Source organism: Aplidium turbinatum, chromosome 3, assembly GCF_918807975.1.
Source record: "Aplidium turbinatum chromosome 3, kaAplTurb1.1, whole genome shotgun sequence".
Lineage (NCBI taxonomy): Eukaryota > Metazoa > Chordata > Ascidiacea > Aplousobranchia > Polyclinidae > Aplidium > Aplidium turbinatum.
The window spans coordinates 41,273,261-41,400,282 of record NC_137474.1 but is presented as its reverse complement, the minus strand read 5'-3'; the positions used below and the strand labels follow the sequence as shown (position 1 = coordinate 41,400,282).

Below are 127,022 nucleotides of genomic sequence, written 5' to 3'. Positions count from 1 at the left end.
TATTTTCCCTTACAAAATCTAATAATCACTGAATTCTTAACAGCCTGTTTCACCTCAAACGGATCATCAGAAGGGTCTTATTCAAAGAATTCTATTTGAATAAGACCCTTTTGATCATCTGTTTGAGGTGAAATAGGCTGTTAAGAATTCAGATAGTAATAACTATATTTTGATTTAATTCGCTCTGCTTTGCTTTTTTGCTTAGTTAGCATTGAGCACTTTTTGTAGTATTTTGTAGTAGTAGAAGAAAAAAAGTCACATTTAAAGTCAAAGGCATAAATTTACCTAATTCTATTTTTCAAATGCGATTTACTCAAAATCTTGTTTTTTTGCACTAAAAATGTTTCTTCTAGAAAACTGCTTGTCAGAATTGGCTAATATTTTTAACAGATGTACAGTAGGCCCTTACGGACATAATGATTGAGTTTTGTTTCAATATTCAGAGTAATAAATATTTTATTACCAAATCCTGAAGTCAAATTTGCTCTCGATGCATAGCAACTATGAAATTTTTTATATTTAAAAAAATAAAAGAGTTAAAATAAATCCCCTGTAGGAATTTATGGCTAGGATACCCTACTAGATTTCCAGTTTGAAGTCCCTACCTCTAGCCATTTTCGAGTTTTTTAGGGCTGCAATGTAGAGACAATCGGTTGATTTTATGTACAAATTCAAAATGGTATAAACCCTTAATGGATTGCCCCAGCCTAACAAAGTAAATATTTTTGGATAGCTTGTTTCCTCCTTTTTCCAGCAATATATATGTGGTTTGTGGATGAGCTTTTGTGTGTAGATTGTTATTTATGACAAGTATGAAAAATGCGATTCTAGTAGAACTGCCCCCTTAAGGCAAAAGTAGATAAGGAAATAGCTACAAAACAGATTGGGCTATCGTGTTTTTCAGCAAGTTTTTAGGCACATTGATAGACATTTTGGTGATGTAATTACTTTAGTGCTACAATGCAATAAAAACCTAAGTCTGAAGTTAGTTTGTGGTACAGGTATATACTAGTTGCTGTATAGATTGTGTATTACTAATTTAACTTTTGTATATGTATATATTATATTACAAAATTAAGACTGGAACAAACCATATGACGAATTATTTGTTTTACATGTGTTTTGTTTACAGGTTTATTCTCAACTTACTGTAGTTTGTTTATAGCCTATACAAAGTTTTCTTGGACGAGAGATATAGAAATGGAACAATATCATGTAATAGAGTTTGATGGAGAGGATGGCGCTATGGCAATTGTCCATAATAGTTGGATAGTTGGATCTGAAACCTGGTGGCCGCCATTCAACCAGACAAACGCAGCAAAGAATGGCATTCAACCTATTCCTGGAAAATGGACGATGTTTCGAGTTGTAAGAAGATATAGCTGCGGTTAGTTTTGAAGTGTTCACAGTGCTTCTAAAACTCGGTCCACGACATTAAGGCACGAACAAAACGGCGCGAGACAAAACGGCGCAGAGGCAAAACGGCGCAGACAAATTGTATCAGCTTGGCAGGTAGGGGCGTAGGGCAATGCTTTTCACACAAAATATTATATTGAACAGAAAAATATATTGTTTTGTTAATGCGTGTGCGTTGTTGGTCATGGCTTCAGTGAGTGAAGTTGCTTAAACCGGCAATGCTTTTTCACACAAAATATTATATTCAACAGAAAAAATATATAGGTGAAAGTGCTTAAACCGAGAATGCTTTTCACACAAAATGTTATATTGAACAAAAAAATATGTCATGGCTTCCGTGAGTGAAGCTGCTTAAACCGGCAATGATTTTCACACAAAATATTATATTATTACCGTAGCCAAAAAAGGACAGACAAAGACTATGGATCTGCCATGATTTACAACGTAGGGATACTTCCGTAGGATTACTTCCAATAATGTTCGGAAGCTTGAATAGTTTATTGATAAAGCTTTCACCAACGCAAACCTGGACTAACAACAAATAAAACAATAATAAATCAATAAAACAACAATATATTTTTCTGTTTAATATATATAACATTTTGTGTGAAAAGCATTGCCGGTTTAAGCAGCTTTACTCACGGAAGCCATGATATAATTTTCTGGCAAGCTGCCAAGCTGATACAATCCACAGACTTTACTAGGAATAGCACCTAAACGACCGGGCGCCACAGTGCTCCGCACCTAAATATCCAGACGCTACAGTGTGCGCGCCTATAAGACCAGCGCCTAAAAGACTTGTTCCCCCGTTTTGCCTCTGTGCCGTTTTGTTCGCGCCTTAATGTCCTGCTTTGTCTAAAACTAGAGATACACAGGAAAGCACCAGAAATAGTAGCTTACTGGTTTATTTAGGTAAAGGTCCCATACTCAGATACTAAGCTTTGGGGAATGAGAAGATAAGGTTCTCATTGTACTAAGCCTTCGGCACTAAGGAGAGTAGGGTGGCCAGTTCCTTTCTCTCGGCCGCCTTTACTTCAGCAACTACGCCCACCCAATTTATTACACCCTGGGTAGAAGTGAGCGGTGTTTTTCAACAACCAGCTGAAGCCGGGAGTCGAACCAGGTTTGTATAATTGGAAAGCCAACGCCTTATCTGTTGCGCCATCCCATCGCTACTGGTTTATTATCATGATGTAAAAAATGGCAAAACCTTTTTTGATGCTAACATGATGCAGTATATACTGTTACCGTAGCCTATGCTTTTCACGAAAGGATCGACCCAAATTGTTGACTAGGGTCACTGCATTAGCCAACACTGTACCCAGTCAGCAAATCAATCCCTTTTTACATTAATTCAACGTGTGCACTGTGCAGACGTTAAATCAATGAAAAAAGTGATTGATTTCCTGGCTGGGTAGTAACCAAGACTGACTACTCTTCTTCTGAAGGTTGTCCTACCGGTACTTGCTTTTCAAAACTGTTCTGATTCTTATTGCAATTTTTGGCATTTTTCTTTGTTTTTGCTGTAGTGTACGGTAGCTTCTGAATTCCAATTTCGAATATCAAGTTAAAAAAAATTCAATATATATATATATTAGGGTGGCTCTTAAAATTGAGTTTTTGAATTTTGCTTGGGACACCCTTTCAAATGGTGAGGTTGTCAGAAAAAATAACTCTTGCAAATTTTTTTTTAATTTGAAGTTGATTTAGAGGTGGCCCTCCCCCCCTAAAGTTCTGTGCCCTCCCTCGAAATACCAAATCTGCATAACTCGAAAACCACTTGAGCTAGAGATACAGTTATTGTGTTAAAAGATGCAGAAAACATGGTTTTCTATCTGCTTTCTGAACATTGAATGCATCTATCTTGAGTAGAAAAGCAGTTATTTAGAAAAAACGCATTTGACCAAATCTTGATTTTACAACCTTTTTTGTGACCACGCAACCGTCTACAAAATTTCTTTTTTTTTGTCTTAATTTTTGCACCTTAGAGGGAACACTGGTAACGATATTCATTTCAAAATGTAATTCTGGTCAGTATCATACTGGAAGAAGCGATATTATTGACAATATTTTACATATTGCCTTGCGTATCGTGACAGGATGTCTGCGACCTACACCATCGGACAATTTCCCTGTCCTTGCAGGCAACCAACCAGCTGAGTTTCGTCGCGAAGAAGCCATCCTGTCTCTCTCTCGCCGCACTACGAACCCCAACCACTTGCTCCACTCAAATCTCTACGAATCTGTGAGCGAGCAATCGAGCATCCTCGGCAACTGAAATCGAGACACCCATTTGTATGTGACGCACAACTCCTGATGAAAACCGCTGAAGACCAATCCATCAGCGCGGCTACCTGGGAGGACAGCAAATGGAGCTCAGAGTGAAAGAAGAACTCCTCAAGACTCTAAAGTTGTATCTCCGACACCAGCCCCCATCCAACCGGAATGGATAATTTGCCAAGGAAGGCCTGGGTGCGGCTCAACCGCCTGCGTACTGGGCTAGCCTACTGGAGTCAGACTATTCCGCTTCAACATGCACAAATGGGGGATGGCTCCATCCGCAATCTGTGAGTGTGGCAAAGAGGAACAAACCACAGACCACACCATCTGTAACTGCACCAAATGGTGTGCGTGGTCTGCTTGAACTGGATGACGAATCAATGGACGAATCAAAGGATTGCTGCTCAACACCTGCTCAAGCATCTAAACAGCATCGCCACTGCCCAAGAGTGGTAAAAGACAGAGCCCTTGACCCCTGGAGTAACAAAGAAGGTTTAAAGTTTAAACGAAGAAGAATAGACAATATTGTTCTTGTTGGAATTTGGAAACAGTTTCCTGTGTTCAGTAACAACTTGCAAAAGAAACTGAAGTTGGTACTCATCTTCAGTTAAGATTTTGTTAAAATCCTGGATTAGACTTTGAGCAACTCCTCTCTCTGCTCTGTCATTGACTACTGAAAGTCCCTTCGCCATGTGTAAAGCTTGAATAAATGCACCATCTTCAGTCCAATGAGCAGGATCCTTTGAAAGTATAATTATTGCTTCATTTTCACCCAACACCAACAGCTGAAGAAGCCATTTTGAATTAGAGGTGCAATACTGATCTAGACCCTTATTGCTAAGAAACGCATCTACTTTGATGCTTGGTCTCCTTGGTGGACGTTCTCCTGTTTCATCTAACATGGTTGCCACCATTAGCTTTTTACTTTCCACAGACAATCGAGAGTCAAACAAGGCTAGACCAACCATTTCTTCGGACAGATACCATAAATGCAGACCAAGCTTTTTGCATAAATCGCCTTCGTCATCCAACAAGTGCGATGCATAGCACCTGAAGCTTGAAAGCGGATTCCACGCTCAGGAATTTCTCCAAGGAATATGATAAAAAACGGGCATTTTAGCTATGCATGAATGCATAAAAGTTTAGGAATACTTATTTCGTTTATTGCTTTACCAGTTTTACAGGTTAGTTTATGAACTTTGTTTATTGAATAGCTTGGGCCACAATACTTGTTTAGCACTCTTTTGTGCTAGAATACCGAAAACAGGTTTTTTCTAAATAACTGCTTTTCTACTCAAGATAGACGCAATCACTGTTCAGAAAGCAGATAGGAAATCATGCTTTCTGCATCTTTTGACACAAAAACCGTATCTCTAGCTCAAGCAGTTTTTGAGATATGCAGATTTGGTATTTTGGAGGAGGGCGCAAAACTTTAGGGGGGGAGGGCCACCTCTAAATCAATTTCAAATTCAAAAATTTTTTGCAGGAGTTATTTTTTCTGACAACCTCACCTTTTAAAAGGGTGTCCCACACAAAATTCATATTTTTTTCATTTTTTACCAAATAAGAGCCACCCTAATATATATACATGACAGAGTCAAAAACCACTGACTTTGATTCGCCCTTCCTGGTCCTAACAATGCCCCATTATCTTTTTGTTTATCAAGGCTTCCTAACTTTGTATCATTGACCTGCCTAAGCTGCTTGCTAATTTGAATCATCTTTGATTTTTTATCTGCTTGTCACAGATAACCAACGGCGGCACTGAAACTACAGAATATTGCAAGCACAAATTTGCTTTCAGTTTTTTTCTGTGTGTAGGACTAGGTGTACCATAATATATCGGAATGGCCCGTTTCGGTGAGTCCGATTCAGTGAGTCCGATCCCTTAACGAGGGATTTTTTTTTAAAAATTATCGTGTACCGTAGCCTAATTATTATTGCCGTTTTAGGGTTAGAGGTTAGGAACTCACCGAATCAGACTCACCGAATCGGACTCACCGAATAGTAGCAGACCCTAATATATTATACACACTATGACCTGTTTTCAGATAATTTGCTGTTTGTTTGATTTTTCCAAGCCCAGATAATTTACCATCAAACACCATAGGCTATTCAGTATTCAAGCACACAACAACAATAACATACCTGGAGTATAAATTTGAACTTTAATTCTATTTTGCATCGATAGATTATTTTATGTAATTAACATTAATCTTGAAATATATTTTTAGAAACATTCAAAAATGCGCAAAAAAAATTAAAACAGGCAGAATATGAAAGCGATTTGAAGTCGGATAATGAAGTTGATGAAAGGCGCCAGACCAGGTCATAGGCTCACATTTTTATCCTTTTGTTTATATATATGTTATGCAAGACTTCGTTGTCAAAAAGCTGTGTTGTTTTTTTCCAATCAAACTCTTCAGATCATTTTATTATTAGGTTGGATTGTTGGTAAGTATACACAATAATTGGTTATTAAACCTTGATGAATGTATGTTAATAAATAAGAATTTCCTTCTCTTGAGCAGGATAAAAGCAATCGTGTTTAGTTTGGAATGTAACAAATAAACTTATCAATTAGGCCAAATAACATTAAATAGATACCGATATTTATTTTGCAGAAAACCAAAAAGGTTTCCCAGTAGTTCATCTTGTGGCACGGATAATGAGTAAGTGAGGTGTTCTACATAAATTGCTATTGGTGTGAGATAACTTATGGTGCAGGAACTGTTTTGCACTTTCTAATAAATAAACTATTTTTTGTAATGTGCATCGTTCAAGCATACAAATTCTATATTGAAGAAAGGTGATGTACTGGATGGGTGAAGGGTTTCAGGCAATGTCCCATCATGAGATTATAGTAAAATCGTGATTACATTTATCCTAATGGCCTATACAGTACAAGTTACTTGGCTTTACTATCAGCATACGGTAATATTCAAACTTTAGGATGACTTTTAAATCTAAATGCAACTCATAGTGTTTGAAAAATCTGTTTATTGCAATTCGAGGTCATTCTTCAATACTAATACAGTGCATTATGTTGCGGCTTGATAAGAATGCATGGCTGCATGCACAAATGCCCATAATTAAAGATATTGCTTTCATTTCCTAATGTCTCTTCAGTGTTGGAAGGTGAAACAGGCTGTTCCGGGCTAGGTTTTAGATCTGTTTTTATTCACTGTGACAAACTGATAATGATTTTTTGCTGTGATATCATGGAGCATTTTCTGCATGTTTCATCTTCAACCAGCAATTAAAGGCTTTGCGAATTAAAACGGAATTAATAAATGAAATTCGAGCTTTACGGTTCCATCGCAAGTTAAAATACAGTGTTGAGCTAGTATTATGCAAGGTGTTTCCCTACACTTGGCTAGTAGCATTCAACTGTAAAACATGTTTGAAGGCAATCGGATTCGAGCCTTGAATCCCTGCAGCCCAATAAGAAGAAAGGCAAAATGATGAAGCAATCAACGCCAAACACCAAATCTCGCCCTGCATCTTCAAGGTAAATTCACTAATAATGAGCATATATGATACTGCACTTCAAAAGAAGAAGCGTTGAGATTAATTTAGTAGTAATGCCTATGCCATTTGCCATCCATTGGCTGAATGGGTGAAGAAACTGGGTTTGGAGTTAGTATATTAAGTGAGGGTTCGATTCCCCGTGGGACCAATAAAATTGCACACGCTCTGCTTCAGCATTGCATTGTGTGCTCTGGTGCCAGTGAAATGGGCGTGAAGTGTTGTTCCCAAGAGTGCAATGAAGGTATTCACTAGCATGTGCATCAAAGTGGTATTGATCAGGCAACCTTTCGATGACCAGCACGACACTCGAACCACTTGATCCGCCAAGGCATTATATTGCAAATTGTTTATGTTAGGAGCTGTTTTTCAGAAAATGGTCTGCACTTTTGCTTGATGATAAAAGTTTTCGAGTACTCAACAGGAGTAGCTCTAACGTTATAATATAACGGTATATTTACAGTAGTTGATAATTGACAATTATAATTTTATGCAGATCATTAGCAGTCAGTTTATCAAATCCACCGACACCTCCTACTCTTGCTCCCCTCCAAACAGTTTCTTCTGGTCAAAATGGCTCCTTTTTAACTAATTTTCCTCCTCCCCCTCAGACCTATCCAGCTACTGATCCATCTGTTTCGTTTGGTCATGATAGCTCCTTTTCTGGTAGTGCTGCTCCTCAGTCTCACCATCCTACCCAGCCTGTTTCTTTTTGTCAAAATGGCTCCTTTTCAGCCAAATTTCCTTCTCAGACCCCTTCACCCTCCCCATCTGTGTTATTTGATAATGACAGCTCCTTTTCTGGTAATGTTGCTTCTCAGACCTATCCAGCCTCTCGATCTGTTTCATTTGATAATAATGGCTCCTTTTCTGGAAATTTTGCCCCTCACCCTCACCCCCAATCTGGGTCTCAGTACCTTACTGCTCCTCACGTGCAACCCGTTTCAATTAGTCGTGATGGATTCCCTTCGACGAATGAAATGGCATCTGCTTCAAGGTAATGATCATTGCATTTTAGTTGTCTGCTGAGCCTTTGACGTCTCACGTACTGGCGTCATCTCCAAATAATCGCAAGATACATTTTGTCTGTAATGTTTGATATGAATATTCTATCAGCTTCCATTTGCAGTTTGCTCAATTCCAAAGAATAGTTTTAAAAATTCAAACACGCTGATATTTCACTGACACACAAGTCTGGCCAGTTTGCATGACAACAGCTGCTGCTGAACAAAGTAAACTTTTTGCTTTTTCCAAACTTTTCTGAGACAATCAGCAAATAAGGCTAGTTTTGCTTCCGAAAGTTATTAACTACACGGGTGGGCCATTCCAGGTAAAAAAGAATGTTTGAAAAAGTTTCCACCCGACAAATTTTGATTTGGCTATAACTATGTCTAAACGTCAAAAAGGTTTAAACGTTGTTTGAGGTAAATGAGTAATAGTTTGAACATTTTTTGCATTTGGTGGCAATTTTTTTTACTTCTTTGGAGTTTTTTTTGGTTTGACTTACAAAGCTAAATTAGAATCCGGCCCATCACCCTGCAATGTATGATTAAACATCTTAACCTCAACTCTTTTTGCCTCATGCTTTAATACGTAGACCATTGTTGTCTCGCATAATAACTATATGTCTTTCAAGCATTGCCAAACCTATATTACTCAGATCTAACAAACAGTGAACGACATGTGTCTAGGTTGTGTAGTGTAACTTGCAAGAGCTGTTTAAGTCAGACTTGGACTAAACAATAGGTAGACTAAAAAAAAGTTAATTGACGTCCTACGTGGTCGACTCCTGGGAAGTCGGCACATAACCTCGGTTATAAGACCAACCCCAGCAAAGTTGAGTGCTGTTGATGAAGGCTATAAAGCCAAAAATAGGTAGCCTGTTGGATCTCAGGAAATTGTGCTTGGCTTGCCATTTCAAGGCCGAAGTACTTTCACGCATTGAAACAGAAACGAGCTGACAACTTTTCAAGTTTAAACAAAAATATGCATTTTCACATATTCGAATTGAAAAACCTGTAATTTTCTATGTTTCATAGATTGTTGATAAGCTGTGTACTTACATAATGTTGCATTAATACCTGATTTATATTTTAGTGAAAAATTGGTATATCCTGCTCATGGGTCTGAATATCAACCTGGTGCATCAAAACGTGGAGCTGCTGCTTCTTCAGAAAGTGAGTTAATGTTGTCTTAAGAATTACAAATGTTGAAACCAATTTTAGCCACGCAAAGTTATACTATTGTATAACATTTTATAAATGTCTTACAGATACAATGGAAAGACTACTTTTCACTGCAGTTGAGGACATGAGAGAGGAGCTGAAGGCTGTGAGGAGGACTCAGTCCACCATTTTGTTTCTTTTAAAAAAACAAGTTGATTGTGCGCCCTCAGATCCCGTTCTCCCAGAAAGTATTGTTTTGCCCTTGGCAAACAAACGCTCACTTTTTGATCTGGAAGAAAAGTTAGAAGAAGATGCGGATGTTTTGGCAGCTATTGTAAGTCACTGTACCCATTTGTTATACACTTTTATGCCACAAACTACATGTTTGGTATTCCGACATGGCTACACCAGCCTTATGTCATGCAACAACCGATCAGTTAAATTCTAACATGACGTGTTGACAAAATATTTGTTATTGCACCTATAAACTAAGTGTTGTCATATTAGTTGCATGTTTTTTTTTCGCTTTGCAGGTGGTAACTACAGTAAATTATACTCCAAAAAGATTAAAACCTTCTAATTATTCAACTGCTCAGTTTCAATTTTTAAAACTTGTTTATTTTGCTCTAAACGCTTCCACATACATTTTGTGTGCAGAAATAATTTAGTTTGTAAAATAGAATCATGTTTATTAAACCAATTTATGATGATTTTTAAAGAATAACCTAACGATTAACCAATATATAGAACGTGTGGTTGTTTGGTTTGAGTTCATGATCTAGACTTCGCTTGTTACCTTGTTCAGTTTTAAACTGACTATTGAGTAACGTGTGGATGTTCATTTAACAGCGATGGAAAATAACAGCGGTTGGAGGAAATGACTGTACTGAAACTGTGTGGAGAGTTATGCGACTTTTAATGAATGACGATCTGGCCGCTCAGTTTAATTGGAGTGGAAAAAACGAAAAAACTGCCTTTCTTGGTCTGAAAATAAAAAAAGTGTTATTTGGTAAGTTTGTATTTATATAATTGTATATTTAAGTAGTTTTACGAGCTACCGTCAGTAATAAGTGCTGCAATGCTAACACCATGTATACTACGTACGATGGTGGAAAATGCCAGGCCTCTTTGTTTTTATGAATGGAAGTTAAATATAAATCAAATCAACTGAGGATTGACAAATTGGAAGATTTATCAAGGGATGGAATATTTTTCTGTAATATAAACGTTAAAATGTGACAACGTCCTGTAATATATCAGTTTCTACTATTTAGCCATGCCTTCCCAATATCACATGCGTGGTTGTTTTTGCAGGATAAAACACGGGTTTCAACAGCACCTTATCACAAAAGATGTTTCAATAATGCTGAGTATTATCACTGATGAATTATATTAAACCCCCTCCCCCCCGATGTGACGCTAACGTAACGCTTTACATAATCCCCCGTCGAAGGCGTTACGTAATATTTGAACGTTCCCTAATTACAATTTTTTTTATATTACTACCCGTCTTGCTACGTCATTAAGGGGGTTTATACAGTACATTTAATTGTAATGAACCCCGCTCATGTCCTCATGCAGGTTAAGGATACTTGCCATCGGTTCGATCCTTAATAATGAGTTAGTAGTGTGGATGTTGTTGTTGTTGTTGTGAGAAGTTGTTGTTGTGAGCGAAATTGTTTTCACAGAGAGCTCATATTGTATTATTACAGAAGTGATTCGAAGGCAAGCCAAGGCGACGGACAAAGTTATCGAATCTGTAGTGAAGCGGTATTTGAAGGCGGCTGGTGACAGAAATGAAAAAAAAAAAAAGAACCGGGCAAACAAAACTTCCGGCGCAGATAAAAATTCGGACGATACATGAACGCTATCTGTTTTTTGATTGTTTGTTGACCTTTTAGTGTTCTCTTTTAACATTTTGCTGCGAATTATTATTTTTGCGTGTCTCTTAATTCGGTCTGCTTCCTTCGTACAGTAGTTGTATTTGGGGACAATTTTATCGCCACAAGCTATTGCCAAACACTATTGTGCTGTCTATTCACTAATATTAATTCTTGTAGTGAAGTCGAGTTTAATGTTATTAATCATTTAATTAATATGTTTAATGTTGATATTCAAACGTGTTTTCGGAGGGGTGTTTTGCCGCCAGTCCTAATCCCTAACATTACCCCGAACCCAAGCTCTTTGGCGTCAAAACGACCTGTTCCCATTTTTTTATTTACCTAATGGATGTCGGAATGCAATAATCACTCATGATTGTTGGTATACTGCATGTATCCTACGTGGATTTACATTTTTTTTCATGCAATGGTATGTTATGAGGGTTTGAATTTTGTGCTATCTGGCTTTGAAGGTTGCCAGCATGACAGCCACAACAGATGTGCAAACGAAAATGCGTTATGGTCGTCGTTCAGGCGGCCCTTTCCTATAATTGTGGTTGCCGTGCTGGCAACCCTCAAAGCCAGATAGCACAAAAAACTCATTAATTTGAATTTCTCTGCTGGCTACGTATTAATCTTTATTACACCATAGAGTACAGTGGAAGCAATAGTAGTGTTCTTGATGTGGCCGTGTATTTTCTTCCAGTGCTGTGATTTTGACGTATTGCAATACCTACCATATATGCTTATAGTTATGATACTGTAGTATGTAGTACACAATTGGTTGCTAACCGGGAGTAAATTTTACTTACCCCTACCCTAGGGTAAATCTTGCAAGCAAAAATTTTGATCAAACTCATTATAGTTTCGAAAACCAAGAAAGTTTTTTTTAATAGAATTTTTTGCTTAAAAATTATTGTTTCGCGAAAACTGTCAAAATTCACTTAACGGCTGTTGGACTTTTACAAATAATCTCATGTTTATAGTCTTTAGCTTTGCTCTCACGTGGCTTGGACTTGTAAATTGTTTTGTTATTTGTATTACAAATGATCAGAAAAACCGCCATTCATTAATTACTGAAACATTTTTTAGCATTGTGTTACGAAAATGGAGCTGTGGGAAGACTGTGTATTAAAAATCTTCATTGTTTTCGTTGTTTTACATTCTTGAATTGCGTCTCGCTTTAACCACAAAAAGACAATTAATACACAAAATGCTTCAAAAAGTTTTAGTGTTTTGTTTTGATAATTTCGCAAAACAACAGCTGCTGCTGGTGGCCGAAAAAAAAGGGCGTCAGCAGGGCGACATTCGTCAGTCCAGCGACAGCGCGCGCAGCCGCAAAAACGTGCTAGTAAGTTTAGCGAAATTCGTTGGCGTACAGACAGCGCGCCGTTAACTAACTTGAGCGACTTTCGCCATCGAGGCGCTTACGCACAGCCGACTTTATTGTAAAAGGGCTTCAGCAGGGCGACATTCGTCAGCCCAGCGACAGCGCGCGCAGCCGCAAAAACTTGCCAGTAAGTTTAGCGAAATTCGTTGGCGTACAGACAGCGCGCCGTTAACTAACTTGAGCGACTTTCGCCATCGAGGCGCTGACGCACAGCCGACTTTATTGTCGAATTTCGCCAGCGATACGCCGGCTATGCGATGAGCAGATCGGTGGCGGCTGGCTGGCGATTATCGCTGGCGCGTCGCCAATAACTTCGCTAGCGTTGAGCTGGCTAGACGCCAATCTTTGCTACTTGGGAGGTTCATTGTTAACTTACGATAATAAGTTAAGGCCAAAGGTCACATGCTAAAACAGCCTATTTAAACTTGATGAACATCAGGAAATTAATTGCTCAAATAGCCTCAAAATTCATGAAATACCACTAAAATGAGGTAAAATTTATGGGGGTCATGTCCCTAGACCCCTTGGCATCGCGCCTTTGGCGCTCGCTCTTTCACGTATAGGCTACCTCCGGTTGCAGCACCCCCTGCTATAAATACCACGAGCCGCCACTGCTTATCTCAACAACTCAGCGTTCTGCCATTGCTTTAATGATGGTGTTCACAAAGAAAACAAAAAAAAATTATCTGAAATTATCACTAAATTACGATAATTATGTTATTGTTCTTAAACAAACACGACTAATTTGACAAGCTTGATGGATTTCACAGTATGCACATTTTTACTACCAATAACGCTTAAGATTACTGATAAATTTTCAAGCATTTTGCGTTTTTGGGAATTTTTTCAATTATTGCTGACTTTGCTGTAAACACTAAACAGCCCTTGAAGCAGAAAGCAAAATACAAAGTTTGGAATTTTTTATGGTATTTTCATTTGATTTAATTAGTTTGCCTACTGCACGTAAACGGCAGTGTAACTCAATTGATAAAAGCATCCAACTGGTATCTGAAGGTATAATTATAAGCACGGCGGTTACCTCAGTGGTTTGATTCTGGATCAAGAAGTTGAAGATTCGATACCCACTGCCGCTATTGCGATTCTATTTATGCATAACTTACAAAAAGTTTTGTCCCTTTACAGTATATTATGTTCGATTTTTCGTCATGTTGATGAAAACAGTTCGTGCTGCATGGGATGGGGCAGCGCTAATCAAGAAAAAAATAATTATCGTTATCGGACATTATCGGCGATAATGTATCGTTTATCGTTATCGCTTAACTTTTTTTTGATTTATCGTTTATCGTTATCGCTTTAGGCATTTTTCGTTTATCGATTATCGTTATCGCTTAACTGAAAAATGAGTTATCGCGCCCAACACTGTCTATTGGTTACTGATAATAGCTTGTGAATGCTGCTTGGTGGCTTCATATAGGCTATAGAGTTCCGTAGGACTGCTCTCCATTCAGAGGCACATAGGCCTATAGTGTGAGCATTCGCTTACACATATACAGTAGAACTCGGTTAATCCGGATTCGATTTGACCGGCGATTCCATCCGGATTAGGCGAAGATCCGGATTAACCGATGACGGTTCTATCAAGCCTGACGTTACCTAGATAGAAGGGTATCGGTAAAAATCACCAAAATTGAACGCATTAGTGTCGTCATCTGCCAATTCCTAGACGCGCGATCACCATATTAGCGACCCAGTGATAGAGTTCTTTTGAAATGCAGTAGCTATATGCATGTAAAACGATTGTATTTGTAGACTCTGCGTCTAACGCAAAAACACACTAGCAAAAGTTATATCTTCAGACATGCGTGTAGGAATAATCTGTAGTCACTCAAAACTTTTGAAAACAGTTACGGAAGACGAGTTTCTTTGGAAAACTTACAAAAAATCAAACAAAGTCTTCTATTGGAAAAACATCACCGACATACCGCCGAAAATTCCACCGACATCTTTTCAAGTTACAGTACGAGTTTGGGCATTTGCGCAGGAATTTTGCGTTAGGAGGGATCATGAGGGTTCATGAAAAGAAGAAATCCGCAATAATTTATTGCGTCACATTAACGGAACAATAGATAAGAAATTTCTTGCAATAAGCCACGTTACGTTTTAGCATAAAATGGCAAAACTGTCTGGAAAATCCGGATAAAGCGATAAAGAAAGCGCAACTTTTGTCCGGAATAGGCGAAAATCCGGATTAAATAATCCGGATAATCCGAAGCTGTTTCTTAAGAAAAAGATTACAAATCATTTGTACTTCCAGTTTCATCCGGATTAGGCGAAGATCCGGATTAACCGAATCCGGATTAACCGAGTTCTACTGTAGTGGCACATATAATGGAAACTTCGCTCTGTTATTTTTGGTAGCTGGCCCTTCGTCAAAAGCTTCTACAAGTAGCCTATGCGAAACTGCCAGGAATAACCTACCGGTATCAAAAACTTTGTCAGTCCAAGGATAAAGATTCAAAACCTACCGCAATTGCATTATTTGCTTCCTGACCATTAGCTTTCGGATGCAAATTGGTCACATTTCACAGCATAGCCTATAGGCCAATTGCTTTATTTCGTTTGGATTAGGTAGCCTACAGCAAATCTTGTTTGAGGCCAACAACTAATATTGATAGGCTAGCCTATGTAGCTTATGAATGTTGCTTCGTGGCTTGAGAAGTCTCCAATTATAAGACGTGTTATCTCAGTCCGCCCCGTTATCTCAGTGGTCACGCGCCGGCTCAAGATCAAGCGGCGCTGGTTCGACTGGTTCGGGGTGTGCGCTTGAGCAACGCATATCAAGACTGCTCTCCATTCAGCGGCACCTAGTGAATGGAATAATTCCCCGGCAACAATAAGAAAACTTCACTCTGCTAATCTCGGTAACCGGCCCTGCGTCAAGAGCCTCTACAAGTAGGCTACCGTATACGAAACTACCAGGAATAACCAATCAAGGCTTTGTCAGTCCGAGGATAAAGATTCAAACCCAATCAAAGTGTGCAACGTTTGGCCTAACCTAGGCTAGCCTAATAGCCTAAGCTAGCCTAGGCTAAACGTTGCACACGTTGATTGGTTTTGAATCTTTATCATCGGACTGACAAAGCCTTGATTGGTTATTCCTGGTAGTTTCGCATATTGTAGAGGCTCTTGACACCGGGGATATAGTGAGTACCGGGATATGAAATCACGTGACCTCGCGAGAGCACTTCTGCGCACAGTAGTGTCACTGTTTGGCAAGAATTCAAAGTTTAAACAGGGCTGTTGGTGATTAGACTGAAAGTTGAAGACTAGTTATTAATGAACTTTGGTTGTGCAATAGGGACAGAAAGGCTAATGAATGTCTATTGCATGCTAGTTTTCTGTAGGCTATCTGCAAATACACATCTAAATATTTTACAAGTGGATTTAGGCTAGGTCATTATTTGGAATTGTTCATTGAAGCAAATATCTGTGATCAGTGTTGCTTTCTGTGCAAAGTGGAATATAAGAAACAAAACAGGCAGTTCTGAGATTATTAAGGATCCTTTTTTGTATTAAAAACATGACTGAGGATACTTTTTATACAAATGATTAGTTTGTGGGCCTACATTGGATACCGTACATACCGTAGCCTTGTCATTGTAGTGAGAGCTTGAGTTAATTTGTCAGAATAAGAGCTAGTAGTAAGAGTATGAATTAATTTCAATACATCACACCATCAATAGCCTACACTAACTAGTATCATTGACTAATCCAATGTAGCTTTGTGCATATATTAAATTGTGCTAGGCCATAGGCAGGTGAAGCAGTTGAGCTCCTCTGTCATCAACAAAGTCACTAATTTAGGCAAAAATGTATGTAATTAAGCAATGTTTGGGCAACTATAAAACTAGCACAATCTGATAAAGTAGGCTATGTTAATTTGTTGTTTGTAGGCTACAACTCCATAACAGGATAGCAATATTTATACCCAAAGACATGAAATTATTTGTAAACCTTTGTGCATCTGCCCAAAATAGAAATTGCAAAAAAGCTTTAAACATACTGAATACACTTTTTGCTACTTCATGTCCACCTGCAGAATTGTTTACTTGATTACAAATATTAAAATCTTTCAATCACTCCTTTAGGAAACAGAAACTTTAGTTTAGTAATAAGAAATATAGCCTATATATTGTGGAAAGACCTTGTTTCAGAGAAAATTGACATGTAGCTGTGCTCATCAGTTTCGAATACTTTGTTAGCTTAATGCTAGCTAATATGACATGGTACCTGTACTTTGTTAATATCACACTGACCATAGTTACTTTTTTTATTTTAAAAGGAGGCTTTTTACGAAGGTCTTAGTAGTCTACTGCATAACAGACAGAGTGAACATAAAGTGCAGAGTTGGCCAGTTTCACAGTAGCCGTAGTTGTAATATACGCTAGGCCTATAATGTTCTTACACTCAGTCGATGGCTGTTATGATATTTGGGCACTTTCAATAAAATTACACACATTTTTCCCCGCTAAAGTGGTCCTGTAATCACTAATAAGATAGCTGTGCTCGCTTGCTGTCAGTGAGTTTTTGAAATCGAGGCGTTATTTTGCCCAAGATGCAATATGCCTGAAAATCAAGCGACCCAAAAAAAGTAATCTGGCGACCCAACTTTGGGTCGCGACCCATGCGTTGGAAACCACTGGTATATGTGATATCATGGCATTGACTAGTCTTTGCATCATATTGATAATATTTGCTGAATTATAATACAACAGTAAAATAAGTATGAAAATTAGAATGTAAGTGATGAGTGAATTTTATTCATAGCCTACAGGCTACTATTTTGTTATACATTTGCATCACAGATATATGAATATTTTTTAGGCGTTTTTAGTGAATCAACTGTTTGTGGTCTAAAGTACTATGGAAAAGACAATCCTGCTTTCCTCGAAACTGCTCGTTTCATAAATTTAATTGCACATGTGTGGAAAATCATGTCTGTTTCAACACCTACAAAAGGTAAGAATAAGATCAAAAGAATGTCTTTAGTTTAGTTGTTAAATTTATTTAATTAGGTTGAAATTGTGTAAAGTGACAACAGTAGCCTACTTATTACGGCCCAGCAAATAAGTTTTTTGCACATTTATTCAACTATATACTTCTGACTTTGGTTCGAGGAAAAAAGGTTCCTTCTGGTGAGGATAGTAGGTCTAAATTCTATGTTGTGTACCAATGGGTGTATACTACTCAGAAATTGCTAATGTGCACTGCATTTTTTTCAGCTATTCGAAAAAGAGATGAGATGTGTTCTCCAATTGAAGCTGATGAAATCAAGCAACAACCGAGTTTGACCTTCTTGGGAAAAGCTAGAGATGTATTTATACTTTGGAAAAAAAGAAACCTTTCTGGGCTCACTTCACAGACATTTACTGCATGCATTCAGACCATGGGTGCGGTTCCAGAGCTGGCGCAACATTTGATAACCAACCATCATTTCACCTATGTTCTTACTGGAAAATTTTTGTCCGATTCAATAGAAGGACGGTTTGGGTGGTATCGGCAAGCCAATGGTGGTAATTTTTTCATGTCCGTAAAACAAGTTCTGGAAGCTGAAAAAAAAATTCGCACTCTTAGTTTGTTGCAGCAACATGCTCTTCTTGCAGCAGCTAACCTCACAACCCTTGATGCTTTTCCACTCGACTTTGAAGTTGCGATGTCAACTGTTCCGTCTACAGATGTTTCATGAAAGCTGAAAAAAAATTCGCACTCTTAGTTTGTTGCAGCAACATGCTCTTCTTGCAGCAGCTAACCTCACAACCCTTGATGCTTTTCCACTCGACTTTGAAGTTGCGATGTCAACTGTTCCGTCTACAGATGTTTCATGGTTTACTGATTTTTTTTTCTGCGGTTAATGTGGATGACCTCTCCGATGCTGATGCTAATGTGACGTATTTTGTGAGCGGATACATTGGCCGCAGTATCTCTCGACGTAGAAAGTGCAGTGCTTGCAAGATGTTATTGGTAAAAAATGTTAATGGGCCGAGTCTCCTTGAGTCGGTACCACATGATCGTGCACATCTTTTTGAAATGGCTGACCGTGGTGGTTTATCCGCTCCCACAGAATACTGCTTTGCAGTGACAGCGCTGGCTGTTCAATATTACACTGCTATATTGTATGATGACTTGGCTAAGTCGAAACTGTTTAGTTTGTTGAATCAGCGTTTTACTTTTACTTCTGCAATCTTGAATGTCGAAGAGTCTCGTGGCATTGGCGATTTAGTTCAGCAAAAGTGTGGTAATGGACGTTCCGACTTTAACTTAATTGTGTGCACTGCATTTAACTGTTTTGCTAAAAATGAACTGAAACGATTTAATGCTCCGGAGATTGCACCTTCCACAATGGTGACTAATCGAAAAATTCGAAAACTTACTTCAAAAAGCACACACAAAAGTTAGGTATGTTTTGTTTACAAGTTTTTATTGTTCCTTTATTCTTATTTGTTGTACCTCACAGGCAATAGAGTTGCTACTCTCATAAACACCTTAACAGTTTTTTCAAGCTTGCTTGGTATTGTACTGTATTATAATGTTTATTGTATGCTTACTTCACATTTATGTACAACCAATCATATGAAGTGAGTAACTGAGTATTGGTGAAGTTGCTGTTTTGTTCTTATTGAATAAAATCAAACTTTCATTGATTATTAGCAATATACCTTATTATGGTATAGTAGATTGTTTATCACAGTGTGTTGTGATTTGACTACATAATCTCTTGGTCATTCCGGACTATTTTTGATGGCCATATCTCAAAGAAATATTGGCTTATTTTTTATTTCTTTTTTTTGAACATGTGATATATTTTATTAAATACAGGTCATCTTTACGAAGCAGTCACAAAATTCTGACTTTAATCAATCACCGTATCTACGAAGGGATATAGCTATTTGCATGATTAACTGTCTTAGTCTTTGATTAAGTATATTTACGTCTACTTGTCTATATTACGAAACATAATGTAATCTAAATGGCGATATAAAGTAGACATTTGCACTAGGCTATAGAATATTTGACTTGGGTAAATTTGATCAAACTGTTGGAAGCATCAATTACGTTGTTGAAATTGCTTGTATCATCAATCTTATCATTTACTTGCTTCCTTGATTGTCACTATTGCATGGTATTGTGCTCTGTCATGTATTGTGCTCTGTATTGTGGTCTGTGCTCTGTATTGTGCTGTATTGTGCTGTATTTGTGCTGTATTGTGTCTGTATTGTGCTGTATTGTGGTATTGTGCTCTGTATTGTGTCATGTATTGTGGTATTGTGCTCTGTCTGTCATCAATTACGTTGTTGAAATTGCTTGTATCATCAATCTTATCATTTACTTGCTTCCTTGATTGTCACTATTGCATGGTATTGTGCTCTGTCATGTTGCACCATCTAATGCATCTTCTTGAAGAAGTCAATTGCATTGATTGACGAAACGTACGAAAATGGTTGTTATCGTTTTCATGACAGTGTAGCTGTTAATAGTGTTAGGTAACCTGCGTAACTGTAATGTGTCAATGACAGTAGTCTATGCACGCGCTTTAGTGCATTCAATGCTGTGCTGGTGTGTGTAGAGCCAGAGTTTAATGAATACCGTATATTATATGTTCGCAAACCTGCAATAAACTTATATTTTCAACTACAATAGTCATGTATGCTTTTTGCGCATTAAAATGCAGTGGAACAGTTACGAGCAACCTATTTGTGCAAAAATAGTTGTTTGCTACAATCGCCCTTCTCCCAACAACGCCTGAAATCGCCTTCGCGTCCCGATACTCACTATGTCCCCGCTTGACACGCATCAATAAACCTGCTTTTTCCACCTAGACCTGCTCATGGTGTCCTAACTAAATTGTGTACCCGCAGGCTACGTCCTTTCAAATACCTTTTTTTTTTAATTGCATCAATATAGCTGACTTCTTGCTTGGTCTAGCTAGGTTAGCTTTTTTTCTGGTGACTGCAGCATAAATGTTTCTCTCTCTCTCTTTCTGTTTGTCAACCTAATCAGTAATCTTTACATGAACGCAAGGAAAAACGGAAGAATTTTTGCTTTTGAATTTAGAATGTTGTAAAAAATGGCGTCTGCAAGGTAAAAATATTGTGTTAGCAGACACACTGTAGTCAGGCCCGGATTTAGGGAGGACAGAGGGTGCAGGTGCCCCGGGGCCTCCGACTTTTTAAAGGGCCCCCTACTTGGGAAAAAATTTTGTGTTATATTTTTTTCTTTCAGTATTTGAAGTTTCTTCAAAATGCTGTGCAGTGCTGGATCAATGCTACTGTAGACGTAGAGGTAAATTTTCGCGCCGAAGGCGCAAAATTTTTTTTGCACGGGGGTCCCCCGATCTAAAAGTGCCCCGGGCCCCCATCAGCTAAATCCGGCCCTGACTGTAATGAATAAAAGCTGGTAAAATGTCAATACCACTGAATAGTTTTCAAAGCAGCAAAGGGGAAAATTGATTCACCGGCATCTGGCAACATAAAGTTTTGGGGCGATAAAAGTTTCAGAATTGTACTAGTCAAGTTGTTCTGTCAATGGTCAACTTGTAGGTATTGACTTGTGTTGACAAAGTTCAATCTTAAATAAGAAAGTCGATTGATCAAAACAGACTAGGCTTCTATGTACGATAGGTAGGGTTAGTTTGGTTGTTTTCTTTCCATAGTGAAAAAAATTTGATTAACTGCCAACCCAATAAATCGCGTGTTTGTGGAGGGGAAGACTTCGTTCTCGACAGACAGACAGGCCACACCCTCGACATGACGATTAATTCATGGCCTGTATAATCAAAATTGGTTGATGATGATGATGGTAAAAGCAGTAGGCTATTCGGAGCTGGTACCATATACAAGTCCCCCCCCCACCACCCTTGGCAACTCATGACAAAGAGGAATTGACCAAAACATGTGAATTGAAGTGTGTGAACAGTAAAGCAAAGGTAAAGTACCGTAGTTTCACCCTATATGTTTGGTTGAGTCCTATCTTTGTCATGAGTTGCCAAGGGGGGGGGGGGGGGACTTGGGATGCAACCTACGGTAGTTCGTACCCTCAGTTCGTACCCTGAAAAATTGAAAGAAAATATTTAAAAAAGCGGAAGTCGCTGATCACAGTTGCCGCAAACATTTTAAAATTTTCCCTCTGAAAAGATCGAGAGAAAGATAGCACAAAGCCGAAGTCGCTGATCGCAGTTTCCGCTAACCCTAACCGTAACCTTCACCCTAACGCTAACCTTCGCTGATCGCAGTTTCCGCAAACATTTTCCGTAGTTTCCGCTAACACTTACCCTAACTTTAGAGTAATCTATGCTCTAACCCTAACTCTCGCAACCTAACCGGAAATTTTAAAATAGATAAAATGTTTGCGGAAACTGCAGAGAAACGGAAACTGCGATCAGCGACTTCGGCTTTGTTCTATTTTTTTCTCTCGATCTTTTCAGTTTGTTTTTTTGCAGAAACACCCTAAATCTTAACCCTTTTAAAATGTTTGCGGAAACTCTGATCAACCCTAACCCTTTTAAAATGTTTGCGGAAACTGCAATCAGCGACTTCGGCAAACTCTTAGGATCATTACCAGAAATTTTAAAATGTTTGCGGAAGCTGCGGAAAAACGGAAACTATGATCAGCGATGTTCTATTTTTTTCTCTCTCGATCTTTTCAGTTTGTTTGCTTGCAGATACCTATACTCTGATACCCTATCCCAAGACGATCGCCTTACCCTAACTACCGATACTCCGATACCCTAACCTTGCGGAAACTTCGATCAGTGACTTCGGCTTTTTTTAATTTTTTCTCTCGATCTTTTCAAGGTACAAACTGACGGTACGAATTGTTCATGGTACATACGAATGGATGCAACCTAGTTCGTACCCTGATTAGTTCGGACCCTCAGTTCGTACCCTAAAAAGATCGAAAGAAAAAATTAAAAAAAGCGGAAGTCGCTGATCGCAGTTTCCGCAAACATTTTAAAATTTTCCCCCTGAAAAGATCGAGAGAAAGATAGCACAAAGCCGAAGTCGCTGATTGCAGTTTCCGCTAACCTTAACCATAGGCTAATCTATGCTCTAACCCTAACCCTCGCTGATCGCAGTTTCCGCAAACATTTTCCATAGATTCCGCTAACCGCAGTTTCCGCTAACCTTTACCCTAACTCTAACCATAGATTAATTTATGCTCTAACCCTAACCCTCGCTGATCGCAGTTTCCGAAAACATTTTTCCGCAGTTTCCGCTAACCTTTACCCTAACCCTAACTATAGAGCAATTTATGCTCTAACCCTAACCCTCGCTGATTGCAGTTTCCGCAAACATTTTTCCGCAGTTTCCGCTAACCTTTACCCTAACTATAGAGCAATCTATGCTCTAACCCTAACCCTCGCTGATCGCAGTTTCCGCAAACATTTTTCAGCAGTTTTGCTAACCGCAGTTTCGGCTAACCTTAACTCTAATCATCGAGTAATCTATGCTCTGCTCTAACCCTCGCTGATCGCAGTTTCCGCAAATATTTTTCCGCAGTTCCGCGGTTTCCGCTAACCCTAGCCCTCGAGTTTGTTTGCGGAAACTCCGATCAGCGACTTCGGCTTTGTGCTATTAAACTGCGATCAGCGACTTCGCCTTTTTTTAATTTTTTCTCTCGATCTTTTCAGGGTACGAACTGAGGGTCCGAACTGTTCAGGGTACGAACTAGGTTGCACCCCATACGAATCAGGTTGCACCTGGGGACTTGTATACCAGCTCCGGTGTAACGGTCCAGGAGTTACTGCGGTCTGAAAGTTACCGTAACTTCTGGACCGCGTATACGCGGTCTGAAAGTTGCTGCCAGTCCAGAAGTTACTAAAACAGGGTATTCAGATTTGACGCTTGCAGCAGATTTGTATAAATGATTTCAACATTGGAAACATGTTGAACATGAAGACTTATCCACTATTGCATCTTAACAACATGATTTCCAGCAGAAACGTAATTGGGAATAAAGTGAAAATAAGATGAAAGTTAAAAGATGAGTTTTGTACCAGAAATTGTTGCTGTTTTGGAATGAAATTTGAATTTGTAACCTAACAATTTACGTAGGCTATCATTTTAACCTGATTTGTTTGTACTATACCATTTGAAGTTGTGTCCGTGCCGTACGTGCGTTGGAAAATAAATTTGCATGGGGAGGTGATTGACTAGATGACCACTTAGCCTATAGTCTTTTGCTGTCATCCTGATTGTGCTATAATGCAACCTACGATTCACAATGTAGTAGGCTATTATGAGTGTTTTATTGACTCATTGTAGGCTATATGGCTCTGTTGAAACAAATAATTTAATTGATCATCGCTCCAAACATTTCAAATCGTTGCTATACGTGAATCGGTGGCATTTAATAAGCTACAGGCCTTAATATATCGTGCAAAGTTTGCATTTGAAGGCTGACTTGTTAGCCGCTGGTCTTGAGTTGTAGTTGACGAACATAGTCTTTGACTATATTTTATGTAGGCCTATTTCATGAAAGTTAAACCAAAGTTTTCTAGTGAATAAAGCACTGAGCCTATTTTTGGTCTGGTTTTTCATAACTACCGTTTTGAAGAAATATAAAGTAACTTAGGCTACATGTAGGCCAACCGATAGTCAAAACGCCATCAACCTTCAGTGAGTAGGCTATCACAGTCTCACACGCGGGGAAGGCTTTAGCTTTTACGAAAGTGTTGAACACTTTGAGATTCCAATGAATTTCCGTTGGACTCCCATCGAAAACACGTGGCACGAAACTTAAAGTCTAGAATTATGGTTTCGTGGTGAGAATATTTATCCTTGGGATTCATATCTTTCGCATAGCCTACTTGCAGAGGGTTTAATCTACTGACCAAGTGAAGTTTTAGTCCATTTACAAGTTTTCCCAAAAGAATTTCGAAACAGCTCACCCACTTACAATAGCAGTAACTTTTGGACTGCTTCTGCGGCGTTGCAGTCTGGAAGTTACTGTCAGTCCAAAAGTTACCAGCGGTGCCCGCGTTTTCGCAATCAATAGAAAAGCGAAAATTGTTTTAACTAAGTGTAACAAATTCATTGCTCTCAAACTAATGCAAGCTTTTCAGTTAACATTACAAAATACTTATAATTATTAATCTGATCTTTTGAGAGGTTAAAAATTTAATTATTTTTCAAAACAAAATTAAATAAAATTTAAATGAAATATTTGGCAACTCTTGTAACTTTTGGCATGCAGTAACTCTTGGACTGCTACACCGGCTATTCAAGAGCTCTGTGGCATGAACTTGTGGTGCGATACTGATAAACCCAGCCTTCTGAATGAAACAAGTGTCATTGCTTTGGATAGCAGCTGACTTTGGTGACCTTTTGGCCTTTCGCTGCCATCCTTGCTGTGTGATTATTTTGTTTATTGTGTTGTTTATATTTTTGTTTAGGCTGTGGCTATATTTACACTCTATAGTGTAATAATAGCCTCAATAGCGTTGCCATATAAGGAATTCTGCCCTAATTTGAGAAAAATTTAAAGTTGTAATGTTGAAAACAAAAACTTGTAGCCTATTGTAGAATTTTTTTTAGTCCTGTGCAAAGATCAAAACCTTAACCTTATTCCTAACTCTAACCCTTACCTTAACCCTTCCTAACTTTAATCTTAACTCTGGCAACACTTGATTGTAAGCATGGCAACAAGTGTGTAAATATAACCACTTTGTTTTGTTTATTTGCCAGCAAAAAAAAGCTGAACTGTTGTCAATAATTGCTGCACTTGACTGCAGAGAAACAAAACAGACTGCAAATGTTTCAAAGTAGATATGTAGGCTACCGTAGTGAATCTAATAACCTAAGTTTTATTCATGTGTAAGTTATAGCCTGTCTTATTTAAGGTTTCCATATTTTTCCATAAATTGTTCATCAGCCAGACTAGTCTATAACTTACTGACTTTAACATGTCTACAACATCTGAACCTTTATCTTTGGAGCGTGATATTGCAAGAGCATGCGAGCTTATTGACATTTTGAAGGTAAGCTAATTATGGAGTTTTCTGATTAGGCTTACCGTATTAGGCTTTACTGTAGTAGTTATGATAAATAGTAAGAAATTTGAAAAAAAGCTTTTAAATATATATGTATTCTTCCCAATTTTAGATGATATCAGTATCTTGAAGTTCAATTTTCTTGAAAGGATCAGATATTAATAATGTTACTGTACTATAAAATTTCAAGAGTTTAAAGCAGGGTTTTTGAATCGTAACCTACTATGAAATCTTTTAGAAGCGCGACTCAAGATATTATTCATGAAAAGTAACAAACGGCAGATGAAAGTATTAAAACCCACACAGTTGAAATTATCTTACGCAGAATCGAAACATATACATACAATATATATAGTGTTTTTACAACTTACCGGTATAGCTTTCCTATTTTCTAACTTTAAACCCTGAAAGTTAGTGTTTAGGACAAGAAAAAAGCAAAGGAAAGGTGTACAAGTCTGTTTTTTTTTTTCGCTGAGACTTTTCGGTCATTTGTCCGAAATGACTTGAAAAAACTTGATCAATTTGATTTATGTTGGTCATCATCATCATAATCCATCGTCGGTTTGTTCCCCACTAGTGGGGGTGGCCGATAGGTCATTTTTAGTCATTTTTGGTCATATATAGTCAATTGATAGTCAATTGACTATATATTTTTTCGGACATTTTGACCAAATTGACTATATTTTTTTCGGACATTTTGCTAAAAAATCGATCAATGACCGATAAATGATTGAAAAAAAAAACCCAGGTACAAGTGAAGGCATAAAATAGCTTTGAGATGTCTTTTGTCTTTAATGCATGAGCAATTGTGAAATTGTTTTGCGGCCTGCATGCGGGCCGCAGGTTTGTCACCTCTGGTTTATATCAAGTGTGGGCAAACTGCGTCTCGCTAGCCGCATGCGGTTCGCCGACATCTTATTATAATCATCTGTACCGGTACTGAATTTAATAATTATGAAGTGAAATGATAGTTTTTAGACCAGATTTCTTTTTATTTCTAAGCCTTAATTTTATTTTGCATATCATGATTTTCAATTTCTGTTTTGGGTTTGTTTTACAGTCAAATGGTCAGGTACCAACACAAAAGTTGGAAAAACTGCAAGCTGTTCTTCGCAGTGAATTTTTAAAAGCTGTTCGTGAAGTTTATGAACATGTTTATGAAACTGTGGATATTTCTGGAAGTCCTGAAATAGCAGCAAATGCAACAGCAAAGGTATTATTTAAACATTGTGATTTTCTTTACATTTGTAGACCAGTGGCGTACCGTGACCACTTTGACAGGGTGTTCAGTGACGGCAGAGCAACAGCGGGGGGTCTGGGGGGCCTCCCCCAGAAAATTTTTAAAATTAACATTGAATTTGGTGCGTTCTGAGAGCATTTTCAGCACAAATTCTGAACATGAACAGAACTGACAAAAATAATGTTGTCGGAATGGAGAAGAATACAAAAATAGATATTTATTTGACAGCGCCTAGCCGCCTATTGAATGAAAGACTTAATAATATCAAACATTAAGTTGCATTTATTTCTAAAGTCAAATACTTCAGTTCAGTTTTTATCATTTTGTTCATTGGCTTCACATTTTAATATATATATATTATATACCGTACCGGTGGTACACCCAAGACGAAACAAACATAGGCAATAATAATTAATGTGAGACAAACCAGAAGACACAGAAAGCGACTTTGAGTCAGCTGGCACCTGCTACATGCTACAAAGGGTGTTCAGTTTGATATTGATTTTGATTTAGTTTGATTTTGATTTAGTTCAAAAGGTATATCTTGGGGTGTTCAGTGCACACCTTGAACACCCTGAATATACGCCACTGTTGTAGACAGGGGTGTTCAATTTCGATTATTTGAATATTCGAAATTCAATTTATTTTTGATTTCCGAATTTCGATTTCGAATATCACAACTATTCACCACACTGCAAAATGTGATTTTATTGAAAGAAACGACATGAAAATTCGCTAGAAAACGCAAAAAAAAGCGATGAAAATTTGCGAAAAAAGAACACAAAATAACGTCTACAGCTCCAGGCCCATGTTGGTGTTTAAGAACACAAGCGACATGGTCACCCATCAGTCGGGATCTCAGCTTCGTGACAGTCAGGCCAGCTTTTGAAAACGATCGCTCTGCTGAAGCCGAGGTCGCTGGGATCCCAAACACTTCAAGTTCATTTTCACAGCGAGCGATTCACTGCCGCGACATTTCACTGCAGAGGCTTCGACTCGAAAGCGACATCGATTATGTTTTCAAGCGCATAAAGCTAAACGCACACTCCGTCTACGTAGCAAATTATGTTGTTTTTGGGTGTATTCAATATCTGATGACATTGAATCGACACGAAATGGTAGATTTTTGCTATGCCCCAGGCAGCAAAATCAGTCATTTTTACATTGATTCAACGTCTGCAGACATTAAATCAATGTAAAAATGACAGATTCTGTTGTTGGATTGTAGCATCGCAACTCGTTCTAGTGATTATTTATCGCGAAGCTGTTGCGGTTTGCATTCAAAAAGTGTTTTCCTGCTGCCGATTGCTAGTTCATCTATTGTTTTATGTATCAATTATTCAATACAGCATAAAAAGTTGCCCCCACACAGAAATATGCGTGGGGGCCTGGCCGGGGGCCAGGGGGACATCGCCCCCCTGAAAAAATTTCGCTCCCCCCCCTTGGCAAAATCTCAACATTCTCGAGCAACAGCTACAATTATAATGATTTTGACCATTTAAATTTTTTCGGCCCCCCCTAAAAAAAGTTGACCCCCCCTTGCTCTGCGGTCTGGCTACGGCTCTGCCCCCACGGCTTAGGTGCCTATGGATTCGGTAAAAAATGGATAAAACTGCGACAAAGCTCAGCTTACACTTTCTGCTATTGCACAACCTAGCTATCTTCATTCATGAGAGAAATTTGTGAAATTTGACATTAAAAATGCCAACCTGGCATCCCTGGTGCAGGACTGGCCGTTGGACCCGCGAGAGCGTGTGATAGTCACGTGATCGACGATGCGCATGCGTCGAAGTCTTTTTTCGCTTGCAAAATGTGACAAGACAGATTTCACGCCACTCGAGTTACTTTCAACCGCGTTCAGCCGAAAGGGCGGCTATAATTTCGAATATGTCCGATAAGAAAAACGAATTTCGAATATCACCTTAATCGAAATCGAATCGAAAATCGAAATTGAACACCCCTATTTGTAGTGTAGATAACCAATCGTGTTCAATTAGTGTTTATCACATAATCCATCCCTTGCATTTGCGTAGTTAAGTTTGTTTCGACCCGACAGGGTGTTGAACCCCCACTTACTGATTTAGAGGCAGAAACTCCAACCACTACGAACAGAGTTTGGTGTGATATTCACTGCTAGATGTTTCAGATTTTCATACTTATGATTTTCGTAGTTAAATTGTTCATAATACGACATTTTAAACATATGTTTTAAGGCAACAGTAGCAGCATTTGCCGCCAGTGAAGGTCATGCACACCCCAGGGTTATTGAACTTCCTAAAACAGAGGAAGGACTGGGTTTTAATGTTATGGGTGGAAAAGAACAAAATTCCCCCATCTATATATCTCGGATTATACCAAGTGGTGTCGCTGACAGACATGGCGCTCTTAAAAGAGGGGATCAGCTGCTTTCTGTCAATGGAGTGGTAAGTACATACAGTTTAAACATGAGGTGCTGTTTTTGTTTGTGGAAATTTTTTTAGCTGTTAAAATATTTTTCAGTCTTATATGTTAAATACAATTGGAATTGGGGAAAAAAACATGTGCACTGTGCAGTGTTGCTTTTTAACTTTATTAAATTTATTTTCTTTGTGTGGTGTCGTAGTAAAAGAGTTAAAACCTCATCCTATAACAGTAGCCTTTGTGCTGTTGTTCTGCTTATTATAATACTTGTAATCAAAACCCCGTATACCAGTTTGAAAAGAAGTAATGCTTATATTATGACTGTGGTAAAGAGCTCACTTTGTGATTCAATACTGGTTTACTTGACCTTTATTAGTTACAATAAATCTAACTAGAGATGTACCGATACCAATATTTTGGCCGATACCGAAATCACTTTTTTAGGCCGATACCGATATTTGGCCGATACTTTAGTGTTACAAAAGAAGCAATTTTGGTATTTGCAAGTAATTACATCAAATGCTAAGTTTTACCTTATTTGCATAAAACTATTAAAAAAAGCTTATAATATGCCAATTCAAAGCTTTTTTTAATAGTTTTATGCAAATAAGGTAAAACTTAAAGCACAAGATCAAAAGTAAAACCACAAGGTCTTGTGCTAAAACACAAGCCGTGGCCCGTGGCACCACCGCGACTGACGCAGTGACAAATTAGTCTAAAACCAAAAAATCCCCTAAATTCAAAATTAGTTGTGTTCAAGTTTGGCACTTACAATAAATAAATTCCAAAATACGCCACAAAACCAACCAACTTTGGAAATTTATAGAGCAGCAAAGGGAACTTCAAATGGGCAGCATTAGGTGCCAAAAGGGGCATTATTACGTCATTATGAGTGACAATGGACGGGTTTGGAAGTCCTTGGCACTTGAAGATTCAAGAATCCAATCCCAACTCAACGTTGTGTCATAATAGTAGGTTTTAGTAATGAAAGGCCACCGTGATTGAGAACTGGAGTATAAGGGAAGAAACATTACATCGTAATTGGGGTATGAAGGGTTTGCGCAAACTCTCCAAATAGGCTATCGTAATTGATAATAAGATGTAAAATGTAAACCAAGTCATTTGTGTAGTCGTACAAAAACTATTCGACAAGTAATGTGCAACCTAAGGGGCAAGGGCGGTAGGCACTTTAACAGACTGATATCCCATTGAACCACGAACCATCAACCAATCAGAAGCTACGCTGTTCATGACGTCATAAAGGTTGCGTTTCTCGGAACAAAAGGAAAATGCAACTTCCCACCACTGCTATTGGTCTTGTTTGTTGTGTAATTACCAAAAAAAGTTTAAAGCAATAATCAACTCTCTGGCTAAATGCTGAAATGGTCACAATTGGACGGACAACCTAACATCTGATGGTTCGGGTTCGTTCAATTGGATATCAGTATGTCAAAGGTCCTACCCCTAAGGGCGCTTGTCGTCTGGTTGAGAAGCTTTTGCCAGGCCAAGACTACCCAGGTAGCAAAAATGTATAATTTTGCATCGTGTTTACGTTGCTAAACGTTTAAAAAACCCATGTAACTTGGTTGTTTTTAGTAAGCTGGTTCTATTAGTTTGTGATTTAATTTCCACCTTTCGTTGTAATAAACTCACCAAGCTTAAACAATGTCCATGGTAAGTAGGCAGCGCAACGAACTCCCACAGCCACAGTTATCACCACTTGCTGCTGACAAGTCAAAGAACATCTATGTCTTGATGTTGCCTATTTGCGTTACATTTATTTTTTATAGTGATACTTGCTCTTTGCTATTTCTGTTACGTTTAAATGATGTCACGTTATTATGCCCATTTGAGATATAATAATTTAATTCATGACGTTGTATGGATGAAAAACTTTTACAAGTTTTATACTCTGCTGAGAGTAAAAAAGAAACACAAATGATAAATATTGGAGAAGTTGAGTCTCCTTACACAACTTAAGAATCGAACAACGCAAAACTGCTGAAACAAAACGTTTTGTTTTTAAAAGTGAAAGAATCACTGTCAGCAACCAATGTTAAAACGTGCGCGCAAGAAGTCATGGGAGTGTGACTATCAAAAATTTGAACAGGTTGTTATTTTTCTACATCAATGTGACGTTAGTTGCTACTTTAAAAAAGTTATATCTTTGCTTCTGTAGAAAATCCGCAGCAAACGCCTTTTTTACGTATTTAGTAGCAGCCACAATATCGGCCAAATTTTGCCGATACCGATACTAAAAAAATGGCCGATATCACCGATACCGATATATCGGTACATCTCTAAATCTAACAAATATTTTCTCATTATTGTGTTGATCAAAGTGCTTTGATTTTAGTCGGTCGAGGGTGAATGCCACGAAAAGGCAGTTGATCTTTTGAAAGCCGCACAAGGTAGCGTGAAGCTTGTAGTGCGATACACTCCGAAGGTTCTCGAAGAAATGGAGAACCGTTTTGAGCGGATGAGGCTGTCAAGGAAAGAACACCAACGGCATTCCGGCTCAACTTAGAGCAGTTTCTGTTAAAAACTTTCAAGAAATTTCACTTATTGACTTCGTTCGTCACTTGTCCCTTGTAGTTGTTGATTATCTGGCATTTGCTTGGGCTGAAAATTTGTACAGTATTTTTTTCTTGATTGTGATTTGTGAATCATGACTGCAATTAGCTATTAACACATATATTCGTTATATAGTGCATACTTGATTTTTAAATAATGGGCCTTTGCTTCTAGTAAGGTTAACTGTTAAACACAGCTTTGTTTAAACATGCTGTGTATTGTACTGTAGCCGAAATTTGATTCTGCGAAAACTAATACTGACGATCTGTTTCACTAAGCCCATGTTAAAAAATAAGCTGCTGTTCTGGACACATCTCCGCGTTGAATTTGAAACAAGCGAAAGAAATTGTCGAAGTATGTTATTGTTGCCACGAGCATTAGCGGTTGCACTACAGCATGGTTGCTATTTTGGAACAAGGGAACATAGACAGCCTTCCCCCCGCTAGTCCTGATACTTGTGCTGCAATCATATCATCAGCTATCCACCTAAAAAAATGACCCTTTTTACATTGATTCAACGCTTGCAAAAGTTTAAATCATTGTCAATAGGACTAATTTGTTAGCTGGACAGCTTTTTACTGAATGGTTTAGCCTTACTGCTTTCCGATAGATAGACGTACGAGAGATGTTTTTGTGTTATATCTTAGTTTTATGGTGCCAAGCCCATGGGCGCCGATCCCTATAGGACAGCGGGGACATGTCCCCACCATCTTTTTACATGTCCCCGCCATTTTTTTACATTATTTTTATAACGTAAAAGGGAAAATATTAACCAAATGTCACAATTTTAAAATCTATTGAAAGGAGGGGACAACATTTTTGCTTTATGCGAGGAAACCCCGACCGTAGTAGAAATGTTTTATTATGCGGGGAAAGTTTCCCTCCTCAACTTCAAACACCAGAGACGAAATATCGGTCAGAGTATTTTGCAGTCATTGACGGCGGCAAGAAAAATCTTACTGACTATTTCAATTCGACCGATCTCGAGCACTACAAAATTCTGGAAGAATCACTCTTTAGTGGAAAGCTACAATTACATGTGGGCGGTAGACGATTATCCTGAGTTCTCTGACACAGAGTCCCTTGCACAAGAACTATGCCTCTTTCGAAAGCAAGACAACTGAAAGTCGTTGAAAGATTTTTGAATGACATTCAAGAAGATGCCATCTCATATCACCAGCCAGCTCGTGTTCAGCTGAACGTTCATTTTTAATTTTGCGACATGTCAAAACTTGGTTACGATCTACCATGACACAGGAACGGCGAAATCATGGAATGATCTGCCATGTGCACACCAAAGTTGGAATTCGATCGACCTCCATGACCTCTCCAAGGACTTCGTTTTTAATTTGCCGGAGACTTGTTGCCGAGTGTTTGGACGTCTGCTGTCAAATAGAGACTGTGGTCCAATGCTGACAATTAAAATATATATACATCGCATTTTGCTTGTACCTACCGTAGGCAGGCCCGGATTTAGGGGGGCTGCAGGTGTCCCGAGCCCCAGACTTTTGAGTTTTGGCCCCCTACATGGACAAAATGTGATTTTGTGTTTGTTTTTTTTCTTTCAGCCTGTGAAGTTTCTGCACAATGCTGTGCAGTGTAGTGCTGGAATAATGATACTGTAGACATAGAGGTGGCTTTTCGCGCCGTGGGCGCAAAAAAATTTTTTGCACGGGGGCCCCCCGATGTAAAAGTGCCCCGGCCCCCCCATCAGCTAAATCCAGCCCTGACTGTAGGCCTAGGCTATTTGTTTGTTTGAAACAGATCCCCGATTTTTCTAGCTGGTTTTGCTCGTCGCCCCTTCCTACCTTTTCGAGTAAATGTCCCCACCAATTTTAGAGAGCGATCGGCGCCCATGGCCAAGCCAGTTCCAGTCCACATAGACAGCTTTTGTTTTTGATGAGAATGCTTCTTCGTATCGTCCGGTGCTGCAAAAAAATTGCAAATTTAGCTACGCCCAGTGCGAAGTTTATGCCTACTGTCTTTGTGCGCTTACAATCGTCTGTTGTAACTGATTGGTTCTCTTCTCACAACCGAGTTTATGCGTTGGTTTATGGCAGTGTTGTTAGAAGGATTTTTGTCGTGCCAGAGCCGTTATTATATGACGTAATCCCACTCGGATATGGTGTCCTGTTGGAGGCTGTTAGGCTGTTGCATAGCCCAGCAGTGACTTCTTAGTTAACCAGAAGCAATGCCCTCGGTTTGCAAGTCCCGATATATATTTTTTATTTTTTCAATTGTGACGTCACGCGCAAATGTTCAAACTTTAGCATATTTTATTTGCCTAACTCCTGTTCACCAATAACCAACTCTGGTCGACCGCCATCCTGGACTAACACGTATCATTCGTGAATCTTCATTAAAAAAACAAAAACAACTAAATTTAAAGGCTGTCGGAATGTGCTTTTCCATGTCTTATTCTTTTGTATAGCCTATTGAGGAATAAAACAGAAAACCTGATGTTTGTCAACTACTGATAGCCTTGAACACATTGGTGGGCCTATTCGCTCTTGGATATAAAAGTTTAGTCGTTTGCTAAAACTGACTGTTGCAACATACGTGCAAGTCAACAGCTGAGCGTTAAAACTTAAGACTTGTGATTTTTTAATTTGTGTAGTAAAGGCAGCAATCTTGTTTTACAAATCAATCAATCAATGTTTTATTTGTCAGTTCAGTTCTTTTTATTTCTGACCATCATATTAAAACAATACACGTCAGCATAGCAAAGGTCGAGAAAAGGGTAGAAGCGACAAAACGCGAACGTTAAAACGTGCTTGAGACCGAAGTAAGTTATTGAGTTGAAAGAAATTTGGCACGGTCGCAACACCTTCAGAAAAATTTAAGATATAAAGGGAAAAGAAAATGTTACAAAGCAAAAACAACATATATTTAGGCTATAGCTTTATTAGCCCACATAGCTTTAGCTGATATATTTAAGATTTGTATGGACAGTTGCTATGAAGATCGGCCATGGTGCGTTATCAAGAGTGCTGATGGTCGTAAGGGGAACACGTCTTGATGCGTTTAGGTACATGTTTGAAATATGCAATTAATATAGCCTACACAATGCAAAGTTACACAAGTTCCCATACCGACAGGGAGACAACGAAACGACCATACGGTCTACTATAGTCAATTGCCACCCTACGGAAATGACGACAAAGGGATAAAATATATCAAAGAAGACAAGACCCTATGTCTATGGTTCATTGAGAAAACTCAGATTTTGTTAATTTCAGTTGTGCTTCGATTAGCCTACTACGAGTGTAGCCTATAGAGTTGAAACGTAGCCATTTCGTCTAGTTTACTGCAACTTTCGCAAATTAATGTTGTCTGATTGAAAAAGCTGTTTTGAGAGCTAAAATCCTGGCTGGCAGTTTCACATAGGCTACTTGCATAAGCTTTAAACCACTGACGCAGCTTCGGTCACCGAAATTGGTAGAGTGAAGTCAGGCGCGGATTTATGGGGGGGGGGCCCGGGCCCCCCCCGAAATTTTGTGAAAAATTGTATGTTTCCGCAACACATGGTTTGATATGCTTCTAAACAGCTGATATTAGTCCCTCGGCATCACAATTGATGAAAACGGTTGTTTTAATGTCTATTTTCTAGCATATCGAATATGTCGTAGTATCATTGTTCACATCTGTTTAGCTTTTTCTTTCTTTTTAATTGATTTTCAAATTTTCTGGCCCCCCCCGAAAAAAACTCTTAGATTCGCGCCTGAGTGATGTTAATTGTTGAGGTGGTTATCTGAATAATTCCATTCACTAGGTGCCGCTGAATGGAAAGGTGTTCTTGAAAACATAGCATCTTTTCACAAATTGGGACTAGGTGGGCAAATTTTAAAAAAAGGGCACTTTTTGGGCGAGAGTTATGTTAAAAAGGGCACTTTTCGCGCGTAAATGATGGGAAAAAGGGCATTTTTTCCCGAGCGTAAACTATGTAGCCTAAGCTTAAAAATGTAGATTTCTCAGGCAAATTGTTGGTAAAAAGGCATATTATACCTGGACCAGGGTGGTCTAAACCCTGGCACGCGGGCCGCATGCGGCCCGCGAACACTTTGTGCATGCCGGAATTATCAGTGCTAAATCCAAGGTATAAAAATACATCTGCGTTTCATAAATACATTACATTCGCCACAACCCTAAATAAGTCGGGCATAATCTGGTCAATAGGTAACTATGAGGGAACAATGTCGGTTTGTGACGACACAAACGTGAGTTGATATTTTGCTTTTGTTGCTAGCAGTGCTTCCACTTTGGTGGTAATTACCACAATTGTGGAATTTTCTTCATGCTTGTGGTAAAAATGTGGTAATGAAAAATTTGTGGTAATTTAGTGGTAATATGGAAATTTTGTGTGGAAATGTTGCCAAATTGTGGAAATTATAAATTTTGAAAATTTGACATAAAATACTACGGTATCAATGAATAAGAGCATTTAAACTGTTGTCTTCCGAAATTGAACAGATATATATGCAAAAAACTACTTATAATAGCATGCGACTAGCATGTTCCGCTGTTTTCGGTTTGATTTTGGAATGTGTCCTGACCTTTGACTTTGAACGTAGTCGTAGGGTGACCATGTGATCATATTCATAGTCAAGATGTCTTTCAGATTCTACAGTAGCTGCGGTGTCAAGTACAGTACTTTGCTTACATATTTCGGACGTTTTAATAACAGTTAATGACCGGTACTGTTAATTAACTGAGTACAGTAGTTGTTTTAGACCTTATTTTACACTATATAGTGTAAATATAGCCAAATAATAGCGTTGCCAGATAAGGAATTTTGTCCCAATTTGAAGAAAATTTAAAGCTGTTGAAAACAAAAACTTGCATATTTTGGAATTTGTTTTAGTTCTAGGTAAAGATCAAAACCCTAACCTTATTTTTAAGTCTAACCCTTACTTTAACCCTTGCTAACTTTAATCTTAACTCTGGCAACACCGGATTGTAACCATGGCAACAAGTGGGTAAAAATAGCTAGTTGTTCAGTTGTTGTTCAGTTGTTTTTTTATTTCTGACCATCATATCAAAACAATACACATCAACATAGCTAAGGTCAAGAAAAGGGTAGAAGCGACAAAACGCGAACGTTAAAACGTGCTTGTGATCGAAGTAAGTTATTGAGTTGAAAAAAATTTGGCACGGTCGCAACACCTTCAGAAAAATTTAAGATATAAAGGGAAAATAAAAAATGTTACAAAACAAATAAACATATATAGGCTATAACTTTATTAGCCTACATAACTTTAGCTGATATATTGAAGATTTGTATGGACAGTTGCTATGAAGATCGGCCATGGTGCGTTATCAAGAGTGCTGATGGTCGTAAGGGGAACACGTCTTGATGCGTTTAGCTCATAGCAAAGAGCAAGGCAGGCAAAGAAAACCCCACAAAGAAATCCTACCACGGGCAAAGCCATTTCAAGCGCAACGCACCAGGCCTTGCACGACTCACAAAATAGATAGGCTATAACTTGACGACATGAAACAATGACAAAAAACAAATAAAATAAACTAGCAAAAAACAACATCATCATCTTGCGGAAATTCAATTATACCCAGGGAAGTTATGTCTTAAAGATATCAAGCGTGCTTTGATAAAAGTTGCGTTGATAAAGCGATAATTTTTGACCCCTGTCAGCTAAACTCGCCACTTCCACACCGATCCAACGTTGGCTAACGTTGAATTAATGCAAAAATGACAGTCATCGCCAGCTGGGATGTAGTAGTGGTATGTCCCAGTAATATGATAAATTTGGGTTACCGTATGTTTTACACGTTAAACCATATTAAAGTGACAAAAAATATCCAATTTGGCATATTACGTTAAAAAAAATAGATAAACAATCAGACAATAGCAGGGGTGGGCACAGTTGTTCAAAGAAAGAGCCGCTTGCGGATAAACCATAAACACCAGCGAGCCGCAAAATCAGTTGACACAAAATAACATAACAGCAATAAAAACACAATGATTGTTTATCCATATCAGTTTTGTACTTGACTCGCTAATCTCTGAAAGTTTGAACGATAAGTTGTTAATGCTGTGCGAATTAATTCTTCCAAGTGTTCATTTGTCAATGTTGCACGATGTTTTGATTTTACAAAGTTCATTACAGAGAATAAAGATTCACAACCATGGTCGTGCAGTGGTCTTTTTGTGTTCTGAATATTTATTCTCAGGAACCTGCAGATTTTTTCAAAAACTGATATTAATTAATTTAATTTGTCGCAGACATTTGTTGCCTGTCGGCGGGTTTTGTAACCGTTGGGTTGTATGCTAACTAGAGATTGAAAAATCGATGGCAAATCATTCCCAATATTGGTGTGTTCTACTACGAATTGAGTTCTTTTTATCCGTTTGATAACTTGAGGAAGTTAGGTAAAAGTACGGTACCGTTTATTCATAAAGCACAGCTTGTGAATGAACCTCAAAACTTCAGACTGCTAAGTTCTAAGCAGCGCCAGCACAGCACGTAAAAATAAATCATACCTAGCATAATTCTTGGTCTCAAAATTTCGTATAATCATGCTTATAGGCTCAATAATACTTTAATGTTAATTTCTTCCCAGAACAGACTGAGTGCTTTGGTCAGGCCAAGTTGAAGTCATACAAATACAACAGATTAGATTTATAAATTCTTACAAAAATGAATAGCCTAAGTAAGTTCTGGTGCTACTTCTAAGCTTCAACTAATCGCTGCTTAGTGACTTTACTAAACTTCCAATTGTTGCTGACTGAGCGCAAAATGAGCCAGGAGAGGCACAATGTTGCTTTTGCAACGTCACAATTCCATTGTTTAACAATGGCTACAGTAAAAGAGAGACTCCTTTTTGATCTTTGTATTGTGTTGCCTATTGGGCGCAAATTAGATTTTGAAGAAAGTGTTAGTCACAAACTTTAATTTATAGCAACCGATTTTTGCGCCCCTATCAATGTGGTGCCCACGACTCGAGCCATGCCTGCCATAACCTAGGTACGCCACTGCTTGGTTGACAGCGCGAGATAACATATTTAAAATAATCTTAATTTTTTTTGTAATATTACGATTCAATACAAGAGCCACAAAATATATGTTGAAGAGCCGCATGCGGCTCGCGAGCCGCAGTTTGCCCACCGTTGGACAATAGCATGACGATCCAGTCCAAGATATTGAAATAAAACAACTGGTTGGAGCACATGGCCACCGCTTCACCGAAAGATGGAGATTGGTCAAAAGGATAGAAAAACTTCTGCAGACTCTGTAGAACTTCTGTGGACAAAAAACACAAGAACCAGAAGGCCAGTAGGAGTACTTACAATCTTACTATTTTGCTAATAAATCTACACACATTGGCTAATCATTGCTGGGCAATAAAAAAAAAAAAAAAAAATATTAGTATGTTTGGTGCATGATGTAATACTTAGATGGGATTATTTCAAGGAAATAAAAGCCACTTTGTTAATGTAAAAGTAAGTCGAACTACGGTTAAAATCGGGAAGAAAATCACAGCAAAAAATGTGGTAATCTGAGGACAAATGTGGTAATACAAGTGGTAATCTAGCTTTGTAAAAGTGGAAGCACTGGTTGCTAGCACTTTCTCCGTTATGAAGCGATTAAAAAGCGACACGGGGAACAGAATGGCTGATGAAACCATAGATGAAACCCTGAATGCCTGCTTACGTCTGTCGACCACTGAATTTAAACCAGAGATCGACACTATATGCAAAAGCAAAAAACAACAAATTGTTTTGGTTTGCTAATTTGTTGACGTGTTATGTATCGTATCTTTTTTACTAGCTGAAAATCACTTTTTGAGTCGCAAGCAGAGATTAAAAAGTGAGTTATGCGTGCACCAAAACATTAGGTCGATCAGAACAGCAAACTCAGTCCTTTCATTGCAACTGTATTTTGTCAGCGACAAGATTTGTTAATGTTCATAGCCTGCGAAGAGTAAGAATATAGCTAAAACAGATCGAAATCTATAGAAAAGAAGTTCAAAATTGCAACCTAGTTAAGTTTTTATTTAACAACGTTTCTACTTTCATCAACGCGTTATCATTTCTCACTATGCGGCCCGTGAAGTTTTCCTCAGACCCTAATATCGCCCTTCATGTTCGCAGTCTTGGACCACCCTGACCTAGACTAAACATTTGAGACCCATAATTGATTCCTATATTCATCTCTGCCCACAATATTTTATAAATAATAATCTAATAAAATTTAATCTAGCGACATTTAGTTGATATACTTGAACAACTATGATAATAGTCATAAAAGAAACAACGATGATAATACAGTATATGAAACACAACTGCTAAGATATTACAATGAGTCGAATCTTTGCAGAATTAGATGATTCTAAAGAGCTGGTATTTTATTTTAATGAAAATCAGAAAACAAACTTCGGTAATTCAGACATTTAAAATCTCACACAAAATTTGAGGTAGCCTACTCACAACACAAATTGATAAATAAATAATAATTAATTAATCTGCTTGAATAGAACATTATAAGGAAATTATAAGTAAAGTCAAAGGTAGGCTGATAAATTCTAAATGTATGCTGAAGCTTTCCATTTATCTGTTCATGCTTTAACTTGGATCTAACTTAAACAAAAATTAAGTCTTAAAAATTGCCGACCTAGTTTCAAACTAGGTGGGCAAAGAAAGGGCTAGGGGGCAAGCAAAGGGACTAGGTGAGCAATTGCCCACCTAGTTTATATGTGAAAAGATGCTATGCTTGAAAAAGCTCTGGCTTAAGCGAGTATCCCAAGAGTCGAAACAATGAGGTTTGATCTTGCAGTTTCTTCGTTCGTAGTCAGCATGGGCGCCGATCGCTCTCTAAAATTGGTGGGGACATTTACTCGAAAAGGTAGGAAGGGGCGACGAGCAAAACCAGCTAGAAAAACCGGGGATCTGTTTCAAACAAACAAATAGCCTAGGCCTACAGTCAGGGCTGGATTTAGCTGATGGGGGGGCCGGGGCACTTTTACATCGGGGGGCCCCCGTGCAAAAAATTTTTTTGCGCCCACGGCGCGAAAAGCCACCTCTATGTCTACAGTATCATTATTCCAGCACTACACTGCACAGCATTGTGCAGAAACTTCACAGGCTGAAAGAAAAAAAACAAACACAAAATCACATTTTGTCCATGTAGGGGGCCAAAACTCAAAAGTCTGGGGCTCGGGACACCTGCAGCCCCCCTAAATCCGGGCCTGCCTACGGTAGGTACAAGCAAAATGCGATGTATATATATTTTAATTGTCAGCATTGGACCACAGTCTCTATTTGACAGCAGACGTCCAAACACTCGGCAACAAGTCTCCGGCAAATTAAAAACGAAGTCCTTGGAGAGGTCATGGAGGTCGATCGAATTCCAACTTTGGTGTGCACATGGCAGATCATTCCATGATTTCGCCGTTCCTGTGTCATGGTAGATCGTAACCAAGTTTTGACATGTCGCAAAATTAAAAATGAACGTTCAGCTGAACACGAGCTGGCTGGTGATATGAGATGGCATCTTCTTGAATGTCATTCAAAAATCTTTCAACGACTTTCAGTTGTCTTGCTTTCGAAAGAGGCATAGTTCTTGTGCAAGGGACTCTGTGTCAGAGAACTCAGGATAATCGTCTACCGCCCACATGTAATTGTAGCTTTCCACTAAAGAGTGATTCTTCCAGAATTTTGTAGTGCTCGAGATCGGTCGAATTGAAATAGTCAGTAAGATTTTTCTTGCCGCCGTCAATGACTGCAAAATACTCTGACCGATATTTCGTCTCTGGTGTTTGAAGTTGAGGAGGGAAACTTTCCCCGCATAATAAAACATTTCTACTACGGTCGGGGTTTCCTCGCATAAAGCAAAAATGTTGTCCCCTCCTTTCAATAGATTTTAAAATTGTGACATTTGGTTAATATTTTCCCTTTTACGTTATAAAAATAATGTAAAAAAATGGCGGGGACATGTAAAAAGATGGTGGGGACATGTAAAAAGATGGTGGGGACATGTCCCCGCTGTCCTATAGGGATCGGCGCCCATGGTAGTCAGACGCTTAATCAACTGAATTATCGTGGCGCAGGGGTAGGCTACAACATACGTATTGATTTTATACAAATTTTTGTTGTGTATTAACCCACCTTTTTCAAATTCGTCTTCCACTTCAAAAAATTCAAGGTTTTTGATATTAAAGAGAACTCCCTCCCAAGCAGATGAAACAAGTTTTTTTTTGAAATACTATCAACATCGAAGAAAACACAGTTTTAAAAACGGGTGAAGGTTTTCAAAAATCACTTGAAGCTTGCTACAAGCGGGCAATTGATGGAAAGGTGTTGGAGACAAGAAATTGCGTTTGGGACGTTTGCGCTACGGCAGTCAGGAAGTTCAACCAACGAAGTCTGGCAACACAGTAATAACTTACTCAAATTTGGGAAGGAAATTTTTAATAAATGAAAAGTGAGGGATGAGTTTTGATCGTTTTTAATCAAAACTGTTTCCGAAAACTTCTGAAAGTTTTATAACACCAATAATTTTTTCAAAACCTCAAGCTAGACCGATTTATCTCGCGCGTTTTGCTTGCAAGTCCAAAACAGTCAAATTTGTATCAGCATAGGTTCCTCTCACCTTCTTGATTCACCAGGTAAGTTACCTATTAGAATTAAAACATTGTCAACTTAAGCAATTTTAAATGTTTTAGTAAGCTATTGATTTTTAAGTTATTTTTATTTGATATATGTTTATGAAATTATCGAAAAGTCGTTCAGTATTTATGACGTCATTTTCATCCGGGACATTGTTATGGGAATTTCTTACGGTGTTGCCAAAATTTCTAGAATTCGTTACCTTTCTTTAATGATAAACGTCATATGACAAAAATCAATATGATAAAAATATTGCAAAATTGACATGGCCAAACTTACTAGAATATAAATTATTGCAATAAATTAAAATCCATTAAATAAATTGTTGAAAACTATCAAAGTTTTTCTTGCTCAAAGCGTTTGACAATTTTTTGTTATTCATGTTATTGGTGATCTATGTTTTTCAATGTTTTCAACAAATCTTAATTTTGAAGCTTTTTTTTTTTTTGCAAGAGAAAAGAATAGTAATGAAATTTGTGAAAGAAATTAATGTCCATTTGTTTCTATCTTATATTTATTTAATGTATAGTCAGATAACAAATAGATTGATTCAAAATTGTAAATTTTTGCCTGCACAATTTTTACTACTGCTTGATAGAATGCTTGCGACCGACTGAAAATGTTGTTTTGCATATAGTATGTTATTTTTCCTCTGTTTTCAAAACAACATGTTTGCTTGAAAGGCTATTCTTCATTGTTGTCAATTGAATTGCAAAAGAATCTACTTTTTCGAAATGTGTTTGATTAGATTAACCAGGCGTTTCAACTATTTTAATCCTATGTTTGATTTATGTTTATTTAATTTAAAGATTATAAAATTTTTTTGAATGTTTTTAGTAAACCAGTTTCACACTTTCTTAGTCTCAGCATTGAAAATTTTGAGCAACTTTTCATTGGCTGTCATGGCTGAAGAAACTTTGTCGTGAGTTTTGGGCAACTCTGATTTCATCTCTTTCTCAACCGTTACGTCACGGAGTTGTGGTCGACTGGTCCGCAGGTTGGGGATTGATGTTGTAATTTAATTAAATGGCGAGTGTGCACTGGGTTTTGTTCTGTTCGTTTGGTTTTGTTTTTCTGTTACATCAAACGCTGTGAGGAAGAAATTATTGCAACATTTTGTTGCAACTTTGGTGTCAGTTGACAAACACGCTCGGTGATGAGGTTGAATAGTCATGCTATAAATTATTAGCATATGTACGGTAGGTCATGATTTACTTTAAGCCACATTTCATTTTGGTAATGTGTGGACTGTGGATCACTTTGATGTTGTTGATGATGTTTGTTGTATCCAGGCCTATGCTTGCTTGTTGAGTGCTTGAATTGAATTAAGATGTCAAAAAAAGAATAAAAAAAGCAAGGCTGCTAATGTGTGTTTCCTCTTTCAAGCTAATCATTTTCTAACTTACCTTTGGTAAGCTATAATTCTGTCAGCACTAAAACCACATTAAAGAATGTTTTTAGGTTAATATTGGAAAAGTGCTGAAAGGTATAACGTTTAGCAATCACATTCATAAGCGCCGACTTTTATTTTTGCACGGGCGGCGAATAGCACAATATGGCAACCTAAAAACTTTCAAACTGCATGTTTTTGTTTGATTTTTACTAAGCGTGTTTCGTAGATGCATTTGTCTTTTCACACCTGATTTGCAGCTCGATAATTTACAAAGCAACTTTAAACAAAGCACAGGAGGTATGTCGTGAATTTTATTGTTACGTTGCTGCTCTGACACTGCTCTGCTCTGACATTTGGCAAAAGTACCTATTTTTGCAAACAGAAGCTCTGTCAATCCAACTGTTAATCAACTGCTCAAGTTGTAACTGTGAAGCTTCAGCTTGATAACCATTTAAAATTAGGACGTGGTTCAATCGCTGTTGCCTCATGGTCGATCGCAAGTAGGTTTTTATGCGTCTGAGTGCACTAAACGATCGCTCCGGCTCGCAGGTGGTGGAAGGCAACGATAAGTATATTTTCACAATGCTGACCACGTTTGGAAGCATTAATGAAATTGTTTCATTGCTTGCAAATAGATCAAGCAGTTGCGACAATCATATGGACTCTTGCTGTAGATTAAAAATTTTCAAAAAAGATTTTTGAGGGAGGCAATGGAAAGATTGTATTTTATTGATTAATAAATCCCATTGTAAACCTAACAAATGTAACAATGACTTATGACAAGTAACAAATAAAACGATTGCAACAACAACAAGGAAAAAACTCGTAGCCACGTGTTGCATAATCTTCATGTAGCTTGCTTAATGTTACGTCAGTATCATGCTTGTGACAAAAACAATCATTTTCTTCGCAATACTGTATTGGTTCACCTTTTGCTTTACGTTGACTTGAAGCGAAAACCAATGATCAACAAAAGATTTAAACGTTCGTTCAAATTACATTTATTTGCAGTAAGTAATGTAACCTAAACGGGGTGGCTGCCACTCCGCCACAGCGGTTACGGGGTGGCGTGGCCACCCCGTAATTGGGCGCCAGTGATCACATTGTCATGGATGCAAAATCATTCTTCTTGCGTTTAAGCATATTTTAGCCGGTCATCACTAACTTCGCAATTGATTGTGTGATATCTTGATATCAGCCATTGCAGATTATTTGCCATGATCTTGCCTCAGTTATTCACTCATAGTGTAGGCCGTTCGGCGTGACGATTACGTACATCCCTGGACTGAGATGGTAAGGGGTTATCAGAGCACAAGGGTTCGCAATTTTGAACAACCTGCTGTTAATGTACTTTGACTGCAGCAATATAAACTCAATGACAGTTGGCATTCAAAAGCAGGGGTAGATCTTAATTTTTTTTTTCACTAGCTCACCGGACTAGTTGCTCCCCGTTTTTACTGGTAGCTCGCAAGATTTTTTACTAGTCCGACCAGTTTACTGACTTTTCACTTATATATCTGATGACGTATTAAGAATTGAATCTAAGAATGTACTGGTTATTCTTGTTTTTGTTCACAGTCTTTCTTTTGGTTTCAAGCTCTTTTATTTGGTCTATGATGATCTCTTGCACTTTGTGGCTGCTATAAATGCAGATGAATTATGTTGTTGATGTCTTCGTAGAGTTGATTGTGCAGTTGACTAGATGTTGTGGAATTCATAAATTGAAATGTACGGAGATAGAGAAAATGTCTGAGTACATTCAAACGAAGCGGAAGTTCGAATGTATTCAGTGACTCATACTTTCCTATTTCTAAAAGATCATCCTTTATTGAAGATTGGTATGCCATTTTTACACTCAGCTAATACTCTTCATTCAATAGAATGAGTCAGGTAGGTATATTTCGTAGTATCCTGGAAGGTAAAATCGGAATCAAGTTAATGGGGGTGAGAAACAGCATACATACTTACATGCCTGTGATGTAATTTGTGACATAAATAAGAATTACAATACTATTTTTTCATCTGGACTTCCTTAGCCATTGTTTCTGTAAAAATGTTTAACTAATGAGTCTATTTATATTGCTTCAGAATGTACCAGAACCAGTAAATCCAACTTGCTACTATCAGAACCTTCAGAAACCACAAAAATTTACATAAAATGCAAGAAAATTTGTCACCGTTGTAAAAATTAAAATTTTAAAACATGTCTAAATTTGTCTGTAAATTTAATAAATGGATTGATTATCCAAAAACAATAGAAATGAATACCAACATGCCCTACCTAGCACAAAAGATTAAGATTTTATGAGGATTTCAAAATTCCGGTAACCTGCAAGTGTTCCGGGGCCGACAGCAGGGTCTAAACATTGACAAAAAAAAATTTTTTTTACATGCCTTTATTTTTCAGGCCTACACAGATATTTAGATATAATTTTCCCCAAAAGGGCGCAGCTTAGTACCGTAGCCTAGTTATCCTGACCAACAAAAATTTGTTCCAAGAACCCAGTTAGCCTAACAGTTCATTTTTACATTGTAGTAACAGATAACCAAATGTGTGGCCTATAGTTTTAACGTCGCTAAACGTTAAAATCGTGTAGAAAAGGAAACTTTTGCTGACTAGGATACGTTGAAACTGAGAAACATTCACAGAAGCCCTTCGATTTGTTCCAAGAACCCAGTTAGCCTAACAGTTCATTTTTACATTGTTGTAACAGATAACCAAATGTGTGGCTTATCGTTTTAACGTCGCTAAACGTTGAAATACCGTAGCCTAGTTATCCCCGACCAGCAGAAATTGCCGTTTCTACATCGTTTTAACGTCGCTAAACGTTGAAATCGTGTAGAAAAGAGAACTTTTGCTGACTAGGATATTCCACATAATTGTTTCTTTATATTTGAAATTATCGATTACACTGGTCTACACAAAATTTCAGGTTTGGGTTTTGACAACTGATTTTAGCTAATTTTGGGGCGCTGAATCCGAAAATGAACTCAGATTTTTTCTATCACATCACGTTTTTGAGATATGAAATATCCCTAATTTTTGAAAAAAATCAATTTTTGCCCCCCCTCTGTTGTCAAAACAAGGAATTCTGATGCAATAAACACTGTTTTACCTGCAATAATCTAGCTTTGATTAACAAACAAGCATTCTATATTATATTCACACAAATTTGCGTTGTCTTTATTAAAATTTCATGCCTTGGAATAAAAAATAGGCATGCAAAAGAGCAACCGTAATAACATCAAACGCTACATTATGCTGACGAACATGTCGATAGGACAGTGACAAGGTATTTTCTGAATTATAGCCTACAGTTCACACAATATGCACATAGACATTCCTATGGAGTGCAGAAATTCTGAAGACACACACAGAAATAGCAAAGTGCCAAAATAAAGATTGACTCAAAGGGACTTGGGCAGGGCGAGTTCAGAAACAGTCAAAAAAAGAGCTTTTATAAATATGAACTCTTCACTTATAAGCTTAAAAAGGCTCTTTTGAGGGACTTTCTTTTATGAGCAGCATCTGGAATTTCTCTTTTAAAACTACAACAATAGTCGGCCATCATGACAATCCCACCGACCTTGATAACGTTCTTGCATAATTTTAATATCCTGGTGGAAACGTTCACCCTGTTCTTCACTAACTTTCTCAAGGTTTTCTGGAAACTCATCCGCATGGCTTTTCAAATAGTGAACCTTGATGCTCATCCTGCATCCCAAATCTTCAAAACTAAGCAGTAGCTCCCTTAAAAGATCTTTATAATTTTCTGCTTTTCTGTTTCCCAAAAAATTTCTCACAACAGCACCGAAAGCATTCCAAGCTCTAACCTCGAATGGCAACATTGATTTTACAAAATTTTCATCCTTTAACAATTGCCTGATCTGTGGTCCATTGAAAATCCCAGCTCTTTTTTTCTCTTCACTGAGACCAGTAAAAGCATAACATATATACTTAAAACACTCTCCTTCATGATCCAAAGCTTTTACATATTGTTTCATGAGACCAAATTTGATGTGAAGAGGAGGCAAGAGGATCTTTTTGATATCAACTAACTGATCACGTATGATATTTTCGTCTCCAGGTGTCAAGGTGAGCCTTGGAGGCCACTCTTCTTTGTTCCAGTGCTGATCCTTGGCCCTGCTGTCCCAGTAGCATAGGAAACATGGGTATTTGGTGTAGCCACTTTGTTGCCCCAGCAAAAAGTTCACCATTTTTAAATCTACACAGATGAGCCAACCATGCTCATGGTACTTTAACTTTTCAAGAACGGTTTTGATGTTCTGATACTCTTCTTTCATTGTCACCGAAAGTCCTATCGGAATAGAACCGTACACGTTACCATTGTGAAGTAGAACACACTTCAAACTTCGTTTGGAGCTATCAATGAAAAGTCTCTATTCGTCTGCATCATACTGTGGTAATCCCATTTCTAGAAGAAGCCCTTCTATATTGTTGCAATAAACGAAATTGGCCCCTTGTTTAAAAAGTTGGCTCTTTTTTGGCCCTTTTTGAACGTGCAGTTGGCTCCTTGCCAAATTTACATCTGGTAACCCTGCTGCACAGAGATAGCAGCTGACCCACAGATAACGCCTGAGAAGCCAAGACAGGGAGTTCAAGCCAGCATGGAAAAACTCAACGCTACCAATCTCCACTATGTCCTATTACGATTATTATCATAACAGGAATTTTTTTTATTTTAAAGGAAATCTGAACCAATTTATGAATTTAGTGTAAAAATATCTCTATGTTTGAAAGTTTATAGCTGTCAGAAAATAATTATATTTGACATTTTACTGCACTAAAAAGGGTAAAAATTGGTCAATTTCATTAATAATGGCAACGATAGAAAGAAAACTTGATGTGATAGAGAAAATCTGAGTTCATTTTCGGATTCAGCGCCCCAAAGTTAGCCAAAATCAGTTGTCAAAACCCAAACCTGAAAAAAAAAGTTGAAATTTGTAGACCAGTGTTATCGAAGCTTTAGATGAGTGGGGTTTAGACCTAACCACTGAGATCTTAAATCATATTTATGACACCGGAAAGATCCCTAGTGATATGGTACGTTCTATATTCATAACTTTACCAAAGAAAACCGGAGTAACAGAATGCTCACTCCACAGAACAATTAGCCTCAACTCCAAATTCTTTTGCTAAATTCCTTTGCTATGTTGACGTGTATTGTTTTTGATAAGATGGTCACAAATAAAAACAATTCAACTGAACTGACATGACGAATTTTCATTTAATTGTTCAAACATTTTATTTCTATTTTTTTTCTGCACGATTTCAACGTTTAGCGACGTTAAAATGATGTAAAAACGGCAATGATAGTTAGGCTACTGATAGTACCCGATATATTTCAAAAAAAATTTCAAAAAATCTTCAAATAGGGAACTCTCCAAAAAAGGCTGTCTCTGAATAGGGAACTCTCCGAATCGGACTCGCCGAAACGGGTCATTCCGTACAATACATAATATTTGTTCACTGTCAAAAGAAGTGGACTATTGGATGGATTGCGTTTGGTTAGGCCTCTACCGTCAGATCTGTCTGGCTTGTTGGGTCAGCATAACTCTTTAGGTCACAAATGCACATGCATAAGACAACTACCCAGCTAACACTAAGCGTTAGACACTTTGTAGTAATGTTGAATCAGCATTTGGTCACGATATATCAACAAAAAAACGTTAATTTGTTTTGCTAACTGCTGCTTGCTGGGATGCTGGCTTCTCCGTGCTGGCGTGCTCACTACTACCACGCGTCGTGTCTAGCGAAGTTGCGAGAAAAAAGTAGTCACGTGTTCAGTTGACCGACTTTGCAGCCTTCTTCGTTTGCAGTATTTCAGAGTGACGTCGCCAATTGCCATTTTGTAAACCAAAACTTTTCACAGGCGAATATTTTCACTAGCCAATCGGACTAGTACTGCAAAATTTCTACTAGTCCGTGCAAATTTTCACTAGCCATTGGCTAGCGGACTAGCGTTAAGATCGAACGCTGAAAAGCCGGAGCTGGTCTACAAGTCTTCGCCTGGTCAAAAATGCCATGATGTCATAAATTGGAATCAACCAAAACGATAGGGTGAAGTACCGGTAGCTGTTTCGTGTTTTGACTGCTTTATTTTTGCTTTACTATTTTCTAACCCAAACTAAAATTTTTATCTAAACCTGAAGGTTAGGGTTAGAAAATAGTAATGTAAAGGTTATGTATTTACAGATACCTTTTGCTTGGTTGACTGCTGCTCAGTGTTCACACATTTTACCCTGTACTGGTATGTCTTGGTCGATTTCAATCTTTGACATGTATTCATGTTATAACGTTTATAATCAGGATGGAAACTTGTCCACCAGCTCCCAAAAACCTTCATCCAACAAAAAATGATCATTGACAATGAAACTTAAACCGTCTCATTCCAGACAAAGAAAAACACAACTAAAACCTGGTAACAGAAAACACAACTGCACTGCAACTAAACTAAAAAGCAACTGAATGAAAAAGAGCGACTAGAAGCAACAACCATGACATCAAAGCCTCCAGCTTTTGGCAGAAATCTAAAAGAAGCGCAAATTAAAAAATCTGGATAATGTAATGATGAATAGTGTGTGCTTAACACAGAGAAACCAACGTAATTTAAATGCAATTTATCTTACAAATTAAATAATAGAATACCTGTATTGTTTGAAACGGGAAGTTTGCTTGGTAACCTGGGTTTATTTTTTCGCTGAGAATTTTTGGTCATTTGTCCGAAATGACTTGAAAAAATTCGGTCATTTTTTATTTATTTCAGTCATTTTTTCTGATAAAAATATTTCTTTTCAAGTAGCTGACACAAACCAAATTTTGCACTTCCTGACTAGTTACAACATTACTTTTCGCTAAGAAATGTTGTTTTTTTCTGACATTTTGACCGAATTGACTATATTTTTTTTCGACATTTTGCTAAAAAATCGGTCAATGACCGATAAATGACCGAAAAAAAAACAACCCCAGTTGGTAGCCTACACCTTGCAATAATTGTAATACACCCTTGGTGAGATATAATATTCTTTTAGAGTTCATTTTGAAGTAGATAAATTCAATTATATGCCAATATTTTAAACATTTAATAAAGCTTAATAATAATTCTAGCCATCTAGATAAAATAGAAAACTCAAATTTTTAACTGAAATGTTTTTTAACTGTAGTTGTTGTTTCTATAGTATGTGTGGGCTACGTACGTCGTACATCGTTACTTAAACCATTCAAAAATTTTTAATTTGTTTGAATTGATTAGGTAAACAAACAAAAATAATTTTTGTGTTATAAAAATAATATTTTTCAGATTTTTAGCTTGAATCGATTTAATAAGTATGGGGGCGTTTTTAGACAAACCAAAAGTAGAAAAAGAAAATGAACATGGCAAAGGAAATGAAATTGAATATGCAATTAGTAGCATGCAGGGATGGAGAGTTGATATGGAAGACAGCCACACTGCAAAATTAACCCTTCCCGGATTACCAAAATGGTCATTTTTTGCTGTATTTGATGGCCATGCAGGGTCAAAGGTTGCAGAATATTCTTCACAACATCTTATAGACATTATACTTAAACAGAACAATATAAAAAAAATGGTTGCTGGAAAAGCTGATGAGACTGTTGAACTCATTTCTGAAGCAGTAAAACAATCATTTTTTGAAATTGATGAAACTATGCGTGAAACTTCAGAAACAAAGAACTCAGATACAAAAAATGGCCCCGATCGCAGCGGATCCACGTCTGTTTGTGTGCTTATGTCTCCTACTCATTACTATTTTATCAACTGTGGTGATTCCAGGGCATTGATCTGTCGAAAAGGAGAAGTTCAATTTGCAACTGCAGATCACAAGCCCAACAATCCTTTAGAGCGAGAGCGCATACAAAAGGCAGGAGGAAGTGTGATGTTGCAGAGAGTGAATGGATCCCTTGCGGTATCCAGAGCACTTGGAGATTATGAATACAAAAGTATCAAAGACAAAGGACCAACTGAACAGTTGGTGTCTCCAGAACCAGATGTGACTGCAATTGAACGTAATCGCAAAGAGGATGAGTTTCTTGTTCTTGCTTGTGATGGAATTTTTGATGTGTCCTCGAATGAAGAACTAAGTAGTTATATTACATCACGATTAAGATTGTCAGAAGATCTTACATATATATGCAATGAGGTTGTCGACATGAGTTTGAATAAGGTATGTCCACATCATCTAGAGATGTTTATATCGCAAACATCATTGAATGTTCATGCAACAAACTTTTTTACATTTCACATTTTCATTTTTCACATGTTGTCATGTTGTGCCAGATTGGCCCATATTTGGTTGTTCTGTGCTTTCTGAATTACTCAATAAGAATCGCTAATTGCTTGGAATATTTAAGTACTTTATTTGCTTTTTGTTGCATAAGACTTACCGGTATGCTTAAATATTGTTTAGTCACACATTAAATTTATATAGCTTACTTCACTCTGTTTACATAAACGTTAATTAACTTCGAAAATTGTTTTTTATTCTAATGTATGTACAATGTACATTCAGTCATTCATCTGAATTAGTTCATACAAATATTAGCAGTGCAATATCGCATAAGAATAGCAGTGTAATGCCACATGATTCAGAATGGATGAACTGTTTTTGCTTGTGTTACAAACAAATTTTGTGGCAACACCTTTTTTGTTACATGAATTTCAGTGCACAAACCAATGTCATTGCATGTCATACTGACATGTTATTGAATGTTATGTCATTGCCTGAGGAATGTAAACTTTTCTTCAATCAGATTTCTGTTTTCATTTTTCATCCATTGACATTGACAAGTTGTATCACTATCATGATAGTACAAGACTGGTATAGAGAGTTTTAAGATGTATATACTACATCATATGTTTTAAAATATTGGAATTTTTGGAAGTACGCTTGGTAGCTTTGCATGTCGAGGCATTTCATGAGTTAAAATTTTTATGTTTTCAATTATCTTATCACTTTATAAATTATAAAAGTTTCAATCTTAAATGTGTTTCTTCTATCTGAGCCATCGATATATAATTTGATACAGGGAAGTCGAGACAACATGACCTTTGTGCTGCTGGCCCTTCCTGCCATACCTAAGCCAACAGAGAAAGCAAAAGAATTGGAAAGGAAGTGTGAAGAGCAATTACAAGCAATGGTAAAAGGTAAAGATCGCCTAGTTTTTTTTGACAAACTTTGTTAAATGTTATTTTTGTGAAAAGTCTTCAGCTATTTACTTGCAAACATTTTGTCCCTACGTGTCACAAACATAATCTGCATATTTGTGTGTTTCATACGACATTTCAGAAATTTGTGCGTCGGAGAAAGAAGAACGACATGAGCTTGACTTCTCGTATGTCCTTGAAGCTCTGATTAACAAAGCTGAGAAGATTGAGGGACTCCCCCCTGGTGGTGGAATATATTCCAAGTAAGGCTAATACAATCACTTATTTATAGCGGAATGGCCCGTTTCGGTGAGTCCGATTCGGTGAGTCCGATCCCTTAACGGGGGATTTTTTCAATTTTTTTTTTAAATTATCGGGAACCGTAGCCTAATTATCATTGCCGTTTTAGGGTTAGGGTTAGAGGTTAGGAACTCACCGAATCGGACTCGGAACCGAATAGTAGCAGACCCTATTTATAGATCTGTCGATATAGAGTGTTAGTGATCGTGGAATGCACAAGGAAGTATTTCATTTACTGTAGATATGCCTTGTAAATTATAACTTTGAATAAATATGTACTCTGGAAATTATATGAATAAGTATAGCGTTTGTAAAAGTGTAAAATCTCATGCATAAACTTTTCTCAATAGAACAGTGTTATGTCGATGGCATATTGGCATAGCCGAGTGATGAGTTCTGATTCAACGCTCGAAAAGGTGCAAAGTGCATATGTCATTGATAAGACACTTAAAAGCATGTCTGAAGATGGACACAAAATTTGGTTTTCTTGTCTTTCCATCCACTTAATCTTTTCAACCAGCCTGCGTAAACCTGATATTGTCAAAAAATACTACTGTATCATGTTTTACTATGTTTTGAGAGAAATCGTTGCTTGCATGCCTGATCTAAACGTTCAGATGAAAACAGATCACTTTTATCTTTTTACGTATGTTCAAAGACGTCCCTTCATCGAGGCAGTGTACAAAGAAGCTTGTCCAGAAACCAATAGGACATTGAACGGAGATCCCAGTGAAATTGATCTTAAAACTATTTCCGAACAATCAACAACAAAGGTCCTGATGGAGGTGCTGTGTGTCTGCTGAACATCCAACATATTTCTTCCCGCGACAACAGACAATGACATTTTAAACTAGAAAGCGCCCATAGGCTCAAACCAACTTTAATCAAACTGCTTAGTGCTTATGTGGCTAGTTATATGTACCAATATAGGCAGCAGTGGCCGAGTGGTTAGCGCATTGGGCTCGCAGTCGAGAGCCTGCAGGGTAATTCCATGTCAAATCATCCAGGCCAGTTTGGCATAGTCGCCAAATAAGTTGCCACTTTGTGTGTTTAAAGAAATCTTCACTCTGATTTCAAGGGTAAAATTTTTTTTGAAATGGGACCACATATAACCAAGTTATAGGTGTTTGAATTATGGCTAATTTGGTGTTCGCTCAACCGTGAAATTTCATAAAAATATTTCACAACTAACTTTAAACCTTTGTAACTCAGATTTGATTCAACAAATATCATTTAATTTTGGAAGTTTTATACTTTGACCTGCACTTGACAAGTTAGTATAGTCAAAAAAGTATTGATCAACATTAAATCACTTAACCGGAACAAAACATAATGAATGTCGTTGAAAATTACTGAAGCGGAACGGTATGGTTCTTTGCTAATATCACTGTGCTGCTAACTCCGATTTTGACAAATGAGGTGTCATATGAAAGATCTTGGTGAGAGGAATCTGAATCCAAAAGATCTTCTTGTTTATTAATGTTTATCTTACAAATATGCCATCTGGAAAAAAACATACAGTAAAATGTAAAAATTGTATCATATTTCTTATATACTTTATCATTTTTATATTGGTTTTACATTTATTGTGCATATAAGAACTGAAAAATACAGTTACACAACAGCGTTAATATATTATTTTATGTAGAAAACTTCACTCAAATCTTTTAGCATTAAAAAAGGAGCTTGGTTTAGTCCTCCCTCTAAGCACGAAATGGTGTGCTCTTGGACGTTAGTCAAAATCTTAGAGGAAACATCGGCTTGGTTGAGCAATGTCATAATCAACTTTCGAATTCCTTTACAAATTACAAGAGTACTAGGATAAACACTATCTACACTGCATATACTATATACAGCTATATTCTTCTTTTCGTGTGTCAAACAATTGATGCCTAAAGCATCACGCAGACACTTGCTCTGTTGTTGAACTCAACTCTTCCAGGTCTTGTCCACTGCACTTTGATTTCAGGTTTGGGCATTCCAAAAGATGTTCTATGGTTTTGCCAAGGGTGTCCGCAGTCACAAGTGAGGGATCATGGCTATAACCCCAGCCTCGCATAGACACCCTGCATCTTTTTAGTACATTCTTTGTATTGGATTGCATGGTTATAACTTTTCTTTTTAGTAGTGTGTCATTTTGCATTGCCAGTTTTACAGCATTAGGTCTTGAAAGCAGTTTGCATTCTTTCCTTTTACTTACCATCATCATTGTTTTAACCTGTTGTTCACTATTTGTTGTTTTGTGTGTTAATGTGCACTACTGTATTCCTTTTTAGGTGAACCAGACTTGTTTCATTAAGATTACTGAAATAAATACATTATCATAACGTAGTTTACTCCACAAGTTTGTAGTCTACTTTTCAAGTTTGAAATATGGATAACAATATCAAATGCACAATCGGTGATCTTAATACGACAGATTGCAACAAGAAAACCTATGTTCGTGAAACTGGATTATTCCAAATTAGCCAATTGAATGATGTAGAAAGGGAGCTGCTTGCAGCCAGAGCTTTCACAAATTACGATTTTCCTGAAACTGAACTGGGAAACAACAGATTTATGTCAGAAAACTCAACTATTTGTTGTCACCACAAATTTATTTATTTGGACAATTTTTCAAACATGCAAAAAAAATGTTGTGACCCACATCGTGTACACAGCAAGAGTGTTAAAGGAAGTTTAAGGTTGATAACTCTCGATTTATGTAAGAATGCAGGTACAAAGCAAATACATTTAGTTCCTGGAAAAAAACTCTGCTGTAATTGCTGGACAAAAATTTCTAACTCTATTCATGAAACATCCAGTCAAGGAAGTTGTTCAACAACTGATGAAGAGTTAATAGAGCTGGAAAACCAAGTGGAGGCAGACAAAACATGGTCTTCAATCAACTCCAGTTTGCATGAAGTGGGAGAGTCTCCAGTGAAAAGCTATATTCCTGTTGGTAGTAAGAATGCTTACAAGAAAAGAAAATTATCACAAATAAATGATGTATTTAATCAAAAGATAGCATCTGCATTAAACGTAGATCCAGAGGAAGAAAGAAATATGGATGATGATGAAATCAAGATCTTAAGAGAAAGGGCAAATTCATTTGATTCAATGTTGTATAAATTAAAAGAGAAAATTACCCAACCCAATACTACAAGAGCTGAAAAGATTCAAGCACTTACAATTGCACCATCAAATTGGTCAAGAAAAAGGACGGCAGATTTTTTCAAAGTTTCTGAATATACAGTAAGACAGGCATGCAATCTGGAAAGCACTGATGGAATTTTAGCCATGCCACCACCACGTAAGGGTAAAACGTTGGCGCCTGATGTTATTGATGCAGTAAAGCAGTATTATGTAGAAAATGAAAATAGTAGAATGCTCCCTGGAATGAAAGATCGTGTTAGTATTGGTCGAAAAATATACGAACAAAAGTGTTTAATTTTATCTACTTTAAAAGATTTGTTTTACCGTTTCAAAGAAGATCACCCAGACATGAAAGTTGGCTTTTCGAAATTTTGCAGTCTGCGACCTAAATGGTGTGTCAGTGCTGGAGCTTCAGAAACTCATTCTGTTTGCGTTTGCACTATCCACCAAAATGTAAAGCTAATGTGTCATGCTGCACAAATTGAAGAAAATTATCGTGAATTGATTGAAATGGCTGTATGCAGCAGCGAGAATCGTGACTGCATGCTACATAAATGCAAAATTTGCCCAGGTGTTAATGCTATTGCCGAGATGTTACAAGAAAAGTTTGAAGACCTGAATGAACAGATAGAATTTAAACAGTGGGTATCTGTTGATCGTACAATGATGATCACACAATGCCTCCCAGTCCACTCTTTTATTTCGTTGCTTACAAACAAAGTTTCTGATCTTGTGTCACACCACTTTATTGCACATGCTCAATCAAGTTATTTGAAGCAACGGAAATTGGAACTGGCACTTGGGACTGTAATTATTCTTATGGACTTCAGTGAAAATTACAGTTTTAAGATACAAGATGAAGCACAGGGCTACCATTGGACGCATTCATGCTGCACGGTACATCCTGTTGTGTGCTATTATAAAAATTCTGATGGTGCCCTATGCCATAAAAGTCTTTGTTTTTTATCCGAAGATCTTGTTCACGATGTCACAATGGTTTATGCAATTCAGAAGGAAACTGTCAACTATCTGAAGGAGCTTATCCCAGATTTGAAACAAGTGGAATACTTTTCGGATGGCTGCGCTGGCCAGTATAAGAACAGAAAGAGTTTTTATAACTTGTGCTGCCATAAGAAAGACTTCAATGTTTATGCCAAATGGTCTTTCTTCGCAACCAGTCACGGCAAGTCACCATGTGATGGGGTTGGCGGATCTGTTAAGAGATCAACTGCATTAGAAAGTTTTAGACGACCTTATGTCAACCAAATATTAAATGTCGATGATATGCTTAAACATTGTCGTGAAAAGATACCTTCAGTCTTGTTCAAGAACTTAGATGAAACAGAAATGAACAATTTACGTGATCAAATGGAAGAGAGGTACATAAAATCAACCACAATAAAAGGTACCCGTGGATTTCACTGTTTCCATCCACTGGAAGACTCCAAGATCGGAATGAAGCGAATAAGCAGTGACAACAGCTATGCCTTAATTGTTGGACTAAACATTGATCACACAATATCAGAAAAAGCAACAACAAAATTCAAAGTAACAATTGGAAAATATATTGCAGCAACATACGATGATAAATGGTATATTGGAATGGTTGAAGATATGGACGAGAATCAGGAGGATGCATTTGTTAATTTTATGGCACCCAATGGCCCATCTCGCTCATTCCACTGGCCTCAATCTGCTGACAGAGCATGGGTTCCCTTTGCTCACATTTTGAATGTAATTGACGCACCAATATTATCAACATCACGTGGCCAGTATCATGCAAGTGAAAGATCAATGGAAAACATAAGAAGTAGTTGGCTTGAATTTAATACAGAAGTGTAAATGAGTAGCCTACCTGTGTCTGGCCTGATTCAATAGGTATCATTTCAATGTTTTATTTATTTATGGCGTACAACTGTTTTTATTTTCATTTTTGTGCTATACAGTAGAACTTGGTTAATCCGGATTCGATTTGACCGGCGATTCCATCCGGATTAGGCAAAGATCCGGATTAACCGATGACAGTTCTATCAAGCCTGACTCATTTGTACTTCCAGTTTCATCCGGATTAGGCGAAGATCCGGATTAACCGAGTTCTACTGTATATTGTGTCATGTACTTTATTATATATCAATCATACAATACAACACCATTATTTAAGCCCTAGTCCAGGCAGGAAGGCTTTTCGCCCCTCCCCCCCAGTACACAAACCAATTTTTTGGCACTTTTATGTCCATATTTCTGTCTGATTCTCTGTGTAGCTTCCCAACTTTTACTTAGAAAACTTTTTGTGAACAAAATTGTTTGTACTACTAGGGGTCAAATGGGGTTAAATTTTGCACTTGGGGTTAAATGACGTCATTAAAAATAGTCACTAGCCTACTCTTGAAAATGCACAAAAAACATGTATATATACATATATATTTTATTGTATAAACCTATGTTCTTTATTGTATTGAAATAAGGGTTCTAGATAAGTTTCTTCCAAGGAAACAATATCCTAGAGAATATTTTACAAAGTTTCATGACCATAAGTTAAGCAGAAATCAAGATATTAAGCTTTTTCTTAAGGGGAGGGCAAAAAATCCCTCCCCCCGCCTTTGGTTGGGTAAAAAAAAAACCTGGAGTAGGGTTAAGACTACTAACCAATTTCTTGAGCTTTAGATTTGCATTTTACTACATTTAATAGTAACATCATAATATTAACTGTGTTTTTTATACAATGTTAATTGTAAAAATGATAATTTTAGTACAATTTTTACTTTTTAGTGAATGTTTTTTCCAGGTGGCATAATTGTAAGATAAACATTAATAAACAAAAAGATCTTTTGGATTCAGATTCCTCTCACCAAGATCTTTCATATGACACCTCATTTGTCAAAATCGGGGTTGGCAGCAAAGTGATATTAGCAAAAAACCACACCGTTCCGCTTCAGTAATTTTCAACGACATTCATTATGTTTTGTTCCGGTTAAGTGATTTAATGTTGTTCAATATATTTTTGACTATACTAACTTGTCAAGTACAGGTCAAAGTACAAAACTGCCAAAAATAAATGATTTTTGTTAAACCAAGACTGAGATACCAGGGTTTAAAGTTGACTATGCAATATTTTATGAAATTTCACGGTTGAGCGATCACAAAATAGACCATGTTTCAAACGCTCATAACTTGGTCAAATGTGGTCCAATTTAAAAAACAAAAAAATCTCTAGAATCAGTGTGTAAATCTCTACAAAACTACAAAAAATCAAGAAAATTAATGATCAAAGCAAACTTTACAAAATTTTCTGGATGATCTGACATGGAATTACCCTGCATGTTCGACTCCAGCCACCCGCACTTGCTGTAGTTTCTCTGGGCAAGAAACTTTACGATAATTGCCTCTACCCAGTGATCGATTTCGAGTAATGGGTTGTACCAAATTTAAGTCATAAGTAGAGTAGACCACCGGAAACAGACATTGCAGTCGGCTGTAGCGTGGGTCAGGTGTACGTCGGAAGGCGTACACCGATGCATAGCGCTCAAGTCCGCTTTCCCGCAATGCAGGATAAATATAAACAAACAAACAATACCAAGTACTATATCTTGTGTGATCGATTGTTGCTTATTTGACTTTTGAACAGTTGTATTGGGTGCTGTTGCAATAGTTTTAACTTTTTATTGTGGTTATTGAAAGTTCAATTTGTTTTTATTTTGCAGTAAACACATTCGTCTTTGGCGACACCCTGCAAAAGTACGGTGAGTAAAATCATCATAAATTGTTACATACAGAAGCAGCTTATTGCTATAAACTGTGGTGAATATTTTAGTTATTCTGGTTGCATGGCTTGTAATGTCAAAGCAGTTGTGGTGTACCCCCTAGTTGGGTCTGCTACTATTCGGTGAGTCCGATTCGGTGAGTCCGATTCGGTGAGTCTGATTCGGTGAGTTCCTAACTTCTAACCCCTAACCTTAACTCCTAACCCCTAACCCTAAAACGGCAATGATAATTAGGCTACGGTACCCGATAATTTAAAAAAAAAATTGAAAAAATCCCCCGTTAAGGGATCGGACTCACCGAATCGGACTAACCGAATCGGACTCACCGAATCGGACTCACCGAAACGGGCCATTCCGCCCCTAGTTACCTGCTACAGTATAAGTAACACCAACGTTTACTTTCTACATGTGTGTCACGGTAGTTGGTTATTTATGTAAAAGCAAGCTTTGAATTAAGAATGAAGTTGTAGTTTTTTTTAAAGCTGTTTATTTTTTGTAGTGTATAGAAAAATAGGCTACCTACACCCAACTGAAAAATGCACGTTTAGTTTGAGACCTTTAATAAACGACGAAAGCATTTTATTTTCTTAGAAATGCGACAAAATTAACACCCCTGAGTTTATGGTTTTTACAACTATTTAATTGCTGGTAATTAATTCCTTAATTAAGTTGAAACAGTGCCAAAATGCCATCAGAATGAAAAGAAATCGATAGCGCACACACGCGGCCCTCTTTGTTTGTCGGTCACGATGAAAAAGTGTTGCGCCTAACGCTTTAATTGCAACAAATCGACCAACGAGTAGCATCAGCTTTCTTCTATGCCCTTGCCCTGTTAGAAGATTTAATATTTTTACGTTGATTTAGCGTCTGCAAACGTTACATTTTGCAACAATGTAAAAAGACCATTTTTTTTTGGTTTGTTAAAGTAGCCTCTCGAAATACGATTCTGATACCAGCTAAAACTTTAAACTTATACTCCCCAAGTATTTCCTCATACACCCGTTGCACGTCTGATCTTTTCCCTTAGATTTAGAATATAAATAATCATTTATTCGTTTGTAAACTTGTCAACAAATTGATCGGAAATTTCCATTATTTGCAGCCCCAACCTCGACTACTGGCGGAGTCCCAGAGTACTGTGACGTCATCCATCGGTCATAGGAAGCGTCGCAACGTCACGTGGATTGTTGTTTTTGCCACTAGGCGACTGACTTAATCGTTTTTGTAGCTGTGATCAATAACTTTGTGCATAAGATCCGCTAAAACCGCCCCTTAAACTTATTGTTTTTACAAATCACCCGTTCCATTGTTCCTTATGCGTTTTCATGAAGGTTTATTTACACTTTGTCAAAGTCTTGGTTTCGTTTTCTGTCTGCTGATATCTTTAGGCGATTCGTGACTCGACAGTGATCTGTTGCTGCTAACTTTCGCTCAAGTTTAAACTGTCTTAACTTGAGTGTGCTTCCACCACATAGTCGTCACCCAGTTCGCAAAAGTTGCCTCTATAAATTCGTTGCTATTTTCCTACGATTTATATTTTTTTAATTAATAGGTAATCCTGAAAGTCTGAATCCAAGCAAGTTATTAGAACAATGAGCTTATCTTGCATGTGCTAAGTTTTGATGACGTGCGTATGTTGCACAAGCATATGAAAAGTTTTGGTTGAAAATTATCAGGGTCGTAATCTTTACACGAACAGTTTAAATCTATTTGCATTTTGTTAATAATTTCTTTTGTACAAACTGAACCTTGCGAGCAATGTCAAAACTAAAAGCAAGAGTATCAAGGGCAAAAGTAATTGATAAAATTCTCAACTTTATGTCGCAAGATAAAATTAAGTCAATGCACATCAAAGTAAGTTCAGCTTCACTACTGACGATTATGTGAAGTTGAAGTCTTTTTAAACCTCTCTAAAATTCATCTGTTCAGCCTGCAAAACAGTCATTTTTTATATAACGTCCGCAGGCGTTGAATCACGAAAACAAAGTAACTTCTTTACTGGTTGGGTGCCGATGGTCACTGAAGATGTTGCAGTTTTTTTATATTGTTTCAACGCACATTTAGCCTGTCTCTGTGGAGCGGCATGGTCGTACATTTTGCTTTTAGTTTAAATCTTCAAGCTTTGTTGTTTGTTACGTCGGGTTTTATACAAAAGTGCGCCGACGTTTGCAACCTTAAAATTCACCGTTCATTGGTGAATGTTGTGCGTGTAAATTTAAGGCTTTTTCTAAATGTTTTGGTTCTATCGACAAGTTTTTCAGTTTGTTAATTTTTCATATTCAAGACGTAGATGTAAATTTGTCTCTGTGGTATGATGTGCAAGAATCTCGTGTGCATTTGCCTCTCTCCTATTTTGGGTATCAGTAAAATGCGTAATTGACGAACGTAAACGTCATCTCTTCATGTTGGCTGTCCACGTTATGATAACAGTGTACCTCGTCCGAACACACAATATACTCTTCAAAAAGTTCAAAAATTATGAAGTCCCAGACAGCAAATTAGTCATCTGTTATACTGACTCAACGTCTGTTGACGTTGAGTCGAATCAATGTTAAAATAACTGATTTACTCTCTAGTATAAGGTTAGTTATGTCGTTAGAACTTAACCATCCGAGAGAGCAAAGTCATGTCTTCTGAATCACACTCTTAATTTCATTTTGTATAGACTATAAAGCAACGCAGAACGGTTATGTCTCTTTAGAATCTCACGTTATAATAATATAATAATGTTAGTTTTTATATAGCGCTCTATCCATCGCAGAATGCGTTGCTCCACAGCGCTTTACAAAGCAGACAGTGTCAATGCAGCCGTATAGAGGCGCAACTGAGTACATTATTACCCGAATCCACTCCATTGCTCTGTGCAGGGGCGGAGGGCAGGGGGGGCGGATGCCCCCCTGCCCTCAATTTTTATGCAGATGGAGGGGCAGGGGGGGCAATGGTGCCCTTTTAAAGTCATGTAAGCTACTGCACATTTTGCAATATAGCAATTTCTGATATTCGCTTTTAGCCTAATTATAATCTTTCATTTTTGCCTCAAAATAATACAGTAGGCTATATACGGCACAAAATTTTGCAACACAGTACATGCCTTAAAACTCGTTTTTTTTCGGCAGCCATCGTGGCCTACGGGGAGCTCCTTTTCGGCGGCCAAATCTGCGTGCTTGGAGGTCAAAATACAAAACAAAAATAACGATAGCACAAGTGAATAAAATTAAACTTGCAACAATGCTAAAATGATCACTTAGCGTTGAAGTCTGGGCCTGGGCGACGTCCTACAATAGAATCGTTGCACCGCGCAGTAGCTGCTTTATCGGGATTGTAATCCAGTAGTTAGGGACCATCTAACGACACTCGCACAAGTGTCTCCAATGTGACTGATTTTAAAGAAGTTCGCCACTCCCCTAGAATTCTGTTTAGCAACGAAAAACAGCGTTCGACATGTGTTGGCGATGACGGCAAGGTAATAAAATAAGTATTTCAATGATGTGAAGGACATTACTAAAAAAACATAATTTTTGCAAAATATGATTAAAAATGTTTTCCCCTCGGATGTCAACTAACCTAGTTCTTCTTTTTAACAACGATTCAATGTCCGACAACATCGAATCGACATAAAAACGACAATATTGCCAGCCGATGTAAATTAGCACTTCGGATTAACACTTTGTTGAAATAAACGTCGGGAATTACAAACAAGACTTACAGCGCTGGTGATCGCAGCTGGATAATGCAACAGTGGCGATTATGACGCGTTGATCTAATTTTTCGTCACTCTTTGATATTGTACATATTTTCGACAGTTAATCCACGATCATTCATCATCTATTCTATTGCGAAATTAAATAATTGGCCAGAAGAGACCGGCGGCCAAACTTGGCCGATTGAGGAGGTAGCACCGGCGGTCATTCAAGCACTACTTAGCGGCCATGGCCGAAGGCTGCTTTGAGGCTTGACAGTAGGTTACATCATTATAACATAGCATGATGCCCTTCTTTGTATACCGGACACTTGTAGGTTATCATTACTCAATACATCGTGAGCTGATAGATTAGCATTGTCGCTATATCTTATCTTAAAACTTGAAAAAATTGGCCTTTTAGTAAACAAAAGTGCCCTTTTTTCGTAATCTTGCCCCCCCAGTCAAAAATCGTTCCGGCGCCCCTGCTGGTGATCCAATATTTCATGTTTAAACAGGTTTGACACTGAAACAGGTTTAAACAGGTTTGACACAAGTCGTACGAACGATGGTGCAATCTCTGCTCATGTTTAGGAAAAATTCCATGACGTAATACGCTAAGATTCAGTAGACCTGAACGGGACGTTTGATTAGGTGAACAATTGTCTGGAACAATCCTGCATTGCGGGAATATGGGTAAAACTTTATTCTTGTCAAGAAAAGTATTATGAAGCATTTATTCACTATGTGAACACTGAGCAGTGCTGAAAAACTACACTTTAAAGGGGAAATTTCTTTATTCATGGTTGGTAGTTACTAGCAATAGTCAACATGGTTATTGGCAATAGCTTGCATTAGTAAATTACCACAAACAAGGTACAATAATGTGTGTTCTGAATACTACCATCTTGTTTTTGCCAAAATTTCGTCAACCCATTGAGTGTGTACAAGAATAACCAGTAGGCCTACCCAGTGGCGTAGCCAAGGGGGGGGGTTGGGGGTTACAACCCCCCCTTTGGCACGTGTGTGACGTCACGATATTGAGAATGATGCTTTCAGTCTAAAAAAAATTGCCTAATTTTAAACAAAATTGCATTAAAAGAGAAAGTTTTGCCAATACCAAACATCTCAGCCAGGAATTAGCAACAAGAAAACATAGAGACTTAGCTTTATTTCCGAAAAATGCCAAAAAAAACATGATCTTATCCTTTTGCTATGCCACCAAACACCACCATTTTACAGGAATATTCGTAGCCACATTTTTGTTGAAAATGCTCTCAGAATGCACCAAATTCAAAGTAATTTTTCAAAAATTTCTGGGGGAGGCCCCCCGGACCCCCCGCCGCTGGGTCGTCAAAACCCCCCCTTTCAAAATTCCTGGCTGCGCTACTGGGCCTACCGGTATACTAACATCGTAGGCTACTTTCCATAAAAGGAAAAAGAAATTAACTCATCTACATTACGTCATGTATCAAATTGCATTAATTCAATGTTTGTCAGGTTTACTGCCACAAACATGCCTGAGAATGAAGAAGAAAGTGAAACAATGTAGGCCATAGGGCTATGCAAAAAACATATGCTGCTGCCAAGCACACACACTTAGGAATTTCAGCACACCAATAAAACCAATTTTACTAGTTTAATGTTTTTCAAGGGCACTATAATGAAACTAAGCTGCAAATTGTAAAAAGTTTGCAACTTTTCCAGAAAAATATAAAAAAAAACAAAAAACGCGTGTTTTTTTTGGCCCAAGTTTTTTTTGAAAAAAAACACGTTTTTTTAAAAAAAAACGGTTCGTTTTTTTGCATTTACAACTCTAATCACAGCTTGATGCGCAACGAGACCTCGCAAACGGGTATCAAACAAAAGCGGCCTTAGCGAGACGAGGGCAACAAGATTTGGATTTTTTTGTTGCTAAAACGCATGTTGTACACAATGACATCACGCTGAAACAAAAAACTCGCAAAGTTAATTTGGGTTTCCCCGCCCTTTAATGTAGTTTTTTCGCTACAACACACCAATACCTTCCAGCACTGCAGTTGAAAGAATGTTTTCAATGGGCAAAGACATATTGGAACCAAAACACAGCAAAATGTCAGATGAACACTTTCAGATGTATCTTCGTGGAAATTCAACATAAAACTTGTTTGTTTCGAGTGGTTTATACCGTGTGAATGTTTGGCACCTAGCAAACAAAATGAGTTTACGCTAGTGTATGCGCTGACGCCAGGGGCGGCGCCAGCCAAAAATGAGTGGGGTGGACAAAAATATTTCGAGGTAATATGAACAAAAGAATAGAATGGGGCCAAACTCTCCCATACATTTCCTCTGCGGTCCATAGAATTGCCAACTACGATCTTTGTGTTAGCAAGCTTGTCGTTATTTTATGTCATGGAGCTGCTGCAATGATAGGCGGCCTCATAAAAATTTATTGGGTGGCCCCTTAAACAGAATTTTAAAAAACCTGGCTATTACCGGTAGGGGAGACCGGGGCTAAAAGTAACAGGGGTAAGTTGTAACACTATCATTTTCTCCCCAACTAAACAGTAAAATGTATTTCTCTATTGCGCCCTCTATCAAGTGTATTGTAGCTAAGTTACAGAGAAACCCTCGTTTCAATATCTCTCCGTACAGTTGAGTTATAACGAAAAGCATTTTTTGCCTACTGAAAGTAAAATTTTAGAAAAATAAACTTGTAGTTACTACGACAAGAAAAAGTAAGCTAGAGGGCTGGTCTTTTTTTTTTTGATATAACCATTTACTTAGGTATTTAAAAAATTAAAGATGACCAAAAATATGTGGCATTTTATTGGTGAAATATCGAACAGTTTATGGCTAACTGCTATTGGGGCAAGATGTAACAAGAGCTGTGTTATGTTCTTTGGCAGTAAATGAGCTAGATTACTTGGTAACTGTTACAATTATGCGTAATTATAAAAGAAAAAGTGAACGTAGGAAGATTCCACCTGCATCACTGGAAATGAGTCTATTTAAAAAATTGCCAAAAATTACAACATATGCCATGTGACTTTGTACAGACTGGTTAAGAAAGTTAAAGGTAAATTTAACTAGCCTACCTAAGATAGCTTACTGATTGTAAGAAACAACATTGAACACCTGTAGGCCTATGTCTTTCGAGCGTATTCGAACAGTAGACCGGGAGAAAACTGGGTCAGGTGTGAAAAGTGCCATGGTTGGTCGCATTCTCAATGTACCGAGGGATTGCCAAAGTATTATTGTCACCTTTGTGAGGAGTAAAGGAAAAATGTGAATTTTTGAAATGCCTATTATATTGTGTGCAGTTTTGCTTCAGTGTGTACCTTCTGGTGAACATTTTCTGACCTTCAGGAGTGAATAAACCTTTCTTGAGCAAAAGTGAATGTTTAGTAAAGTGTTTGCTATTTATTAGCAGCAAAAATATTCTGTTACAACTTGCCTCTGCCTGTATTACAACTTGCCCCAGATCCGGGGCAAGTTGTAACGCTCGATTGAAGTTTTTCTAGGCCAATTTTCTCAAAATCCTTAATACATATCACAGGGCTTTAGGTGGAATAATATGCGTAAATAGTCTACCTATACAACTAATCTCCAAAAAATTCGCTTAGACTTGTTTTTACAGACATATAATAAATAATTCAAAAAATGTTACAACTAGCCCCGGTCTCCCCTACCTAATAATACCCATTGCCATAGGTTAAGAACAGAGATGTAGCCTACGTATACGCCGCAAATTCTACACCGCAAGTATGCGGCGTAGACTTTTTGTTTACGCTAACGCTCGCGGCCACATTTTTTTGGATAGTTTGTGCTTGAGGCTACGCCGTAAAGTTTTCGCGTTTTTTTAGCGCGTAGCGTCAACGCATAGGCTACTTTTTAATGTTTTTTTTTCGCTACAACACGCCAATACCTTCCAGCGCTGCAGTTGAAAGAACGTTTTCAATGGGCAAAGACATATTGGAACCAAAACACAGCAAAATGTCTGATGAACACTTTCAGATGCTTGCGTTTCTTCGTGGAAATTCAAAATAAAACTTCTTTGTTTCGAGTGGTTTATACCGTGTGAATGTTTGGCACTTAGCAAACAAAATGAGTTTACGTTAATGTATGCGCTGACGCCGCCAACTTTTTTTACAAGTTACGTTGACGCATACGGCGCATGGTTTTTCAAACGTTTGCGTTAACGCTGACGGCGTCAATATTTTTTGTATGCGCGTACATTACTGGTTAAGAATCACTGCACTAAAGTTTTATTTTGCGCTCGCAGGTCAGTTGAAAAGCTTTCACCATTTTTGAGGACCAGTGTTGTCGGCAATGTCTCGCTTCTGCTGATCTGCACCAGATGTTCAAGTCTTTGCAATGATGGCAGGTCGCAGATAATAGTTTATTGTCTTATTTTGCTGTGGATACGTTCACAAGATGCCACAGTCATGGGCAAAGTAGCAACAGTAGCAATAATTTGAAACAAATCGCTGTACAAATGATTTAAGATCGTTTTGTCCAAACAATTTCAAAAGTGAAGGCAGACACAATCACACGGTCCACTTTGGTGCTTTTCAATTTCTAGTTTCCACTTGTGACAATTAGCTGACCCCAAAAAAGAAGATCCTATTGCTGCCCAACCTGATTTTCATGGAAATTATAGAATTTGACTAAATATTCAACTTAAGGCAAATTTGATGGAGACATGTGCGTGTAATAAAATGCAGCTGCATTTGACATTAATTCACATGTTTGATCCGAATAGCCTAACGCTTTTTAAGTTCATTCAGCGTTCTGTCAAAGGATAAAGAAAAATCTCGTCTTAACTATTCTGTAATGGATTCAGATTCACTCCACGGAAGACTGTTGTAACCTATCAATAATATCTGACCATCTCAGAAATGGCTTGGTGGGTAGCGGCATCGCTTAGCCGGCGTAGTGGTTTCACTGGTAATTTGATTTCTATCCGCAAACAACGGTGTGTTGGAAACCAATTTGGTAAAATCTTCCTCTGAACGCAGTGAGTCAAATGCTCTTGTCAAGTCGTTGATTCAGCAACCCCAGTGGTGAAATCCATTTCTTCACTTTTTAAATAATCTGAAGCCTGTTTACTTAACGAAAAGCATTTATGAAGAATTAGACTAGCAGTAACAAATTCAGTTTGCTTGATGCGGAACAAACATCCAGTAGATACACCATTACATTCGTTTGACATTTGTTGGAACATTGACAGCAGTGCTGAATATAGGCTACATTAATAACAACATCCAGATCATCTGAACGTGCAGACCAATGAGACCATCTAGTAGCCTATCAGATAACGAGCGCAATGCAATTTTTCCAGACGTGATTCCATCCTTTTTAAAATGCTCTTTATACAAAAAAATGTATCTTGGGAGAACAGTCCATAAAGTTGTAGATGTTACCAATTGTTTTGACTGTCGCTACGTTTTCAACACTGTGCCCAAGCGCAAGATTTAGTCGGTGTGCAAAACAATGAAAATATACCGACGGTTTGGCACCCGCTGCAATTAGGTGTTGCTGTGCACCTTCATCCTTGCCTGACATGTTGGTGGCCCCATCAAAACCTTTGACTATTAGGTCTTACAAAGCTTGTGTCTCAGCTGTGATAAAAGCCATCACCTCAAAATGGTAAAATTAGACTACAGTCAATCAATACAATAGAGCGATAACCATGAAGATTCTTTATTTCTTCGTATGTCAATGCTGCAACAGTAATTCATAAGTAAGAAGTTGAAATTAATTTATGACGCAGTCACTAGGCCCCCCTAACCCCCTGCATACACCCCCCAAGTTTTCTCATCGGATCTCGACGAATTACAAAATTGACCATAAATAGAAGTGGGGTGGACATGTCCACCCCAGTCCCCCCCGTGGCGCCGCTACTGGCTGACGCCGCCAACTTTTTTTACAAGTTACGTTGACGCGTACGGCGTATAGTTTTTCGAACGTTTGCGTTTACGCTGACGGCGTCAATATTTTTTGTATGCGCGTACATCACTGGTTGGAGCATGAGTTTGTGGACGGAGAAGCTTCAAGATCAAGCGGCGCTGGTTCGACTCTCGGGGTGTGCGCTTGAGCAACGCATTCCAACTAGCCTACTGCTTTCCATTCAGCGACATCTAATGGAAGGAATAATTTCCCGGCAACAACATCTTTACTCAACCATCTGAAACTTCACCCGGTTAATCTTGGTAACCTGCCTTGCATCAAGAGCCTCTCCAAGTATGAGCAACTACCAGGAATATTTTATCAAGGCTTTGTCAGTCCGAGGATAAAGATTCAAAACCAACTGACCACGTTATACATATCTTGTTGCCAGTGGCGTATATTCAGGGTGTTCAAGGTGTGCACTGAACACCCCAAGAAATCCAGAAAAAAAGAAAATTTCCATCGGTTGTCGATGTTCTTTACTTTCATGATATTCTAACATCTTGCTGCATGCTGATTGCTTTCTTTTCAATTGCAAAACTCGTCCCCTTCTAATTTTAATACTCCAACGTTTGAGGTCATTGCCTTTAATTTTTTTCGGTCATTTCCTTTAAGCTGGGTGTGCACTGTGCACTGACAGCTTGGCGAGTGCTATTTAAAATAAACAATTAAGAAAAATGACGTCACAATGCAGCGAAAACAACAATGGTTGATCTGAACACCTTGGCGCGTCATTGGGGGAATCCCAGGCAATAGCAAGTTTTAGCTTGTTGGATTAGAGCAGGGGTCACCAACCTTTTTTGCATGCGGGCCACTTTGGCACTAAGGAGAGCTTTGGCGGGCCGCACTAATAAAATTTTAGGTAGGTTGACTCTTATGCTAGAAATGGACGCATTTCGTACCCAGTATCCAGCGTTACATGTTGTTACTATTTATCTTAGAATACCGCAGCAACAAAATTAGTCGAACAACGCTACTGCCAGGCCAAGCTCCTTTAACAACACTTTTGACTTCTTTTAACAATGTCTAATAAGCAAGGCCACTTGTTTTGCGCACTTGTAGCGAGGCGAACGATTTTATTAGAATATTCATCGCCAAGCAAGAGTGATGTTGTCACTTTGCTTCGCAAAAGATATCTTGCAATTAACAGTTTCAGTAACCAAAGAAATGTTTGACACATCGCAATACAGGCAAAAACAGTGACCTGCTATATGCTGCTAACATATCAGCGAAAAATAGGCTCCAACAACAGGGAGAAACAAACTAGGCACCATGAAACAAACGCTTGTAGAAATCACCGAAACAAACGTTTCTATCGTAACTCATGAACGGTGTTCCTTCTAAAAAAGCAATGAGTTGGTTTTTCATCTTTTTGTGAGAGTTTATAAAACCATATTTCTTGATTATTAGACAACTGTCACTTGCGGTGCTTATCAGCATGGCAAGAATTGTTGATTAACAACATTTTGCAGTACCAAACTAAATATTTTCATAATACAACCGGAAGTTGTCTTATGAAAATACAACCATAATACAACTAGAAGTAATTCAACCAACACCTGTCAGAAGATATTTCGTTTTCTTGATACAACCAGAAAACGTCTTTAAATTTATATATAATATTTTGCCAATTTATAAATTGAGTTGGCACACCGGCCTATTTTGCTAACAAAAACTTGCTTGAAGGGAACACTGCTCGTGAAACACAACAACGGTGAAACGCACACTAGTGTTTACATGACACTTACAAACTTAAAATAAGCAACCCTATGCTCACAGACAATTTCGAAATACGAAAACGGACGTTTTAGTCAACCACTGGGACAGTGTGGCTGGACATCGCATTGGAATAACGTTAAGCGACCCCCACCTAGAACTACAATCTGAATGGTCGGTCGGTGGAATCGTATGCAAAGCGAAAATATGCTTCCCGGAAAGTATTTTTGGTTATACTTGTACGCTGATACCTTCCGCGGGCCGCAGCGATACAGCGTGACGGGCCTCCATTTGGTGACCCCTGGATTAGAGTTTGAGGTGATCAGAGTTGGAAACAAGATAAGATAAAATGTTTTTTATGCACCAAGTGCCAGTAAATTAGGACTAGCTTGTCTGAATCTGCAACAAAGCTTATGGCAACAGCCAATATCATTGATGCAGCATTCTAAAACAACACATCTAATCGTTTTGTAATTAGAGTGTTTGTATGTTACTGGTATTGTACCTTTTTGCTGAAACACCTTAATTATGTAGCAGGTGCCAGCTGACTCAAAGTCGCTTTCTGTGTCTTCTGGTTTGTCTCACATTAATTATTATTGCCTATGTTTGTTTCGTCTTGGGTGTACCACCGGTACGGTATATAATATATATATATTAAAATGTGAAGCCAATGAACAAAATGATAAAAACTGAACTGAAGTATTTGACTTTAGAAATGCAACTTAATGTTTGATATTATTAAGTCTTTCATTCAATAGGCGCTGTCAAATAAATATCTATTTATGTATTCTTCTCCATTCCGACAACATTATTTTTGTCAGTTCTGTTCATGTTTAGATTTTGTGCTGAAAATGCTCTCAGAACGCACCAAATTCAATGTTAATTTTAAAAATTTTATGGGGGAGGCCCCCCAGACCCCCCGCTGTTGCTCTGCCGTCACTGAACACCCTGTCAAAGTGGTCACGGTACGCCACTGCTTGTTGCCTAGCATAACCTGACAGCAAGCGTAAGTATAGGCTAAGTAAAAGCGAAAACTTAAAAATATGACACAGTTGTTTGCCTTTGTGACAACGCTTTTTTATTTCTACACGATACGTCACAGCATGCTCAATAATTGGCTTCCTTCTCTGCCATAAATTCAGCTCAAATTTTCATCATTTGAGAAGCACCTAATCCGACTATCTTGGTTATATAGCTATAGGCTACTTAGTGAGTCATTCATGTTCATTGCACTTTAAAGCTGCTTTTTCTAGGGCTCCGGCCTACGCTTTCGCATTGAACGAAATAAAATTATCATAATTGCCAAGTGCGGTGAGGATTTGAAACATCTTTGCTATCACTGACGGTGTGCAGTTCTAATCCAAATTTGAATATAGGTTTGTAAAATATAGCGTCCCAAGTTAGAGTTCAAGTTGTGGCTTCTTTGATTCTACTGCTCAACATTTTGCGATAGATTTCGTATCTGTAACAAAAATGCAGTAAAAATATAATTTTATTGCATTAATTTAAAAAAATGTCAAGCAATTAAATGTTATGCACATCAGATAAATTTCATGCCAAGTCTCAACTTTTCGTGGAGTGGTTTAGCATCACGGTGTTAGGAGATGAATAAAAATAGCAACTGTTACGAAATGTAAGCCTTCACCCGATGCGATGACACGGCATGTAAAGTGTTGAAAGCAACGCATATCTGCGAAGGATACAGAACTACATAAAAACACTTTACTATATATTAAGCAAGCCAGTTTGAAACAAAATAGTTTTGTAAAGGTTTAGGGGGACGTTTTGTACGGTATCTCAGTTTCTGCATAATAGAACAAGCACAAATTTGAAGTAGGCTACCGTAGCCTATAAGCAGGTATAAAATTTCGACTGATTCAAATGCAGCGTAGGCTACATTGTGAATAGGCTATGTTTCACGATTCTAACCTTTCTTTAAGTTTCATCACTGCTTGGTCTTCTTCGTCGCAAAATCTGTCAAGGACAGCTTGCAGCAGGCTTGTATCAAGCTTGATGTATTGGGCAACCTACATGTTCAATTGGTGTAAACGGTGTTGATCAGGAGCGGGAACAGCCATAGGCTACAACCGTTTCAACAAAACACAATGATTTGTAGGTCTAGGTCAGTGGTTCCCAACCTTTTTTTGGCTGTTACCCTAATCTCCAGCCTGAAGTGAGCCAATTACCCCCACAATCAATTTTCAAAAAAAAAGTGTTTATTGCTACGTATTTCAAAGGGCCAACTCTGACAATCAAAGTGCAATAAGTTACAATACTGAATGCAAGATGAAAATGCGTGGTAAACATTCAATGCGAAAGTTGGGCCTGGACTTCAGCCGCCAGCTTTATGACATCGGTTTCGACATCTAGGCGATTGCGCTTCTTTGCCTTCATTCCCAAGACAGTTGAAAATCCTTGTTCACAGCGATACGTTGTTGAAAAAGATGTCAGGATATTTAATACCAGTGTCGCTAACGTTGGTGCGTCCTGGAGTCTGCTAAACCAGAAGGGTTTCAAGCCTTTCCCCTTGAAATCAAGTTTCAACGCTTCGTTCATGCGGAGAGTAATAAATTCTTCTTTGGTCGGAAAGTCGTCATCATCCACCTGGCTGTCATCACATGTGAAAGGCTCAGTGCACCATTAGAGACTAGCCGTATCCAAATTCGGAAAGTAGTTGTTCATCTTCTTGGCTAGCTGGCCTAAGTGGTCAGCTATGTCCTCCTCCAACGCCGCTGTCAACTTAAGTTCATTCGACTGTTGAGCGTCTAAAACTGCGCCACGGTGCCTCTTCCAACTCGCTTGTTCCACAATTTAACCTTTGCGATAACTGCTGCTACGGCTAGTTCGGTGTCGATCGCAATTACATTCTTGCCTTGAATTAAAAGATTGCCTTTGTTCAATTCACCAAAGATATCAGCCAGATAGCACAGCTGGCAAATCCACTGTTGGTTAGAGAAGTTTTCAGCCAAGTCGGACTTCTTTTTTATCAGAAAACCATGGACAGCCTCACGAAGTTCGACCAGGCGGGTTATCATTTTGCCACGAGACAGCCATCGTACTTCTGTGTGGTACAGTAGCCTAATGCTTCGTATCTTTCTTCCATCTTCTTGCACATTTTCTTGAAAAGACGGCTGTTTAATTCCTTCGCTTTTTATAAAGTTTACAACCTTCACTTGCTTCGCTGTTTCTAAATCGGGTCTCGTTACCCCACAAAAACAGGCAAATTACCCCCCAGGGGTAATTTACCCCTAGGTTGGGAACCACTGGTCTAGGTTAATCAATCTGACCTTGAAAATACACCGTAAATAAAGTTCCTTTTTTTTTTGGGGGGGGGGGTGTCAATCGCCTCCCCCATTTGGGTCCGCCACTGGTATCAATATAGCCTTACGTCCAGATGTTAGTGAATACAATAGGCTATTTAGCCTACGTCCAAATAGGCCTATAGCCTACCCTTGTCAAAATTGTGCACTAAATGCCACAAAATTTTATTGTTTTTGGTATCATGTTGTACCGTATTTAAGTTTCTTAGTGACAAATTTCAAAGTATTTCATTGATCGGAAATCAACCGCATTTGTCGGCTTCTTTTTGTTGAAGTACGGTAAGTTATAATGTTAATGTTACCCTCTGCACCACATCAAGTAACCTAGATATTTTATGCACTATGCAGGTATATCCAGGAGCGCCGGAACGATTTTTGACTGGGAGGGCAAGATTATAAAAAAAGGGCACTTTTGTTTACTAAAAGGCCAATTTTTTTTTCAAGTTTTAAGATAAGATATAGCGATAATGCTAATCTATCAGCTCACTACAGTATTGAGTAATGATCTACAAGCGTCCGGTATACAAAGAAGGGCATCATGCTATGTTATACTGATGTAACCTACTGTCAAGCTTTAAAGCAGCCAGCGGCCATGGCCGCTAAGTAGTGCTTGAATGACCGCCGGTGCTACCTCCTCAATCGGCCAAGTTTGGCCGCCGGTCTCTTCTAGCCAATTATTTAATTGCGCAATAGAATGATTGTGGATTAACTGTCGAAAACATGCAGTATCAAAGAGTGACGCAAAGTTAGATCAGCACGTCATAATCGCCACTGTTGTATTGTGCGAGAGCATTTGCTGTTGTATGGAATATATCCATCTGCGATCACCAGCGCTGTAAGTCTTGTTTGAAATTCCCGGCGTTTATTTTAACAAAGTCTTAATCCGAAAAGTGTAAATTTACATCGGCTGGCAATATTGTCGTTTTTATGTCGATTCGATGTTGTCGGACATTGAATCGTTGTTAAAAAGGAGAACTAGGTTAGTTGACATCCGAGGGGAAAACATTTTTTGATCATATTTTGCAAAACTTATGCTACTTTTAGTAATGTCCTTCACATTATTAAAATACTTATTTTATTACCTTGCCGTCATCGTCAACACATGTCGAAAGTTGTTTTTCGTTCCAAAAAAGAATTCTAGGGGAATGGCGAACTTCTTTAAAATCAGCCACATTGGAGACACTTGTGCGAGTGTCGTTGGATGGTCCCGCAGTAGCCTACTGGATGACAATCCCGATAAAGCAGTTATTGCGTGGTGCAACGATTCTATTGTCGGACGTCGCCCAGGCCCAGACTTCAACAACGCTAAGTGATCATTTTAGCATTGTTGCAAGTTTAATTATATTTACTTGTGCTATCGTGATTTTTTTTGTATTTTGGCCTCCAAGCACGCAAATTTGGCCGCCGAGAAAGAGTTCCCGGTAGGCCACGATGGCTGCCAAAAAAAAAAACGAGTAGGCCTATTAAGGCCTGTACTGTGTTGCAAAATTTTGTGCCGTAAATATTATTTTGAGGCAAAAATGAAAGATTATAATTAGGCTAAAAGCGAATAGCAGAAATTGTTATATTACAAAATGTGCAGTAGCTTACATGACTTCAAAAGGGCACCATTGCCCCCTCTGCCCCTCCATCTGCAGAAAAATTGAGGGCAGGGGGGGCATCCGCCCCCCTGCTCCCCCGCTTCCGGCGCCCCTGGGTATATCCTGTGAACGCTTACCTCATGCGAGATTTCCTGATGCATTTTTCTTTCCATCAGAAAGATTTTACCGAGTTTTTCGTTTGGACCAAGCATCACTCGACTCAACAGAGGAAATTCATCGTAAGGAAGTTCACGCCTTTCTAGCGATAACACATTAATGTAATACTAAATATACAGTCGAAAGACAACACAGGCGTAGGCTAATGTGTGAAAAATAGCGTCAGAAAAGCTGAAGGACAAACTTTATGAAGCAATGATAGGCTACTGTAGCGATCCAATATTTCAAAAATGGGAGCAGACCATGAAAGGGCTCGCATTCTGCGTGGAGAGAAAACAGATTTTATTTTTTGTTCTCTACTCGTGTCTGTTCTCTCTCCAGTCAGAATTCGAGCCCTTTTATGGTCTGCTCGCTTTTTCATGTTTATAATATTGGATCGCTACATAAGACCAGTAGGCTAATATTGTATGGGATGGAAGCTGTGTCCTTGACAAAGTCACAGAAACGGGAAATGCTTCGACGATTTTTGGGGTTGGAAAAGTTGAACCGAATGAGTAACAAAACTGTAGACTACAAAGACGACTGTAAGTCGGAAGCTGAAAAATAATTTGAGACTCCTACCTTCGGTTTCCTTCACAATATAGAAGGAGAAATCCTCCGGCGGATTCTCCACACGAAACTTGTTCAGCAGTTTAACCATGACGTCATTCGCATTATTTAGACTTGAAACTCTGACCTTGGTCACTGAGCCGAACGCAGGTGTAAAAACAGAAGTCTGAAATAAATTATTAGGGTACCTTATAGCTTCGGTACAGAGTTTGTTGTCAGTAACACAAAACCACAAACACAAAAACCAAATAATAGTAACTTACAGGATTAAACAAACTGTGCCCTTTTAAACACGGACAAAATTACTGTAATGCGTCATTGCTAGTCTTTTATGGCATCTGTTTGGAAGATATATTCATTAAGAAGGCACTTCGAATTGCTTCATAAACTAGCTTTGGCTACTATTTTACTTGCAAATTGAAAAAAATATACGAAACAAGTAAGACATAAAATGAAAAGAGTAAACATGGTTATAAAACGTAGGCTAAATAAAAAAGTGAATAGGCTATGTTGAAAAAACGAAGTTTTATAAAGATGGTCTGAGAATTATGCATTGGCGGTTGATTGCGTTCAGCTATGGACAGTATCAGTACAATTGTCTTAGCTATTGGGCCACATCAACTTTACAAGTGCTCATGCAAGTACTTTATTTAAGAAATTGTAAATTTATTGTTGGTAAACACTCTCACTCGGAATCACATTTTAGCCCAGCTTTGTCGTTTCTAACACGAGTTTGTTCAATAACCATCTCTGATCTTCTTTTTTTAAAGATGACATTATTTCAACTACACATACCCGATGGTTGTAGACGTGCCCATTAATCGAAGCTCGGTATCTCAAATGGCGCCCTGCTTTTGGCCGCATGACAACGCTGTTGATCCTCATGAGCTTGTCATTAACTTCCAAACTTTCTGAAAATTACAAACCAATTTTGAAACTTGCTCCAAACCTTTGTTTGATACGTTACAAAACTTTGCAGAAAGCAACTGTTGGAAGATAACCATGCTATTGTTTGTTACGATAAAACTGAACATCGATCGATTTTTGCCTTAAACTTATAAAAATTTTGTCCACTGGACGACACCGATTTTCACAAGCCGGGTCGCAACTTTGTAAAAGGTACCATAAAAAATCCCCTTTGAGCAACAAAGGAAAACGTATATCCTAGGTCAGTTTAGTCATTGGTTCGCCATCGGTTGGCTTTAGGGCGGTGGTAGTCATTACATTGACGTGGGTTTGATTCCCACTACAGCTGTTGCTCTTTTTTTCTTCTGTAATTACCACACAAAGTTGAAAGGGGATTTTATAATGGTACCTTTTCAAAAGTTGCAGCCGGGTCTTGAACTCACGAATCAAACAAGTTGGTGAAGGGGAATAGCTTGTCTCAATAGCCTGTATAGCCTATCAAACAAATTTTTCACATTCTTTGACAATAGTTAACTTTGACAGAAATTTAGAACAGGCTAGTTGACTTTGCTGGCAGCAGCAGGCCATAATTAAACCGGGCAGGATTAAATAAAGCGCAAAAGTTAAGAAAGTGGCTTAATAAAAAGGCTCGGTTTTTCAACTTAAAATTTTGTTTTGGATTTTTTGAAGCACTTCTGACAAATCACAAAGCTCAATAAATAATTTGTAAATAAATTCAAGCGCTGCTTGTAATGTCATAATTAATGAGCAATTAATAAAGGTGTCTAGACAGGCACTCTTCAAAAAATTAGCATCACATAAGGTTTTTGTTCCAATTCATGGTTGTCCAATTTAGGGTTGAATTTATACTACCGGTACTTGTAGTACGGTAGTTTTCGACAAGTATTTGTAAAAAAAGGTATTTCTTTGAACTTTCCAAATTAATCATTATTAAACAGGTTACCTGCTATAAGATGAGCTTTATGTTTGCTATCACTTTAAAAATTAAACATTTATTATTCTATAAACAGACATAACCCAGCAACAACACTACATTTAACATTATAAAAAAAGCAATAAGCGAACGTTTTCGGCTAATAGTGTTTTTTTCGTTTTTTATTTTTTATAATGTTAAATGTAATGTTGTTGTTGGGTTATGTCTGTTTATGGTTTTTAAAACTAGTTACCTCTCTACACAAATTGTATTTATTATTCTGTTTATAAAACACTTTTTTAGTATTTTACACGGACAGACTCAATTTTTGACTCAATTCAAGCTCTGCAAGAAGCTTTCCCAGTCCGAGGATAAAGATTCAACCAATCAATCAATCAATCAATCAATTTTTGAACATTTAAATTTCAAATTCGGATTCAAATTATAAGATATTTTTACCCATTGTCAACCCTAAAGCTGCAGGCTAAAAACAAAACGCCGAATTTGTTTCTTTAGAAGCAGTTACCTTCCTTGTCCAAAGTTGGAATGCTCAGGCGTGGTCCACTTGCTCGTTGTCTCGAGCGACTCCATGCGGCGTTAAGATCGGAAGCTACATCTGGATGACAAGCACAATACTGGAGAATAAATAACGAGAGATACGAAGAGTCAGTTCAGTCAGTTAACTAATCACGATGGAGAAGCTGAACTGATTAAACTTGTTACAAATATACAGTATTTAGTTTCCTGATGAGGGTTTAAGTTAAGTCGAAAACGTTCGACTGTTTAAATTATAATTTGTAAATACTGCGTGTGTAGGCTAATGTATTCTTATAACCCTCAATCCTGTTGGGATGTGCATTGCCAGTCTGTGTTACAAGAAAGCAAACTCTCTTCCGTGATTATATTTTTCGATTAGCTCGTGTTGCATGATTCGTATTAGGTGTGTCCAGGTTTTTTTTTTAAGGTTTGGTTTGGGTGACCGCTAAGTAGTTTTAAGAGACCGCAAGTGTTTCATTTAAATAGGAAAAAATAGCCAAAAAATAGCCATAACTACATACAATCAACGCAACATAAAATGAATTATTCGACAAGGCACAGCTTAAATGATTGTGACAGCGACTAAACAGCCTGCCCAACACGGCCGCCAAACAAGTTTGCTGCACAGTCAAACAAAGTGTGCTTGTTGGGGTAGCCACTTTAACAAGTCGAAATTCTGCCACTAAAAATGACTAGAATGAAACCGCCAACCAATCATAAGCTACAGTTTAAGTGACGTGAACTATTGATCGTAGGCTACATTCGTATTATCGGCAAGACATAGCAAGAAACAACTATTACTTTTCTACTGTAGTTGCAAGTCCAAATTTTGGAAAACCGCTGGAGAAATTTGGGGGACCATTTCGGTCACCCAAAACACCTTAAAAAAACACTGGCTGTGTCATCAGGTAGAGAGAGCACTGTAGCAGTAGGTTCGGCACCTGTGTAGCCCAGAATACACGGCTGTGTCTTAACATGAAGAGTAGAAACCACCTTAAATGGACACGAAGATTGGCTTCATTGCCGTCCGGTCTCCATAAACTAAATCTTCAACCACTAAGCCAGGATACGACAAAAATTGTTCTTCACAAATACTGTAAGAACAGTCTTTTCTATGAGTGGTGGTAATAATTTTCTTATTTTGAATAATTCATTGTTTTGCTGACAAATAAAATTTACTTATGAATTAGTTTAGTTCAAGATTTTTTAGCTTGATTTCTATGCCACACAGTAGTTAGTTTAATGATGTTATTTGTTGGTTAAAACTAGTAAGACATTTAAACGTTTTTTGTGTAATAATCTATAGGCATAATGAACTTATGCAATAAACTGAGTTTCGCTATTAGCAGTATGATCGTTGTTTGCGTTATAATTGTAGATACTAACGACCTGTTTAGCCTGATGCTGCGAGTTTGCTGTGGTAATAGCGAATTGCACCAGCTTTCGGAACACAGTTCGTTAGGTATATGCTATCACGAGTGGTGTTGAAGTCAGTCGGTCTTTAACGATAACGACAATAAAAAACTTACTTCCTTCTGAAGAGTTCATGGGACCATTCCTGTAAAAGAGAACGTTGAATTGTTGGATATATTTTAAGGCCTAAAACTGTAAGGTTTGCACTAATAGTCGCCCCGTTAGCTCAGTGGTTATGCGCCCGCCCGGATAACTCAGTTGGTTATAGCGCTTGTGACTTCATGAATGAAGATTGAAGAAGCTTCAAGATCAAGGGGCGCTGGTCCGACTCTATGAGTGTGGGCTTCAGCAACACATTCTGAGGAATGCTCTCAATTCAGCGGCACTTTTTTTTGTCGTATCCAGACTTACACCTGGTGGTTGAAGATTTAGATTAAGTGGACGGGAAGGCAAGGAAGCCAATCTTCGTGTCCACCTTCAAGCATGCCTTTAAGTGTCCTGCCACAGACACAGCTACATGCTCTTGAGCGGTGTCGAACCGGCGCCCTTTCCAACGTCGTTCCAGGGCTCTCACCACTCGGCTATGCAGCCGACACTAGCTAGACACAGGCACCTAATAGATGGAATAATTCCCCGGCAACAACACTTCAACAATCGGAAACTTCACTCTGCCAATCTCGTAACCGGCCCTGCGTCAAGTGCCTCTACAAGTACCAGGAATAACCTATCAAGGCTTTGTCAGTCCGAGGATAAAAATTCAAAACCAAACCAAACAAACATTTACAATTCAGAAAATCTAGTTTCATTGAAAGTTATTTTTTCATTTACATTGCAGAGCATGAAGCATTTTGCCAAATCTTTTCTGAAAACAAACGTTGTTTAACATCAAATTGCTCACTTTTCACCATCCAATTTTCGAGGTCGAATTCTGGCTTCCGCATGGTCCGCGACCTGTTGGTATGCAGTATCAGTTAGCAAAAAACTGTAATTTTCCACTTGGCGACATTGAAACGATGTAAATATAGCAACTTTAGTGAACTGAGACTGGGATTGTTTAAATGAATGAAGGCCCAAGCGTGCCTGAAGCTCGTGTTTTTTAAGAGATGAGTTTATTCGTTGGTAGCCTATAGGGAGAGTAGTTTAAATTTAAATTGAATAGGGCTGAAAGAACACGTTAATTCAGGCTACACATAAAACAAGTAATACTCTGCAATCCTTGCATAAATAATTACATTTCGATCAAAAAAAGCAAACTTTTTTAAATGTTGTCTGGTATTACTAAGTTGCGACCCAATAGGTCAGTTGGTTAGCACGCAACTTCTGGAACGAAGAAGCTTCAAAATCAAGCAGCGCTGGTTCGGCTCTCGGGGTGTGCGCTTGAGCAACGCACGTTAAGGACTGCTCTCTATTCAGAGACATATCAGGGATGAAATAATTCTTTGACAACAAGACTTCAACAATCGGAAAGTTCACTCTGTCAATCTCGGTGACCGGGCCTGCGTCAGTGGTTCAAAGCTACAAGTATGTGAAACTGCCAGGATCAAGCTCTCAAAGTAGCTTTCCCAGTCCGAGGATATAGATCAAATCAATCAATCAATCAGAGTTATTCTTCTTTTTTTACCAAATTTGAAGACATTTGAGAGAAACTGTATGCCAGTCTGCTCTGCTTTTGTATTGAACGCAGAAACTGAGACTGTGCAAAGTGGAGTTAAATCTTATTTTGTAAACATAGCTGTAAATGAGTTGTTACTTTAAAATAAGCGATTCCGAACGAAGTCGGGACAAAGGCATATTGAGTCGAAAAGTAACATTTTGAAGAGTTTAAACTGAAAACCAGAAAGAGTTAGGACAAAGGTAGACGTGACAACTAAAAGCAATAGGCTCGTCTGCCGACGTTGAATCAATGCAAAAATGACGGATTTTGCTGTCTGGGCTGCGTGTCAAAAATGAAACAAGATCTTGACCTACTTGAAGACGTATGACAGTTCGCAGGCCCCAATATATGTTCAATAACCCGTCTAATATAAGATCCTCCTGATCTTCTTGTCTTTTGTGCAGCCGTTCAGGCCTACCCTCGTAGTAGGTGTTGTAATCATTCACCCGAGACAAGAAATCGACCCTGTCAATCATTAATAGTATTATTTATTTGCATCAGACACAAAGTCCATAGAATCATAGAATTTAATTTCAAACCAACCTCTACACAAAATATCACATGAAGATCGCAACAAGCAGCCTTCCATACCAATCAAGATGCAAAATACTATTGCAGTGAATTAGAAAAATCTTAAATTGTAATTATAACCAGATGATATGACTTTGGACACAAGCGGATTGATACAATATTTGCTGCGTTTACTGTACAAACGCATATGAATTCTTTCTGAGATCAATAAATGTCAAAACGTGGTTCTGCACCTGATACTCTAGCACAGCATTTCTTAACTTGGGGTAAATTTACTCCTGGGGGTAAGTTTCCTCGTTTTAAGGGGTAAATGAGCTAACAATCTAAATATCCACATCAGTTAACAGGACAGAAAAATTGTGCCAGCTGTAGGTATTAATGGCCTTCCTAGTTCAGATTTTAACTGCTAATTCGAAGCTAGCCTAGTGGCCTATTGATTCTTTATCGTCGTCGTCGGCTTCTACTCGTGTCCGAGCATTGGTTTCGTCTTCAAATCGAATTTGGCTTTGGATGGTGATGTCGTATGTGGCTTTAGAGGCCCAATCTATGATGAAGAAGACTTGGGCAAAAGGCACATTGTATGGAGGGTGGGGGGCGTGGTAGTTTTAGTTTTATTTTCTAGTGTTTCGTTTTCTTGGGTTTTTTTTATCCTGTTTTTTTGTTGTTGTTGTTTTTTTTAAATGTTGATTGACTTTTTTCACAAAATCGAATTGAGTTGGAGTAAGCTTGTTAGGGTATGCACTGACGGTGCTCCAGCTATGATTGGTGCACAGTCTGAATTGATTTCCCTGATAAAGCAGAAAATTCCAGCAATCCAAGGAACTGCATAATTCACAAAGCGGCGCTTGTTTCAAAAACCATTCCGAAGAGACTTCATGAACATATGTATGTGGTAAACTGGTAATTAAAGTCGTTAATTATGTGAAAAGTTCAGCACACAACACTCGACTCTTCAACAACCTCTGTAAAGATATGGATGCCGATCATGCTGCACTTTTATATCACACTCAAGCTCGCTGGCTGTCAAAAGGGAACATGCTCTCTCGTATTTTCAAACTAAGAGAAGAGGTCAAGTTGTTTTTAGTTGCAAAATAAAAACACGATTTTTTTTGGCTTTGGTAGAGACGGATTTTCTATAAGTTATTAGCTTACCTTGCTGATATATTTGAAACATTAAATCAACTAAACAAGAAACTACAAGATCCAGGAAGCGACATAAGCGTGCGCACTGATGCCATCAATGCGTTTGTGGTAAAGCTCAATCTTTGGAAGTAACGAGCAAAAAACAATAACTTTACATCAGTTGACCGCTTGACGGAGATAACTGGAAATGATTTCAATCAAATCTTGAAGGAGAACATCATCAGGAGGACATCATCAGCCATCTTCAAAATTTGCAGGATGAGTTTGAACGATATATCATCAACGGTATTTTCCCGAGATAAATACTGGTAACATTTTGATGAAAGTAGCAAGAAATCCTTTTGTGTGTATAAAGCGAAAGATGTTCCTGAAGCAATCCAAGAAGAATTTATAGAATTAACAAACGATTTTTTGCAAAAGATGAGTTTCACTCTTGCAACCTAGAAAAGCTTAGAATTAAAATGCAACATTGCTATCCAAGGATAGGCATTCGTTGTACATTATCTACTACTTTACCAGACATTGAACAACTTGTTGCTAAAATCAAGGGCAGCCGTTGCATTGAATATAACTGATGTAATTTGTTACTTTCGTTTTTTAATAAATGAGCGCCATTTTATATATTGTGTAGAAATCTGATATGCATCTTTGCTAAAAGGATAAAACATGAAAAAAGGGTTAAGAACCACTGTAGCCTTATCATACTTAGATAATATTATGAACAATTTTATATTGCAAGAAACGTGGAGACGATCCAAAGCAGGAGTTTTATAATTCCACTATAGCTAAGCACAGACACGTTTTCTGTTGCTTTCTCAAGTGTTGTTAGTGTTGGTAGGCCGACGGGTAATCAAGTTTTAATTAATGTCTGTTTTTTCCGGTTATGATATCTTACAAAGTTGGTACTGCAATCATTAAGAAGATTTAAATATTTTCAATTGTTCTATCCACAAAATCAGTTGTGTTCAGTAACTTATGCTTTATTTTGATCATTTTTTCGCCATCATGAAAAACCTGTTTCAATATCTAATATAAACAGCTTATCTCTATTTTTAGGTCTAAGCTTATTGAAGAATAAAATACTTCATTGGAACAGAATTTCTACAGCCATAGGCTACGTATTATTGAACATGGCTGATTTAATTAGGCCTAATTAGCCTATATTTTGTGTGGTAAGCCGACATGCTATTTTATTTTATTTTGCAAGTGATTCTCATTTTCTGGCTCAAAAAACACACAAACAAATAAACATGTTGTGTGTGAGAATACTGAATTTAGCTTAGATTGCATTCTCATAAATTTTCGAATGTCGAATGCATGTATATGATTGTATGGTTAAGCTTACGATTTTTTTTTTTTGGGCAAATTTCGCTTTAAATATCTAAGATTTCGTTTCGACTCGAATTTTGAGACAAACTTTTAGTTCAATCAACTGCTATTTTGTTTCATAACATAAAAGAGATACGCAATGGCCGGAGTTAAGTTATACAGTAAAGTATAACAGGTTTTCCTCAAACTCAAGCTTTAACCAAACTAAAAGCTTTTCTCACCTTGGAAACGACCGGGAATTGCTCAAACGGATTTCTGACATCGTGTTCAAAGTTTATTTTTAACGCCACAACTCGTAATTGCAAACCTAATGCTTCAAATCTAGCAAGATAAAATTCAGAATCTACACAAATGCAAACGTTTACATAACAATTTTATTAAACTACCATTCAACGTTTTATAGGCAGAGAAAACTTTTTCTCGAACCCTAGAAAATTTCATGATCAGATCACCGCTTCAATGCGTGATGGAAATCTACAGATAAATCTGCATCAGGCATAGTTTAATCAATTATTTCTGAAAGTTCCTTGGTTTCATATTATCTGAGTTTACATAATAGATGCATTAAAAAGGCCTATAGTTCACTAAGAGTAACCAATGCTCATTAATATAATTTTCAAACCAAAAACATTAGCCTGCAGTAATTATTAAAACCTTATGGGGTAAGCTATAAGCATTAGGCTACTGACAATTATTGCAACTACAGCATTTCTGCAATTGACAGTCGCATTACTTTCGTTTTTGTTGCCATTCCATCAGCTGTCATTCATTTCGTGACAAAGCATGGCGCCCACTTGAGGGTGTGACGTCATGGTCACGTGTTTCCGAAAATACGCAGTGAAGGCCGATTGGCATCGTTGGCGACCAGCATGTCAGACCAAATTTGTACATTTCCTAAACTTGTTGGAGATTGGTTTAGTGTACTTAAAATTCAAAACCAAAATATAACTTTGTTGTTTATCAAACTTATAAAAATAAGCGTGAATGTGTTTAGCAAGGCTTTAAAATGTTCAAAATTGTTGCAACTTGGATTATTCTAGCAACGAAATCTGATGATGCTTCCCATGGAACAGCCTTCTTGTATCAGATTGCTTTCAAGGCCACAAACAATATTGTAAATACCGCAAATACCATTTGAAATGTTGTGATAAAATTACCAAATAGTCATTAGACACACCTTATATGGGACGTGTGTAGAGGAGAGGTGAACCCAGGTTGAAAGGTAGGCATATCCCTCGCAACTCCTGGGGCTAATAGGCACACGTAAATATCCCCAACGACAATATTTGGTTTGGCAGAAGGAGACATTACCTGACGGGTTGGCATCCTTTACGGCGGACCTCGATGAACAGAACAGCCGGTAGCCCATTGCAGACAGGAGGGTCCAATGGGTACTTTTGGACCCGGGTTTGGGATGGTTTTAAAGGCCCAGAACTTTTTAAGGTTCCCGGAATCATGAACAAACCACGCTGGATTTCGTTTTCTTACAAAATTTCTTGATTTAGAGCCAAAAAATCTCATTGGTACAGGGCAAAAAATGTTGTCTCTACCGCGCTGATTGCAACTTCCCATGAAACTGCACGTTTCGACCTTATTGGACATGTAGCTGGCAAAGATAACCTAAGTGAAAGCTTTGTTCTGCTATCTTTGACGACCGGGCCTGCGCTGATAGTCTAAAACCTCTACAAGTGTGCAAAGCATCAGAATAAGGCTTTTGAAGAGTCTTTCTTCTTTATCTGCAGATAAAGAGATTGGCTAGGTATAGGGTATATATCAAGCCAGAAACTCGTAATCGAATTCTTTTTCAAACGACTCCATGACCATGGTGCTTCATTTTGTAAGGCAGATCAAGAGGATATTAAACCCCACTCGCATAGCCCTAGGAGAGTAAAACATTTTGGGAGAGCGGGAGCGAAAAAAATTGTGCCCAAATTTTGTCTTTGCAAATCTACTTTCAAAAATGCAACATTACTCACAATCTCTGAGATTGTATATAAACTAATACAGGAGTCGGGAACCTTTCTTGGTAAGAGAGCAATGAAAACTCCATTTTTGAAAATATATTTCCGTAAGAACCATATAATGCTTTAACACTTTATAGGCTGCAACTAACATGTAGTGGCAGGTGATGAGTTGTAAAAGTGAGGCCATGTGTTTTCTGAAAATGAGAAAAACAGCGAGGGCTTAGGGAACCACCCCCAGACAATTATGAAACAATGCATTTAATTTGGTGCATTCGGAGCGTATTTTGAGCCTTAAATTGTAATGAAAAGTTAAGATTAAATTTTCTGTGAGCCAGATGCCATCACTATGAGTCATATATGGCTTGCGAGCCATGGATTCCCGACACCTGGTCTAATAACTCCACAGTCATAAACTTGGCAGTGTACGAAAACACAGGCAACAAAACGATCAACTTTTGTAAACAAAGCTGACTTAAATTTAATCTACATTCATAGACCTGTATGTGTCCCAATTATCGGAAATAAACCTAAATCGGTTTCCGATGCTATAACAGAAACTTCATAAGGACCCAGCAGGCTTTCAAAATTGTATCGATGAAGAAATGTAGGCTAGTGTCCTAACGGATATCTGAACTAAGCTTACCCTACGCCTACATCTGCTTACCAATTGCATTCTTTTAAATTTAATTTCTGTACATACTGTTTAATACTGTAAGATACTGAATCGAAGTTTAACATTCAGACCAAGTTGCAATACCAAATTCAAAAGCTTCAAAAATTGATGATGCTACATTTTACATTCCAAGAAAAATGTTAATGTAGCGTATTATTTCAAAATAAGTTACAACACTATACAAACTTCTTAACTGATAAAATGTTAAAAACTCTTGGTAAAAATTAATTTGTCCTAATAACTAGAGAATTTTTACCCAATTGATTTCATTAATAACTGCATTAGTAGGAGAAGAAAAAAAAGCAAAAAAAAAATTCATAAGGTTACCAGTAGGCTACCCAACAGGTGAGATGTTAAAACATCGCATGGTATGATTGATTTGCCCAACTAACTGGACATTTTTGGTCAAATTTGCAAAGTTTTTTTTTTTTCAGCGGGGAAGCGACTGGCCCCCCGCTCACCGATCTCCTACGGCCACACGCAATTCAGTATTCGGATAAGATTTTTTTAACTATCTGAATGATTCTACTCGTCGTGAACTTGAGATTGAAACTAACGTTAAGCATTTGTAGTTGAACTGGAATTAATTTATTTATACAGCACTCAGCTGGTAGAAATAAATAGAATAATTTACACAAAACACTTCAAACTCCAGTTAGTTAGACCTAAATGCTCCAAACCTTGTATATGGCAAGTCTACACTGCGTTTATAACAACTGACTCGTCATTGCTATCTCGTGTTCACTTAAACTGCTTTCTATATGCCGTCATGTGGAGAAGCCCATTCCGTTTTTACACTTAATACCTTGTTGGAACTCTGATTTCGAGAGAGCTTGTACAACAGGGAGAGAAAATTTGATTTTGAAAGCAAATGCGCAAAACTATCGTTGAAATGCATCGTGCAAGCGCATACCCCGAGGCCTGAACCAGCGATGATTGATCTTGCAGTTTACAACGTCACATGTGCACACCTATTCAACCGAGCTGTTGAAGTGGGCTTTATTTTATAACAAATATGTCATAGCCTACACAAACATTCTGCAAAAGTGGTTTCACTTATTTAATATTTTTACTGCAGATAAGACTAGGTATAAGACATCTCTACAACTGAAACTATGCAATAAATCATATTTGTGACAAAACCAACCCAAAAATAAAACAAGAACCACATGTGCATTTGATTTTTATTTCAGTATAGATATATAGGCTAATGCTTTTTTTTCAAAAATGATTACTATACTATCACTGTTTCATGTACTAAATGCCGATGATTGTATGAAGAATTGTACGATTGCTAACATTTTGATAAGTGCAATTTGAGTAAACATCAGTGGCAAAGCGTGACCGTACTTTTTGCATGCTAAAATTTTTCAGTAAAAGTTACATGTATGTAAAAAAGCCCTGGGTGCAGTTCAATCAAGTCAGCCCCACTGTTTGCGTTTAAATACAAGTAGACTATATGCTTGACGTTTACTGCAAAAATAAACACCCAAAAAATAGTCACGTTACGAGTTCCTATTCGTTTTTCTTGAGCCGTTGACTTTCAATCAAACAGCCGACTGTTGTGGAGGTTCGGTATATAATGCAAGACACGGCCAGGAGAAACACTATTACAAGCACAATGATTGAGGATGGCTTTACTTGCAAGGCCCCTTCTTCTATGACCCTGAAAAGCAAAAACGCTTTCTAACAATACGAATGGATTTCGTTTATTCACCAGACATCGAGACAGTTCATGTCAAGCATTGTTGGGACGGTTGGCAGGAATTCGATAATTTATTGGTTTCGGCTTTTTTTGTAGTTTAGGTTCTTGTTGACGAAATTCTTCTCACTTCCAACAGTATTTTATACTGTTCCATGTTGTTTCGTTTGCTCATTAAAATTTAAGCCAAACGCTGCCAAGATCAGTAGGCCTACAATCCTACATACTACTCAAGTTGAATTGAATACATGATACAAAAGTGGCCTACCTACCCTTCGTCTCTCAGTTTGATTGCAGACTTCAACGCATTTTCAGACATGGAATATTGAAGGAATAACCCAGCTGCTATGCAAATATGGAAGGACTGGTGAGAATGGCCGACTATGTCAAACGTGCCTGAAATAAGGTTGACATAATAAACTCGAGTATGGAAGTAGGAGTTAATAAACCGGTCAACGGCCAATGTATTGGTATCACTATCTGCAACCATTACGTTTTTGAGCAATGCCGGGTAATACAATATGAAGAAGAATTTAATAACATTTCATAATTCACAGAAGTTATTCTTCAAACGTTCAAGCTGCAATTAGCTATATGATTCATTTTTACCCATTTTGTTGTAAACGATGAGGCACTCTACACGACATTTAAAAAATGTTAACTCAGTATAGCCCATACCTTGAAGTTTAGGGTGGGATGGCCTAACAGGTAAGATGCTGAATTTCCAATACGTATGTAAATCAAGTTTGTTACCAGACTAAACCTCGTTGTTGAAAAACACCCCTCACCTCTACCAGGGCCGGATTTAGCTGATGGGGGGCCCGGGGCACCTTTAGATCGGGGGGCCCCCGTGCAAAAAATTTTTTCAAGCCTACGGCGCGAAAAACCACCTCTACGTCTACAGTAGCATCAGTCCAGTACTGCACAGCATTTTGCAGAAACTTTAAAGGCCAAAAGGAAAAAAATAACACAAAATTACATTTTTTTCCACATAGAGGGCCCTTCAAAAGTCGGGGGGCCCGGGGCAACTGCCCCCTCTTCCCTCCTACATCCGGGCCTGACCTCTACCCAGAGTGTACTAAATTGGATGGGTATAGTGGCTAAAGGAAAGACGGCCGAGAGAAAGAAACTTGCCACTCTACTCTCGTTATAGTGTCAGAGGTTTAGTGTGATGAGAACCTTATCTTCTCGTACCCTAAAGCGCAGAACTGAGTTATGAGTATAGGACCTTTGTTTTAAAGTCTACTTCCCAGACAGCAAACCAATCGTTTTTTACATTGATTCAACGTCTGCAACTGTTGAATCCATGCAAAAACAGTTGCTTTGCTGTCTGCGTTATCTGCCGACATTGACGACTAACATTCCTAATTATATTGGTTTCTGACTTCTGAAGACGTAGAATCGATGCAAAAACGACCAGCCTTGGTACCGGAGTCATCTCTCACCTGGAAACCATTTTTCTGGAAAGCGCGAACCAACAAAGATAACACCAGCTGTCATGGCAACGGTATGGAAACCATACAAGAATGCATAGTCATCTCCGAGGTAGCAAAGTTGGGACTTGGGATAGTGAACTCCAATAAGTTGAGGTAGATCAGGGAACAGTGCAAGAAGAAACCTGTGCGCAGAAAACATAATTTTTTTCATTTCAAAGTTTTATTGTTTGGGTTGTCGATAAGTTTGATTCGGCTAAATTCAACCATTACTTGAGCCTTAAAGAGAGCAGACTGAACTAAATCAACCACTATCATCATTTTCAGCTTGTGGTAGCCCACTGCTGAGCGAAAGCCTTCCCCATTTTTTGCCAATCCAGTCCATTGTGTGTTTTATGTACTTTCGTTGTTCTACGTTTTTGTCACATTCGTCTCTTAATCTCATTTTTGACTTTCCTCGTTTGCATTTGTTTTCCCAGGATGTCCAAGTTATTAATTGTTAAACCATCTGTTGTCCTGATCTCTTGCTATGTGACCTACCCAGGCCAGTTTTAGTTTTTTGATAGATATCACAATTTCCCGTAATTTTGTTTGATGTCGAATCCATTCAAATTAATCAAGCATTTGTAAAATAACAAATTCTTCAAATACAAGGTGACCCAAAACATAAAGTCATGGAAAACGATTCATATATCAATTTCTTTTATTTTCCTTGTAAACAACTACTTCCAACACAATTCCAAGAACAAATTCTCTGATGAAGTAGGAAACTCTTTTACATTTGAGTAAGGCAATTCTAAAAAATTGAAGAAAACTTCGGCAATTTTTCAATTGACCGCTTTCAAAGCTTTTGTGGCCCAGAAAAACATACCTACCGGACCCTCTCTTGTAGACAATGGGTCTCCAGTTCGCGGTCGTCTGTAATTGCAGAACAGAAAAGCAAAAATTTTACGCAATCAAAGGAAAGGTTTTGAATCTATTCTCGGACACTGACAAACATTTTGATAGATTATTTCTGGTAATTTCGCAACTTGTAGCACTTTGAACCAGACCCAGGGCCGGTTATCGAGATTGACGTTTCCGATAATTGTTGAAGTGTTGCTGTCTGTAAATTATTGCATCCACTTGGTGCCTCTGCATGAAAAGCAGTCTTGAAATGCGTTGCTCAAGCACGAGAGCCGAGCCAGCGCTGCTTGATCTTGAGTAGGGCGCTTAACTGATGAATTAATTATTTAAAAGACAAAAACTAACCGAACAAAGCTGGGAAATCCCCCAATGATGAAGCATACGGCGAATGGACCAAATCTACAAAGATATCGCATTGCACATTTAGGATAGCGAGACTGGCAGGTGAGGTATGCCCCGACTAAACTGACGATGAATATTATTTCTGTATAAGAGAGCAGTGGTACGTCTGTAAAGAAATACAAGTATCGTAAGCAGTATACCATTGGTAGGTGAGTCAAAAGTTAGGCTACTATTGAACGTAGGCCCGGGATTATGTTAAGGGCTCGAAACCTTTCCAAGTGGCCCAGGAACTTAAACAACGTTTTTTACTACAGCATGTTTGCGCCAAACCGACATCTTTCGATACAATCATTACTTTTGAGAAGAAACTAAATCCTTGGCTTTGACAATTTTCTTCATTGAATTATTTTTTCTTCATTTTTAGGAAGTAGGCTACAATCATGTTTATGGTGAAGATGTCTTGTTTTTAGGGCTTGGGAATCTTATTGGCACCGGGTCGGGCCCTATAGTCGTAACCATTTTTGACAGTTCAAAAACTATCACAATTTAAGCGGCCTTCATGATATCGTTACTTGATGCATATTCAATAAAACTTTGGTAGAGAATTTTGTTTTATCGCTTGTTTTGGATGAAAACCCGTGAAATCTTATACAAGATATTTGAATGCTAATAACGTAAATAGGCTACCATTGCCGGTTACGATATCTCATCAACTTTAGCCAAAACCAAATTGCAGAGAACTTCAACAGACTTACCCACTGTAAACAGTCCGAAGCATCTGTATGGAGATACAAGATGTTCAAAACATATGGCTGTTGTCAGGCCATAAACGGGAATGAATCCGTAATCCAGGCAAAAGCAAAGCTCCTGGCCAGTGGCAGAATAACAGTTGAAGAGGTGGGCAATTGTACTGGCAAGAAAAATCGCGCAAATTCCTAATTAAAAAAACTTTTTATGTTTTTTTTTTCAAAAACAACTAAACGTCAACCCACAAATTGCTCATTTTCTACTCATTTTCCTCCGTAAAAGAGCGTTGGTTTGACTCTAAAGGTGTGAAGTTGAGTAAGATATTTAATGATAAGCCTTCATAAGACAAAAACTATGGCAACACTTGTAGCAAGTCTATAAATACAATCACAAGCGTAAGTTTAAGCAACCAAACTCAATGACTGATGATGCGTTTGTGGTTAATATAAAGACGCCACAAGCAGCTAGTCCGTGCCAAATAGGCAATTTCAAAGAATGCTTTTTAGTCTGATAATGCGTAATCTCTTCATTAATTAATAATAAATAATTATTGATAGTAAGAACTTCCTCAACAACCTCGAGGATAACCTGCCCGCTTCGTAAGCTCAGTGGTTATTCGGCCGGCTCAAGATCACGCGATGCTGGTTCGACTCTCGGGGTGTGCGCTTGAGCAATGCATTCTAAGGACTGCTCTCCATTCAGCGGCACCTAGTAAATGGAATAATTCCCTGGCAACAGCACTTCAACAATCGGAAAACTTCACTCTGCCAATCTCGGTAACCGGCCCTGCGTCAAGAGCCTCCGTCTACAAGTATGCGAAACTACCAGGAATAACCTATCAAGGCTTTGTCAGTCCGAGGATAAAGATTCAATACTAACCAACTACCTTCACGTTACAACCACAACAATTTTTAATACATTCAAATACCGGTATGAATCGAAAAAAACTATGCTTGAACGCCTAAACCTAGAAGGCATGGTACAAGAAGAAGGAGGAACTAAGTATATCAAAATATGCACCTAATTTTCTCACCAAAAGATTGGACCCATAACGGAAGAGCAGTGTTGCCTGTGGGATCATCCAAAAAGTTATATGTCTCATGGATTCTCCACAACATCAAAAGAAGAGGAATAAAATGTGTCCAAGCATTTAAAGTTTCGTTGGATGGGAAAAAAGCACTGCACATATTAAAATACTGCATATAAAAAGCAGCCCACAAGTAGGCTAGCTTAGTTGCACTAAAAAGAATCAATAAGACTTCTTAGCAACAAGAGGGGGAGAGTGACAGGGAATAAGTTCATTGGATCAGCTCTCTCTTAATGTAGCATGCAAATATTTATGAAGATATTTATGATCATTGTAAAGTACATTTAAAATGGCAGTGACAATATGATATAATCGTTTCCTTAAATGCTGGGTACCAAGTAAAAATACAATATGATTCCATAGGGGAAAGGCCGTGACAGGAAGACTGCCCGTCGGAAAATTGCCACCCGGAAAATTTCCCGCCGGAAAATTGCCCGTGTGGGAAGATTGCCGTCGAGAAAATTGCCACCCGGAAAATTGCCCGTCTTTGAGTAAGAAGTAGCTGCGAAAAAAATCCAGCTGTGAGTCTGCAATGAACCATAGTTCCTCTAATAGTTTAAACTTAGTACCTAGCTGTAATAAAAGGCGTGATCAATTTCGCATATTACGTCGACTCTGCTTTAGGAATGCAGTACTGCATTCTGAAAAGTAAGGAATCAGCACCTTTTCAAACAATAGACAAAGCTTGATGGATTGGGTCGGTAGCCGTGCCATATGTGGAACTCAAGGCAGTCTTTGTGGATCTCCCAACAAGGCACTAAGCCGAAGGAACGTAACCAATCATCATACTTCAAACTGAATAAGGAATAGTAATGTGTTATTGGAAGATGGAAGTTATGATAGGTTAAAGGTACAGATGACACAAGAGAAGGACACTTTATCAACAGCGTATTTAGAATAAGTTCATATCATTGGGTGAAGCGAAATTTTGAACTAAAAAAAATTATTCCAAAAACCGAAACCAAAACGAAAGACTTTCTTCCTGAAATTTAAGTTTGTTTCGAAATAGTTTTGTTTGGTATAGCTCTTAAAAATCAATAGTCAAGCTAGGTCGCTTCAATAAAACTGCGACAGACAGAATTTGCTAGTGTAAATTGTAGTTGAAAATCCTTCATATATTACTGTAGCCTATAGCAGGGGTCTTTGCTTCCACAATATTAAATAATTTTGTTTCGCCGTGAAACAAAACGCCTCTTCAATTGTTCTCCTTCGAGCGTTCAGCGCAAACATCAAAAGTAAAAAATTCCAAATATTTTGCTTCGTTTCAATACAAAATTTGGTGTCTTGCTTTCGTTTTGACTAACAAAAGATTTTGTTTGATTTCTACAGTATTTGAAACATTTTCACAAATTCTAAAATCAGACCGACCCCAGTTTCTTAACTGATGCAACCGATTTTGAAAACAATCTCTCACATGTTACAATCCCATAACCTCGAGTCAAACCAGCCAGCAAGACCATTTCTTTTCGCATTGATTCAATAATCTGCAGACGTTAAACCAATGTAAAAAAGGAGTATTTGATGGATAAAAACGTTTTCAAACCTGTTTTAAAACAGCACGGGGCCTAATTACAATGTTTCAGACTTAGTTAAAGCTCAGTGGTAACGCGCTGGACTCAAGTTGGGCTGGTTCTACCCTCGGGGAGTGCGCTTGAAGAAGCTTCAAGATCAAGTGGCGCTGGTTCGACTCTCGGGGTGTGCGCTTGAGCAACGCATTTCAGCTCTCCACTCAGCGGCATCTAGTAGATGGGTTAATTCCCCAGACACAAGACTTCAGTAATCGGTAATATCCCTCTGCCAATTTCGGTAACCAGGCCCTGCCGTCAAAAGCATCTACAAATATGCGAAACTACCAGGAATAACCAATCTATCAAGGCTTTGTTAGTCTGACTCTGAGGATAAAGATTCAAAGACCAAAACTAACCAAACCAACCAAAACAATTGCAGTAGTGAAACCAAATGTACAAATCAAAGAAAATATGACCATCTGGAAAAGGTGATGCATTTTTGATGCAAAGCAAGGGAGAGAAGGTTTAAATTAACCTTATCAGGGGAATTCTGCCTTCTATCTACAGTAGGCTACATATTTGCATCTATTATTATAGCAGCTACCCCCAACCAGAGCGATAGGCTAAGTATGAAAACCAGGTCCATCTTTGTTTATGAGTTGAGTGAAAATATAAGATTTTCAGCAAAAAGGTGACTACTGTGACCATTTTAGCCATGTTGTGTCAACCCCCCCCCTCCCCCCATGGCATAGCCATTATTAGATCGTCAGTCACATCAGTTTCTACGGAATTAGAAATAGGCTGAAACAGCTTCTTTTGTTTTGACTTGACACTTGTTTACTGAGATTAAAGTTAGTTTCAATTGCAGTAACGATTCCTCTGGCTAGGAGACGCACCAACGCGATCACGGCAAGCGGTAGCCTAAAATCTTTGAACCCTGAGATAGCTTTCAATAATTTACTTCGGTTTAAACCTAGACAGCAAATCAGTCGTTTTTTACACTGATTCAACATTTGCAGACGTTGACTCAATGTACAGTAAGAAATGACTGGTTTACTTAGGTTCAAAAAGTCAAACACAAGTCATGAAGCACTTTTCAGGTAGCCACTTTAACAAGTCCAAATTCTGCCACTGAAATTGATTAGAATGAAACCGCCAACCAATCACAAGCTACGGTTTAAGTGACGTAAAAAATGGCGAAAAGAAGATGATAGAAAGCAAATTAAGTGATGGATTTTTTGTCAGCTGGTTGGCTTAGGGGTTAGGGCTAGAAAGTAGTCATATCATTGACGCGGGTTCGATTCCCACTACTGCCACTGCTCTTTTTCTTCTGTAATTACCAAATAAAGTTCAAAACAAGCATTAACTCTCTGGATGAGTGCGAGAAGGATCACAATTGGACGGTAGCCTCTTATAACATGTTCTGATTGGTTGGCGGTTGCATTCTAATCAATTTCAGTGGCAGAATTTCGACTTGTTAAAGTGGCTACCCACTTTTCAGCGTGTGCCTGCTTTCTGAATTTATCGCAAGGGTTTGGTTTTTTTAACCTAGGGATGGTAGCTCTACTACCGATACTTCAACCAAACAATCAACCGTGATTCTCCACCACGATCGATCGTCCATTGTTGTTATTAGTTATAAAATCCTGGTTTGTCCATGTAAAGTTTTTAAAGATTTCCAGGTGGTCAGGGGCGGCGCCAGCCAAAAATGAGTGGGGTGGACAAAAATATTTCGAGGTAATATGAACAAAATAATAGAATGGGGCCAAACGCTCCCATACATTTCCTCTGCGGTCCATAGAATTGCCAACTACGATCTTTGTGTTAGCAAGCTTGTCGTTATTTTATGTCATGGAGCTGCTGCAATGATAGGCGGCCTCATAAAAAATTATTGGGTGGCCCCTTAAACAGAATTTTAAAAAACCTGGCTATTACCGGTACCTAATAATACCCATTGCCATGGGTTAAGAACAGAGATGTAGCCTACGTATACGCCGCAAATTCTACGCCGCAAGTATGCGGCGTAGACTTTTTGTTTACGCTAACGCTTGCGGCCACATTTTTTTGGATAGTTTGCGATTGAGGCTACGCCGTAAAGTTTTCGCGGTTTTTTAGCGCATAGCGTCAACGCATAGGCTACTTTTTAATGTCTTTTTTTCGCTACAACACGCCAATACCTTCCAGCGCTGCAGTTGAAAGAACGTTTTCAATGGGCAAAGACATTTTGGAACCAAAACACAGCAAAATGTCTGATGAACACTTTCAGATGCTTGTGTTTCTTCGTGGAAATTCAAAATAAAACTTGTTTGTTTCGAGTGGTTTATACCGTGTGAATGTTTGGCACCTAGCAAACAAATTAGATTACGCTAATGTATGCGCTGACGCCGCCAACTTTTTTTACAAGTTACGTTGACGCATACGCCGCATGGTTTTTCAAACGTTTGCGTTAACGCTGACGGCGTCATTATTTTTTGTATGCGCGTACATTACTGGTTAAGAATCACTGCACTAAAGTTTTATTTTGCGCTCGCATTTCAGTTGAAAAGCTTTCACCATTTTTGAGGATCAGTGTTGTCGGCAATGTCTCGCTTACTGCTGATCTGCACCAGATGTTCAAGTCTTTGTAATGATGGCAGGTCGCAGATAATAGTTTATTGTCTTATTTTGCTGTGGATACGTTCACAAGATGCCACAGTCATGGGCAAAGTAGCAACAGTAGCAATAATTTGAAACAAATCGCTGTACAAATGATTTAAGATCGTTTTGTCCAAACAATTTCAAAAGTGAAGGCAGACACAATCACACGGTCCACTTTGGTGCTTTTCAATTTCTAGTTTCCACTTGTGACAATTAGCTGACCCCAAAAAAGAAGATCCTATTGCTGCCCAACCTGATTTTCATGGAAATTATAGAATTTGACTAAATATTCAACTTTAGGCAAATTTGATGGAGACACGTGCGTGTAATAAAATGCAGCTGCATTTGACATTAATTCACATGTTTGATCCGAGTAGCCTAACGCTTTTTAAGTTCATTCAGCATTCTGTCAAAGGATAAAGAAAAATCTCGTCTTAACTATTCTGTAATGGATTCAGATTCACTCCACGGAAGACTGTTGCAACCTATCAATAATATCTGACCATCTCGAAAATGGCTTGGTGGGTAGCGGCATCGCTTAGCCGGCGTAGTGGTTTCACTGGTAATTTGATTTCTATCCGCAAACAGCGATGTGTTGAAAACCAATTTGGTAAAATCTTCCTCTGAACGCAGTGAGTCAAATGCTCTTGTCAAGTCGTTGATAGCAGCAACCCCAGTGGTGAGATCCATTTCTTCACTTTTTAAATAATCTGAAGCCTGTTTACTTAACGAAAAGCATTCATGAAGAATTAGACTAGCAGTAACAAATTCAGTTTGTGTGAAGAAAGGCGTTCTTCCCGGCTATCAGCACAAGGCTGATTACTCACTAGCACAGCGAGCAGCAGTAACGCTTCGCTAACCAGAACGGTGTAGCTTCCACGCTAGCCATTAAGACCTCCAATTAAACGTTTAAGTTATTTTGGCAGCCGATTGTAGCATCGAATAGACAGCGATAGACACGTGTTTCGCCCATGAGGCTGGGCTCATCAGTATCGCACCGTGTTAAACTGTTTTATTTGCATCAACAGCGCACGGGTACAAATAATTGACACGGCGAGAGAGCACAAACAAACATAGCCAGGTCGAAGACTTTAGAAAACCGGCCTGCCACACCCCGCGGCGGCGGGGAGCGGCGTGATTTAGGGGTGACGATGCACCCGGAGGGGTAAGTCCACCAGCTTAGGTCGCGGGGGCCAGGCTGGGGAGTCGAGGTACCTGTGGAGGGAGAGTGTGGATCGAAAACGTTACATGACCCGTCCGCAAATTTAGAATGGCGGAGCGGGCCAGGGAGACAGGCTCTTTCTGCATTGCCTAGAAAGATGGCCTGCGACGGGCCGGGCGACCCGTCGCGTGTGGACGCTGGAACCGGCAGTAATTGACCGCCGGGCGGCGCCCACGTCTCCCTCACGCGACCTCGGCGCAGGTACTTGACTCTTATACCCGGTCTGCCAGTAGGCAGAGCGGATAAAATTGGGGTCTACCACGAGGAAGAGAGTCAACTATTTAAGGATAATTTGGTTCTCGTGGCAAACAAAATTCAAATAAAAATGTGGAGCAGAGGCTCGATTAATCAATAGAAACAAAAAATATAGGTGGGATTGTAATACATACTCACTGGAGAAGAGTAAGCTTTAATTCGGCGAGCACGGATGTGCACTGGCCAGACGTTGACGCAGGTTCGCCCAGCTGGGTCGGGGAGGCTAGCGTTGAAACTAGAGGCACTGATAGGCTACATTACCAGGAAAAAGTAGAAAATTGGGGTGGAAATTTTGAGGCTGTATCGAGTTGATCAGGGGATCGTGTAGATCAATGCGTTGAAAGCAGAGCGAGGTTGATCCGAGCGGGCAAGAACAGCGTTACAAGGCGAAGGCAGCGTAAGATAATTCGAAACAATTGATTGATTAATACATAGAGATATAGTGATGATTGAAGTTACTTAATTGCTGTTAAACCATGTACATTAGACATTTTATTCCTTTCCTTTGTTCATTTTTGAATGCTTGGGTTTGATGAGACTGGAGCGTTATAAAAAAAGATGACACTGGTTTATAGACATAAGTTGATGATATAAGGTGATGAATTTTAAGACAATTGATATAAGGTTATGACGTCTAAACGGTTTGCTGTCTTGCGCGCTCAGATACTTACTGCAACGTTTCTGTTATTGGGGAATAAGTTTCTGATCGCTGAAGTCGTCTTTTCTATGACGTAGCCCCTCCACAAGTGAGCCCGGCGTTCCAAGCTTTCCAGACGCGGAAGGATCTTTTGATTGAGAGGGAAGCCACTTTTCTAGCCACCTCTGCTACCCCACGAGAAGGAACGCCCAAGGCCGTCAGAGCTCGAGAGCTCGTCGGGGCATAGCTCCCGAGGGAGCCTACGACGAACGGAAGTGACAGGACGTCCCTGCAAGGGCGCTTCCTGTCTTCCTTTATGTTGACACATAACTCGCCGTACTTGTCGTGTTTCCTGTCGGCGGCTTTTCGAAGAGAATCCGCGCCGTTGTCGAACGGACATGTGACGTCACATACGACCGTGACACCGTCAGGGCGTTGCAAGACGATGTCAGGACGCAGATCGGCACCGCCCGCTTCCACGTGCTGTGGAACCGTACTATCTATGGAAAGCCCGGGTTGCCATTCGGCAGGCACGTGCCCCACGATCTCCCTCAATACTGAATTGTGTCGTTCCGTGACGACAGTCATCACGGTAGGGCAGTGATTCAATATGTGGGGGAGAGTCTCTTCCGCTTTCCCACAAGCACGACACATGGCAGGTAGGTAACGGCGGCCATGGCTTGGTTTTGATTTAAGTGGCATTAGATTCAATCTAGCTTTGTACGCAAATACTCGGTCCGCGTGATCCAGGAGCTCCGGGCGCCGGGTCCAGGAATTTGAGAAACCGGACAGGCAGTGGGCACTGACCGTCTTGCCTTGGTCAGGTTTGGATTCCCACTGTCTCCTCCACCACAAGTCATTGTGTTGATGGAGGGTCGGCACCACTTTTTTCCTTAAGGGAGGGGTGATTGTGGAGCTCCCCGCGGCCAACTCAAGGCCGCCATCCGGGCGGGCGGACCAGCGTACGTTCAGACGACGGGTGGCCGCCGGGACACGGCCCCACAGGCTCTCGCCTGTAGGGCACGGTCTAGAGCGGGCGCCGTCGGGAGGGGGTTCACTGTTTAGATAACTGGCCAGGTGACCAGGCGTGGGATCCGGAGTGCCGAGTCTCAGACAGGCATGACGCCTAAGCTGCCCGAGAGCGACGGCAGAGACAATGTTGACAGCATGCTGGATATAGGCTACATTAATAACAACATCCAGATCATCTGAACGTGCAGACCAATGAGACCATCTAGTAGCCTATCAGATAACGAGTGCAATGCAATTTTTCCAGACGTGATTCCATCCTTTTTAAAATGCTCTTTATACAAAAAAATGTATCTTGGGAGAACAGTCCATAAAGTTGTAGATGTTACCAATTGTTTTGACTGTCGCTACGTTTTCAACACTGTGCCCAAGCGCAAGATTTAGTCGGTGTGCAAAACAATGAAAATATACCGACGGTTTGGCACCCGCTGCAATTAGGTGTTGCTGTGCACCTTCATCCTTGCCTGACATGTTGGTGGCCCCATCAAAACCTTTGCCTATTAGGTCTTACAAAGCTTGTGTCTCAGCTGTGATAAAAGCCATCACTTCAAAATGGTAAAATTAGACTACAATCAATCAATACAATAGAGCGATAACCATGAAGATTCTTTATTTCTTCGTATGTCAATGCTGCAACAGTAATTCATAAGCGAGAAGTTGAAATTAATTTATGACGCAGTCACTAGGCCCCCCTAACCCCCTGCATACACCTCCCAAGCTTTCTCATCGGATCTCGACGAATTACAAAATTGACCATAAATAGAAGTGGGGTGGACATGTCCACCCCAGTCTCCCCCCCGTGGCGCCGCTACTGCAGGTGGTCGATATTTTTCATAACCCTTCGAAAACACTTGGTAAAATTTAATGGAATTCATCCCAATTACTCTCGAGAGGCAGTGGAAAATCGTGACTTATGGAAACAGATAACCCATGTTGATGCGCAATTTGCCTCAAATGAAGATGGCGACTGAAAGTATTCATTTAGGCTAGTTAACAATAGAGTTTCATAGCTCTCAAAACACTGGTAGCAAAACTGTCTGAAATGATAAGAGTGACGTTTCTTTATTCTAGGAAAAAATTATCAGACTGAGCTTGATCAAATGTGACAGTTCCTTCCGCGAAATCTTACAACATATTAGTTAAAATAAAAACAGCAATGAAAATTATAAAAAGCAGCTTTAAGAAAAAAATCTTTTATAGTTCTTGTTTTGCTGTAACTTACTTGATAGGCTGCAGATAACAAACACATCAATTCAACAGGCAAGAGTCTAAAATGGCAATTGCTATTTCCACCACTTTACCTACAACAATTAGCCTATCTACTCTATGTAAAATTTAAATGGTAGTCTTCCAGAACTTACTGGTACACTGTTTGTAATCGTTGTCCTATTCTACTGTCAGTTGAAGGTTTGATCCCTTTCAGAGAGCAAGGAATTTCTTCTGTTTTGTGGTTGTTTTCGGTTTGAAGCTCGCACGGAAAACCATTCATTTCTTGAATGCTTGATAGATTATATTAGTTTGACATTTCTGCAACAGATAGCCTACTGCTGAAAGAAAAGCATAAACATGACTTGCAAGGTAATCAATGAAATGGCTTTTCGCTGCAGCTGTTATACTAATGCGCATTCATCCGTTCCGGCTTTGTCTCTATCAGCCATGACAATAAAGCTGTCTATGTATATTCAACGTAAAAATTTGGTAGGTTTAAGCCGTGCCAAATGAAATCATCCTTTGACATAGCCTACCATACGCAAAAAGAAAAAGGAATCGCCTTTTCAGGAAATTGTGATATCCGAAGTTACAGCTGTTGTGTTTTGCGAAGACACAGTGCGACTTGCAGCGCAATCTCAGCACAGACTGATATATATTGAATAAGATACCGCACCGTATTTTACAATAAATTTTCTTGGCAACAAAGCTCACAGTGTTGCTAGGCACTTAAACGCTTATGGGCTACCGTGTATACTGTATAGGCAATGTTTCACATGAATAGTTCAGATAGCCGGTCAACAATAACTTCACTTTCAGATCGCTGCTTTGTTGACTTTTATATGATGACATGCCTGAAGCTATAAAATAAGTGTAGGCTACTACACCGCTTGGAGATTACCGTACGTAAATAACTTGCCTTCTGCAAGCTCATTCAAACCACGCAATCGTGACATCCGCATGATAAATCTGCCTGTAGCATGAAGCCAAACCAAACCTTCATAACATGTTGAAAAGTTCTGACCAGACCTAATACAGAACCTACTTTGAAATCATGGATTATAGACGAGAGGTAGATTAGACAATAGACATACCATACTTCTACAAAATAAAATAAAGGAGTTAAATCAAAATTAAGTTTAATCAAAGGCAAAATGAAAAGAAAAGTTTAGGCTAGTTGTTAAGGAACTTGAATTCCTTAAGCTTATGTACCGTGTTGCCAGTAACATACCACTACCAGCTAAACAAACCTTTTGACCAACATTACAAATGGGCTAATGGAAAACAACTGAACTATGATAAGGCGTTTTATGCGTTTTTATTGTTTTTGCTGTTTTTTTCTTCAATGCATGTTGAGAAAAGCAAACATGCTCTTTCTCAACTTGTTGCAAGCTATGGTAGGCCCACTTACAAGGTCAATATGAAGATACTTTAGACCCGGTACCAACGAGATCCTTGGGCCCTAAATCAAGACATTTATAAGAAAAAAGCACTGTATCCAAAGAGTACGCTGTCTTCTTGTTTCCTCGGCCTCTTGAAAAGGTTTCGGGCTCCTAAAATTCTCCTGGTTCGGGTCCAAAAGTAGTCTACCGCCTACACCCTCCTGTCGACATTACTGCCCACTTCCCATGATAGGCGCATATTTAATATTGTGTAGAGCTGCTGCCTGCTTCCAAAAGTTTTATTTGGAAATCGTAATTCTACTTTGATAGTGGTAAGAAAGGTTGTTTGAACTGCTTGTTTGAACTGATCATACATTTTTCGTTATTAACCGTATCACCTATTAATTGTGTTTAATTATTGTAGGCTACCTAATCTTTGATGTTGCTTGTTTAAATGTAGGCCTGTGGATGGCAGATAACATTGATGACCTTTTGGTCTATCTCTGCCATCCTTTTTGCAAGAATTTATTTGTGTTTTGTTGTGCTTTGATAATTTTGTTTTTTCGTAACCACAACCAATAAAATGAACTGATAGCCTACGTTATACACGTATTAAACCACACCGCAGGCTTCCATTTGTTGGAATTAAAATAAATGCATTTTTTCTGTGAGTTAGGCTACTCGAAAAACGTGAGCGCAAATATTCATGCTATTGCCATCAGTCCACCCCATTAGTTCAATAGTTACGCACCCGACTCAAGATCAAGCGGCGCTGGGATCGGCAATTGGGGTGTAGCCTACGCCTGAGCAACGCATTTAGGACGCTCTTCATTTTTCTTCTTCTTCGTTTAGGCTAAACCAGTGCTTCTCAACCTTTATTTGTGGCGACCCAAATATTAAGGTTAAATTAATAGCGAAGATTTGGCGACCCTATTTCCAAAACTACGTTTCGCACAACGTTTGAGCATGAAAAAAACGAGCCACACTCATATTTATGGATAATCATATCAAATTATCGTATCAATGAACCAAAATGCCTTTCTATGACAATCTGGGCATGGTCAAAGCCTAACTCCGTATCTTATAGGGGAAAGTGGTGTAACGTGGACCAGTGTGTAATTTGGACCAGTCCCTTAACTCAAAAAATAAAAATCGTTTTGTCAGTATTTTTGAACAGCTTGAAAGAAAAAATAATAATAGCCCGGATGTGAAAAACTCAGCTCATTAGGTTTAGAAACGTGGACGGGAGATTGGAATTTGTGGTTTTGGGTATGCTGATGTTATTTTGGGGAGTTGATTGCTAAGCGCTGAGACGTTATTGGCATGACGTTTGAGTCTGATATGATGTTGGTATTATCTTTAACCTATAAGGAGATGTTGTGCTCAATTACAAGACTTTGTAACCAAGTGTGGAAGTCATAGTTGGTAATTTTTAACAGTGCATGACAGTGTGTAATTTGGACCAGTCATCTCACCTATGTAGCATCGGGTCAGTTCAAAATTCCCAAAGCTGTAGTGTTAAAACATGTCCATAACAGGCTACCAATAAATATGCTACACAAGACTTAGTGTCAAAAACCATTGGTCGACAACTTGATCTTCCCGAAAATATTGAAGATCAACTGGTCAAACATGTTTTGGAAATGGAGTGAAGATTTTATGGTTTAGAGGCCATGGATTTAAGAAAGCTTGCATATGACATTGCGTCTGCCAATAATATCAATACCCGCTTCAACAGTGAGAAGGGTCTGGCTGAAAAAGATTGGCTTAAGGGATTCTTGAACCGTCATCCAGAAATTTCATTTCGAAGACCTCAAGCAACTTCAGTTGAAATTACATAGCCTACTCCAATGGTCCAAAATACACACCATATGTGCAGTAGCGCACCCAGCATGAGGCTAAGCGGGCTCAAGCCCCCCCCCAAACTCGCCACAAAAAATAGAGTTTTTGTATGTTCCCTATGTAGGCTAGGCTATACCTTTTGCTTACAGGTTAGATATGAATAAGACACAACAATACAACAGGCCCGAGCATTATAACAATATATTTTACATAATTACGGTACAAATAGTTTTAACAGTCGAACGTTTTCGGCTTAATTTTAAGCCCTAATCAAGAATAAGAAAATAATTAATAAATGCAATAAATTTCAACTTCTTGAATTTAAATTTACATTAGGAAAAGGCAACTACATAAATAACTACAAAAACATGTGCACCACAGGGAACGTGATATATCAAGTAAATGTTGAGGAGAATGGACGCGCCTCCAGCAAATAATTGTTGGTTTAAATTTGGGTTGTAGCGTATAGCGTTAACAGTGCTTCCTGAATTTTGGTGTCAAATTGGGATTTTCCTTTGCGTAAAATTATAAATAAGTCAGCAGAGAATTTTTGATCTGTGCAAAAAGAACACTCCATGATATGGTCTTTGATGGCACCTTTCTTTAACTCCCTAAAGCTCAGATGCTCCCGTACTCTCGTGGTCAAATGTCTGGTGGACAACTGGACATACCGATGTACCATAGCGTCATACGTCAATGCCGAATCACACGGACATATAAAACTGTATAGGCCTACGACATTTAAGCAGAGAGACGAAGGCGTCTGGGACTTTAATTGAAAATACGAACTAATTTTGAATGTTTTGTAAATAGAAAAACGTCCACACCAAATTTACTGTTTACAAAATTAGTGTTTTGTTTCAAACTGTTTTCGTGCTAGTTGTTGGTTTCGCACTTATCTGTGTTGGCAAACGGAAAGCTAATTTTATCTTGTCATAGGCCTAGATGACGAAAAGTCGAGATCTATAGAAGATTGCGAGAGTGGACGTAGGGATGAGAGTGTTGATGGTTCTAATAGCGTGGGGTTCACTAGGCCAACTTCTAATCTGATTTGAGAGAACGAATCCTGATGTATCGGCAAACCTGTGGGTAGTGGGCCGTGAGTGCCTTTAAATATTAATCAAAGGGATGGGCATAGTGCCGGTCTTAGGGTATTTCGGGCCCTGTGCGGAATATACTTTGCTGGCCCCAATGACAATGATCCAATTCAGTAGCGAAGCTAGATATTTTGAAAAGGGAGGGGGTGGTCTTACGGTCGGCGGGCGAATCCTGACGGCATCATCGCCGAAGGCCACCCTGTGGCGGGGGGTCTGGGGGTCCTCCCCTAGAAAATTTTGAAAAATTACTTTGAATTTGGGGCATTCTGAGAGCATGTTCAACAAAAATTTGGGTATGAATATTACTGTAAAATGGTGCTGTCCGGTGGCATAGCAAAAGGATAAGATCATGCTTTCCTCAGCATTTTTCGGAAATATAAAGCTATGTCTCTATGTTGATTTGGATGCAACCTATTTCGTCCCCTAAAAAATTCTTACCCCGATTCCGTACCCTGAAATCGGAGTAACAAAATCAAATTTCGACTTAATTCACCCCTTGAAAAGATCAAGAGAAGTTTTGAAATGTTTGCGGCAACTCCGATCAGCGACTTCGGCTCTGTTGTTTTTTTTCTCGATCTTTTCAGGATACGAAATGTTCAGGGGATGAAATAGGTTGCACCCGTTGAGTCTCTATGTTTTCTTGTTGTTAATTCCTTTGTTGAATTCATTTGTTGAACTTTTCCATTGGAAATAACAAAATTACTGCATTTTCTGAGTAGATTGCGGCCCCCCTAATTTGCGGAGCCTGTGCGATCGCACGGTTTGCACACCCCAAAGACCGGCACTGATGGGCATTGGCCTACTGTCACTATTATCGCAAATCACTCGGCCGACATGTCTGAATTAGCCCCCCCCCTAAATTTTTTTCTGGGTGCGCTACTGCATATGTGTAATTTGGACCATTTTTGAACATTTTTTATTGCTTAATTATTCTGTATTTTTTTATTGTATGTGATTTATATTTTCTACACTGGTTTGCAAGTACCTACTTTATCTGGGTGAAAAATAATACACATTGACCGGAAGTTGGCTGAGTTGTGCTTATTTTTCTTTAAGGGGTTCAAAATGCACACCTTTCCCCGTAACTAATTCAAACAGTAGGCTAAATGATGCTGTTTTCTGGGACGCGACCTTCCTCTTCCACAACTTCAGCTTTTCCGTAAAAGCAATAAGTTTTTCAGATAGGCCTACATCGACCAACATTATGTTTGGTCCTTGCAAAGTTTTATTCAAGATGTTCAGCTGCGAAAATATATCAGAAAGATAGCCTACGCCACAAACAAAAGCCAATTTTTGATCAGCAAACTTTTCTGCCAAGCTATATGTTTCTTGTTTATCAAAAATTCCTTCACCTCCTTGTGCAGAGTTTCAAATCTCTCCAGTACTTTGGCATGAGTTAACCATCTCACATCAGAAAGTAGGCTACAACAAATGTCTATATTCTGCATTAAAATCTTCGCATAATTTTTCAAATAGTCGTGAGTTCAGTGATTCGGCCTTTATGAAGTTGACGAAGTGAATTACATCTTGCATGACAGTTCCCAATTTGGTTGAAAGCCAGCAAGATGCTAAATTTTCTCGATGGACAAAACAGTGACTGACGAGTAGGCTACAGTAGGATTCACTTCTTTCACACGAACAGTAAAACCTTTGCGGATCCAAGCATAGCTGGAGCTCCATCACTGCAGTGCAAATACTGAAGCATTTTGTCCACTCTAACCCCTCTTTATTCATAAATGAGGCGATCAAAGCAAAGATATCTTCGCCCCGTGTTGTTGTTTCCAAAGCAATCCAAAGAGTGAACATAGCCTAACCATACAAGCTTAACTAAGTGACGATTTACCGGTACACAAGTGATGTTCAAAGATTGAAAGGGGTGCGGGAAATGCAATAATTTTTTATTTGATAAGGTTTAAAACAATTAATTGTCCAATTTTAGCAATTAATTGTAGGCTATTTGTTTGGTGTGGTTTTTGAAGCAATTAATTGTTACAATTCCTTAGTGTAGTGTGTAGTCTACTGTTGTGTACACTTCGCTGCAAAATGCCTGCAGCAAAATCGTCGGTTGAAACCTGCGGCGTAGTTTGAATAGCGGAAATTACGAAAACTAAAGTAGGCCTATAGTAGCAGGCAGTTTTAACTTTGCTCAAGAGACATAATCTTTCATCACCACATTTTAGACTTACAGCGACCCAGCCAAATGAAACGGCGACCCAGTTTTGGGTCGCGACCCAGGGGTTGAGAAGTATTGGGCTAAACCTTCTTCGCCACTCTATGGATGAAGGGGCTTTGCCTTTTACCAGTCTTGGGCAGTGGCGGTCATGGGCGCCGATCCCTATAGGACAGCGGGGACATGTCCCCACCATCTTTTTATATGTCCCCACCATCTTTTTATATGTCCCCATCATCTTTTTACATGTCTCCGCCATCTTTTTACATGTCCCCACCATCTTTTTATATGTCTCCACCATCTTTTTACATGTTTCCGGCATCTTTTTACATTATTTTTATAACGTAAAAGGGAAAATATTAAACGAATGTCACAATTTTATTAGTCAGACATTTAAAATCTATTGAAAGAAGGGGACAACATTTCGAGGGGACTTCAGCATGAACATGGCCATGGTCAACCTCCTCAACTTCAAACACCAGAATCGAAATATCGGTCAGAGTATTTTGCACAATTTGCAGTCATTGGCAGCGCGCAGCACAATCTTACTGACTATTTCAAGTCGACTGATCTTGAGCACTGCAAAATTCTAAGTAATAATAGCTCTTTAGTGGAAAGCTACAACCACATGTCCTGAGTTCTCTGACACAGAGTCCCTTGCACAAGAACTATGCTTCTTTCGAAAGCACTTCAATGGAAAGTTGGTGGAATATTTTTTAATGATATTTAAGAAGATGCTATCCGCTGTTCGGCAAAATGTTTCTGCAAGTGGAACTTTTTGTGCGACTTTTACTCATTTCACCAGCCAGCTCGTGTTCAGCTGAACGGTCATTTTCAACTTTCCGACATGTCATTGGTTACGATCTACCATGACATAGAAACGGCTAAATCATGCAATATAGACTGCAATATGTCAATAAAGTTTTGAATTCGATCAACTTCCATAACCTCTACAAGGACTTCGTTTTTAATTCGCCGGAGACCCGTTGCCGAGTGTTTGGACGTCTGCTCTCCAATGCTGACACTGACAATTAAAATATATATATAGGCTATATACATACACCGCATTAGACTTGTTCCTACCGTACTGTATTTATTTATTTTTCAGAACAGACCCCCGATCTTTCTAGCTCGTCACCCCTTCCTACCTTTCCTAGTAGGCTAAATGTCCCCACCAATTTTAGAGAGCGATCGGCGCCCATGGTGGCGGTGTATAGATGTTTAGGCAGGTGTCGAGCAACCACCGAATTGATTCGTCATCCAGATCACGCAGACCACGTACATCATTTGGTGCAGTTACAGACATAGGTGGGCAAAGTTGCTTTCAAAAGTAACTGAGTTACAGTTACAGTTACTTGGCCAAAATAGTAACTGAGTTACCGTTACAGTTACCGATTTTAAAAAGTAACTAGTTACCGTTACTAGTTACAGTTACTAGTTACTTTCAGTTACGCACATATCTGAACATAAACTTCTGCACCTGGCCAGCTCTGCATGCAAGTCCAGTTTAACCGCAATGTTTGATATATGGTGTTACAGCCATCCATGCTAACATAACAGCACAAGTACAAAACCAACAAGGTTTTATTTAAAAAAATACTCAGTGGCTTATATGTTTATTTCCTTTGAGAAATACGAGCATTTCAAAGTGCTCGTCACTCACGCCTGCCCTTTTGGGCTTTAAAATGTCCTTGCCCAATCGTCGTCGTCGTGTGAGCCTCTGGGGCCGAGAGTCTATTCTTTTACCGCCCCAGATTCAAGATGTTCCCGGACTACACTGGAAGGCTACTAGAGAGCAGCCAGTCTTTGGTTTCATCATTCATGACACGCAGACCTTCCACTCCGTTAGGTGGCTAGAAGATATTACAGTCATTGATGATGTCCGCCCTGATAGTTCAATTGGTTAGCGCGTCACTTCTGGAACGAAGCAGCTTCACGATCAAGCGGCACTGGTTCGACTCTCAGGACATGCGCTTGAGCAACGCACGTTAAGGACTGCTCTCCATTTAGCGGCATCTAATAGATGGAATAATTTCCCGGCAACAAGACTTCAACAATCGGAAACTTCACTCTGTCAATCTCGGTGACCGGGCCTACGTCGGTGATTTAAAGCCTTTAGTCTACAAGTATGCGAAACTGCCAGGATTAAGTTCTGCAAGAAGCTTTCCAAGTCCGAGGATAAAGATTTAATAAATCAATCAATCAATGACGAAGTCTGCGGTCTGTTCCTCGGCACCACATTCACAGGAGGAGGAAGAGGCCATTTCCCATTGGTGCATGGTTGAGCAGAAAAGCCCGACGCCCGTACGGAGACGGTTGAGGCGCACCCATGCCTGTCTTGGTAGTGTCAGGTCGATGGAGCGTGTGTCGGCGTCGGGGATGAACGAATAAAGTCTGGTGATGAACAAGTGCTGCAATGAAAACAATATTTTTACTGCAGCACTTGACGGAATGGGAGTGTTATGTTTTTAAAACAGTTTTTTCATCGGTCCAATTGTGAATCTGGATCCGCTTAACTTGTCCTCTGGGTCCGCTTCCAAATACTCCTGTAACAGATTCAACGCGCATTGCTTTCTTTTCTTGGTTTTTGCGTAAAGTGGTGCAAAAAGTCCTCCGTGGCTCTACCTACCGCCATCAACTTCAGTGTCGCTGCTACTCTCCTCTTCAGCAGAGCAGTTTGCTTCTTCAATTGCTTGAAGCATGTTGTGTTTTATTTTGGTCTTCAATTCAGCAGTGTCGCTTAATGATCAAGCATTAAACACAGATAAGTCTAAATTGTGGGTGGAATGCAGTCGCAAGCTGAAAGTCGCTGTCCTCGAAACAATGACCAAATCTGGTTTGTATTGCTTCCGCAAGAACGTATTGCTTCTAAAAAGATTGTCCACCAATGGCAAGCAAACAGCAATGCTGTTGCTGGTTTTAATGTCAGACAATCTTTTTAGAGGCATTGCAAGCATTACACTAAATGCAATAAATTTCAACTTCTTGAAGGTAACTAACTAACTGACTATAAGCATCAACAAACTGCTTTTAATCGGTGCGTGTTTCTTGATGCTTGTAGTCAGTTAGTTAGTTACCTTCAAGAAGATGAAATTTACTGCATTTTTATAAATATTTTCAGGTTCCTCGTCGTCGTCGTCTGAGCTTCTGGGGCCGAGGGTCTATCCTTTTACCACCCCAGATTCACGATGTTCCCGGACTACACTGGAAGGCTGCTAGAGAGCAGCCAGTCTTTAGTTTCATCATCCATGACGCGCAGACCTTCCACTCCGTTAGGTGGTTTGAAGATGGTACAGTCATTGATGATGTGGTCTGCGGTCTGTTCCTCGGCACCACATTCACAGGAGGAGGAAGAAGCCATTCCCCATTGGTGCATGGTTGAGCGGAAAAGCCCGACGCCCGTACGGAGACGGTTGAGGCGCACCCATGCCTGTCTCTGTAGTATCAGGCCGATGGGGCGTGTGTCGGCGTCGGGGATGAATGAATGGAGTCTGGTGGTGCTTGACTTCCATTCAGAATTCCATTTATGGTCCGCCCAAGTAGCCGCAGAGATGTCTTGTTCATCAGCTTCGTTGATCAGAAGCCGAGCGGCTGGCACGAATGGGTGTCTTGATTTCAGTCGGCGGGGGTGCCCGTTTGGGAAGGCAGAGATCTTGTGGTGGAGAAGATGGTTAGGCTCCAGTGCCCGTCGACCGAGGGACAGAGTGGCTTCTTCGCGACGAAGCTCAGCAGGTTGGATGCCAGCGAGAATGGGGAGATTGTCCAATGGTGTGGGACGCAGGCATCCGGTCACTGTGCGCAGGGCGCTGTTTATGGCAGTGTCGATGTTGTGACAGTGAGCACTGCGGCACCAGACAGGTGCACAGTACTCTGCTGAAGAGTAGACAAGGGCTAAGGCTGCTATTCGCAAAGTGTCAGCCCTCGCCCCCCAGCTAGAGCCTGCCAGGCGCTTCAGTAATGCAGCGCGGGATGTCAGTTTCTTGCGCAGTGACACCAAATGGTGGCGGTATGTGAGCGATCTGTCTAGTGTCACCCCAAGATACCTTGGCTCGGGGCAGAAGGACAGAGGTTTTCCGTTGTTGTGGACATGTAGCTCACGATCAGCTTCCCGATTGTGTAGGTGGAAAGCTGCCGCCACAGTTTTGGTTTCGCTGAGTTTCAGTCGCCAGTTCTGGAGATAAGCTGAGATGGTTTGCATGTCCTGGCTCAAGGTGTCTTCTAGATTTTCCCACGACTTTGTGGAGTGGAGAATTGCCAGATCGTCCGCATAAGCGTATTTTGCGGAGACCGTGGTTGGCAGGTCGTGGGTGTAGATGTTGAAAAGAAGGGGAGCCAGGACCGATCCCTGTGGGACGCCGTTTTTCAGGCGTCTCAGTCTGCTTCGCCGTGGGTTGCCGGTGGTGAGGGTGAAGCTTCGATTCCTGACAAGTTCCATAATCATATGGACCATATGTCGGTCAGGAAGCAGGCGAAGCAGCTTGTAAGTAAGGCCGCGATGCCATACAGTATCATATGCAGCTGTGAGATCTAGAAAGACAGCGCCGGCCTTCTTTTTTGCCTCAAAGCAGTCCTCGATGTCTTGGGTCAACAGTGTGACCTGATCTACAGTGGATTTTCCGCGCCGAAACCCAGCTTGCTCTTTTGGAAGGAGCGGGTCGATGATTGGGTTGACGCGGGCATAGATCAGTCTTTCGAGGATCTTGAAAGGAACACAGAGGAGGGATATCGGACGATAACTCCTTGGGTCCTCTGGTGGCTTGTGAGGCTTAGGGATCGCAACTACTAAAGCTCTTCTCCAGATTTTTGGGATTGTGTGGTGGTGCAGGCAGGAAGAGAGGAATCTACGTAACCAGGACTTTAGGGCATGGCCAGCATGGAGCACAAGCTCAGGGCAGATCTTATCGGGCCCTGGAGACTTGTGTGGTTTCACTAGGCGGAGGGCGGTGGAGAATTCCTCTGGAGTGAAGTCTCCAGAGATTGTTTCTTCTGGTGGTGTTTCCACTTGCCATAGGGCAGATACTTCTTTGGCAACAAGGCGGGATGCCTTGCGGTCCTTTGTCTTGTACACCCCGTTCTGCACTAGCTGGGAAGCGATGGCATTAGCAGAAACGGGGCACTGACGAGGGGAGTTTGCTGAGCGCCCAGTGAGGTTGTTGATGATGCTCCATGCTTTGCGGCTTGAGTGTGAGAAGTCGATGGTTTGGACAGCTTCGTTCCACCGCTCAAGCTTCTTTGTGTCCAGCCGCTCAAGTAGTCTGGTGGCGGCGGTGTTAGAAGCAGCACCACTTGTGGCGGCTAGGTATGAGCGGTAGAGAGATTCACACTCAGAGTCCCAGCATGGTTTATAGCTGGTTCGATGGCCACGTGGTATTGTGGCCTTTGCCGCAGTTATTATGGCATTGCAGAAGTCCTGGTATGCCTCGTCTGCGTTGCATGTTTCAGTCGGTGGTAACTTTGCAGCAGACTCATTGGTCAGGAGGCTGTATTGATTCCAATCGGCTTTTTTGAAGTTCCATCGCTTCACCGGTGAACTCGGGACAGGAGCCACAAGTTTTGGGGCGATGATGAGGGACGGCCGGTGTTGGGACCGCGGGAACTTCTCAAGCACACGTCTGTCTGGAAGAGAGCTGTCGACACTCGCGAAGGCCAAGTCAGGGTTTGTCCCTGTTCCCCAGCGGCCGGAGTGAAAACTGGCTGGTTCCTTTGGATTGAATAGGAGGGCAAGATGGTTTGTGGAGGCCCAGTCAGCCAGCAATTCTCCGTCGCTGCTTGTGTTGTTGTAGCCCCAGTCGATGTGCTGGCAGTTGAAGTCGCCAGCGTAGAGACTGGGGGAGGGGAACGTTGGAAGGGATGATGGCAACATTCGCGAGGGTGGGGGCTTGTAGATGTTGACGATGTTGTAGTCTGAGATACATATGCACACCCACTCAATCTCGGCATCAGTTGGAGATTGGTCGACAAACGTCCACTTCAGGCTCTCATGCACAAACGTGGCAATGCCGTGCTTCCTGCTTAAGGTAGACCCAGCTAGCATGTAATTGGGAATGGCTAGCCTATCTGCAGAAATGCAGTGGGTCTCCTGGAGGAGGATGACGAGTGCCCGGTTGGTATGGGCAAGCTGCTCCACAACTTTGGTCTTGCTTGTTGTGTAGCCTTCTATGTTGAGCTGCAGAATGGTGGGGCGTCTGAACTTGCTATCAATTGCCCCTTGCAGCTGTGCCGTCCGGGTGGAGGCTCTTTGTTGACAAATTTCGTTTCTCATCTGGTTGAAAGCAGATGGTACTCACAGGATGGGGCACGAGGAGCCATTTGTCGTCCATCCCGTTCCTGATGAGGGCTTAAGTTAAACCGAAAACGTTTGACTGTTAAACTCATTTGTAAATATGTAAAATATATTATTATAATGCTCAACCTGTTGTATTGTTGTGTCTTACCTATCTTTGGTACATATCGATTAATCGCCAAAAACAATTAATTTAATCAAATCAGTTATCAAAAATCGCCAAAAAAGAGCCAAATCATTAATATGAAGCTAAACGTCTTAAAAAATCGCCAGATTTCTGGACTTTGGCGATAAATTCGCCAATATGGCAACTCTTCTCCACCAGACCACAAAACAAAAGTAGAACCTCGCATGCGCAGTGCTGCGCCAATATATCTGCGAGAAAAATGCATTATTGCGCAAAACGCAGCAAACACGCACTAAGCAAGACACAAACACGTGCAGAGAAATAAACGGCAATTAAAAACTGAAATTTCAATATAAAAGTAACTTGTAACTGTAACTGTTGAAAAAGTGCTAAAATAGGAACTAGTTACCGCGTTTCGTTACTTTTGGAAAATAGTAACGAAGTTACCGTTACAGTTACTCAAAAAGTAACTAGTTACAGTAACTAGTTACTTTTGTAACTAGTTACTGCCCACCTCTGGTTACAGATGATGTGGTCTGCGATTTGTTCTTCTTTGCCACACTCGCAGATGGAGTCATCTCCCATCTGTGCATGTTGGAGCAGAATAATCCGACGGCGTTGTAGTCTACGCAGGCGGTTGAGCCGCACCCAGGCCTTCCTTGGCAAATTCATTTCGGTTGGGTGAGGACCTGTGTCGGAGATGAAACTTTGGAGTTTTGAGGAGTTCTTCTTCCACTCGGAGCTCCATTGGTGGTCCGCCAAGGTAGCCGCACTGATGGATTGGTCTTCAGCACTTTTCATCAGGAGTTGTGCGGCACGTAGGCTACAAATGGGTGTCTCGATTTCAGTCGCCGGAGTTGCTCGCTCACAGACTCGTAGAGACTTGCTCTCCATTCAGCGGCACCCACTTGATGAAATAATTTATAGGCAACAATACTTCAACAATTATCGAAGTTTTACTCTCTCAATCTCGACAACCGGCCCTGTGTCAGTGATTCAAAGCTTCGTACGTCTACAAATATGAGAAACTTTCAGAAATAACTTATCAAAGGCTTTGTCAGTTCTATATTATACAGTACACGTTATAACGTCCCTGTTTTGTTGCTTCTACCTTTTTCTAAACCTCTGCTATGTTTGGTATATATATTTGTTTCGTTATGATGGCCAGAAACAAAAACAAACTGCAACTGACTGAAGAAATATACAAAACCGAAACCAATCAATCTGTCCATAATTTTTCCCTTTTTTATTTATTTCTTTTGCTGCGTTTTTTAAAATCAGCAGCTAGTTGTTTGTAGGGTTGCTAGATTAGGCGCTTTCACGCCCATTCGGCTTAAATTGATTTCTCCAGCAGTTGTTTTTCAATCTCAGTGGCGAACCTTTTTATTCAATGAAGTAGTGTGCCTGCCTCTGCACACTATTGTGTATGAATGTGTAGTTAGATTTACTGTGATGGGGTGGTGGCTGACTAGATGACTGCTTATGGTCTTTCGCTACCATCCTGATTGCGCCATAATCTAACCAACAGTTGTACAATGCATTGTTTTGACAACTACATTTTACTCTGATTGTTTGTTAATATATGGCGCTGTTAAAACAAAATAAATTGACTTGACTTGACTTGACTTGACTCTCCAGGCACCAAAATTTGCGTTGGGCGCGCTTTGTTTGGTTAAAAATTGTATCATGTTTAAAATTTTTTCAGTTATTTTATTTTTTTAGTAATTTTATTTATTTCATTGAGGAGCAGCGTTTTAGAAGGCCTCGGTCAGGCAGGGTTACCAATTTGGTATAAAGATGCCAATTTTCAAAAATGTGAATTGTGAATGTTTAAGCTTTAATATCTGGCAACTCTGGCAACCAAAGTGATCCAGATTTCCATGCAAGGATGCCAGAGCTTGGTTTTTCCACCTAGATCTGTTTTTTTTTGACCACATCTGGGTTTTAAGTTTTTTTTTTCAAATTTAGGTAAATCTAGGTTTTTTGGTTTTTAACTTTGTACAGAGCTTGCACGGTGTTAAGGCACTGGTATCCTTGATAAATGGTCCACACTGCAACACAAAAATGATAAGGTACCTATTGTTTTTTGCATCAGCTACCGTACTGCAGTCAGTGAGGTACAGGATGCTGAAGAAATGATCCAACTTTATGAAAATGTGGATGACTAAAAATTGGAGTAGTACAACTATTTGTGTTACTGAACTTTTATTTATTGTGAATTTGAGTTATTCTTTTCAACTTTATGTTCAAATGAAAAAGGCTAAGCAAGGTTTATTGCTAAGAACCAAGTTACCGTAGTTACTGTAAGCACTAAGCAGCAAGCAGGCATGATGATTCTCCTCAGCTGCAGTCTACAACTCACACAGCAAAAAGTTTAGTTCAAAAGTCAAAACTAACCTTAATGGCTAGCCTATACAGTTACACACTCATACATCTAGACAGTTTTAGAAATTTTGGTTAAACGCACGCTGAACCTTGCTAGCTAGACGCTTTACCATGAAGGCAATTTTGAACCAAAATCTTTGCTGTGAGCCAATATAGGCCTACCAAGCTCTTGTTTTTGTATATAGTTATATTCCATATATCTACCATACCAACATAGGTACGGTAAGCATGTATATTGTATACTTATATTGTATAATTTGCCCCGATAGCTCAATTGGTTAGCGCGTCACTTCTGGAACGAAGAAGCTTCAAGATCAAGCGGCGCTGGTTCAACTCTCGGGGGTTGCGCTTGAGCAACGCACATTAAGGACTGCTCTCCATTCAGCGGCATCTAATGGATGGAATAGTTCCCCGGCAACAAGACTTCAACAATCGGAAACTTCACTCTGTCAATCTCGGTGACCGGGCCTGCGTCAGTGATTCAATTCAAAGCCTCTACGAGTCTACAAGTATGTGAAACTGTCAGGATTAAGCTCTGCAAGAAGCTTTCCCAGTCCGAGGATAAAGATTTAATAAATCAATCAATATATCGCTCACCTAGAACCGAACTATGTTATGTCCATTTTTCAAGTTTTGAGAAAAACAGGAAAATAGATTTTGAATTGGGTTTTTTTAAATTATCTCCCGATATATATGCAATATTTTATGCCGGTGTGACTAGTAATATCTTGCTGGTTGTTGGGCATCATTTATGATACTTTTTAACCACTAGGGTGAGCAATATAGTGTTTTTTTAAGTATCGGACGGACTTAACATTGCTTGATTTTGAAAATTCTAACTGGTAATTTCATAAAATAACGGACATAGCATACTTATAAAATCGATTGAAGTATTGTAACCACTGTTTTTACATTGAAACAATGTTAGATGGAGTTATAAATTGAGATAGAAGCATCCAGGTAGCAGTTGTAAACTTTTTTACAGTGTAGAACCATGATTTCCTGTTTTGGTACTACACAATCTTTTCACTTATGTGATATTATGTTCAATTGTTTCTTTGCCATACTCTTACACATCTTCTGCAATAGTGCTATAAAATCTGCCAGGTTTTCTTTGGACTTTTGGTACAGCTACCGCAAAATGACTTGAGACCTCGATCATTTTCACACGTTTTTAATTGCAATAAGTATTAAACCATTGTGTATTGCATAAAAGGCAATTGTTTCACTCAAATCAATTATGATGTATAATACGTACACAATGGGCTATTAGCAAGACAATGTTACTGTAGAATTGCTTTGGGCATTTTATTAGAATAAAGTAGTGATGAGAATTCAGAGGAAGTTCAGCACCGCCTCCAAAAGGACTTGGATCTTCCGAGCCGTAAAGCTGTCAAAAAGCCTCTTATCAATGAGCGGATGAAAAAACAACGGCTAGCATTTGCCAAGAAATATGCCCATTGGACCACTGAGCAATGGAGAAAAGTAATGTTCTCTGATGAGAACAACTTCCAGGTCTTTAAGATGGGGTCTACTACGGTTCGGCGTCCAAGGTCATCTGATCGTTTTGATCCTCGATATACGGTTCCGACTGTTAACACCCACTGTCAGTCATGGTGTGGGGAAGTTTTTCTGGAGAGAAGGGAAGGGGAGGCCTGCACTTTCTTCCAAAAAACACAAAAATGAACGCTGATCTCTATATGCAAGTTTTGGAGGAGCATATGCTCAATTTCTTCCACATTCATGGCTCCGAGGTGTTCATGCATGATAGTGCACCCTGCCACAAATCTAAAAAAGTAACAACTTCCTTGAACACCAACAAATAAATGTTCTTGAATGGCCTGGCAACAGCCCGGATTTAAATCCCATCGAAAATTGCTGGCACAAAATGAAGAGAACAATGGCCGAAAAAAAAATTCCTAACCTGGATACTCTTAAAGAAGAGCTGAAAAAAGTGTGGTATCTGGAAATGACACCGGATTATTTTAGAAATTTAAGCGACTCTATGCCCAAACGCTTGCAAATGGTTATCAAAAACAAGGGCAATATGACAAAATATTAACAAAAGTGACTATGTTTAATAAAAGCGTTATTACAAATAAACCTGTGTTTTTCTTTAAAAATAAGGTAGGTCTCAAGTCATTTTGCGGTAGCTGTACATGGCCTCCTCAAAAGACCTAGCTAGTAAATAGCTGAAAGGTTTATTGCTCAATGCTGCAATCACGTTTATTAGATAGAACCACAACTGAGATTTCTGAATATCTAATTTAGCTGCCTAATCACCAACTTTCATCAGACTTTGAAATAATCTCCAACAGCTCAACTAAATTAACATCTGGACATTAAAAAGAACTTCCCAATCACAACACTGTAAATTATTAAATAATACTGTATTATATTTACTAAATTAGTTGATCTGACAACCTTAATCATTGTCACAAACCAGTGATGCATTCATGAAACTAGAATTCAAGGAATGGTTAAATGAAATCTCTATGGTAACTTCTAACAGTATCCACACAACAAACAAACAACATAATGAAATTACAAGGAAAGATAATAACTCTGCAACCTAAATATCAGCAAAATTGATACTTGGGATCTCAGAATTTTCAACAGTTCTTTCGAGTACCGTAGTCAAGATGAGTCCAGCTGAAACTAAAGCAAAACTAGCATTGGTGTTCACTGTTCAGCTACTTCTGGAAAGTCTGCATAAAAGTGTTGGTGGTGTGGAGGAATGAGGGTTTTTTTTGCATAACGTCATCAAATCGGCTTTTTTGTCCTTTTTTACTGCCAGCTGTGATTTGTAACGTTTGGGTAGTGATTTGTAACGTAACCATAATTAACGGCAATGAAAATTCAGTTGCAAGTCGTCTGCTGCTCTGTCGACTTGATTTTATGAAGTCTATCTCACTGAAAGACGGCTCTGAATATTTGTACTTGAAGTATATATAGCTTGACTGGATTTACCTAGCAAAACTTTAATTGCATAATCTTGGTCTACAGCAGGGGTCACCAACCTTTTTTGCATGCGGGCCACTTTGGCACTAAGGAGAGCTGTGGCGGGCCGCACTAATGAAATGTTAGGTAGGTTGACTCTTACGCTAGAAAAGAACGAATTTTGTACCCAGTATGCAGCGTTACATGTTGTTCATAGGCTATTTATGTTAGAATACCGCAGCAACAAAATTAATCGAACAGCGCTACTGCCAGGCCAAGCTCCTTTTACAACACTTTTGACTTTTTTAACAATGCCTAACAAATGAGGCCACTTGTTTTGCGCGCTTATAGCGAGGCGAGCGGTTTCATCAGAATATTCATTGCCAAGCAAGAGTGGTGTTGCCACTTAGCTTCACAAAAGATATCTTGCAATTAACAATTTCAGTAAATAAGGAAATGTTTTATAAATCGCAATACAGCAAACAATAGTGACCTGCAAACATATCAGCGAAAAATAGGCTCCAATAACAGGGGGGGAAAAAACAGGCACCATGAAACAAACGCTTGTGGAAATCAGCGAAAAATCGTAATTCTATCGTAATTCATGAACAGTCTTCTCTCTAAAAAAGCAATGAGTTGGTTTTTCATTCTTTTTGTGAAAGTCTATAAAACCGTCTTCCATATTTCTTAAAAAAAAACATTTTGCAGTACTAAGCTAAATATTTTCATAATACATTCAGAAAAAGTCTTTAAATTTATATACAACCTAATATTTTGCCAATTTATGATAAATTGAGTTGGCACACCGACCTATTTTGCCAACAAAAACTTGCATAAAGAGAACACTGCTCTTGAATCACAATAACGGTGAAACGCACACTAGTGTTTACAATTTACATGACATTTGCAAACTTAAAATAAGCAACCCTATGCTCACAGACAATTCCAAAATTCAAAAACAGACGTTTTAATCAACCACTGGGACAGTGTGCCTAGACATCGCATTGAAATAACTTTAAGCAACCCCCACCTAGAACTATCATAATCAGATTGGTCGGTCGGTGGAATCGTATGCAAAGCGAAAATATGCTTCCCGGAAAGTATTTTTTGCCTTCGTGCTCTTTAACTCCTCAAGAAAAGTATTTTTGGTTATATTATACTTGTACGCTGATACCTTCCACGGGCCGCAGCAATACAGCGTGGCGGGCCGCATGCGGCCCGCGGGCCGCCAGTTGGTGACCCCTGGTCTACAGTATTTTTTCACCGTCAGAATCAGTGAGCAAGTCTTTTAGACGCAGACAGTTAGGCGTTGGTCAAATAGGCACACACACTGTGGCGTTAGGATATTTAGGTGCAGAGCACTGTGGCGCCCGGTCATTCACATGCTATTCTTAGTAAAGTCTGCAGATTGTATCAGCTTGGCAGGTAGGGCAATGCTTTTCACACAAAATGTTAAATTGAAAAGAAAAATATGTTATTTTGTTAATGCGGGTGCAGTCATTTGTGGTTAGTCATGGCTTCAGTGAGTGAAGCTGCTTTATCTGGCAATGCTTTAGTAAACAATATACCGTAGGCTATATTCAAGTGGGTGGTAGGCTTGAGTGAAGAGTAACTTAGTTTTCCGTCAAAACTACGACTTGGTTTTGCCAAAGCTGAGCTGATACAATCTGCAGACTTTACTAGGAATAGCACCTAAATGAACAGTCGCCACAGTGCTGTGCAACTAAATAACCTGACGCCACAGTGTGTGCACCTATTTGACCGGCGCTTAACTGTCTGTGCCTAAAAGACGTGGACCCCAGAATCAAAAGTTGAGCCTCGCATGACATGTGAGTATTGTGGTGAATCATTCACAAGTTTTTTGAAGTCAACAGCTTGGCTAAAATCAGTGATTGTCACTATGGTAGGATTGGTTTTAAATGACCCATAGCAACCAGCCTTACACAGCCTGTGTCATCTCTGATTGAAACAATGTCAAAAATGTGCTGAGAATTGACCATCAATACATAAACCAGAAGATCACCTTTTCACAACAAGAATTATGTCCAGCATTTTCAATCAGTCAAAAGTAGCAACTAGTTCAAGTCCAACATACTATGTTATGTCCAGACACAGTTAATAGGTTGACATTATGTTAAGTCCAGGTAAGGACATAGCACAGTTCAGTTTGAAAATTTTGAAATTTCTGCAGGACTTAACATAGGGTAAAAGCTAAAATAATTGACATAAGAGAAATCTGAGCATACCATCAGATAGAGCTATGTCCACAACCCAAGAAAAGTTGAAAAAGTGATTTTTGCAAAAATTGGACATAACATAGTTCGGTTCTAGGTGAGCGATATGCGTGTTACTATTTGTAGCTTTCTGAGGCTTTTGTGTAATGATTTAAAATGGTGCTAAAAGCACACGCAGGATTTTTAACCGCTTTACTAACATATTTTCTGGACCTGGGTTTTTTTGCCTCATCTGGTTTTTTTTTAGCACACAATCTAAGTTTATTGGAAATTTGTCGCTGGCATCCCTGTTTCCATAAAATTGCTGCGCCTGCATTGATTGCAGTCGACAACTCGACATCAGGGCTGCCTACCGCTAGATCTAATGGATTTTGAAATAATCCAGTGGTCTGGTGGTTTTCTATTTACACCATATAGTGTAAATATAGCCACAGCCAAAAAACATTAAGCCCGAAGACATCCCATTTTGAGGAAAATTCTGCAGAAGTTTTGTTTGTGGTGATTTTGATACCAAGATGAAGGGAATCAGTGTAAAACTCAAAAAGAAAAGTTTATTTAATATTATTTTGTTTGAAATATTTTTGCTTATACCGAATAGCTAATTAGTTGTGTAAAGTAAAGGTGACTTTTTTAAAATAACAGCATAAGGCTAGGAATTCTAACTTGAAAAAGTTTCGACTTGGTGATAAGTGGTTTCATCCATTGTATTGGCTGCACTTGCACATGCAACAAAAACATGAGTTCTTACTATATGTAGATATTTTCACTTGGTGACAAGATGCACTTTTCCAGGTGTTTGCTTTTGATGATTTTGCAGATATTGTGTTAGTTTATGACTAGGTATTGATTATTTTCTTCACTATGACAACTTCAGATCAGGTATCGTACTGTACCTTCTTGTTTTAAATGAGCAAACTAATTTAGAAATTGTAGGTTATTTATTGCATGTATGTTTAAACAGATCATTATAACTCAGTGGAAAGGGGGGCAACAACGTTACATTTACTTTGTCTAGTAGCAACAGTTGTTTTTCTAAGATTATTGTACACCTTGTCCAAAGGTTATATGTTTGAAGGATGCTTGGTAGGTGCATCATTTCCCACTCATTTTGGAATTTTAACTTATGTGTCATTAAAAAATAGTGACCATTCCAGGTTAGGTTCAATCAAAAAAAATATGGGGGTCACCAGACTGTTTAAGTAAAGTCGCTATAACTAAACAAGATAACCACATAGTGTTTGGTACAAAATTTATTGTAACTACCGTACTAAATTTAATTCAAATATACTAAGAAAACAAAGTCTCAAAAGTTTTTTACATTTTTTATAGATCAAAAGTGTAAGAAAAGCTATAGAAAGGAGTGACAAATAACCAAATTAAAACTTTGCCATACCAAAATAATAAGCAAAGATAACTGCAAACTACATTAACAACTAGGCTGTAGGATTATGTGGGCTTTTTGTGAGGCATAATACATTTGTATCTTTTCACTAACTGAAGAGTTTTTTTTCTGTTTAGTTTGATAATGGATAGCTAGCTTGGAGCCAAATATATTTCTACAAACATCAGTGATAATTTTAGTCTTTTTTGTTTAATCTATTGTTGATTTTTGTTTCTATATTTGTTTTTACTGTATGTTTACATTCCTCGGTGGTGCTGGTTCTTTTCTTGCAGCAATTGATTTCAATCGTTTTTCATCGCATCCCAACTTTAGTTGATTTTGATTTTTCATGTGCTTTCCATGTTCTTTTTCGCTGTCCCTGTTTCCTTTCCAATCCACCTACAAGTCTTTCTGAGAAATTAACAGAAAGGTTAATTGTGACTTTCCATTAAATGCTGTTCTGTATTACATTCCTACGACCATAGGCGTCGAAATAAGGTGTGCCGGGTGGGCGGCGCCCACCCTGCCATGAAACGAGGGTGGGCAAAATATGTTTCGCCCACCCTGTTTTCATGACACTTATGAAGTGTTTGTTACAATTATTTCCGTTTTTGTTAAACGCTGAATTATCCAACCAACTGCAGCGCAACTTCTTGTTTTGCGCTATGTCTCTCGCTAGGTATCCGACAGAACAAAGCAATTCTGCAACAACGCTGCGTTGAAAAAAAGGCGTTTGGGCACAATTTGATATCAAGCCAATACGCTTTAAAACCGCCGAAACCCTCTCTCTCTCTTGGGACGTCGCACGTTGAAAACCTGTCTAGAGCAGAAAGGCAAGACAATTAGAATCCGTGTGGCCTAGCTTTTCGTGGTAATCAAAATTGCACTGACAAGTGTGTCTGTACTTGAAACACTAAATCGGATACTCGCATTTACCGCACTACTCTCTTCTAAAAGGACATGTCGCACGTTTCCTCTATTTACAATTTACATATTGAATATCGTCGTGGTTAAAAACAAAAACCAGCATCTGCAAACCATTTTCGGTACTCACTGCATTGTTGTTGCTACGGCAACTGCCACACGCTAGCAATTCCTGTTGAGAGAAAGCCACGTTTGATCTTTTTTCCGAATGGTCTCACTTTTGTTATGTCGTTAAGGGAATATGAATATGACATCATAATAAACATGACAATAAAATAACCGATACAAACTAAAGACGTACCGTACTGAAACAATTGCTTTTTACAAATCTTTCCTCACAAACTCGTTGCTGGGTATAAATTGGGGCATCGCGCGATGTTGTCATTTCATTATTGAAAAGTTAAACATGAAGCAAAGTCAAATAGCCTATCTATTCGTGCATTCTTAAAACCAGCTTCCAAAAGACATCGAGATGATAACGCTAAGAAGCCACGTCCAGCACGAATGAACGTAGAGATAACATTGATGAAGAAAGCAGTGCGTCAATGTTGGACAGTGGTGAAGTCAATGTCTCAGGCAATGCATCGGTAGTTGTAGAAGACAGCATGAGCCATGGATTTCTACCTGCTCCATTTGATGTTAGCATGCTGCCGGATCAGCTTCCGGCTCGGAAAGGTCGTGTGTTGCAAAGGAAGCTTTTTTCCGAATTCCAGTGGTTTAGTTGTTTAGTTTAGCAGCGCTCATAAGATAGCAAGAAAGTAAACATCAAACTCATTAAAGCTTAATTGCTGCAGCGACGCTTAACGCAGTCTTTGTGAGAAAGATTAACCGTTGCGAATTTGCGAACATACACATTCAATGAAATCTGTTTGAAAACTCTCGTCCACCCAGAATTCCTCTCTTCTAAGAAAAAATCAACTCCTATGCCTACGAGGTGTATTATATACATTCCTCACAAAAAAGAAACACTAATCTTGTTGTAGCTCTTGTAACATCTTGCATGTACCCACTTTTTACAGTCCTTGCATTGCATTCAATTTCGCACCACCAGTACTGTTGAGAGGATAATCTGGGCCCGGTACCAATGAGATCTTTAATCTAGACACTTCTAAGAAAAACATACTATATGCAAAAAATATGCGGTGGTTTCTTCTGGTTTCCGGGCCCCTAAATTTATCCCATGCTCGGGTTCAAAAATATCTTCTGGACTCCCCTTTGAATGCTACT

General features: G+C 39.0%; 5 protein-coding genes across 6 annotated transcripts; 3 read left to right on the top strand and 2 right to left on the bottom strand.

The window, feature by feature from the left end:
- The first annotated feature begins 7,157 nt into the window (after positions 1-7,157).
- On the top strand, positions 7,158-12,451 carry LOC145766814 (uncharacterized). The gene is made up of 6 exons (XM_082578519.1): positions 7,158-7,207; positions 7,721-8,221; positions 9,322-9,401; positions 9,497-9,723; positions 10,239-10,398; positions 11,102-12,451. Exons 1-6 carry the CDS (start codon positions 7,158-7,160, stop codon positions 11,251-11,253), a joined length of 1,170 nt encoding a protein of 389 aa, XP_082434645.1. The 3' UTR covers positions 11,254-12,451.
- Positions 12,452-25,517: 13,066 nt separating this feature from the next.
- On the top strand, positions 25,518-34,342 carry LOC145767070 (protein lin-7 homolog C-like). Its single transcript, XM_082578815.1, has 4 exons — positions 25,518-25,656; positions 26,729-26,881; positions 29,122-29,331; positions 31,665-34,342. Exons 1-4 carry the CDS (start codon positions 25,582-25,584, stop codon positions 31,833-31,835), a joined length of 609 nt encoding a protein of 202 aa, XP_082434941.1. The 5' UTR covers positions 25,518-25,581; the 3' UTR covers positions 31,836-34,342.
- Positions 34,343-51,226: 16,884 nt separating this feature from the next.
- Positions 51,227-62,914, top strand: LOC145766467 (protein phosphatase 1A-like). 2 transcript variants are annotated; one of them, XM_082578186.1, is made up of 6 exons: positions 51,227-52,104; positions 52,967-53,084; positions 53,227-53,347; positions 54,043-54,157; positions 60,221-60,259; positions 61,383-62,914. In XM_082578186.1, the coding sequence occupies exons 1-5, from the start codon at positions 51,250-51,252 to the stop codon at positions 60,221-60,223; spliced, it is 1,212 nt and encodes a 403-aa protein (XP_082434312.1). In that variant the 5' UTR covers positions 51,227-51,249; the 3' UTR covers positions 60,224-60,259; positions 61,383-62,914. The 2 variants fall into 2 exon arrangements, with proteins under 2 accessions (XP_082434312.1, XP_082434311.1); XM_082578185.1 differs by having other exon boundaries at positions 54,043-54,169.
- Positions 62,915-72,720: 9,806 nt separating this feature from the next.
- LOC145767539 (ras association domain-containing protein 2-like) lies at positions 72,721-85,998 on the bottom strand. Its single transcript, XM_082579381.1, has 10 exons — positions 85,901-85,998; positions 82,991-83,141; positions 81,921-81,973; positions 81,139-81,167; positions 79,599-79,688; positions 78,028-78,143; positions 77,245-77,398; positions 76,644-76,765; positions 73,536-73,633; positions 72,721-73,068 (listed from the first exon to the last, which is right to left on the bottom strand). Exons 1-10 carry the CDS (start codon positions 85,939-85,941, stop codon positions 73,014-73,016), a joined length of 909 nt encoding a protein of 302 aa, XP_082435507.1. The 5' UTR covers positions 85,942-85,998; the 3' UTR covers positions 72,721-73,013.
- A 3,407-nt stretch (positions 85,999-89,405) lies between these two features.
- Positions 89,406-103,363, bottom strand: LOC145767406 (membrane progestin receptor gamma-like). The gene is made up of 8 exons (XM_082579224.1): positions 103,183-103,363; positions 95,197-95,328; positions 94,480-94,625; positions 93,455-93,634; positions 92,703-92,865; positions 91,464-91,636; positions 90,291-90,414; positions 89,406-89,982 (listed from the first exon to the last, which is right to left on the bottom strand). Exons 1-8 carry the CDS (start codon positions 103,308-103,310, stop codon positions 89,832-89,834), a joined length of 1,197 nt encoding a protein of 398 aa, XP_082435350.1. The 5' UTR covers positions 103,311-103,363; the 3' UTR covers positions 89,406-89,831.
- Positions 103,364-127,022: the final 23,659 nt, after the last annotated feature.

Bases quoted from the DNA above. Each gene is read 5' to 3' on its own strand.
- LOC145766467 (XM_082578185.1), top strand. From the start codon at position 51,250: ATGGGGGCGTTTTTAGACAAACCAAAAGTAGAAAAAGAAAATGAACAT. The intron at 52,105-52,966 runs GTATGTCCACAT...AATTTGATACAG, and splicing joins TCGACATGAGTTTGAATAAG to GGAAGTCGAGACAACATGAC. The intron at 53,348-54,042 runs GTAAGGCTAATA...GTATGTTCAAAG, and splicing joins GGTGGTGGAATATATTCCAA to ACGTCCCTTCATCGAGGCAG.
- LOC145766814 (XM_082578519.1), top strand. From the start codon at position 7,158: ATGATGAAGCAATCAACGCCAAACACCAAATCTCGCCCTGCATCTTCA. The intron at 9,724-10,238 runs GTAAGTCACTGT...TTCATTTAACAG, and splicing joins CGGATGTTTTGGCAGCTATT to CGATGGAAAATAACAGCGGT. The intron at 10,399-11,101 runs GTAAGTTTGTAT...GTATTATTACAG, and splicing joins AATAAAAAAAGTGTTATTTG to AAGTGATTCGAAGGCAAGCC.
- LOC145767539 (XM_082579381.1), bottom strand. From the start codon at position 85,941: ATGTCAGAAATCCGTTTGAGCAATTCCCGGTCGTTTCCAAG. The intron at 77,399-78,027 runs GTATGTGTAGTT...AATTTATTTCAG, and splicing joins GGCACGTCTACAACCATCGG to ACTTCTGTTTTTACACCTGC. The intron at 73,634-76,643 runs GTAAGCGTTCAC...TTGAACATGTAG, and splicing joins ATCAGGAAATCTCGCATGAG to GTTGCCCAATACATCAAGCT.
- LOC145767070 (XM_082578815.1), top strand. From the start codon at position 25,582: ATGTCTACAACATCTGAACCTTTATCTTTGGAGCGTGATATTGCAAGA. The intron at 25,657-26,728 runs GTAAGCTAATTA...TTTGTTTTACAG, and splicing joins AGCTTATTGACATTTTGAAG to TCAAATGGTCAGGTACCAAC. The intron at 26,882-29,121 runs GTATTATTTAAA...ATATGTTTTAAG, and splicing joins CAGCAAATGCAACAGCAAAG to GCAACAGTAGCAGCATTTGC.
- LOC145767406 (XM_082579224.1), bottom strand. From the start codon at position 103,310: ATGAATGGTTTTCCGTGCGAGCTTCAAACCGAAAACAACCACAAAACA. The intron at 94,626-95,196 runs GTGCTGATTCCT...TAATATGTGCAG, and splicing joins TTTGTCTATTGTTTGAAAAG to TGCTTTTTTCCCATCCAACG. The intron at 93,635-94,479 runs GTGAGAAAATTA...TTTTTTAATTAG, and splicing joins GTTATGGGTCCAATCTTTTG to GAATTTGCGCGATTTTTCTT.